Source organism: Ceratotherium simum, chromosome 13, assembly GCF_057802395.1.
Source record: "Ceratotherium simum simum isolate JZ-2026a chromosome 13, ASM5780239v1, whole genome shotgun sequence".
Classification (NCBI taxonomy): domain Eukaryota; kingdom Metazoa; phylum Chordata; class Mammalia; order Perissodactyla; family Rhinocerotidae; genus Ceratotherium; species Ceratotherium simum.
Genome location: NC_141912.1, coordinates 33598564 through 33738047, shown reverse-complemented (window position 1 = coordinate 33738047; position 139484 = coordinate 33598564). Strand labels below are relative to the sequence as shown.

The 139484-nt window shown below is 36.3% G+C and overlaps 1 protein-coding gene across 1 annotated transcript; it reads left to right on the top strand.

Annotated features, from left to right (window-relative positions):
* The first annotated feature begins 19827 nt into the window (after positions 1-19827).
* Positions 19828-113065, top strand: TSBP1 (testis expressed basic protein 1). Its single transcript, XM_087437813.1, is given in 19 exon segments — positions 19828-19840; positions 21504-21602; positions 22388-22420; positions 29976-30008; positions 31116-31148; positions 31234-31263; positions 31356-31376; positions 42191-42202; positions 60899-60919; positions 61522-61542; positions 62137-62157; positions 64811-64831; positions 92440-92460; positions 105256-105276; positions 105809-105823; positions 110316-111022; positions 111068-112231; positions 112316-112648; positions 112820-113065. Coding segments are annotated over 19 exon segments (2865 nt in total).
* The last annotated feature ends 26419 nt before the right edge of the window (positions 113066-139484 follow it).

Sequence of the window (139484 nt, the reverse complement as noted above, 5' to 3'; positions counted from 1 at the left end):
GGGCCGGCCCCGTGGCTTAGCGATTAAGTGCGCGAGCTCCGCTGCTGGCGGCCCGGGTTCGGATCCCGGGCGTGCACTGACGCACTGCTTCTCCGGCCACGCTGAGGCCGCGTCCCACATGCAGCGGCTGGAAGGATGTGCAGCTATGACATACAACTATCTACTGGGGCTTTGGGGGGAAAAATAAATAAATAAAATCTTTAAAAAAAAAAAAGAAAGTGAAGGGATGGAAAAAGATACTTCACGCAAATGGCAATGAAAAGAAAGCTGGGTAGCAATACTCATATTAGAAAAAATAGACATTAAAACAAAAACTGTAAAAAGAGACAAAGAAGGGCATTACATAATGATCAAGGGAACAATCCAACAAGAGGATCTAACACTTGTAAATGTCTATGCACCCAACATAGGAGCACCTACATATATAAAGCAATTATTAACAGACATAAAAACAGAAATAGACAGTAACACAATAATAGTAAAGGACTTTAACACTCCACTTGCACCAATGGAGAGATCATCCAAACAGAAGATCAATAAGGAAACATTGGCCTTAAATGACACACTAGAACAGATGGACCTAGTAGATATACACAGAACATTCCATCCAAAAACGGAAGAATACACGTTCTTTTCAAACGCACATGGAACATTCTCCAGGATTGATCACATATTAGGCCACAAAACAAGTCTCCATAAATTTAAGATCGAAATAATACCAAGCATCTTTTCTGACTACAACAGTATGAAACTAGAAATCAACTATAGGAAGAAAATCAGAAAAGCCACAAACATGTGGAGATTAAACAAAATGCTACTGAACAACGATTGGGTTAATGAAGATATCAAAGGAGAAATCAAAAAATACCTGGAGACAAAGGAAAATGAAAATACGACAAGCCAGAATTTATGGGATACAGCAAAAGCGGTTCTAAGAGGGCAGTTTATAGCAAAAAAGGCCTATCTCAACAAATAAGAAAAATCTCAAATAAACAATCTAACAGTGCACCTAAAGGAAATGGAAAAAGAAGAACAAACAAAGCCCCAAATCAGTAGAAGAAGGGAAATAATAAAAATCAGAGCAGAAATAAATGAAATAGAGACTAAACAAAAAACAAAAAAAATTAATAAAAGGAAGAGCTGGTTCTTTGAAAAGATAAACAAAATTGACAAACTTTTAACTAGACTCACCAAGAAAAAAAGAGAGAATGCTCAAATAAATAAAATCAGAAATGAAAGAGGAGAATTTACAACGTTCACCTGAGAAATACAAAAGATTATAAGAGAATACTATGAAAAGCTATATGCCAACAAATTGGACAATCTGGAAGAAATGGATAAATTCTTAGTATCACACAACCTTCCAAAACTGAACCAAGAAGAAATAGAGAATTTGAATAGACGAATCACCAATAAGGAGGTCAAAACAGTAATCAAAAACCTCCCCAAAAATAAAAGTCAAGGACCAGATGGCTTCCCTGGTGAATTCTACCAAACATTCAAAGAAGACTTATTACCTATCCTTCTCAAACTGGAAAATATTGAGGAGTGGGGGAAGCTCCCTAACTCATTCTATGAAGCCAACATTACCCTGATACCAAAACCAGACAAGGACAACACAATAAAAGAAAATTACAGGCCAATATCACTGACGAACATCGATGCAAAAATCCTCAAAAAAATACTAGCAAATCACATACAACCATACGTTAAAAAGATTATACACCATGATCAAGGTGTATAAAGCTTTCTCATAATAAAAGAAATGCAAATTTAAATTAACATATGATAGTATTTCACCTACCAGATCAGTAAATACCAAAAAAATTTCACAACATATTGTTTTATTAAGTTGGCAGAGAATTGGGTAGTCTGTCGGTGGCAGTCTAAATTAGTAAAATTTTTATTGAGAGCAACTTTGTCAATATTTAAAAAATAAAAATTAACATATGCTATAAGAGCAAAAGATTGGAAACAATCCAATTATACAATAATAGAAGCCTGTTTAATAAACATATTCAGTGGAATATTTTGCAGCCATAAAAAATTAATGATAAATATTTTATGTAGTTATAGGGAACAATTTTCAACATATAGAATGTTAACTCAAAAAAGCAAGGTGCAGAACTGGGTATGTAGTTTGCTATCATTTCTATTCAAAAACATGTTTTGCAAGTATTCTGGGGAGACAGAAGGGTAGTAGCACCAGGAACCTGTCTCCCAACCTAAACAACAATTGCACTGGTAGAATCTGTCCTATGAAACTATTTTGGACCTCTAGAGTCTGTTGAAGGCTTGCAATTTCCAGGGGAAGACTTGGACATTAATTGCAGTTAACATCAATCAATTTCAGCTCCTAACACATTATCAGATACTCATCCCCCACTTTTAGGCATGTGGCAGGCAGCTGTGCACATGTTCCTGGAGCAGCTTGTAGACAGCTTGCAGGAGCCAGGGTGGGCAAAAAGGAGCCTCTCCTCCAAATATCAGGGATCTGTACTGATTGTTGGTTGCTCTTCTGATTACAGAGGTGCGAACAAAGAAGTGGACAGCCATTGTTGTTGCATCTCCCACTATTGTTTCAAGCCCCTCCTCCCTGCTCTCCCTACTCTCCCCCACTCCCCAGGTGAAGGGACTTCCAGAGGGTTTAAAGAGCCTGTGGCCTTTTCTCTCCCTTTTCCTTTTTTCACTTTTTCCCATTTCAAGAGCCAGACATTAAAGACTAGGACATTCAAAAACAACTGCATATATGGGAAAAATTAGAAAATGACCACATATGCCCAGGGAAAGACTCAGAAAAGTCCGGAGACCTTAAGTTTATACCTCAGGCTGATCCTCAACAGACAGAGACACTACAACAGCCAAAAAAACAAAAACAATAACAAAAACTGCAAACCCTGGGGAAGGGGGAGAATCTGATTTCCAGAGTTACCACATTATTAGATTAAAACATCCAGTGTTTAACAAAAAAAATCACAAGGCATACAAAGAAACAGGAAAATATAGCCCATTCAAAGGGAAAAAAAAAATCAACAGAAAATGTCCCTGAAAAAGACAATGGCATATATACTAGGCAGTCTTTAAAACAACTATCTTAAAGTTGCTCAAAGAACTAAAGGAACATGTGGAGAAGCTCAAAAATATGAAGAGTGAACAAAATGGAAATATCAATAAAAAGATAGAAAACCTAAAACAAAACCAAAAAGAAACTCTCAAGCTGAAAAATACAATAACTGAAATGAAAGATTCACTAGGAGGATTCAAATGCAGATTTGAACAGGCAGACAAAGAAAGAATCAGTGAACTTGAAGATAAGACAATGAGGAACAGAAAGAAAAAAGATTGAAGAAAAGCAAACAGAAACTAAGGGACCTGTGGGACACCATCCAGTGGACCAACATACACATCATGGAAGTCCCAGAAGGAGAGGAGAGAGAGAAAGGGGCAGAGAGAATATTTGAAGAAATAATGGCTGAAAACTTTCCATATTTGATGAAAGACACTAATATTAAAATCCAAGAAACTCAAGCAATTCCAAGTAAGATGAACTCAAAAAGAACCACAGTGAGACTCACTAAAATCAAACTTTCAAAAGCCAAAGAAAGAGTCTTGAAAGCAGCCAGATAGAAACAAATCATCACACATAAGGGATCCTCAATAAGATCACTGGTAGATTACTCATCAGAAACTTAAGGCCAGAAAACTTGGGCTGATATAGTCAAAGTGCTAAAAGAAAAAAACTGTCAACTGAGAATCCTATAGCCAGCAAAACTGGCCTTTAAAAGTAAGGGAGAAATTAAGACATTCCCAGACAAACAAAAGCTGAGGGAATTTGTGACCACTAGACCTGCCCTGCAAGAAACACTCAGGGGAGTCCTGAAAGGTGAAATGAAAGGACACTAGACAGTAATTCAAAGCCTTATGGAGGAATAAAGTTCTCAATAAAGGTAAATACATGGGCAGTTATAAAATTCAGTATTATTGTAACAATACTTTGTAATTGCACTTTTTGTTTCCTACATGGTTCTCTTAAGACTAATACATTTAAGGAAAAAAAAACAATTATTAGTCTAAAAACTAGTATTACTAGATTTTTGATTTGTAACTCCAAATCTTGTTTTCTAAATAATTTAAGATTTTAATGTATTTAAAAGAATTATTAGTTTATGTTTTGGGGCCCACAAGTTATAAAGATGTAATTTTGTGACATAAATAGCCAATAAGGGTGGGGACAGAGTTGTAAAAGAGGAGAGTTTTTGTATGTTATTGAAGTAAAGCTGGTATAAAATCAGAGTGTTATAACTTTAGTATGTTAAATTTAATTTCCATGATAACAACAAAGAAAATAGCTATAGAATATATATAAAAGGAAATTAAGAAGGAATTTAAACATTTCACAACAAAAAATCAACTAAATACAAAAGAAGGCAGGAATACAGGAAATGAGGGGCAAAAAAGCTATAAGGCATATAGAAAACAAATGGCACAATGGCAGGAGTAAGTGCCTCCTTACTAGTAATTACTTTAAGTGTAAATGGATTGAACTCTCCAACAAAAGACAAAGATTGGTAGAATGAATAAATATACACGATCCAAGTATATGCCGTCTCTAAGAGACTCACTTGAGATCCAAAGACACAAACAGTCAGAAAGTGAAAGGATGGAAAAAGATATTCCATGCAAATAGTAACCAAAAGAGAGCAGGAGTGGCTATACTAATATCACACAAGATGGACTTTAAATCAAAAAAGTTTATAAGAAACAAAAAGGGATATTATATGTTAACAAAAGTTTCGATACAGCAAGAAGATACAATAATTAGAAACATATATGCACTTAACAATAGACCATCAAAATATATGAAGCAAAAATTGACAGAATTGAAGGGAGAAATAGATACTTCAACAATACTAGTTGGAGACTTCAATACCCCACTCACAATAACAGAACAACCAGACAAAAGATAAGTAAGGAGATAGAGGACTTAACGCAATAAACCAACCAGCTCTAACACACATATACAGAACACTCTACTCAACAACAGAATACACATTCTTCTCAAGTGCACATGGGACATTTTTCCAGGATATGTTGGGCCACATATTAATATGTTAGGCCACAAATTAAGTCTCAATAGATTTTAAAAGATAGATATCATACAAAGTATCTTCCCTGACCACAACATGATAAAGTTGGAAATAAATAACAAAAGGAACACTGGAAAATTCACAAAATTGTGTAAGTTAAACAACACAATTTTAAACAACCAATGGAACAAAGAAAAAACCATAAGGGAAATTAGAAAATGCTTAAAAACAACTGAAAAGGAAAATACAAAATACCAAAACTCATGAGAACACTGAAAAGCAATGCTAAGGGAGAAATTTATAGCTATAAATGCTTACACTAAAAAGCAAGAATAATCTCAAATCAACAACCTGTTTTACAACTTAAAGAACTAGAAAAAGAAGAACAAACTAAACCCACAGCTAGCAGAAGGAAGGAAATAATAAAGATTAGAGTAGAGATAAACAAAATAGAGAATAGAAAAATAATAGATAAAATTAACAAAACAAAAAGTTGGTTATTCCAAAAGATCAACAAAATTGACAGACCTTTAGCTAGATAGACTAAGGAAAAAAGAGAAAAGAGTCAAATTACTGAAGTCAGAAATGAAAATGAAGACATTACTACCAATTTTATGGAAATGAAAAGGATCATAAGAGACTACTATGAACAACTGTACACTAACAAATTGGATAACCTAGATGAAATGGACAAACTCCTAGAAACACAAAACCTAGTAAGACTAAATCATGAGTAAATAGAAAATCTGAATAGACATAACTAGTGAGGAGATTGAATCAATAATCAAAAATCTCGCAAAGAAGAAAAGCCATGGATCTGATGGCTTCACTGGTGAATTCTACCAAACATTTAAAGAAGAACTATTATCAATCCTTCTCAAACTTTTCCAAAAAATTAAAAAGGAAGGAACACTTCCTGATTCATTCTTTGAGGCCAGAATTACCCTGATACCAAAGCCAGACAAAGACACCCCAAGAAAAGAAAACTACAGACCAATTTCCTTTATGAACACTGATGCAATAAATCCTCAACAAAATGCTAGCAAACAAAATTCAGCAGCATATTAAGAGGATTATACACCATGACCAAGTGGAATTTATTCCCAGAGTGCAAGGATGGTTCAACATACGAAAATTGATCCATGTAATATGCCACATCAACAGAATGAAGGGGAAAAAATCACATATGATCATTTCAATTGAGCATAAAAAGCATTTGAAAAAATGCCTTTTCGTGATAAAAACACTCAAAAAGCTAGGAATGGAGGGAAACTTTCTCAACATAATAAAAATCACACATGAAAAACCCACAGCAAACATCATACTCACTAGTGAAAAACTGAAAGCTTTTCCTCTAAGTTCAAAGACAAAGACATGGCAAAGAACCTCACTTTTACCTTTTATTCAACATAGTACTGGAAGTTCTAGCCAAAACAAGTAGGCAAGAAAAAGAAATAAAAGCCATCCAAATTGAAAAGAAAGAAGTAAAACTATCTCTGTTTGCTGATGATATGATCTTATATGTAGACAATCCTAAAGACTCCACCAAAAAACTGCTAGAACTAATAAATTAATTCAGCAAAGTAGCAGCATACAAAGTCAGCACAAAAATCAATTGCATTTTTATACAAGAACAACAAACAATCTAAAAAGGAAATTACAAAAACAATTCCATTTACAACACCATCGAAAAGAATAAAATACTCAGGAATTAACTTAACCAAGTAGGTGAAAGACTCATACAATGAAAACTACAAAACATTACAGAAGGAATTAAAGAAGACATAAATAAATGGAAACACATCTCATGTTCATGGATTGGAAAATTTAATATTGTTAGAATATCAATACTACCCAAACCATCTACAGATTCCATACAATCCCTATCAAAATCCCAATGATGTTTTTTTCAGAAATACAGAAACCCATCCTAAAATCCACAAGGAACCTCAAGGAACCCCGAATAGCCAAAATAATCTTGAAAAAGAACAAAAATGGAGGACTCACACTTCCTGATTTCAAAACTTACTGCAAAACTACGATAACCAAAATGTTGTGGTATTGGCAAAAAGACAGACATATAGACCAATGGAATAGAATGGAAAGCCCAGAAATATACTCTTGCATATATAGTGAAATGTTTTTTGACAAGGGAACCAAGACTATTTAATGAGGAAAGGGCAGTCTTTTCAACAAATGGTGCTGGGAAAACTGGATATCCACACACAAAAGAATGAAGTTAGACCCTTACCTAATACCGTATACATAAACTAATTCAAAATGGATCAAAGACCTAAATGTAAGACCTAAAACAATACAACTCTTAGAAGAAAACATAAGACAAAAGCTTCACAACATTGGATTTGACAATGATTTCTTGGGTATGACACCAAAGGCAGAGGTCACAAAATAAAAACTAGACAAATTGGACATCATGAAAATTTACAAATTTTTTGCATCAAAAGACACTATCAAGAGAGTAAAAAGGCAACTTACAGAATGAGAGAAAATATTTGCAAATTGTATATCTGATAAGGGATTAATATCTAGAATAGAGATCTCCTAAAACTCAATAACAAAAAAATAAACTTGATTAAAAAATGGGCAAAGGACTTGAACAGCCATTTCTGCAAAGAACATATACAAATTACAAATAAGCACATGAAAAGGTGCTCAACAGTAGTAATTATTAGGGAGAAGTAAATCAAAACTTCAATGAGATACCACCTCACACCCATTAGGATGGCTACTGCCAAATAAACAGAAAACAATTGATGAGGATGTGGAGAAATTGGAAAGCTTGTGCACTGTTAGTGGAAATGTAAAATAGTACAGCGCGGTAGAAAACAATATAGTCATCCCTCAAAGAATTAAAAATACAATTATCATATAACTCAGCAATTCCACTTCTGAGTCTATACCCCCCAAAAATTGAGATCAGGGTCTCAAAGAGATACTTGTACACCTGAAACCAGAAAACAGTTAGCCATTGATGATTAAGCAGCTAGTAACTATGGGGGATCAGAATTGGCCCCCACCCCCACTAACTAACCAAAAGAGTTTGGGATAGGAGGCCTGCCCCCAGAACAGGCCATTACCATAGACATCTCTGGTATCTGGGTGGGTCCGTGCTAAGCCCATTCTTAGTTCTGGTTATCCTTTATAAGTGATATTTACATTTGTACAGAAAGTCTACATCTGTAAAGGTATCTTCTTCCCTGTACCAGGAAGAAGCGGGGGATGGCCTTATCTAGAAACTTCAGAATGGAAGGCCAGGACTTAAATCTGCATGATAAACTTATGCATTGTTAACTGTGCTGTTTAGGCAATATGCTATCTGACTCCCACTAGGTTCTTATAGGTAACATCCCCCTGGAGCCGGTGTCGCCATGGTAATGCGTGTTTGAGCTATTTTTTCAGGAACTGAACCTCTTGTCCACTTCAGGCCAGATTGAGACCACCAACCCATCAACTGGGTCGATGCAGACATGTGTCCAATAAGCAACCTTTTTGGTGGCAAGAGGTTGGGACTCCACCCTCAGGGCATGCTAATACCGCCATTCTGTGAACATGTGTGATACCAAGAGGCATGAAGCCTGACTACGCTTGCACAGATCATCAATTACCTCATTTCTCCTCACCTCCAATCATTTCAGACCACCTCGTCCCTACCCCATAAATATCCCTGAGTCCCTATTTTCAGGGAAGCGGATCTGAGATTCATTCTCCCATTTCCACACTTGGCTGCCTTGTCATTAAACACTCTCTCTGCTGCAATCTCGTCATCTCGGTGTTTGGCTCTCTGGGCAGCGGGCAAAAACGGACCTAGTGCAGTAACAGACCCATGTTCATAGCAGCATTGTTCACAATAGTTAAAACATAGAAGCAATCCAAGTGTCCATTGACTAATGAACGGTAAGCAAGATGTGGTATATACATACAATAGAATACTATTCAGCCTTAAAAGGGAAAGGAATTCTGCAATATGCTGCAACACGGATGAACCCTGAGGACATTATTCTAAGTGAAATAAGCCAGTCACAAAAAAGACAAATACTGTTTGATTCCACTTATATGATGTACTTTAAGTAGTCAAAATCATAAAGACAAAAAGTATAATGGTAGTTGCCAGGGGCTGGGGGCCGGGGGAGAATGGGAGTTATTGTTTAACGGGTATATAGTGTCAGTTTTACAAGATGAAAAGAGTTATGAGGATGGATAGTGGTGATGGTTGCACAATGTGAATGTATTTAATACCACTGAACTATACACTTAAAAATGGTTAAGTGGTAAATTTTATGTTATGTCTATTTTACTACAACAGAAAAATATGTTAGGCATATGCACAGAATATATCTGAGATCATAACAAGCAGATAGTAATAATGGTTGCCTCTGGGTTGCCTGAGAACAGACGTGGAAGAAGGATTTAATTTTCATTATATATATTTCTGTTGCTCTTTAAATTTATAACATTTATTTCTGATTTAATTTTCACCTCCTGAATATTTTAAAAATGTGCATGAATTACCTATTAAAAAACAAATACAAAATACCAAGTGACTACTTTGTCAAGCTCATTTCCTGGTATGATAATGTGTTCAATTCCAGTGACTGTGTGGTCATGGCCACACATGGCCTCCAAGGAGTGGGAATACTAGCCCCAGCAACAGCATGAGAGAAAGACAGATGCTCTCAGCCTCTGTGGATTCCATGCCCCAACTTCACTCCCTGACCCACTGATCATATATTGTACTGTGTATCATCAGCATCATGAATAAGTCTATAGTGTACCCAGTGAGGATGTGGGGGAAAACATCTATCGTATTTAGTAATTTTTAGATTTTAACCCCTCTCCTCTATCACTGAAACCAAGTTAGAGTAGGCTATAGAGTAAAAGAGAAAAAATTAGGTAAAGGGATAACATATTTAGAAAGCTCTTGAGCCATTTAACTATAAAAAGAAGTTTAGGAATATAAAGTCAAAGGCATATTTATTTTTTAAGTTATTCCATAATAAAACATATAGACTTCCAGTGCCGGCCAGGATGGAGTAAGCCCACTACAGCCTATGCCTCCCACAGGTTACAACTAAAATCTCTGGACAAAATGCAAAAGTGACCTGTTAAGCACTTTGAAAAGTAAACAATAGCAAGCAGATTATGGGGGGAAATCAAAACTTGAAGACTAACCAATATGGATGGTGTATCTCAAGTGTTTTTCCCCTTATATCCAGGCTTGACCCAATGGCAGCTCAAGTCTTAGAACTGCACAATGAAAGCAGACAGCAAAACCTCTAAGGGAAACTACATTTTCCCGGCCAGAGGAGCAGGAAAAAGAGCCATTTTGAGTCAGAGAGTGTCTTGGGGTGGGGAGAGGAGAATCTCCATTATTTCTCCCTCTTTCCCCCCTAAGCCCTGCCTGAAAGTCCCCATTTGCTTGAGGAGCTGCACTGCCACAGGAGTGTGGTGGTAGTGCAGACACCTAAAATCCTGAAAGGAAACCCTCTCTCTCGCCAAAGAAACCAGGGAAAAGGTCCCCTGTAGTCCATGGAATGTGGGGGAAATCCTTGCTAATTTTTTCTCTCTCTTTCCTTTGCTGCTTCACCCCAAGGGTAACTCCCAGTCATGTGGAAGAGTGTGGCAGAGTGCAAGACTCCATGAAGTACAGGTGAACTCTTAAAATGAGTGGAAAGATAGAATTTCTCAGAAGAGAAATAAAAACTATAAAAAAGGAACCAAATGGAAATTTTAAAACAAAAAAATAATATCTGAAATTTTAAAAATCAACTGGATGGACTTAATAGCAGAATGAAGAAGACTCAAAAATGAGTCAGTGAACTTGAAGTTAAATAAACAGAAATTATCCAATGTGAAGAACAGAGAGAAAATATTGAAAAATAACAGAGCGTCAGGCAACTGTGGGACAATACTAAAAGATTGAAAATTTGTGTCACATGAGTCCCAGAAGAAGAGAGATTGCTGCAGAAAAAAAAATATTTGAAGAAATAATTGCAAGAAACTTCTCAAATTTGATAAAAGATATAAATTTAAAGAGTTACAGATTTAAGAATCTAGGGAAACCGCAAATAGGATAAGCTGAAAGAAAACAAGGCCCAGACACATAATAAATAAATTTACTTCCTGTGTAGCCTTCAACAACATATTAACCTCTGTGTGCCTAGATTTCTTCACTAATAAAACAAGAGTAACAATAATCATCACCTTTCACATGATGCACTGAGCTGCTTCTCAGCAGATCTCTTTGCTTCTACGTATCCTACCATTGTAAGCCTCTACTTACAAGCCCATTGTCCATAGAGCAGCTTTTAAAAAACATATATTGGTGCCCACTTTAAGCCCTCTTCTAGTTTCCTAGTACAAGAGCAAGATCTACACTCTTCAGCATGACATATAAAGCCCTACTTGATATGGCCCTACCTAAATTTCCAACTTCATGTCCTACCATTTTCATCTCATCCCTGCACACAACCCTACCAAACTGGCCTTCACTCTGCACATCCAATGCACCAAATTCATTCCTGCTTCAGGGAATTTGATCTGCTATTCCCTCTACCTGGAATGTTCCTTGCAAGGCTGAGTCCTTCATGTCATTCAGGTCTCATCTCAAATGTGTCTTTTCCAGAGAAACTTTTTTGACCATTCTAACCAAGTTGTCTCCTTCTTAGTCTTTCTCTAACTTATTACTTTATTTTATATTGTTCATAGCACCTATCAACATATGAAAACTCTGAACTTTATCTGTTATACTTTCTGGCTCCCACCAATAAGGTTTAAGTTCCATGAAGGTGGGGTTATGTTATCTACTCCATCATTGCTGTCCGGTGTGTGGAATGTGCCTGGCACGTAGTAGATGTTACATATGTATTTGTAGAATGAATAAACAATTGAACTAGTTTAAATAACAGACAATGTGCATAATGAGACATAAATCGTATCCCTCAAAGAGTTAGATGATGCTATTGTTTTCTTCCAAACATTGGCCACATGTATAATTCAATTTTCTCAGTTCTGTCATAATTGTAAAGCATTTACACATCTCATGATTTATGATGTGTCGATAAACTGATGATTGTATTTACTGCTTCTTCCACCTAAACCTATGTCTTTCCAGGATCCTTTTAAGGCTGTCCCCTTCTGAACATTCAGATTTGCTTAAATGCTTAAACTTCCTAAGAAAAGCCTCCTCTGAACACCCTAATTAAATTAACCAACCACCATTTACTTCTATCTCATTAGTCTGTTTTATTTTCTCCATAGCACTTACCAGTGTCTAAAATCATTACATTTATTTGGTTCCTTGTTTATTTTGCCCTCCCCACCTCTAGAAAGTAAGTTCCAAGAAGACAGGAACTTTATATATCTTTTTCACTGCAATATTTTCAAGACTTACAACAGTGCCTGGCATATAACAAACTTTCAATGAAGGTATGTTGAATGAATGACTGTCTTTACTTTTTTCCTAAGTTCTTCTTCCTCGTAAAAGGAAGAAGATTGGATGTTGAAATACATTAAATAGATAGCTATTGTAGCCAAATGAATATATTATAACCCAATGTAGCATCTTAACAGTTGAAAGATTAAATATGTATCAACTTTTCTTCATCTTTGTTTGGTAAGAAGGTACTCTGATTCTCAGTGACTTATCAGACCCAATGATTGTAATTGCCTAATAAAGTTATCCCTTGAAAACATTTAAGGCATTATGATGTGAATTCTTGGTTCACTAATCAATTCCTAAGCTATAATTCTGTTTCCTGATTGGTTCTGTTTTCCAGGAAAAACATCCTTGAGGAAGCAACTGTTCCTGGTCATCAGTCCAGATATATCTTATTCAAACAGGTTCTAACTTGCTGAAACTTTTCTTCATAATTAATTTTTGAGGGTTCAGTCCTCTATTACTATGTGAGTTAATCAAATATAGTTCCTGAGCTACCAAAGTTTATAAAAGGAAAACCAGCAAATGGACAACAAAAGAGATATAGCAAACTAGAAAAACTATCTTTGAGCACAACAAGAGAAAAAGGCAAGTCACGTACAGTTCAGGCAACTGCATTGCTTGCGGGCTCTCTACACTTTTCAACTTCAGAAGCTCAGAAGCTCTGATAAGTCTGGTAGATCAGAAGTATTAAATTGCCAACAAAGTGAAAACTACTGCAGGTCTTTGACTCAACAAGATAGGCATAGTTTAATTCTATTTCTTCTTTTCCTGGTCATTACAAGTAGCTCTTCCCTGTAGTTGAAAATAGACCCACAGGCTTACCATACATGTAATTAATTCCAAAATAGGAAAGATTTCTGAGAATGGCCTAAACCTCCACACACTTAAAAAGAAAATCATATCACCTTTCAGCTAATAAATGTTTCATTTTCTCATTCTCCATATGGTCAAGGACTTTACATATTCTCCGTTTTCCATGCCGTAATTCTTTCTCCTTCTCCTCTGATTCAATCTATTCTGAATACAACCAATCCACTACTCACATTTTTGGGGAAGAATCCATTATGTTTCTGAGTCATTAAAGAGTCATTTGAGAGCAAATCTTGGTAACAGGTGACTCAGAAGTCTTGCATGATTCTGGTTCTCTATTTGGCAGTAAGACCCAAATGAGAGAGTGAAGCAGAGTTGAGCCTGCACTGGGTGAGATCCTGGAAGTTCAAGGCCTTTACACAGGGTATGTTTCCCAGCAAGACACATATTATATCCTGAAATTCTGAAAAAGAAAATAGATTTAGATCAAGGTCTCTACAGTCTTCAAAAAATAAAGTTTGCACGTGGCAAAGAGAATGTCTGGTTGACATACATAATGCAACCATGACTACACGTGCTGAGCTAAGGGAATCACAACCTAGATCTGTGATAAACTATCCCAGATCCCAACACTGTGCTTCCTCAAAGTCTTCAAGGTTAGTATTGAATCAAATAAGCATGGGAAAATAAAATAGATAGTAACTGCAGTACCAACCTCTAAAATGCCCTTACTAATCCCCAATTCCTGGTATTCACACCTTTGTGTAGTTCCCTCTCACATTGTACCAAACTTGGTCTGTCAGTTCCAAGATTAGATTATAAAAGACATTGAAGCCTCTTTCTTGTTGCTCTCTCAGTCTCTCTCTTGGATCACTCACTGCAAAAATCCAGTCATCATGTCATGAGCAGAACCCTGAGGAAGCCCAGATGGCAAGGAATCCAGGTCTTCTGCCAAGAACCATATGAGTAAGACATCTTGGAAGCACATCTTCCAGCCCTGGTCAAGCTTTCAAATGACTACAACCCCACTCAATAGCTTGACTGCAACCTTGTGAGAGACCTTAAACAAGAGCCACCCAGCTAAGCCACTCCTAAATTCCTGACTCTCAGAAACTGTGTGAAATAATAAATGTTTATTATCTTGAGTTGCTAAATTTGGGGGTAATTTGTTATGCATCAATAGGTACAGTAATATAGCCCAGATTGGCAGGTAAATTAATTAAATAAGTTCATGATGGGTGAAGTCTGCCATCTTTAACATCATACCCTCTGAGCACTAGCTTATAAACCAACAACTGGGAGTTTTTAGAAAGCACATGCAACTAGGACTCCTATACACTAACTGTGGGAATCTAAATTATTATAGCCGCTTTGAAAACTGTGCAGTAGTATCTACTAAAGCTAAACATAGTCTAGCTAAGATCCAGCAATTCCACTCCCAGATAAATACATAATAGAAATTGGTGCATATGCTTACCAAAAAATATGTACAAGAGTGTTCATAGAAGCTTTATTCATAAGAACCAAAGATTGGATATAACCCAAATACTCATGCACAGTAAAACAGATAAATAAATTGTGGAGTATTTATAAAATGGAATACCATGCAGCAATGAAAAAGAATAAACTATAGCTGCACACACAATGACATGGATGAATCTCACTACATAATTTTGAGTGAAATAAGCCAGACAACAAAGAGTATATATGCTATGATTCCATTTATATGAAGTCTAAGAACAGGGAAAACTAATCCATGCACAGAAATCAAAGTGGTAATTACCTTTGGCAGGGGTGATCTGGAGAGGGAACACATAAGAGCTTTCTAGGGTGCTAGAACTGTTCTATGTCTTGATCTAGATAGAGTCATATGAAAGTACACTTACAAAAAGATCCATTGAGCTGTGCACTTGAAGTTTGTACACTTTTCTGCAAGTATGTTAGATTTGACAACAACAAACTCAGAACTATTTACATGGTTAAGACACAATCCCAAGAGAAGTACCAAGAAGAAAATTTTTGTTTTCATCTTTATAGTTGTCTGCATTTTTTAGATTTTTATGACAGGTATGCATCTTTTTAAATTTAAAAATGACAGTTCAAAAAATGGTACATTTCAATTTAAAATATGTCATTTTATTGTGAAATATATATATACATAAGCAAAAGACTAGAAGGAAATACATTGAAATGTTAAATGATTTTTCTCTAGAAGGAAGAATAATGTTTTCTTATTTTTCTACTTCTCTATTTTCAAACTTTTCAGTGTTGAGCATGTATTGCTTTTATAAGAGGGAAAAATATTTAAGGATTGACTGGCAGAGTTGTCCCTTGCCTTAGCTATTACCGGGAGCACCAGAAAAGGAAGATGAGCCAAAAGGTAACATTTCTGAAGAACTTGTAGAAGCATTCACTGACACAGGGCTACATTTTAAAAATTTCTATTAGATTTTAAAATATGTTATTTTATGTCATTTTAAATAGGTGTTACTCGACTTATAGAAACTTGCATGTAGTAGGTACTGAATAAATATTTGTTCAATGAACAATATGAGCATTAAAGTAATCTGTGGGTTCATGTGCATTACACATATTATGTAACAGTATAATCTACCAAAATGTCAAGGTTAATCATTGTAGCCTAGTAAATCAGTATGAATGGAAGCTCTCCAAAGGCAGCTCTTTTCTCAGGGCATCTTCATTATGCAATGAGACTTCCCCCACAACTCTCTAGGCAACTTTGGCCTTTCTAGGCAGACACAAAACACAAAGACAAGCAGGAAAGAAAACTATGTAAATATTCCCCTCTGAGAGTTTTCATATATCTACATCCTTACTTATCCATCTATCTATTATTTTTGTTATTTAAAATGGCAAAGCAAAATCACTGTGCAAACATGGAAAATATTAGAAAATATAAAGAAGGAAATAAACTGTCCATTATATCACAATGAGAGAGAACAATTATTACCAGTCTAATATATTGTATGAGTTTCAGATTAATTTATATTTTAGCTTGTTTGAACTTCTTTTTTCATGTAATATTGTACCATGTGCTTTTCCCATGTCATTATAAATTCTATAAAAATATGATTGTCCTGGCTGTGCAATATATTTAGATATATAATAATTTATCTAATAATTCCCTTGTTTTAGCACATTTAGCCTTTTCTAAGGACACTGCTTTCTAACCACATCCTGAAATACACACGACGATGCCATCTTACTCTAAACAGAAAGTTTTAAAAGAGTCTCATTTCCATTATCCTATACTAGAAGCAGAGGTAATTATTTTGCCCCATGTATTAACCATACCTTTTATTTTCTGTATTCTGATGCTTTGATATTTGAGGCTTTGCTGACCCTAGAAGGACTGCTCCTCCCAGGTTAGCCAATTCCTAGAGATAGCAAACAATTCACCCACAAGTGTGCTTTTCAAATACAAACCAACCAATCCAGAGACCACACCCAACCACTTCCTTTATCAGGGTCTCACACTCCAGGCCACTATCCACCTGCCCTAATCACCCCAAGGCCAGGTACCAGACAAATAGGGGTAGTCCCTATGCCCCAGAGCCCACTGAAATTATTCAAACTACTCAATCCTAAACCTGCTTACCCTGCCACTCCCATTCCTCTCCACAGAAACCACAATAAAGGCTCTTGTCCACAGTTCCCCCCTCTCCCTCTGCCTCCTGACTGACACAGGTGCTTCCTCACAGGGTCCCGTGGCATGGCGTGTCCTTCCATCCTGGGAACTGTGAGTAACAAACTATCTTTGCAATGACAATCACCTCCTAATCTGTTGGCCTTACTATACCTCAAATTTTCTATTAATACACTATACTTTAAAACATAGCAACGTTCTGGGCCAAAGTCATCTCATCCATATGTTACAGTGCAGAATTCTCTAGTCCCAAGAGATAGCCTCAAGAATTTGAGCAAATCCAAAGCTGTTTTATAAGAGAATGCATGGCCCCAAGTATAAGCTTTCCTAGCCCATCCCAATGCGGTACAAAAATTTTTTCCATTTAAAAAGAAAATCATACTCTTGCCGTTGCCCAACAAGTTGCTAATACTGCTGTATATCAAGGATGTTTGAATTATATGGACTTCTCATCAATCAACAATACATAATAGGTGTATGTTAGATACTGGTTAGAAATATTAACATTAAATTTTCTCATCTCATCCAAATGGCTGAATTAAAGGACAAGTATGCCTTTAATCTATGTGCCTCAATTATCAGTCCTGGGCAAACAAACTGTATGGATCAAAGGGGATGCCTGCTATTCATTACTCTACGTTTCTTAAATTGTAAGCTCCATCAAGTCAAATCCATTGAATGTTACATATCTGAACTCTTTCCACATTATTTCTTTCTCCTTATTAGTAGCTTAGAATTTCTATTGTGTGTGGTTAGTTTTCTAAAATAGATCAAATGTCCCCCACCCCTACTGGAAATGTACAGAGGGCCCATAGGTAGTTTTTTCTAACACATACACTATATCATATGACCAATAATTAGATATTTAGCAAAGAGGTATATTAGTCAGGGTTCTCCAGAGAAACAGAACTAATAGGGTAATTATAGAAAAAAAGATTTATTTCAAGGAATTTCTTCACATAATTGTGGGGGCTGGCAAGTTTGAAATCTATAGGGTGGGCCAGCAGGTTATAAATTCACATAAGAGTTGATATTGCAGTCTTAAGTCCGAAATCCACAGGGCAGGCCAAGCAGGCTGGAAACTCAGGCAGAGTTTCTACGATGCGGTCTTGAGGCGTAATTCTTTCTTTCTAGGGAAATCTGTCTTTGCTCTTAAGGCTTTCAACTGGTTAGATGAGTCTCACTCATATTATGGAGAGTAACCTCCTTTACTTAAAGTCTTGTGATTGTAAATGTTTATCACATCTAAAAAACATCAACGTCTAGACTGGTGTTTGATCAAACAACTGGGCAGCAGAGCCTAGCCAAGTTGACACATAAAACAACCATCACAGAGGGTATTTTGTTTTGTTGGCTTAGTTTGAGTTTGGGTTTAGATTTTATGATGATGGCAGTAGTTATGATGGTAATATCATAGAATTATCACATTTCCTCCATTAGAATTTTGCTACCAGTTTACATTTAGTCTACAGCAGAAGAGCTACTGAAAGTAGGCTGAGGTGCTAATTTATTTTGTAAAATGTTATGCAATCAAATCCTAATAATTTGTTTATGGTATGCACAGTCAAAACTATATAATTAATCATCGCAACTGAGTATCGGACTTAGAATGGTTCTAATAACTTTGTAATATAAAAAGAATGAATCTGTGTCAATAGATAAGTGTTAGAATTAAAATATGAAGTGATTATTAGGATATTAATAATTTAAATTTATATACATAAAAATTTTAAATGACTCCTCCCTCATCAACCTAGATCATAAAAATAGGCCAAATAAGGATTTCAACCATCAAAGTTGATTTTAAAAATCAAAGTAGTCCAGAGTTGCCCCAGACCTGGCAGGTGGAACATCCTAAAAGTGGAAGGCATTCCTCTCCTCCTCCAGTGGCTGACTGCTTATCCTATAAAATACCACCATGGACAGTAGGCCTCCAAGATTGAAATGAAATGTGGCTTTGTGAATAGAGTGTGGGCTTTGGAGTCAGAAACTCTGCCATTTGTTTGCTGGGTGACTTCAGATGTCTCAGTCTTAAAGGATTTCATTGTGAAAGTCATTGGGGATTAAATGAGTTTATACTTGTCAAGTATCCACTACAGAGCCTTATAGTTCATAAACACTCAATAAAAGGCAGTTTTATTACTCCTCTTATTCTCTACAATGGCTTATGAAATCCCATTCACTGGCTCATTCTTCCTAGCACCACACACCTCTTGACTCTCCCCTACTATCTAATTCCAACAACTCAGCTTCATTGGTTAACCCTTCATTTGTTTCAAGGCCTCTCTTTTTAAATAAACATAGGAATTGTTCTCACTTTTAATCATCAAACATTTATTAAGTGCCTATTCTATAGGAGGTTCTCTGCCTCAGGAGTTACAAAAATGAATAAAACACAATCTCTGGATTCAAAATCTCTGGAAAATTAGAAATTACTCCAGAGCCCGGGTACAGTAAGTTCCCTTCCAGTATCCTAAGTTTAAGGTCCTCCAAAGCAGTTTGAAATCTTCCCAGCCTCTTGGTCCTCCTCTTCCTTTCCTCTTGCCTCTCTGAAGTTCTAATTCTTTGTTATGACACAAATTCTAGAACCTTCATAGACCACACTTCCGTAGTCTGCTTAGGTCTGACCACCTGAGCCACACGATTCCTCTGTAACTCTCTGCATCCTTGTCTACGAGGGCCTCCCCCACATCCAAGTTCACTCTGCTCAGAAACTGTGAGCTTGGGGTGTTCATTTTATCTTGATCTCCTTCCGATAAAGAAATCCAGATGACACAGAACCTATTGAAGACAATACCTGGAAAATGGCGGTCTTGGGTATGGACTGACTCCCTCTCTGAGGCCTTCTTGACCCTATTGGCTCAGGAGTCTTCAGAGACTTTAACACAACTGCTTCACCTTCCTTGCCTGCTTTCTTTCAAATTCAATACCCTTTCTTTCACTTTCATTGATTCCTTGGGAGCCTGGGGAAAACAACCCACAGTCAACTCAGCCCTAGAGTGAGAGTGCTGATCTCTCCTTCAGTTTCTGGAGTTTGAACCCTCAAAGAAAATAACCATCCTCCAGAGCAACAGGAAAAGTCTTTAGCCTATTATCTCACTTCCTGTAATATTGTTCACTTTATATTCTGCCTCAACTCTTCCTCTCATTTTCCTCATAAATGGAGTGATCATCTTCTAACTGTCCTGTAGCCAGAAAATTTCAGACACTGCTCAAAGAAAATACTACTTTTCAGAAGCTTGATCCAAGTACACTGTGGTTATCCCTTCCTCCCCTAAAGATTATTTCACATCAGCTATGAAATTCTGACTTGCATGATAGAAGCCAAACTATTTACTGTTCATTTTAGTGGTCCACTAGGAGCAAATCTCTGAAGGTTGATTTGGTGGGAGAATTTTCTCACATGATCTAACACCTAAAAGACTTAGTAGACATTTGCCTAACCTGCCCAAATTGGAGGTGTGTCATTACATCTTGAGGTGAATTCACCTATTGCTTTTTTGCAACAGCCTTAATCTTGGTGTAATTAATTTTCTTAGCCCTTCAGAGTTCAATATTCTTCAGTATTTTTCACTGTCACAGGCAGATTTATGGTTGGTTCATTCATTCGTTCCTTCCTCCCTTCCTTCCTCTCTTCCTCCTTTCTCCCTCTCTCTCTCCCTCTTTTTTTCTTTTTTCTCCCAAAGCCTCCATAGTCTCTGTTCTTCATAATCACAGCAATGTATCTAATTAAGATTTTCTCTCCTATGACACATAAACAAAAACAAGTTAGGCAGTCCTAGCATGGTTTCTCCTATTAACCACAGTAACAATCCTCCCAAACATCTGTCTTATCATGAGAGGTTTGGTGGATGATGACAGAAAAGTCTTTCCCAATGATAAGAAATTTCTGTCCTCTGCTGTGGCTTTCATTAATATAACCACTTCAGTCAAGATCCTTCAGTCAGGGGCCTCCAAAATTTTTTGTTCATTCACCCATTTATAAATTTTTGAGCATGCATTCCTTACATATGTATATTTATAAATTTTATGACCATACTATTATACTAATATATATTTTTTTAAATAGAAAATCTAGAAATTTTAAAGCTATAAGATAAAATTACATAAAAATAGAACTAATATTTTTTTCTCACATCCCAGTGGATTGCTTTGCATACCGATGATTCCCTCTAACCTTCTCCTGCCCACAGAGTAATGGGCTTAATTGAGGAGGAAATCTGTCAGATTTCCCACTCTAAACCAAGGATACACAGCATCTGAGGTTCTTAGTATCTGACCAAAAGGACCAACGTAAAAGCTAAGAAATGGGCAGGGAAGGAATGTGAGGACCATAAAATGAGAAAGATAAAGGAAGAAAGGAGTTGAAATAGCAGAAAAGAGGGCAAAGGGGAAATATCTATAGCGTGAAAATAGTAAGAGGTGACAAGGAATTGTCTCTGATAATGACTGTGTTTAAATAAGCAAGACTACAAGTGAGTTTTTGTTTCAGAAATAACTTTGGCTGTCATCCTGACTCTACTGGGATTTGCCATTCTGGCTATTTTGCTAACAAGATGGACACGACGCAGGCAAAATGGTGAGTAACAATGAGTCAAAATGGAGATTCTCTGTGAAAGTCACAGAGGGAGAAATGCCAAAATTCAGTCTAAATTCATTTCTACTTACCAGATAGCTAGATTTTGCCGATATTCTGGGAATCCATTTCAATACATGAATCAAAGAATCTCTGACAGATTAGTGATTCTCCTTGAACTTTTAAACTCCCAAAGTTCACATTACCAATAATGTCAACCAAAAAAATCAGATTGAGTTTAACACTAGTAATAACAAGAATACTCCAAAAGAAAATTATCTGAGCACCAAGGGAAATTACCTGAGGGAAAAAAAAATGGAACAGAGAAGACACTATGATGATAGACACCACTAGCTAGTATTACATAAAAAGAATTCGAGAATTTTAGTGACTTAATACTGGGAGATGATAAGAAGAGACAAATATAGAGTAGTATTTATCAATGAAACAGAGATGGGGCTCATAAAGGAACTGACCTGTTTCTACGCCATGAGATCTCTCTTCCCGGGATTTTTATCATTATCTTTCCCACTCCCTTCTAGTCAGCTGCATCCCCTCCCTATTTCTCATCCTCAATGCCTATGAGTTCTCAAAGAATAAGTAGTGTGGAAGGATAGATAGAACAGGGCTGGCTGAAGGCACTGAAAAGAGGTGGGAACCAGTAATGCATCATATCAAGAGGGCCACCTTAGGAACAAAGAAACACAGTTTAGAGGAGAGTTGGGACAGGAGGAAGAACAACTCTCACAAGTAGTTAATAGAAATATTTTTGCTTAATTCTTCCACAGAAATTGATGTGTCAAGATACAATTCAGAACAAAGTAAGTACTTATACCCATGAGAAAAATAAATATAGTAAGCTTTTATGGAATTTCCATAAGTCAGGGTCCAAATCTGTCTTGTTTACCATTGTATTTCCAGCAGCCTGCATAATGCATCAATCCATGAAGTGAACTTCTATGTTACAGGGAGAAACCTATCAGAGATCTCCATGCAGCACTGAGTGCCAAATTGGAGTTGGGCAGAATGGATTATGTAATAGTGGGTAGGTCTGCATGATTCTGAGGCTCTCTTCAGATGCCTCCTATGGTCCAAGAGCAGCAACAAATGTACTAAGCCATGTAAATAGCACACTCCTCAGGCAATGCAGCAGAAGGTCTAAATCTGGTAGTGAAGAGGGCCTCAGCAAGGTGGCTTGGTAGAAGAATCCAATGTAGCTAGGAATAATGAAAGTGAACACAGCTAAGATAATTACGATTGATAAAAAAAAAGCACCAAGTTCAGGATTTAAAGAGGTGAAACAGGAGGAGGAAGTCAAGATGGCGGCGTAGGCAGACTCCGAACTCAACTCCTCCCGCGGACACAGCCAATTTACAACTACTCATGGAAAAATTACCCCTGAGAGAGAACTGAAAACTGGATGAGAGGAACTCCTGCAACAACGGACAATCGTAACTGAGGTGGAAGAGGCTGAAACTCCTTTCTGGAGAGGAAAAACACCACCTTCACAAGCTGCAGTGCCTCACGGCCGCCCGGGAGCAACCCAAAGGTACACAAACCTCCCTGGAGGCAAGGAGCCCTGAGCCAGGGAGCACCCCCGCTGCGGGCATTTTGTGGACCCAGCACAATCAAGACAAGTGGCATAATATCTGACTTTGCCTGCTACTAAAACATTGGGGAGTACCGCCAGAAAATCTGGTTCAAAAAGACATTAAAACCGGCTCTTAAAGGGACCACGTGCAAACTCACCCGTTTCAGAAAGCAACCTAAAATCACCAGAGAGAAAGGTGCACAATGCTTTGGTGAAAAGGGACTCACCTAATAGGCCCTGTGTGCATCTCGGTGACAGATGAGTCCTCTCCAGGGACTGGGACAGCGGCGGTGGCCATTGTTCTGGTCTGGTGTGGGCATGCTGACACAGACGCCATTGGAGTTCTCCCTGGGGCCTGCTAGCCAGGGTCTGCCTCACCCGCTAGAGCACCGATTTAATCCAGCTCAGCCAGAGCAGGCAGCCCACCCTAGAGACTGGCCCCACCCAATAACAAGCCCTCAGGCAACTTGTGGGCTTGCATAGATTGGTGACTGGATTCTCTGCAGCCTAGCAACAGAGCCGACTTCAGTGGGGCAGGGTGTGCACAAGGAGCAGGTGATGAGTGGGGGGCGGTGGTGGAGTGTGTGGGGCTCCCGCCGTGGAGAGACTGGGTCCGCTTCGGGAGGACAAGGCGCGCACACAGGGCAGGACTGTGTTGACTGTGTGTGTGGACCTGTTGGTGGCAGGGCTTGACAGCTGCAGAAGACTTGTGCTTCTCAAAGACCCACATAGGGGGTTTGCCCCACTTCCAAAGCCTGAAATAATTGGGTGCTCCCGTGCCTGAGACCAGCCCCACCCAGCTGCAATCCTCAGAGAGCTGACAAGAGACATAAAGGCTGAGAGCTTATAGCAATTGTAAGGCCCTGAGCCTAACAACTTGCCACGCTGGGGGCCTACTCACTTAAAAGAAATACTGAAACACAAATGTGGTATTAGAACTTGCACCCAACAGTGCTGGGGCTCCCCACACCTGATAAAGAGACTGAAGGGCCCACAACAACTACAAGCAGCTGAGCATTACAACAGCTGGCTAGGAGCATAACTTGGCCTCCCTGGGTGCATACAGGGAGAGCAAACAGGCCACAACAGAAGGACACATGTAGCCCACATAGGGGTCACCCCTGGAACATTGAGAACTGAGGAAAGCACACAGCAGGCCTCCTAAGCCATCACTTACATAAGGTCCCTATCCAAGAGCAGGAGATGTAGCTGACCTACCTAATACGTAGTCACAAGCACAGGGAAAGAGGCAAAATGAGGAGGCAAAGGAATACATTCCAAGTAAGGGAACAGGACAAAACCCCAGAAAAGGAACTAAGTGAAAGAGAAATGAGCAACCTACCTGACAGTTCAAACTGAGAGTGTTAAGGATGCTCACTGATCTGGGGAGAGGAATAGATGAACTCAGTGAGAATGTCAACAAAGAAATGGAAGATATAAAAAAGAACCAATCAGAAATGAAGAATACAATACTGGAAATGAAAAATTCACTAGAGGGACTCAAAGGCAGAGTAGAGGATACAGAAGAACGGATCTGTGAGCTGGACAAAAGACTAGAAGAAATTACCCAAGCTGAACAGGTAAAAGAAAAAAGAATTAAAAAGAGTGAGGACAGTCTAAGGGACCTCTGGGACAACATCAAGCGCACTAACATCTGTGTTATAGGTGTCCCGGAAGGAGAAGAGCGAGACAAAGGGGCAGAGAATCTATTTCAAGAAATAATAGATGAAAACTTCCCTAACGTAAGGAAGGAAACAGACATCCAGGTACAGGAAGCACAAAGAGCCCAAAACAAGATAAACCCAAAGAGGCCCACACCAAGACACATCATAATCAAAATGTCCAGAATTAAAGATAAAGAGAGAATCCTAAAAGCCACAAGAGAAAGTCAAGTTACATACAAAGCAAACCCCATAAGGCTATCAGCTGACTTCTCAGCAGAAACATTACAGGCTAGAAAAGAATGGCACGATATATTTAAAGTGCTAAAAGGAAAAAACTTACAGCCAAGAATACTCTACCCAGCAAGGTTATCATTCAAAATGGAAGGAGAGATCAAAAATTTCCCAGACAAGCAAAAATTAAAGGAGTTTGTCAATAAGAAACCAGTGCTACAAGAAACGTTAAAGGGACTGATTTAAGGGGAAAAGAGAAGACCACAAATAGGAAAAAATTATCTATTTCCATGATAAGAGGGTAATGGATACAAATGCACAAAAAAGAGGTTAGATATGATATTAAAAACATAAAATGAGGGAGGAGGGGAGCTAAAGAGTAGAGCTTTCAGACAGAGGTCAAACTAAAGAGACCATCAGTTCTGTACAGAAGAAGAAAGAAACAGAGAAGGACTACTAAAACACTGAGAAAAACAAAAGTTAAAAAATGGCAGTAAGTACATACTTATCAATAGCTACTTTAAATGTCAATGGACTAAATGCTCCAATTAAAAAGCATAGGGTGGCTGATTGGATAAAAAAACAAGACCCATATATATGCTGCATACAAGGGACACACTTCAGATCTAAAGACACTCACAAACTGAAAGTGAAGGGATGGAAAAAGATACTCCATGCAAATGGCTATGAAAAGAAAGCTGGGGTAGCAGTATTCATATCAGACAAAATAGACTTTCAAACAAAAACTGTAAAAAGAGACAAAGAAGGGCATTACATAATGATCAAGGGAACAATCCAACAAGAGGATATAACACTTGTAAATATCTACGCACCCAAGGTAGGTGCATCTAAATATATAAAGCAATTATTAACAGACATAAAAACAGAAATAGACAGTAACACAATAATAGGAGGGGACTTTAACACTTCACTTACACCAATGGATAGATCATCCAAACAGAAGATTAATAAGGAAACATTGGCCATAAATGATACACTAGAACAGATGGACCTAGTAGATATATACAGAGCATTCCATCCAAAAACCAAAGAATACACATTCTTTTCAAATGCACATGGAACATTCTCCAGGATTGATCACATTTTAGGCCACAAAACAGGTCTCCATAAATTTAAGAAGATTGAAATAATACCAAGCATCTTTTCTGACCACAACAGTATGAAACTAGAAATCAACTATAGGAAGAAAATCAGAAAAGCCACAAATACGTGGAGTTTAAACAAAATGCTACTGAACAATGACTGGGTCAACAAGAAATCAAAGACAAAATCAAAAAATACCTGGAGACAAATGAAAATGAAAATACGACATGCCAGAATTTATGGGATACAGCAAAAGCGGTTCTAAGAGGGAAGTTTATAGCAATACAGGCCTATCTCAATAAACAAGAAAAATCTCAAATAAACAATCTAACAATGCACCTAAAGCAACTGGAAAAAGAAGAACAAACAAAGCCCAAAATCAGTAGAAGAAGGGAAATAATAAAAATCAGAGCAGAAATTAATGAAATAGAGACTTAAAAAACAATAGAAAAAATTAATAAAACCAAGAGGTGGTTCTATGAAAAGATAAACAAAATTGACAAACCTTTAGCTAGACTCCCCAAGAAAAAAAGAGAGAAGGCTCAAATAAGTAAAATCAGAAATGAAAGAGGAGAAATTACAACACACACCTCAGAAATACAAAACATTATAAGAGAATACTATGAAAAGCTATATGCCAACCAATTTGACAATCTGGAAGAAATGGATAAATTCTTAGGATCATACAACCTTCCAAAACTGGATCAAGAAGAAGTAGAGAATTTGAATAGACCAATCACCAGTAAGGAGATCGAAACAGTAATCAAAAACCTCCCCAAAAATAAAAGTCCAGGACCAGATGGCTTCCCTGGTGAATTCTACCAAACATTCAAAGAAGACTTAATACCTATCCTTCTCAAACTCTTCCAAAAAATGGAGGAGGGGGGGAAGCTCCCTAACTCATTCTATGAAGCTGACATTACCCTGATACCAAAACCAGACAAGGACAACACAAAAAAAGAAAACTACAGGCCAATATCACTGAGGAACATCGATGCAAAAATCCTCAACAAAATACTAGCAAATCGCATACAACAATACATTAAAAAGATTATACACCATGATCAAGTGGGATTTATTCCAGGGATGCAGGGATGGTTTAACATTTGCAAATCAATCAACGTAATACACCACATTAATAAAATGGAGAATAAAAATCACAGGATCATCTCAATAGATGCAGAGAAAGCATTTGACAAGATACAGCATCCATTTATGATAAAAACTCTCAATAAACTGGGTATAGAAGGAAAGTACCTCAACATAATAAAGACCATATATGACAAACCCACAGCTAATATCCTCAATGGTGAAAAACTCAAAGCTATCCCTCTAAGAACAGGAACCAGACAAGGATGCCCACTCTCACCACTCCTATTTAACATAGTACTGGAAGTCCTAGCCAAAGCAATCAGGCAAGAGAAAGAAATAAAAGGGATCCAAATTGGAAAGGAAGAAGTGAAACTGTCACTATTTGCAGATGACATGATTTTATATATAGAAAACCCTAAAGAATCCACCAGAAAACTTTTAGAAGTAATAAACGAATATGGTAGAGTTGCAGGATACAAAATCAACATACAAAAATCAGTTGCATTTCCATACACTAACAACGAAGTAGCAGAAAGAGAAATTAAGAATACAATCTCATTTACTATTGCAACAAAAAGAATAAAATACCTAGGAATAAACTTAACCAAAGAGGTGAAAGAGCCATACATAGGAAACTATAAAACATTGCTGAAAGAAATTGAAGAAGACACAAAGAAATGGAAAGATATTCCATGATCTTGGATTGGAAGAATTAACATAGTTAAGATGTCCATACTTCCTAAAGCCATCTATAGATTCAATGCAATCCCTATCAAGTTCCAACAACATTTTTCACAGAAATAGAACAAAGAATCCTAAAATTTATATGGAACAACAAAAGACCCCGAATAGCTAAAGGAATCCTGAGAAAAAAAACAAAGCTGGAGGTATCACACTCCCTGATTTCAAAATATTCTACAAAGCTATAGTAATCAAAACAGCATGGTACTGGCACAAAAACCGACACACAGATCAATGGAATAGAATCAAAAGCCCAGAAATAAACCCACACATCTATGGACAGCTAATCTTTGACAAAGGAGCCAAGAACATACATCCAAGAACATTCTCCATACAATGGAGAAAAGAAAGTCTCTTCAACAAATGGTGTTGGGAAAACTGGATAGCCACATGCAAAAAAATGAAAGTAGACCCTTACCTTACACCATACACAACAATTAACTCCAAATGGATTAAAGACTTGAATGTAAGACCTGAAACTATGAAACTTCTAGAAGAAAACATAGGCAGTACGTTTTTCGACATGGGTCTTAGCAACATATTTTCAAGCACCATGTCTGACTGGGCAAGAGAAACAATAGAAAAAATAAGCAAATGGGACTACATCAAACTAAAAAGCTTCTGCACAGCAAAGGAAACCATCAACAAAACAAAAAGACAACCTAACAATCGGGAAAAGATATTTGCAAACCATACACCTGATAAGGGCTTAATCTCCAAAATATACAAAGAACTGATGCATCTCAACAACAAAAACTAACAACCCAATCAAAAAATGGGCAAAAGACCTGAACAGACATTTCTCCAAAGAAGATATACAGATGGCCAACAGATACATGAAAAGATGTTCAAAATAATTAACTATCAGGGAAATGCAAATCAAAACTACAATGAGATATCACCTCACGCCCCTCAGAATGGGTATAATTAACAAGACAGGAAACAACATGTGTTGGAGAGGATGTGGAGAGAAGGGAACTCTCATATACTGCTGGTGGGAGTGCAAACTGGTGCAGCCACTATGGAAAACAGTATGGAGATTCCTCAAAAAATCAAGGACAGAACTACCATATGATCCAGCTATTCCACTGCTGGGTATTTATCCAAAGAACATGAAAACACCAATGCATAAAGATACATGCACCCCTGTGTTCATTGCAGCGTTATTCACAATAGCCAAGACTTGGAAGCAACCTAAGTGCCCATCAAGTGACGAATGGATAAAGAAGATGTGGTCTATATACACAATGGAATACTACGCAGCCATTTGTGACAACATGGATGGACATTGAGGGTATTATGCAAAGTGAAATAAGTCAGAGGGAGAAGGTCAAATACTGTATGATTTCCTTCATTAAGTAGTGGATAATAACAACAATAAACAAACACATAGAGACAGAGATTGGATTGGTGGTTACCAGAGGGGACGGGGGGAGGGAGGAGGGCGAAAGGGATAATTCGGCACATGTGTGTGGTGATGGGTTGTAATTAGTATTTGGGTGGTGAACATGATGTAGTCTATGCAGAAATAGAAGTATAATGATGTACACCTCAAATTTATACAATGTTATAAACCAATGTTACTGCAATAAACAAAAAATTTTAAAAAAATAAAAAATAAAGAGGTGAAACAGATTTTCCATGGCAATGCCCAGTGAGATGCCAAAGTTGCTGATTAAAGGAAAAACAGGAGTACCAAGAAGGAAAAGTGACTTTCAGGCCTCTTCTGATTATTATTTAGCCTGGCTAATATTATGAAACTGGTGACTGGTACAGTCACCTATCATCATCTGCTCCTGCTACTTATGTACAGTCCCTAGTTCCTGCAAAATAAATTAATTCCCATCATTATTCACTACTGGGAGTTCATATCTACATTAGCTCTCAGAGTCTGAAAGCCCTACTAATTTTCAAGAAGCAAAATCGTGGAGCTCTCTCTCCTTTTTTCTCCAGGTGCTAGTCTTCTGGACTATGAGGACAATAGAGGTAAATAAATTAGGAACTACTAGAGAATTAATGGAGGAATGTGTTCTTCAGAGAACAAAATGGACTCATCTCCCTTTGAGCATAATTTGTTAGGTCAGCAGATCTTTTCCTGTTACAATATCCAACTACCAATCCATCTCACTATGCATATATATATATATAGACATGAAAGATTTGTGCATTTTTCTCAGAAAAGGCAAATGTGTCCCCTTCCTATGACAATTACAAGAATTCTTTCCAGCTCTTGTTTATCCTAAGATCTTGGAAAGGTTAAGGAACCTCTCTGAAAAAATTTCCTGGATGTATAAATAGGCAGAAAAGATAATTCATGGATTGTCATGAAGATTGAATAGTATACATGAAAAGACACTTTGTAAGCTATAAAGAATAATATAATAGGCACAACTTAGTATCTCTATTTTAGAAGATGAAATTGATGCTCAAAAACGTTAAGAGACTTACTCAAATTCACCTAGCAAAGGAAGGAGTTGGATAGCAAACCCAGGTTTCTGTCCCTGAGTCCAATACTCATATTCTTATACCATACTATCCCCACATGGCTTAAGATAGAAAAGGCTCATATTATACTGAATTTCAGTATTTATTATTATTAATAGTTATACTCTGTCCTTCAAATCAGGACATGTGGTCTGACACGAGTGATGAATAATGATAAAACTTATTTGGAATAAAACATCCAGAAATCTGACGGTTCTTAGGAGATTCCAAGGCACTCTCTACTTTTTTGCAGGGACACACACACACACGTGCACATGCTGCAAACATATAGATTCATTTGCCCAAAAGAAAAGAAAAGAGGAGGTAGTTTGGTCACTCTGTTTGCTGTCCATGCCTCACACTTGGGACACTCAGTCCATTCCTCTTCTTACCTCTATGATTCATCTGTCATGACCAACAAGAGCGAGGAGCAAAGGACCATGGCATACCCTCTTTTCTGAAATGGAATCCAAAGAAAATGGGAACATCTGGGAAAGTAGAAAAATCTCTTAGTAGTTGGATTTAGACTAATGAAATACTTCTTGATGGGCTTAAATGGGCAGTAAACTTAATGGGCGGTAAACTTAATCTGGGCTTTTTTCCCAAAAGATTTTTCCTCTCAGAGATCTAAAAGGGGATGAGGTAAACAGATTTTCACCTAATAAGAAAATAATGTAGACATAGTTGTCAAGGTAGAATCTCATTATGTTTTCATCTTGTCTTTTAGGATTCCGACATTCATATTCAACAGAAAGTGGTAAATAAATTAGATACTGAATTGCTAAGAAATTAATACAGAAATCTGTTTATGAGAAATTAAGAATCTTATTTTTTTCCTCAATCCTCTAGACACTTCCTATGATGACCAAGGTAAGTATATTTAGAGATTACGGTAAAATTAAAGGAAAATCAATGTTTTTTCCTGTTTTAACATGAGGGGCTGTAAAACCTACCCAGGTAAAAAGACAAGAAACCAAAGTAGTGTATAGAAGATTCTGAGAATTGTTCAACAATACTCACCTTCACACTCTGATGCCGCTTTGTCCCCAGTGCTTTCCAATTCCTCTACTATCCACCTTCTAATCAGTTAACAAAAGTAGTCTGACTACTCAAGAGAAATTCAATATCCTGGAGCTCAGAAATGCTAACCACTCAGTGTGCTTTTCTTAATATAAATGTTAAGAAATGGAAGAATAAATCCACAAAAATTCATCACATTAGGATATGACCTGTGCATTGAGATTTCAAGGGCACAAAGAAGTGCTGCTATTGTCAACTGCTGTCATTTACATCTCTTGTTTAATGGGAAACAAACCTCCTCAGTAACAGTTACTCATTAGAACACCACATTTAACCAGTGCAAGAAGCTACCTGAATGTGTTTAAAGGGCATACAGATAAGCAAAACAAAACTATACACAGTAGGAAAGGCAGAGAATTAACGTGCACTCAGCACCCACCATGTGTTAGCCACTCTGGTGGGCATTTTTCATTTTATTTTCTTTATTATCTGCAAAAGACCCTGCTGTCAACCATAAAAGGATGAATTACACAAAAAGCCCCCCAGTTGTCCAAGGCCTCTACTAGCTTATGGGTTGCTTTGGTGCAAATTAGAGAGTGCTCCTTCCTCTAGGCAGATGCAGCCCCACACCAGAGACACTGTTAGGGATTTCAGTCCCCTTATCCCCCTTATCCCTTTGTGCAGTGAACAACCTATACAACTATAATACAGCGGTCCTGAAGACATATATATGAGAGGCATCTCACTCTTAATATGTCAAAACCCAAGTCCTGATCCCTTCTACACACAGGTACTGGCACTTGTGTTCACCCAGTTGCTCAGACCATCTACCTTGGAATCATCTTTAACTCCTTTCTCTCTCTCTGCTCATCCAATCTACCAGCAAATCCCATCTCTGATACTTTCGAATTTTATTCCAAATCAGACCACCTTTCACCACAATGACAATCTCAGCCCAAGCACCAACATCTCTTGCTTGAACTATTACAGCTGTCCCCTAACTAGCTTCCTTGCTTCTACTCTTGCTCTCCTATAATCTATTCTCCTCATCAAAGTGATCTCTAATAAGCAGTTCTTAAATAAATCAATTAATTTATTATACATTGTTATCTCTAATTTATAGAAAAGAAACATATGCATGAAAAATGTTAGTGAGTTGCCCAAGGCCATAGGGCTTGCAAGTGACTCAACCTGGATATGAACTTAGAACTGTCTGATTTCAGATTTCATGAAGTTAGATAGTTTATTCTTATACCTTACTATTAATTTCCTGGTTATAGATCTTTAGTATACAGTCTGCAATCTTAGCTTCTTTCAATTCCAGGCTACACTTGCATTCTTAGGGAAAACTTGCATCAGTAAACATTTTGCTGTTGTCTGAATAAGCCATGATTCAAAATTCATAAAGCCAAATGACAATTTATTTCTCTGACTTTCCAATCACCTCTAAGGTAGCCCTATAAATCTTAATTATTGCAAGTTTGCAAGTTCCGAAGCTCTGTTAGTTTTCCCTCTATCCCTTCTGGACATAGAAATATAAATTCCTGGTCAACTTGAGAGTATGGAAATCTTCTGACAGAAAAATATAGGTAACATCATTACATTAGTTTAAGTACACGAAATTTAGTACTTAAATCTTAGCTGAATTTAAATATATCACATATATACTAAAGTAGCCATGATAATTCAGAAATTTTGAAATGTACTGAATTTATTTTTAATGTTATTATTTTTATGGCAAATGTAAGTGCAGCACATGAAAGTGTTCTGCATCTCTTAGTATTTTCTATTTTTAAAATACCCACAGAACCATGAGAAACAAGTAATATTAGTGTAAAACAGGGAAGATGTGGTATGTTTTGGACTTAAATCCCATCACAATGACAACCAAGTATGGAAGGAAAGCACTCATTTCGGAAAAGGAGCTGAGAAAAAAAAATACACGTCGTCTTTACATTTCTGGGTAGATCCTCAACTATTTATACTTTCATAAAATATCAAATGATACAATCATGCAACATAATTTGTTACTTCCAGAGTGTCAGTAGTATTTATTTTTACACTTTCATGAAAACAATAGTGATAACATGACTAGTTTTTGTGTAATTTGCTTTGTCAGTCTCCAGATCATTTAGAAAGTCTGTTTCCATGACATCACTAAGAAACAAGTTTTAGGTCACAGAATGCACATTCAATCACAATAAATAAATGCATATGTATTCATTATAATTCGCCATATCTTCACTGAACTTGAATTCTCAATCAGCTAAGTAAATATTTTGCCATTTCTTCTCTTACTTGGCCTCAACTTATTTTATAACTAATACATTCATCTGTTTCAGTGTTTCCACGTATAGTTTATTATTTCTTCTCACTACACATATTAACCTTAGTTAGACTTTGCCTACTTTTTCATGTCATTAACTCATAAATTAAGCCAGGAGGAGATTTTGACTCCAGCTTCTTGCCTATTTGGATACTTGAGGATGTTGGTTAGGTAATCCTCTGTAATGATATCAAAACTACAGAAATAAAAAATCCCAAGTGATTTTTCTTCATTTTGTTTGTGTTTTTAGAGGGATCCAAAGGAGATTACAGTAAGTATTCTCCAGTTTTTGAATGAAAATTTGCATCTCACTAGTAACATTCCCCTAGATTGTAAATGCTTTGAGGAAAGAGAAATCCTATCTGTTCATATGAATACTAAGCAATAGATAAAATCTCCTAGTGCTGGTTTAGGATGGCCTATCAGTAACAAACAAGTTTCCAAATTGACTGAGAGGAAAGGAAAAAAATGGAGAAAATCATGAGAGAGAGAAAAGGGAAATGATAGAGATAAAGGGAGACAGGAGAAAAAGAGATGCAAAGGAGGGAGGGATGAGGGCAGAGAAAAATGTAAGCCACAAAGTTTCATAGGAATATCATGTGTCAACTAAAAGATGAAACACTTTCTAGAGATTGAAAGGATGAGAAAGAGCTGGAGTGGCCTCCAGTACCCACCACAAGGTCAGTAGATCTCCCTGGGCCTGGGCTTCAACTCTGGAGAGGAGGTCACAATGATTGAAGCTGATGTGCGATGGTTAGGGATCCAAATTCTCATGATTCTCCTCATGTTTCTGTGTGTGTGTGTGTGTGTAATGTTTTAGCACCATCAGCCAATTCCCTAGGTAAGTTCTTTGTGGTTTTCTTTGAATTATACTGTCATCTGTGCAAGTCTTGTAGTTTCTGTATTTGTTTTTTTCTTTCTCTTAAAGTTTTAAAAATAAAGTGCAAAACTAATTAACACGTAAATCTACACCCTAGATTTGATAACTGATATTTTGTCATATTTCTCAAGTGACAGATAATATAAAAATCCCTTTTGTCGCTATCCTAGACCCATTCCACTCTCCCCAAAGACTTATAAATGTATTATAAATCTTTTAAGTTTATTTTCATATATTTATATAATCTCTATGTATCACTGAATAATATATAGTATTGTTTTGTATGTATTATTTAAAAAATTTTACTAAAATGGCATCAGTCTGAAAGTATCATTACAATTTGCATTTTTCCCAAAAACATTGTCATATTGAGATATATAGAAATCCAGGTTATGCATTTCAATTGTTGAATAATATTCCAATTTATGAATATAAATATCTTTTCTATTCTTTCCCCTGCTAACACATTCTCAATGTTGCCAATTTCTGCTATCGCAAATAACACTACAAAATGTTCTTAAGTAAGTGGAAAACAGTTTATCCAGGGTACATACCCTGAAGTGGGATTAATGAATCACATTGTATGAACATTTATTTTATGTAATTTAGGCACATTTTTAATTACTAGCTATTGTTTAATTGAGCTCCATAGTAGTGACACAGGAGGCACACCAAAAGGTATAAAAGTTTCCCATTTTCCTGCATCAATAACAACCCTAGATTTTGTCATACTTTCACATTATTGCCATTCCAATAAGTGTAAATTTTTTTAATTTGCATTTTCCTGCTCGCTCCTCAAATTGAGTATCATTTCATATGTTTAATAGCTAGTTAGGCTTCACCTTATACAAATTGTTTGTTCATTTACTTTACTCATTTATCTATTAGGTTATTGATCTGTAGGAATTCTTTATGATTATGAAAGCTAAACATTTATATTTTGTGTTAAATAGTTGCAAATATCTCCTCCAACTCTGTCTCTTAGTTTTAAATTTTTATGGTGTCTCGACATTTAGAAGGTCCTCACCTCTCACACACAATTTGTTGTAAATAATATTTGTCAATCTTTCATTTTCTTTGTGGTTTTTCTGGCCTTTCTTATCTGGATATCACAAAGATGTTATCCTATACTTTCTCTTAATAGTTATAAAGTTTCTCTTTCCACACATAGGTATTTAATCCAAATGGAGATTTTTGTGTTTTGGAGTTGTTTTTTGTTTGTTCATAAATAATATAGGTAGGGGTCTAATTTTCTTCTGGAAAACCAATTGTTCCAATTGGATTTATTGACTCTTGCATTCTTTCCCCACTGATTTGTAATACCTCCTTCATCTTATGCTTGGTTTTTCCCTGGATTTTCTCTTCTGTTCCAGTGGTCTTTTGTCTTTTGCTGAACCAATACTAAATTGCTGTCATTACTAAAACTTTGTGATAACAGTTAATATGAGGAATGGAACATTCTCTCTCTTTGTTCTTTTTCAGAAATGCTTTGGCTATTCTTGGACCTTTACTCTTACACAAGAATTTTAGAATGAATTTCTCAAGTTCTATCTGAGTCACAATAGGATTTTGTTGGAATTTCACTGAGTATGTAGGTTTACAAAATCAATTCTTCATGCATTAATATGGTAATGTATCTATTATTCAAACCTCCTTATATGCTCTTAAATAATGTTCTATAATTTGCTCTAAAAGGTCTTGAGTATCTTTTGTTAGATTAATTCCGATGCACATATTGGTTTTCATTTTTGTCGTGAATGGTATTTTTTTCTATTGGATTTCCCCAATAATTATTGCTGGTATATGAGTTGTATGTTGTATTGTTGAGAGTGGATTTTGTATCTAGCTACCTTGCTACCTGAGCTGTTAGAGTCCTAATAATTTTTAGATTCTCTTGAACTCTGTAGAAAATCATATCTGCAAAAACTAACAATTTTTCTTGTATTTTTTCTAATTCTTAAAACTTTTTCTTATGTATTTTTCTTATCTTATTATTCTGCCCAACATATCCAGCACAATGTTAATACCAGCAATAACCACAGGCATCCTTCTTGGTATCTGATTTTAAGAGAAATACCTCTGGCTTCACCGTTAACTGTGATGATTGCTTCCATTTGTCAGCTCCCTTTTACTGGGTTAAGGAAATTCCTTTCTATTTCTAGTTTGCTAAGAAAAATCTTATCAAGAGTGAGTAATAAATGAATTTTAATTAGTGATTTTTTGTATTTAATGGCATAAAATTATTTTACAATTTAAAAATTGTTCGCTCTATCTATGGATATATTCTGTTTTTATTCCTAATATCATGGAGTTGTGCCTTCTTTCACCGATCATTGATGCCAGAAATAGTTATGATTATTTATTAATCTATTCAAAAATCAGTTCTGGTTTTATTGAACATCTACTGATTTTTTTTCCTATTTCATTAGTTTCTGTTTTTATCTTTAGTATTTCCTTCTTTCTACTTTAACTTTATTTTTGTTCCTTTTTCTAGCTTACTATGTGAAACTCTTAATTAATTTTCAGACTTTCTTATTTTCTAATATAAGTATTTAAGTTCATTCTAAATGCTGCTGAAACTCGATCCCATAAGTTTTGATATATTGTACTTTCCTTGCCCTTCAGTTTAAACATTTCATAATTTCCATCATGTTTTTAACAAGTAAATTATAAAAAGTGTCTTATAATTTAATATGTTTTAGCTTTGTTATTTTTATTGTTGATTTAAAATTGTATTGCATTATGATACAAAAGTGAGATGTGTGTGATGCAGATTCTTCGAAATGTGTTGAGACTTTTTTATTGGTTGGGTTCAGAATTTTAGCCACAGATGTACATATCAGCCCAAGCTTATTAGCTTTATTATTCAAATGTTCCCTGTTGTTATTCCTTTGCATGATGTATTAGTTTCTGAGAGATATGTTTAAATCTCCAGCTATAATTGTCTCCTTTCAATGTCATTTTTCTTTTTAATACTGCTCATTTTGTCATTGTATATTTTGGTTGTTGTCAGATATATATAAGTTCATAATTGTTCTATCTTCTTTTTTAGAATTTTGCTTTGTATAATGATACATTGTCCATCCATAGCCTCATGATTATTTTTGGCTAAATTCTACATTATCTGATATTAATATTACTCCAAAACCTTTGTTGTAATATCTATTTGCCTGTATATATTTTTTCTAACCTTTTATTTTGAAGCTTAGAGTTTATTTTTGTCTCAGTTGTGTCTTTTTTAAATAGTATATTGCTTGTCTTTGTTCACATTAACAATTGTAAAATTTTCTGTCTCTTAATACATGAATTTAGTCCCTTTTACATTTATTGTAAATTGCTGATATATTTTATCTAAGTTCTGCCAATTTATATTGTGTTTTCTATTTACCACATTTTGTTCTTTTATTTTTTTAATCTTCTTTCCTACCTTCTACCCACTGTTAGAGTTCCTTGTTCGTTTTGTTTTGCTTTACCTGTGTTGGTGGCTTTTATTTTATTCATCCTTACATTTGCAACATGCATACTGCTTAATTTTTCTTAAAAATCTAATCAGTTTCTTTTTCTTCCTCCAAGACTAAACAATAACTTTTATTTGACCACCTTCCCTTTCAACATCCTCCATGTTGTTTCATGGTATGATTTTTAAAAACAAAATAATTATTTACTCTTTTTACAATCAATAGACATAAAAATATTTTAGTATTTTTTTCTGTTTATCGTTGTTTGCCCCATCCTGTGCCTTTCCTCTTTTATTTCTTGCCCAAATACAATCTTTTAGTGGTTCTTTAAGCCTTATATGTGTGTGAAAAATTATCTAAGCCTTTGTGTGACTGAAAATAGCTTTGCTTCACCTTCAGCCTTAAATGAGACTTTAGCTGAATATATAATTGACAACTACTTTCTCTCAATACTTTGAAGATTTATTCCATTTTTTTCTAGCATTTATTATTGTTGATAAAAATCTACTACTAGTTTGATGGTTGTTATTAAGTAAATGTGATTTTAAGATTTTCTCTTTATCCTTGTATTCTGCATTTTAATTATGATGTATCTAGGTGTGAAATTAACTTCATTTATCCTGCTCAGGACTCAAAATTTTCCATTCTGTGGACATATACCTTTCTTTAATTACAGGAAATTCACAAACTTAACTGCTATGAATATATCCCATATTTATATCTATATCTATCTATTTAACTACAGTTTCTCTTTCTAAAATTACTACCAAATATTTGTAAAAATTCTCCTCCCATCTTTCAGGTTTGGTAACTTCTCTTTTGTATTTTTCATCTGCATTAGTTAAGTTAGCCCCAGATCCTATAATAAATAAATCTTAAAATCTCAGTGGTTCTATTCACAAAATTCTGTAAAATCAGGAATGCCTGACTGTTGGTTGGCTCTTCTCTCAGCAATGACTTAGGCATTCAAATTCATCTTATCCTATGTCTCCACCATCTTCAACTAATGGCTTCTAAGTTCATCATGACTGCCTTAAGTGAGCAGAGGGGGAAAAGCTTGGAGATCATGAGCGAGAGGCTCTTATGGATAAGCCTGGATGTTGTCTCACACATCACTTCCAACAACATTAGATTGGCTAGAATTCAATCACATGGCCACACCTAACTGCAAGGGAATCTGGGGGAAATAACCTAACCATGTTGTATTAGTTTTCCATTGCTACTATAACAAATTATCACAAACTTAATGGCTTAAAACAACACAAATTTATTATCTTACAATTCTATAGGTTAGAAATTTGACAGATGTCTCACTGGGCTAAAATCAGGGTGTCAGCAGGGCTGCATTCCTTCTGCAAGTTCTAAGAGCAAATCTGTTTCCTTGTTTTTTCAGCTTCTAGAGGCTGCCCACATTCCTTGGCTCATGGTCCCCTTCCTCCAACTTCAAAGCTAGCAGAAATAAACCAAGCCCTCACATCACATCACTCTGTCCTTTTTCCATTATCACCTCTCATTCTCTAACTCCCTTCAACCTCCCACTTCCACTTTTAAGAACTTTTATAATTATATTGGGCCCACAGAGACAATGCAGGATAATCTCCCTATTTTAAGGTCAGCTGATTAGCAACCTTAATTCCATCTGCCATCTTAATTCCCTTTTGCCATGTAACCTAACATATTCACAGGTTCTGGGGATTAGGACGTAGACATCTGGGGGGGTGGTGTGGTTCTTGTGCCTACCACACATATACCTAGGAGAAAAAGGAAATTAGTTTGGTGAAAAGCAAGGCAATTTCTGTCATACCATCTCCTTATTTCTCTAAGCTGGGTCCTGGATGACTTCTCTCAGATTTATCATTCATAATTCTTTCTTTATTTGGGTCTATTCTCTTTGTTTATCCACCTAATGATTTTTATAATGACAATATTTTCTACATTTGCTATTTCCATTTTGTTCTTTATCAAATGCAGCTGCTCCTGATAATGTTAGTCTTGATTTATGGATTCTATTTCTTCTTTTGTAACTTTGAGTATTTGAAACACACTTGTTTGAAAATTCCCTTTGAATTGCTTTTCTTATAAGTGTTGTCCCATTTGTTGTGGCTACTGTCTGTCGGGTCAGTAAGTTTCCTCGAATGTATTTTATCTTTAGTCTGTGAGCTCATTGATTATCATTTGAGTTCCTCATAAACTCTCTGTTGTGCAATAATCCCATTACTGCATAGATTTCATAGGTCTGTTTTTATAATAGTTTCTGCACTCATAATTTCTTCCCTACATGAGGAGATCAAATGTGGGCTCTATACCTGAACTCAGCTTACATTGAGTATTCTCTCTTGGCTAAAGACTCACTTTCCAACCCCGGCCTGGTACAAACAGGTCACCTCCTGGCATACCCTAACCAACAGGTAGAGATTAATGGTGCCCTTTTCACAGATAGTGATTTTGTCAGCCTTTGATATACAGGAAGACTAGTCCCAGGTTCTTACAATGCATGAGGCCTGTGGCCTTGATTTCTGCTGCTGATCAGGTGTTGAAAACCCAGCTCCCAATAAGATATTCATGTGGGTGGTGAAACTTATCATTCACTATCAACATTATGGGTTCCTTCTTGATATATGACTCTTGAAGACATCTCTTTCTAGTTTTCAAGCTCAGCTCTACATTTTGAAACTTTAAAAAACATTGTGCCCAACTTTTCCAAGTGATTACAGAAGAGAGTGAAACATCCATCTTGACAGCAAGCCCCCTTTCCTTGCCTTAATTCCTTATCTTCTAGCATTCAGGTACGTCCTGAATTTGCTTTTTGTTATTCGGCATCCCCATAGGCCACAAACGATTTTTGGAAAGTAGAAACCCCCTGTTGAAGCAGTTATGTAGCAACAGTTTGGTGTAACAAAAGATGTTCCAAACAAAGAAAAAAGAAAGAATGAAAATTGAGAAAGAGGAGGAGGAAGAGAGGCAGAGAAGGAAAAGAGAGAAAGAACCAAAGTAGCAAGATCAGAAATGAAAAAAGAAAGACATAGAGGCAGAAAAATTTCCATGGACTGAGAAACTAGCAATCCCCCCAAATTTTTACTCTTTTACTGAAAGAAATTAAAAGATAGGTTGCATAGATCTTGCAATCCTACTCTACCACAAGAGTATTACTGAGCAAATATACAAACGTCTGAAGTTTATACCCAAAAAGCAATCTGTAAATGGATATTCGCCTGCCCACCACATTGCACTGCAACTGATAATAGAAAAAGAGATGTGACCCATTGCTGCCCTCTTTCCCACAACCCCTTCCTAATATAGTAGCTATGGAATATCTAAGTTCTTCCTGAGACACACAGATTTCACTCTTGTTTTGTTTTCTTTTAGCACTGTCTCAATCAAGTATTGGTAAGTTCCTTGACTTTTCTTCAACTCTGCTGACATTTAGCCCCATTTAATCCAAGGGACATTTTCCTTAATTACTCAAACTTCTTCCACTGAGGCATAACAGAATCTTGAGCTTGATATTTTCCCCAATTTCTTTTTTCTACAAAACCCAAACACCTCAATAATTGACCAAAAGTATAGGAAGTAAATGAAAGTTTCTAGTGGCTTATAATGAACAGTCAGCAGGAAACAGAGACAATTTCCAAACCTGTAGTGTCGGGAAAACAGAGTAAATAAAGAAGGAAGAGAGCAAGGAGCTAGGAAGAAATATGAGATGAGAATGGAGGTAATGCAGTATGAAAGACAAATGGTGTTATCTGTCTCCTGAGAATGTCAAAGCTTTGTATGGCTGAGAGGAAAGGGAAGCCTTCCCTGGAGATGTCCCCAAGTCTGGCTGGCAGCAATGGAAATGTCTAATCCCCTACCTCCCTGAGCCAAACGACACTCAAGAGTTTGGTGTTCCCAGGAGCTCCTGGTTCTGATATTCCCACACACACCCCACCCCCACCCCCAAAAAATGTGTAGTTTTTGAGCTAGACAATCACATAAACTTTTTATTTGTGTTTCTTTTTAGGAGAACAAAGAGGTAAGTTCCCGTTCTATTTCCTAATACTAATTCACTTTGGCGTATCACAGAGCTGGGGAACGTTCCCTAACTCTGCCTAGCTCTTGTCCCTCACCTTCTCTTCCTTGTCCGTCACTGAGCATTTTATCTGAAATTAATGAGAACTTTGGAAAATGAAAAGCCCACTGATTAACAAAAGAATAAAGAGAGAACTAAAATGGTTTTAGCTGTCTGTGATGGTTTCAGGAAAACAGTGAAAACAACTTAACTTAGAAATAGGAGAGAAGAAAGAGGGTTGTGAAGAGGGCAGGGGATGGGAGCAGGGGACAAGGGGAGAGTTGTAATTGAAGAAAGTTGTGGTAATGAGTCCACATTTAGAGGTATTACAGATGATAAAACTGAAGTTCAAGGACATAATTTAACTTGCCCAAGGACACGTAGTTAGTAAAAGGTAAAACTGAGGTTCTAAATATTGTCCTTTGACTTCAAGTCCTGTGCTTGTCCAACTGCCCCCAGAACACCATTAAATATATTTAATTTTCCAGTTCAAAGTATCTTTTTGAAATGAAAGGTTTGTTTCAAGGAATTTAGGAAATTGTGCATATGTAAAAATTATTACTTCAATTTTTAAAATGTAATTTGAAAATCCCAAAATGTGAATTAATTTACTCTCAAAATTATTTTGCTAGTCCAATATTGTGCCATAACCTTATCCCATGAATAAGGCGGTTTTATTATATATATATATGACTCTTAAAGGGTGCCCTTGGAAAACTATCAAGCGCAATATTTTATTACTTTTATAATTAAAATAAGTTTTATTTAGTTTTGTTTTGTTCTCATCTAATTATGTCATAGAAAGGATAATTTATTATAGGAAAAAAGTAAAATATCTTCAGGTAGAAGTGTATACTTCAACAATTTAGTGTATACAGCTAAATACTAAACTCAGATCTTTAATTTATCCTGCAAAATTTTCAGGGGATCCATGTGAGACAGGCTTGCCAGAAAAGCCCACCAAAGGGGAAATAGTTCAGTGGGCTATAACTGCTATGGTCAAGACAATATAATTTGCTTCATCAGAAAACTAGAATAATCCCCCATTTACACTACAGGAGTTAGCAACATTGTGAATGTACTGAATGCCATTGAATTGTTCACTTTAAAATGGTTAAAATGGTTAAATTTTATGTTATATGTATCTTACTACAATGAAAAAATAAATAAACTGAAAACTAGAGAGATATTGAAAAATAACAAGAAGCATAGGGGACGATTTTGTGACCTAGAAAATAGCGAAATGGACTAGGAGTCAAATGACAGGTTCTAGTCCCATGTCTGCCTCTGATTTATTTGGTACTTCAGATAAGACATGGTTTCTAGTTTTATCATCTGTAAAATTAAAAAGTAGGACTAGGTCATCTTAAAATCCCTTATAACTCTAACATTCTCCAGTTCTGGCTACCATAATTATAAATGCTTTTGCTTACCAAAAAAATGAAATGAATTTTCCAAGTTGATAGGAAAAGAGAAGGTAGGAGAAAATAGGAAAAAGTTGAAAGGAAGGAAATAGAAACAAAATAATTTTGGTAAATTCAATTATTTATTTATCTAACAAATATACATATTGAGGCCTACCATGTGCCAGACACTATTCTAGACGCTGTGTAAACAAGACAGATACCGTCCCTATTTCACAGAGAGCATAGATTTTAGTAAAGTAAGAGAGAAAATAAACATGTTTCAAATAAACAATTTGAAACAATTTCAAGTTGTGGTAAATTCTATGGAGAAAATAAATTGGGATAATATTGATAAAGTGAGATCTATGAGTGGGGATCTTTAGCTAGGAGATTAGAAAAAACTTCTCTGAGGAGATACTTGAACTGAGATACAAATGATGAAAAGCTTGCAGCCACATGAAGATCTTTGGGAAGATTATTCCAGGCAAAAAGTACACCAAGTCCCTGAGACAGGAAGGAGAGTGGTAGTATGTATGAGAGATTGCAAGAAGACCAGTAGTGAATGACGCTGGAGGGAGTCAAGAGGTAGGGAAGGGCCAGATCATAAAATGCATTTTAGACTAATACATGGAGTACAATTCTAAGTGCCACAATAAGCCATTGGAATGTTTTAATCAAGAAAAGAATACGGTCACATTTATCCTTTAAAAAGGCAGCCCTGGCTTCTGGTAGAGAATGAAAAGATAAGGAATGATAGGGAATGACCAGGATATTAGTAGATGGTAGCAACAAGGAGGGGCATATAGAGTAAAGGCTTGTATGTGCTTCAAAGACAACGGGAGTTTCTAAAGGAGGAGAAATAGTTTGGAAACAGCAATAGGAAGTGAGAATGACATTAACCCATATCCAGGTCCTATGGTACAAGGGTATAGGAATAACAAATAGATCGTGGAGAGGACATTTGGAGAAGTTAAGGATATAGGAGAATTTGCTGATATGAATTCCAGATAGTATGGTGTATCGGGGTTTTAGAGAGTAAGGAGAGGTGGAAAGAAGATCAGATTAGTAATTATACCAATCATTATGAAAATAAGCACCCCTAAGATGAGGATTATCCTCTGATGGTGAATAAGTTAAATGGGAATATGACACATGTTGGGATTAATCTCAGAGGAAAGTGAGCAATTAGTTATTATACAGAGTATTTAGCTGAAAGATGCATGAGGCTACCAGGAAGCTATTCAACCCTGAAGTTCAAGATGATGTGTGGTCCTGTAGAATGGGTGAGGCTCTCTGGAGAGGTCATTCTCATAGGCAACTCACTGGACCTTGGTAACTTGAAGAAGAGGCTCTCCAACCAGGAGCTCAAAGGGGTTGATCCTATTATTTCTTTGAAAATCTCAAACCAGCATAGTGCCCAAGGCAGAGGAGGCTATGGTCCATCTCTCCTACAGATATACATAGATTAGGACTGCAGTTTGAAACATGATATGATAATTAATATGTATTGAGCATATGTTCCAGACTCTGTACATCTTCATAACAATCTTATGAAGTAGATATTATTATAAATTCTGTCTTTAAAATGAATAAACTTAGCCTCGAAAAAGTTAACTTGTGCAAAGTCACACAGCTAATAAGGAAAGGAACGAGGATTCAAATCCAAGTAGTCTAGCATCTGATCACCCACTGTACTTAATGAGAACTAATTAGGATACCCTTCCTAAACAGACTTTAGTTAGAAGTATAATGCTTTTTAAACAAATTGATCCAGACACTTGTGGATTTTTGTTAACATTCCTCAGTGTCATCTCCAGGAACCACATTTAAGTCTCTTTTCTATTTCTCAATTCAGGAAAGAGAAATGAGAGTAAGCGGGTGAAAAGAAAGGAGTACCATAGGGCAACTAAAGAGTTTAACCAAGACTAAGTTCTTCCAAGTTCCCTTAAGAGTTTCAACCTTTGCAAAGGCTGAAAAGAAAGAGTAAATGGCCTGCCTGCTCATCACCAGTCTTACATGTCTTTCTGGGCCTTGGCCACAGCACCAAAGTACAGGATCCTCAAACAATCTGTGACCAAATCACACCACAGGTGCATAGAAGATTTGATGTTCCCTGGGGAGGGGAGTGTGAGGGCTTCTTTCTGATGCTTCTTTTCAAAAGGGGATTAACTCTGATGCCTCTAAGCAGTTGACCTCATGAATTTGTCTGTGCGTCCATTTAGCATAGCTCACAAGGGGATTGAGCACGTTCCCAGTTGTTTCTCCACCATGAACCCTTGGTGCCTGGGGACCTTGTCTTCCCTGTCTGCCCTTTTCTAGGCAAGCCCTAAGTTTAGAATGTCAGCCTCTTTGCTTCCCCCTACTCCTAGATTTTATCATTAAAGCTGAAAGGCCCAGGAATACAGGACTTAAGTTTGTGAATTTAGACTAATTGAATCATTAAAAGTTGAGCTGAGGGGCCAGCCCGCTGCCTCAGCGGTTAAGCGCGCACGCTCCACTTCGACATCCTGAGGTTCGCAGGTTCAGATCCTGGGCGCACACAGATGCACCGCCTGTCAAGCCATGCTGTGGCAGCATCCCATATAAAGTAGAGGAGGATGGGTATGGATGTTAGCCCAGGGCCAGTCTTCCTCAGCAAAAAGAGGAGGATTGGCATCGGATGTTAGCTCAGGGCTAATCTTCCTCACAAAAAAAAAAAAAAAGTTGAGCTGAAAAGAACATTGTTAAACCCTGTCATTTTAGAGATTAGTTAAATAAGGTCCCAAACCATGATGGGAATTATGAAACTTCACATAGCAATTTAACATCCAACATAAGGCAAACAAGATAAATTCTCAGCCTTTCTCCACTGAATATAAGTGAGGGTTCATTCTACAGTAGTTTGTATATTACTATTACTGTTCTAATTATTATCATTAAAAATTCCACAAGCCTTCCCTATAATTTAGATTATTTTACAAGAGGAACACTCCAGAGACTAGTAAAAGGAACAGAAAAAAATTGGCAGATTCAATACGTAGGAAAGAAATTAAATTACTTTATAAAGGAATATTCAGAAAGAACAGAGAGAGAGGAAAAAACTGTGTGGGGTATAAAGTGCACTGAACTTAAAGTCAGAAAAATTGAAGGCTAAAACCGCCTATAATTTTTAGCATACCCAGGCACAGACCTTCCCCTCTCTCAGCCTCAGTTTTCTTTTTGTATAAAATTAGAACCTTTCTAACATTGCCTTTCTTTGGTTCTTGAAGTGATCACATTATGAAAAGGAGACTCTCCAAACTGAAAAGAGAACAGAAAGAAAGGGGGGAGTGGAAAATAGGGGAAAGCTGCTGAATAAAATCAGAATATTGGAAATATAGTAAACCTAGATACTCTCCTGAAAACTTTCACTCCCAGATAGTGTCCAAGGGGGAAGAAGATTCGACATCTGCAGGTGAGGTAACCTATGTGCCAACTGAGGAATAGAGGGTCTAATGTATCCTGAGGGTGCAATTTCTGGAAAGACTCTTGGGAAATGGGTGGATTATTTAAACCATTAACTCTAGACTGATTTGAATATTTGCTATTGTTCTTTGCCTTTACGCAAGGTTCCATGAGTAAAGTTTTTCCTCTCATTTCAAAATCTGGTATTGTAGGGCTCCTAGACTAGGCAGAGGACATCTCCCTATCTTATCTGTTCCCTGCTATGTCAGAGTGACAGAGCTTGAGGCTCATGATTCTCCACCTTCTCTGTCATTAGTTATCTTACCTATATTATGCTCACCTGTCTCACTTTTCTCCCTCTCTGAGACAAAGTCACCCCTTCTTGCTTTCAAGCAAATTCCTCCACTCATGCCTTTGACCTCATCTCCCCACTCCACCTTATCTCTTCGGCAGTCATAGCTTCTCTCTTCTATATCTTAACATTTTCTTCTTTCATTAACTCCTTCTCCTTAATGTACAGAGCAAGATTAAGTTTCTTCATCCCAAACAGATCCTCCCTTGACTGTGTGTCTCTCTCTCCCACCCTCGAAGGAGGAAATTATGCTGTTCACTTTGGCCTTGGACTTGAGAAAAAGGTTTTGCTCACCTCTATTATTGGAAATATGCATTATTTCTCCATGACTTGAAAGTAGTATAATAAAACCTACTTAAAACCCACTTTTAAAATACTCGTTATTTTACATATACAGAGGGACTGTTGCCTAAGTTATGCACGCAGGCTCTGGAGCCAGGCTTCCTGGAGTTGCATCGCAGCTCCCTATTTACTGGTTCTTTGAACATAGGCAAGTTACTTAATCTCTCATTGTTTTTGAATCAGTTAACATTACTAATTTCAACAATCAGTTGAAAAACTAACAGTACAGAATAGAGAGGTGAAGGAACCTAGAAGAAATGAATGGAGAAGGGAGAAAAGTCAAAGTGATGAAGTTTAAATCAGTTTCCTGAACTGATTTCCATTTATTGTCAAAAAAAAACGCACACATTTTCTAAATGAAGGAAAGATTGAGAGAAAAATGAGGAGCAGAAAAGTGACGAAATCAGGGAAAATGACCAAAATAAATAACAGAAAAATTCAGAAACAGATAATCCTGGTTGGTCAGCTTTTTTTCTTCTGAGCTATGTGCTTGTGGTAAAATTTTTCATATTGAATATTATATTTTTGATCATATTTCCAACTGGTAAAATTGCTTCTTGTTCAAAGATAGAATTAAATACATCACTATTTCATGATTTTCTCTAAAAATTATGACAACTGCTAGGTGCTTCAAAACCTGAACAAGTTTGTGAATCATGGGTTTTAATTAAATGTGACCCAACCAATATCTCTGCTTAAATTAATGAAAAAAAGGGATTCATTTAGCCTATTCCAACTCAGGCCACAGTCGGTATGATGCTGCTCTCACACGCACTGTTGTTGAAGTATGTATGGTGCTCACTTAGATCCCTTCCTTTCTCAAACTAGAGCTACCAAATTAGCGACCCACTAGCCCAGTGCCACCTGTGGATGTGTTTGGTGATCACCATAGCATTATTTTATTCTTTTTGAAGTTTGCTCTGAAAAACACTTTTTCCACAAAAATTTTAACTGTTAATATATTTCTGATTTCAATATTTTATTAAGCATAGATTCAAAACAAATTTTGTGTGATGAAAGTTCTCTAAGGTAAAATGGCTGGGTCAAAATGAAGGAATAAAAATGGTAAGACCAAATGGTCTTCTGCTCATTTTTTAATTTGCATTTTTTATTGGGTCATCTTAGTTTATAACATTATATAAATTTCAGATGTAGATCATATTGCAACTTCTGTATAGACTGCATCATGTTCATCAACAAAAGTCTAGTTGCCATTCATCGGCATATGCATGTGTCCCTTTACCCCTTTTGCCATACCCCCACCCCCTTCCCTTCTGGTGACCACCAATCTCTTCTCCTTACCCACGTGTGTGTTTATCTTTCACCTATGAGTGAAACTCATATAGTAATTGTCTGTCTCCTTCTGATTTATTTCACTTAGCATCATACTCTCAAAGTCCATCCATGTAGTCACAAATGGCAAGATTTAATCTTTTTTATGGCTGAGTACTATTTCATTGTAAAAATATATACCACATCTTCTTTATCTATTCATCCATTGGTGGGCACTTAGGTTGCTTCCAAGTCTTCATTATTGTGAATAATGCTGCAGTGAACATAAGGATGCATATGTCTTTTCAAATTAGTGTTTATGTTCTTTGGATAAATAACCAGAAGTGGAATAGCTAGATCATATGGTATTTCTATTTTTAATTTTTTGAGAAATCTCATATTGCTTGCCATAGTGGCTGCACCAATTTACATTCCCACAAGCAGTGTATGAGGGTTCCCTTTCTCCACATCCTCTCCAACACTTATTATTTCTTGTCTTTTTAATAACAGCCATTCAGATGGGTGTGAAGTGATATGTCATTGTAGTTTTCATTTGCATTTCCCTAATAATTAGTGATGTTGAACATCTTTTCATGTGTCTGTTGGCCATCTGTATATCTTCTTTGGAAAAATGTCTGTTCATATCCTCTGCCCATCTTTTCATCAAGTTGTTCATTTTTTGTTGTTGAGTCATATGAGTTCTTTATATATTTTTGAAATTAACCCCTTATTGGATATATGATTTGCAAATATTTTCTCCCAGTTGGTGGGATGTTTTTCATTTTGTTGATGGTTTCCTTTGCCATGCAGAAGCTTTTTAGTTTGGTGTGGTCCTATTTGTTTATTTTTTAATTTTGTTTCCCTTGCCTGAGGAGGCATAGTATTCAAAAGATGCTGCTAAGATCAATGTCAACGAGTGTACAGCCTATGTTTTCTTCTAGGAGTGTTATAGTTTCAGGTCTTACATTCAAGTGTTTAATCTATTTTGAGTGACTTTTTGTGTGTGGTGTAAGATAATGTTCTACTTTCGCTCTTTGGCATGTGCCTGTCCAGTTTTCCCAACAATATTTGTTGAAGAGACTTTCCTTTCCTTTCTCCATTGTATGTCTCGGCCCCTTTATCCAAAATTAGCCATCCATAGACGTGTGGGTTTATTCAGGGCTGTAAATTCTGCTCCATTGATCTGTGTTTGTTTTTGTGCCAGTACCATGCAGTCTTGGTTACTATAGCTTTGTAGTATATTTTGAAATCAGGGAGCGTGATGCCTCCAACTTTGTTGTTTTTTCTAGAGACTGCTTTGGCTATTCAAGGTCTTTTGTTGTTCCATATAAATTTTAGGATTGTTTGTTCTATTTCCATGAAAAAATGTCATTGGGATTCTGATTGGGATTGCATTGAATCTGTAGATTTCTTTAGGTAATATGGACATTTTAACTATGTTAATTCTTCCAATCAATGAGCATGGAATATCTTTCCATTTTGTTATGTCTTCTTCAATTTCTTTCAACAATGTTTTATAGTTTTAAGTGAACAGGTCTTTCACCTCATTGGTTAAATTTATTCCTAGGAGTTTTAATCTTTTTGTTGTGATTGTAAATGGGATAGTATTCTTGATTTCTCTTTCTGCTAGTTTGTCATTAGTGTATAGAAATGTGACTGATTTTGGTATGTTGATTTTGTACCCTGCAACTTTACTGTATTTGTTAATTATTTCTAATAGTTTTTTGGTGAATTCTTTAGGGTTTTCTATATATAGAATCATGCTATCTGCAAATAGTGACAATTTTACTTCTTCCTTTCCAATTTAGATAGGTTTTATTTCTTTTTTTGCCTATTTGCTCTGGCTAGGACTTCCAATACTACATTGAATGAGAGTGGCAAGAGTGGGCATCCTTGTCTTGTTCCTGTTCTTACAGGATGGCTTTCAGTTTTCCACCACTGAGTATGATGTTGGCTGTGGGTTTGTCATATATGGCCTTTATTGTGTTGAGGTACTTTCCTTCTATACCCATTTTATAGAGAGTTTTCATCATAAATTGATGTTGAATCAGGTCAAATGCTTTCTCTGCATCTATTGAGATGATCGTGTGATTTTTATTCCTCATTTTGTTAATGTGGTGTATCACAATGGTTGATTTGTGGATGTTCAACCATCCCTGCATCCCTGGAAGAAATCCACTTTATCATGGTGTATGATGATTTTAATGTATTATATTCAATTGCTAATATTTTGATCACAATTTTTGTATCTACGTTCATCAGCAATATTGGCCTGTATTTTCCTTTTTTGTGTTGCCCTTGTCTGGCTTTGGTGTCAGGGTAATATTGACCTCATAAAATGATTTAGGAAGTTTCCTGTCCTCTTCAATTTCTTGGAAGAGTTTGAGAAGGATAGGTATTAAATCTTTGTTGAGTGTTTGGTAGAATTCTCCAGAGAAGCTGTCTGGTCCTGGACTTTTGTTTTTGAGGAGGTTTTTGATTACTGTTTCAATCTGTTTACTTGTGATTGGTCTGTCCAGATTACCTAGTTCGTTTTGATTCAGTTTTAGGGGGTTGTATGATTCTAAGAATTTATCCATTTCTTCTAGGTTATCCAATTTGTTGGTGTATACTTTTTCATAGTATACTCTTATAATCCTTTGCATTTCTGTGATATCACTTGTAATTTCTCCTCTTTCATTTCTGATTTTGTTTATTTGAGCCTTCTTTCTTTTTCCTTAGTGAGTCTACCTATGAGTTTGTCAGTGTTGTTTATCTTTTCAAAGAACAAGCACTTAGTTTCATTGATCCTTTCTATTACATTTTTAGTCTCTATTTCAGTTATTTCTGCTCCGATTTTTATTATTTCCTTCCTTCTACTTACTTTGGGATTTGTTTGCTCTTCTTGCTCTAGTTCTTTTAGGTGTAATGTGAGATTGTTTGAGATTTTTCTTGTTTTTGAGGTAGGCCTGTATTGCTACAAACTTCCCTCTTAGTACCGCTTTTTCTGCATCCCATAGATTTTGTTATGTTGTGTTTTCACCTTCATTTGTCTGCAGATATATTTTGTTTCTCCTTTGATTTCTTCATTGATCCAATAGTTGTTCAGTAGCATGCTGTTTAGTCTCCACATATCTGAGACTTTTCCAGTTTTCTTCTTATAGTTGATTTCTAGTTTCATACCATTTTGGTTGGAAATGATGCTCGATATGATTTCAATTTTCTTAAATTTATTGAGACTTGTTTTGTTTCCCAACATATGGTTTATTTTAAGAATGTTTCATGTGCAGTTGAGAAGAATGAGTATTCTTCTGCTTTTGGATGAAATGTTCTATACATATCTAATAAGTCCATTTGGTCTAGTGTTTCATTTAAGGCCAATGTTTCCTTGCTGACTCTCTGTCTGAATAATCTATCCATGATGTTAGTGGGGTATTAAAATTGACTTACCATTATTGTGTTGCTGCCAATTTCTCCCTTTAGGTCTGTTAATAGTTGCTTTATATACTTTGGTGCTCCTATGTTAGGTGCATGTATGTTAATAAATATTATGTCTTTTTGGTGAAATTTCCCTTTTATCATTATATAATGTCCATCTTTGTCTCTTGTTATCATTTTTGGCTTGACATCTATTGTCTGATATAAGTATGACTACACCCACTTTCTTTTGCTTGCCATTTTCTTGGAATATCATCTTTCATCTCTTCACTCTGAGCCTATGTTTGTTGTTGGAACTGAGAGGTCTCCTGCAGGCAGCATATTGTTGGATCTTGTTTTTTAATCCATCCAGTCACTCTGTGCCTTTTGATTGGTAAATTCAAACAATTTACATTTAGGGTGATTATTGATACATGAGGGCTTACTACTGCCATTTTATCTTTCGTTTTCTGGTGTTCTATATTTCCATTGTTTCTTTTTCCTTGTGTTTCTGTCTGCCATTTCAGTTTGGTGGCTTTCTGATGTGTTTCTCAGTTTTCTCTTTTTTTATGTTTTGTGACTCTACTCTGAGTTTTTGCTCTGTAGTTACCATGAGGTTTGTATAAAAGATCTCATAAAAGAGATAGTCCTTTTTCTGCTGATAGCATCTTATCTCCATTTGTCTATGCAGGTTCTGTCCTTTTCATCTTCCCTTTCTATGTTTTTGTTGTCACAAATTATCCCTTTTTGTATTGTGAGTTTGTTACCAAATTGAAGTGGTTGTAGTTATTTTTGTTGCTTTCTTTCCTTTTAGCCTTTATGTTATAGTTATGTGTTTACTAACCTATTCTGATATAGAGTTGCAATTTTCTGATTCTGTCTGTCTATTTATCACGTTGCTCAAAGCTTTGTATACCTTTGTCTTTTTATTTAAGATAGGAGGGCTCCTTCCAACATTTCTTGTAAGGCAGGTCTAGTGGAGATGAACTCCCTCAGCTTTTGTTTGTCTGGGAAAGCCTTTATTTATCCTTTATACCTGAAGGATAACTTTGCTGGATAGAGTATTCTTGGTTGATAGCCTTTATCTTTCAATAATTTGAATATATTATTCCACTGTCTCCTAGCCTGTAGAGTTTCTGCTGAGAAATCCACTGATAACCCAATGGGCATTCTTTTGTAAGTTATTTTCTTCTCTCTGGCCACTCTTAATCTTCTTTGTCATTGACTTTTGACAGTTTTAATATAATGTTCCTTGGAGAGGGACTTTTTGCACTGAGATAATTAGATATTATATTAGCTTCATATTCTTGTATATCCAATTCCTTTCCCAGGTTTGGGAAGTTCTCAGCTATTATTTCTTTAAATAAACTCTCTGCTCCTTTCTCCCTCTCTTCTCCTTCTGGGACACTCATTATCCTTATGTTTCTTTTTCCTAGTTGAGTCAGATATTTCTCATAGAATTTCTCCTTTTTTCTTTTTTTTTTTCTTTCTTTCTCTCTTTCTTTTTTATTTTGCTGAGGAAGATTTGGCCTAAGCTAACATTCATTGCCAATCTTCCTCTTTTTTTGCTTGAGGAAGATTAGCCCTGAGCTGACATTCATGCTAATCTTCCTCTATTTTTATGTGGGACACTGCCACAGCACGGCTGGTGAGTGGAGTGGGTCCATGCCCGGGATCCAAACCTGTGAACCAGGACCACCAAAGCGGAGCATGCAGAAATTTAACCACTCAGCCATGGGGCAAGGCCCTCTCCATTTTTTTTTAAAATCTTAGTTCTCTCTTGTCTTCCAACTGAATCATTTTTAGATCTGTATCTTCAAGTTCACTAATTCTCTCTTCCATATGGTCTGCTCTATTTCCAGTGCTTTCTACTTTATTCTTCATCTCATTTATTGAGTTCTTCAGATCCAGATTTTCTGTTTGGTTCTTTTTTAGAGTTTCAACCTCTTTGGTAAAGTACCCCTTCTGTTCATTAACTTTATCCTTGAGCTCATTGAACTGCCTTTCTGAGTTTTCTTATAGCTCATGAGTTTCTTCATGAAATCTATTTTGAATTTTGTCAGTTAGATCACAATCTTCCATGACTTCAAGTATGGTTTCCGGAGAGTTGTCATTTTCTTTTTGTGTTACCATGTTACTGTAGTTCTTCATGGTGTTTGATGAGTTGTTTCTCTGCCAGTGCATTTGCAGTAGCAAACACCTTTCTTATTTGGGTAAGGTTTTCATTAATTTGATTCTGAGTTGCTTGTGGCTGTATTTGAGAGCCTGCACTTTCCACCCCCCACTGCCTCTTCCAGAGATGTCATCAGTGCCCTCCTTGTGCTGCTTCTGCCTCTGAGGTTGCTGGTGCCTTGCTGCTTATGACATCATTGCAGTCACAGGTGTTGCCACTGGGTCACCAGGCTGCAAGCACCTCTGCTGCTTCTGGGGTCACCTCAGTCTTGTGTTCCCCCACTCTGGTGGGAGGAGAGGGAGAGTGGGGCGGAAGCCAGGGTCACAGGCAGCTCTGCAGCTAAGGGGAACTGGGCCATGGGCTTTGCTGTAGCTCTTACCTGGCTTTCTGTGGGCTCTCTATGGGTTTGCATGCTGCTGTTGCATGTGCTGCCTGCACTGCTGCTCCTGGGTTATCTGGGGGTTCTGGCGGCACTGCTGCCAGGAGTGCTGAGTTCTTGGGTGTCACCACTACTGCTAGGGGCCTGGGGTTTTGTATATAGCCTTCACTGTTGGTAGGGCTGGTGTTGGGGGTGCTGCCACTGGGGGCTGGGTCATGAGTACTGCTGTGGCTCCTGAAGCCTCAGGTGCCACCCACCACTGCTGTGGGAGGGGGAGGAGATAAGTTGTGAGTGTTGCTGGGGTACCTGCAGCCTCTGGTCTCAGGCACCAGCCTGATTCCTGAAATCTCAGGTCACAGGCACCACCACCTCTGCGAGATGTATCAGGCTCTTGTATGCAGCCCCTGCTGCTGGAAGGCTCAGTGTCAAAAGTGTCTCCACCAGGGGACAGGGCTGCGTCGCAGGTACCACTGTGTTTCCTGAAGCCTGAGGTCACAGGCACCACCTGCCACTGCTGGGGAAGCTGAGATACAAGTGCCACTACTGCTACTGCAGCCTCTGGTCTCCAGTGCCAGTGCACTTTTTGAAAGCTCAAGTCACGGGCACCACCACCACTGCTGGGGGTATCCAAATGTTGGATGCAGCCCCCACTGCTGGAAGGCCTGGTGTCAAAGGCTCCACAGGGGAGGGGGCGGGGTTGGGTCACAGGTATGTCATAGTTCCCAGAGTCTCTGGTCACAGGCCCACAATGATTCCTCATGCCTCTGAGAATGTAGGCTGCCTGGGTTCCTAGGGCCTTCATTTGTGGATGTTACTTTAGTTCCTGGGGCCTCTGTTCACGGGGACAGCTGCAGGTTCTGGAACCTCTGGTCATGGGAGCTGCTGCCACTGCTCCCCTGGTTCCACTGCCTCCAGGAGGTCCAGTCCACCTACCTTCAGATGTATAGATATACGGATCTCTCAGGCATTCAGCTGTGCTGTGCAGAGAGTCCTTTGTGGTCAATGGATGTCCTACTGATTATAAACATAGAGAGGAGAGACAAAAGGAACAACTCACTCTGCCATGATGCTGACATTACTCCTCAGCATAGCATTATTTTAAATTTTGAATGTGAATGCTTTTAGATAGGGTGTACACTTTTTAAATGGCCAACATCCCCACTACTCCCTATAACTGACAGATTCACAATTCATGAGACCTGCTGAGCCCTTGAAAGCAACTGAGTTTGTGATCCCCACAAAGACAACCAGTATCTCTATTCAGTATGGAAAATTTGATACTATCCAAGAGAACTAGTTCTGATATTGTCATTAGGAAGAATATCCACAGAAAGTGTTTCCTTAATCCAAAAACACGCAATACTTAGTATTTTGGCAGGATACTCAAGCCTTATAATTAAGTTTTTTTATCCGCTCTCCAGTCTGAAAGTCAATAAGTGAATACTTTTCACTGTCCTGTTTATTTGGGCAAAGCCACAAAACTCTCAGTTCAAAAATTTCCTTTGTCCTCATTATTCTATATTACGTTAGGTCAGGAATAGAAAATGTATGATATTTTCCACCTCTGAGGTGTTCCATCTCTGCTCATGCCTTTGCCTGCAGCAGACATCAGTAACTGATCATATTTCTCTTTCCTGCTCAGACCCCACGAAACCTAAAATATTTTTTTCTCCAGGGAGTTGCTACTAATCGATCAGAATTAGCACACAACTCAAATATATTTGTCATTCCTAATATGAGTTAATATTTTTAAATCTTAGATATATGGGAGCTGTATTTTTTAAATTACCTTTATTTGGTATTGGGAATGACAGTATGTTACTTCCGTTTATACCACACAGAAAAACTGACATCTCTTCCCAAGTGCTGGGGTATATCTTATCATTTCTGTGAAAAGATATTTCCCCCAAAAAAACCACAAACAAAAACAGAATCATAAATACACAAGCAAAAACTATATCTATTTAATTATTTTAAGAGAAATAAATTGCTAAATTTTCATCTCACAAAAAGCTTTTCTACTAAATATAGTTTTTAAAAATAATACTTCAGCACTTAAAGAATGCTCAAGAGAAATAAAAGTACATAAGGAACAAAGACTTGAACAGGTGGAAGATGAAAGAGTGAGCAGGAAAGGAATGAAGAAGAAAAATTTCAGTGAAAAATCTCTAGAACAGGAAAATGAAAGACCAAAGTAAGTTCTAAACGTCCAAGTCATAGTTTCACACATAGGCAAAACCTTTGAAATTCTCTGGGAAAATTAATTCATTTCATAAATAAACTTGTTTCCATAAAAAGGCTTTTAACATCTTAAAATAAGATTGATTATTTCTCAAGGCAGAAGCAACAATTAGAGACTGCTAAAAATCTCACTGGAACTTCAAACTAAGCTACTAACTAAGACATATCCAAGGTACTAAGGTAACTAAGGAATACAAAAAGGTAGTTTTTTTAAGTAAAATCACACAGATTAACAAGCCAAAAAAATACAATGAAGTGCTGATGATAATGCCCTGTCACCAGCCTTCAGAATTTTCCAAATGACAATAAGGAATAAGAGGAAAAAATAGAGAAGGAAGAATAAAAGTAAAATAAAGCAGAAAACCTTAGATACAGTCAAAACTTACTACTTTGCAGAAGTTTCATTCCTTTATAGTCACTGAATATAGTCATTGACTATGGAAGGCCATAACATTTCTAATAGAAATTTTCAGCCTTCTTATCCATTACTATTCGTGATTTTTCACTGCAGCCATGTAGTAAGACAGGAGATACAATTGCCATTTTAAAGATTAGAGAATTAATGTTCAAAAGGTTTAGTGACTTACCCAGTCATAGAGCTAGAGAGTAGCAAAGCTGGGACTCTCTAGTCTTGAGTCTTAACCTCAAGACTATTTGTGTCTCATACCTGGGGAGGAAATGGGAGTGGGATTGCCTACACTCCATGTCCTCTAAAAGTCTAAATCTAAGTGAGATTATATTTGTCAATTTTCTTTCTCTTTTTTGGCTTAAACAACAAACACTTATTTCTCATGGTTCTTGTCCATTTTCATTATAGGTGATACAAAAGGCGTAAAAGCACCAGAACCTTTATGTAAGTTTCCCCTATTTCTCAACTCAGTTCTTTTTGCTCTTCTACAAAGTGCCTACTATTGGGGGATTGGGGTGGAGGTGAGGAGGCACATAAAGATGGAGGAAAGGAGAACAACAATTCATTATTTTGCTGTTCTCCTTTTCCTTTTCCAGTGTAACGAACTTGAGGCTGATTTCAGGATCCCTATAAGTAATCGATGATTTTCTTATTTAGCAAAGTGGAAACTCTGCTAATAAAAAATTAATTAATTAAAAGGCAAAAGAAAAATCCTGGAGTTGGATGGAGTTGTTTATAAGAAACAAACAAACTTTTAGAAGGATTTGCCAGTAAGAAGATAGTAAAAATTGAGAACAAGAAAAATAATTACAGGGAGTATGATCTTATCAGTCACCTAAGGGAAAAAGGGAAAAATACAGACTTACCTTCTTACTGCCTTCCATGTAAACCTAATACGTAGTAAATGCTTGATCTGAAATTCCCTGAAATGTACATCCTTCAGTCATGCTCTCTCCAAACTTACTTGTTTATGTTTGTATTTTAGCCGGCACTGCAGGACCCATAAGTAAGTTCTTTTTCTGTGCTTTAATTGTCATGTGCTTTGCTTTACTACACTGTTAGAATATGTAAGACACTCCCATTCCTATATGTTTTTATTTCCTCCTACACAAATTGTCAGTTCTTCTCTCCATCTTTATTCCTGATTCTTATCTTAATAAGCTGGGTGCCTTTGTGAGAAAGTAGTATCACTTTTAAATTTTCTCAAAATCTTGAGATTCAATGGCAAAGGGAAAAATGTTAAGAACAAGAGTGTTAGAGGGCAAAGGGAAAAATGTTAAGAACAAGAGTGTTAGAGAGAAAAGTGGAAAGGTCTTTTGCTAGAAATCACAGTAACACTTGGAGGAAGAGAGCAGTGAGTCCCAGCTCACTGACTGAGGGTCCCCAGTCTGTTGTTGATGGTTGTGTGGAATGTATATGCCCTGCTATGAACAAAGAATAAATCTGGAGTAAGTGTCCAGTTAGCATTTTAAATGACATTACAACAAATATCTCTGGCAGAAGCACTGGGAGGGAATAAAGACTGGGGGATGAATAAGAAGTAGTTGATTTAAAAAAGAAAAAAGATGGTAAATGGAAACAATGACGTATAAATGCTCTGAGATTTTACCAGTCCTTTACTTCCTTGCTGCTTAAAGTGGGTCCAAGGACCTGCATTGGCATCACCTTGGAGTTTGTTAGAAACACAGGATCTCAATCTAATGCCCATCTCCAGAGCTACTAAATCAGAATCTGCATTTTAACAAGATTTCTAGGTGGTTTGTGTGCACATTAAAGTTTAGAATCATTGCTCTATAGGATTTCAATCCTCTTCACTTAGCAGGAAAATAAAAGTCTGAGTGCGCTTGATCTAAGTTTAACTAGCTCCTCCATCCCTGCAGATTCTCCACATGAAGAGTAGCCTTAAAGCCAATGAAAGAAAGATGAAACTCACTGGGGTTTAATTCATTTCTTAACACATTTCTATCCATCAGTCCTGAGGATGTTCAGAACTTGAGCTCCTGGGGCAGGATCAACCCTGAAGAAAAGTAGAAGAAAAATGATTTGAAGGTTAGGGCTTATGGAAAATCACACCCTGTGTCTACTCCTCTTGGAGCATTTATACACATGAAACATGATTAAAATAATCAAAAGTCAAACTTCAAGAGTAAACACTGGGGAGGTGTCGCAAAAGCTCATGTAGCCTAAGAGGTATAGAGGGGTGTGTGATGCATGTGTGTGTTTGTAAAGAGGGAGAAGGCTGTTATTGCTAAGTATGTGGGCTTAGTGCCTCAATTCCCTTACCTACTGACTGTACCTGTGAATGTCTTGAGTCTATCTAGCAGTTGCTATTCCCTCTTATACTAAGATATTGCAGGCCAAGTTACTCTGTTGAATAAGGGAGCCAAGGTCACCCACAGGAGACAGAAATTCCCACTGCCTCCTTCAGAAGATGGGACTATAGAGTAGCTAAACAAGCTCAAATTAGCCCAGGTGGGAGAAAAGCAATGGCCCATGTAATCTACTGAGATACAAACAAGACACTCATTGGGGAATGAACCCTGATCACTGCATCCCTGCAGCTCCAGCTGTCAGATCCCAGTTGTTACTTGGGTCCCCCAAAGGTAGGAAATGAAGCATAAACTTTATTTGCTCCTCCATTAACATGGAAATTTTGCTCCTGGTGTCTACATTTCTGATGTTTTCCCAGAAATAATTTCAATGCAAACTGTATTTTTCCTATGCCAAAGAACCATTCTAATTAGTTTTGTCTTGTTTTTCCCATATTTTAGCTGGAGCTATTGGACCCATAAGTGAGTTTTTTCTCTTTCCTAATTCTGACACTCTTTGGTCTTTGCGGGATCTGGAATCCTCTCCTCACCCTGTTTCCATTTCTACACCTGTAGGCTTTCCCACTCATGCTTCTTGATTGTGTTTGAATCTCCTGACATCTCCTGATGTCCACGCCATCAGAAAAAAAGTGCCCTAAATTGTCAGAGTGTGAGACAAGGGAAAGCCAAATAATTCATATTTAATATCATTACCAGAAAAAAAATTCTGAGCTGACAACCTTCAGCCCAGTTTCTATATGTTCCCCTCTGCCATAGATTTCTCATTTAAGATGAATGTTGAATGACTCGATCTAGTGGGAGGGCTAGAGGCTTCCATGCTAAAATTATCTGCAGCCCTGCCGTACTAGTTCTACCTCTGGTTGAGTGTCTTCACAGTTTCTTTAAAAACAACATTGGTGGCATGAGAATTCTGATTTTCCTCCTCTTTTTATTTTAGTGCAATTCACAGCACCTATTCGTAAGTATCAAGTTTGTTTCTCTACTCCGATTCCTTTAATAGCTAACCTACAAGGTCTTGAGGCCTGATCTGCCCTGTTTTCTTGAGGCCATGTTTCTCAACTCCTCTAGCATTTCTATTACACAGTTTCCAAAGAAGTTCTGCATGAAGCAGAGAGACTGCAAACCCCATGGGCTAACATTACAAAATAGAAAAGAAAGGGCCTTTTTAGTAGCAGTCATATGCCCTATCAGCAAGGGAAGGTTCACTTTTCAAATAAACAATAAGTCCCTAAGGGAATGAGAAAAAAAGAAAAGAAAAATGTAAAAAAAAATGTAGGCATAACAAATTAGTATGGATTGAGTCTTTCCCAGTCCTCTAAAGGGTTTCAACCATCACTGAAAACAAGGGGAGGCCTGCATTCCTGCGGATCAGGAACCTACCCAAGGACTGCCATACATGCAACCAATGATCTTCTTACGGTTTCCATTTATGACACTCCCTTCAGAGTGAATGCTGGGGAATGATGGGTATTTCCTTCCCAGTGGTGAAGCATACTGATGTCTGTCTCTCTCTCTTTCTTTCTCTATCTCTCTTTCTCTCTCTCTTTCTTTTTCTCTCAGCTGGAGCTACAGGACCTATCAGTAAGTTTGCTGATTATCCACTGTGGAGCATTTTAATTTCCCTGGATTCCATGTTGGGAGTTCAGGGGTTTAGAGTCTACATTTTCTTGGCCTTTTGGTTTTATTCTATCTAGAATTTCAGTAAGTCATTAATGATCTTGTGAATGTACGTTTCACTGATAAACACAAACTATAAAGTGGAGGACAAACCCTTGTAGGTTTCCAATGGCTTATCAACGTCACGCAAAGGACTTTTGAAAACAGAGTAAGGTGGAGAGAAGTGAAACAATGAGAGAAAGGAAGAAAATAAAGTTTAAGTGGGGAAGGATTTTTCAATCCTCTTCAGGTGTTTAAATGGACCAAAGGGGTGACCTCTAGTTAGTACCTTTGCTACTTACTCTTTCAGTGGATCCATTAGATGAGGAGGCCCTTATATGTATTAGATTGTCTTAGCATCCCAACAAGAAAGTCAACATCCCCACTACCCAACTGCAGCTGACTCTAAGTTTAGTGGTACAGATTCTTACTAGGAAAAGCATATAAATGGCAACTATGGTCTCTAGAGTCTGAAAGCACCTACTGATTTCTTTTACTTCTTTTCTTTTCTTTTTTCAGAGCTTTCTCAAAAAACCATTGGTAAGTCACCGAAGTCTCAATTATAATACCGTTTGGACCTTTACAATGCTTACAACATCAATCTATTTTTATTTCAATGATTCGTGCCCACAGACTCAAGGACCAAGTGTTTCCGCTGCCTCATTATCCCACTCAGAATTCCTAGAGGTTGGATTCACCAAGGTTCTGCAATAAAAAAATATTAACTATGAAGCTGAAATATAAAGTGAAAAAAATGCCCCCCCAAAGGATGGTCCTTTCTGAGCTGTTCCCACTTAAGTATATAATCTAGCTCCTTAGAACCAATATGTGATAAAGATTTACAACACAGCATCTAAACTTCTTGGTTTCTGTGCAGATAATTTTTCATTATTAGCTTGTCTTCATTTGGTAAAATAATGCAAATTTGAAGTTTCTCTTCATTTCTAATTGCTCTGAAAAATTCTCTCCAGGACAGTTAAGCTCCATTTTAGCCAACTTGCAGCAACTTGCTCTATTACATTTTTCCATAGAAACATTATAAATAATGGTTAGTTTCCAAGATACAATTGTCCATAATTACATGTTTATAAACTAAGAGCAAATAGTTATAAATAGTTAGAGCTCACACACTGGATTGTAGTATTCCTAACAAAAATTAAGAATTTTTTAAATTATAAAACTGTAGAAATATGATTTGATGTTCCCCTATATTTATCTGACAGAATGAATTTGTGCCTAGTCTCATTCTTTGAGTGATTCCTATAATGTCTTACAGTTTTTCTAACTCTCACATGCATTATTTTGTTGGATCTACACAAAATTCCAATGGTAGTAGGTAAAGCAGGTGTTTACTCATCTTTAGAGATGAGGAAACTGAGGCTCAGGAGTCATTTCTCAAAAAAATAAGAGGAGGGCATATTAGTTAATAATGAACTCAGGACTGAAGTTTTGCTGACTCTTAGCTGAGTTCTTTCTGCTACCATTTTGGTTGTTATAATGGGTTATTAGCAATGAATAAAATGAACTTCTAATGTTAGAATTCAGAGGGAAAAAGATCTATGGGAAGAGGAAGCAAGAGAAAATGCAATACAAAGAGTAAAAGAGAATGAAGATACAAATTAAAGAGAGGGAAATAAAAACAGAACAAAAATAGGAAGAAAATAGGAAGGAGAAAGATTAAGTGAATTGGCTGATACAAGAAGAAAGAGAGTAAATGAATATAAATAAAGCTGAGAAAGAGAGGAAAAAGCAGGGTTCAAGAAGTCACAAATTAAGAGTGGAAAAAGGGGGAGAAAATATAGAAAAACTGAAGAAACAAAATAAAATTTGAAGTGATCATCTGTCCAAGGATTTAGTGGCTTATACCAAGAGGGCAGGTGTCCAAGGAGTTCTAGTCCAGGATCAAGGGCACTTTTTCATAAATACAGTCAAAGCAAATATTAAATTACTTTTGCAAAACACCTACATTTCTAGCTTGTCTATAGCTCATAGCCCAGGATATTCAGAACTAGTAAGCCACCTTCCAGCTTTTTTACACAGAAAGAAAATTCAAAGTTAAAGGTTTGGGGCTTATGGGTCAGAACTGGGGTACTGTCCATCATGAGTGCCGTGCAGTCAGGGGCTGTGGAGGATAAAGATAGCACAATGCCAACTGAGACGAGGGGTGGTCTTTTTAGATTCAATTAACCATGCAGACTCACAAGATTATCATAGTCCTCACCTGGCACAAGTCTACTTCGTAGGACCTAACACAGGAAACACAGCTTGCCAGCAAGGTAGTATCAGCCATCCCTCTTCTGTGGGAGTAGTCCTGCTAGTGGTCTCTGCAGGTTTCCACAGGGCCATCCAGAAACTATTCTCTTTGGCCTCCCATCAGCTGAGTATGGGAGTTGCCCTGGCTTAGAAGCCCCAAGAGCCAAAATTTCCTGTAAGAACTCCATATACATAATCTGCAGGGATCTCACAAGGAACATGCCCAAATAATAGTACATGGTCCCTACACTCAGGGAACCCAAGGCTATGGATTTCTAACAGGTATTTATAGTTCTCCTGGTTCAGATGCAGTCTATCAACCAATGATCATTCTTATGTAAAAGCAATGTTTCCAAGTAACATAGCAGGCTTAGAATCTTTATCAGGTCACCAGAGGATCGGAGCTAGAAAATCAACGGAAGGCTAAGTTCTTGTTAAAAATTGAAGGTTTTGTTGACCTTTGCCCATAGGCACTAAAGCTAATCAAAGCAGCAGTCACAGCTCTGTCAGTCCCCAATAAGCTGGAAGCTGTGAGAAGACTGGATCCTTACCTCCTACCCTAATGCCTATCCTGGAACATAATAATTGGTCAGAAATAACGATTTTAGTACAAGGGTGATCCCTTGAAAAAGCAGTATCTTCTACTGTTACTGACAGGAAAGGAAAGTATAAAATTTCAATTTTCCCTATTGTCTCCTAGGTTGACAAGGATCCTAGGGAAACCATCACTCTAGACTGAAATATTGCAATATATGCTAAATATCTTTTTTACTCTATAGTTAACACAGCTGGATTATTTCTCCCTAATGATCTCATTACTGATATCACTCCCTCTCCCCTACTCTACCTCACAAAACCCCACCTCTAGAATAAAATTAATGAAAAATGTATTCTTCATCTGAACACCCTTTCTAATATGCCAATTTGCATTTCTTTTTAGTGCAAACTCCAGGACCTATTGGTAAGTTGCCTGTATATATATATATATATATATCAACTCTTATATATCACTCAAATTCATAATAGGTAGTATAACACTTTTCTAATAGTGATTATAGTGGTTTGTCAATAATCATTAGAAGAGCATTCCAAAGCAAAGATGCAATAGAAAGAATCTGAGGGAGGGTGTAAGAAACAAGCAAGAAGACGAAAGATGGCTAAGAGAGTGAAACTAAAGTGATATGAGGGAAAAAATATAGAGGAAGATGGAGAGAAGATTTAGATTTAGATGGAGAGAAGAATTAAGATTTTACCTCAAACACCTATAATGAGAGGCAAGAATGAAGTGGTTATCCTTCTAACTAAAACAGGATTACAAGTCTCCTAGAGGAAGATCTTATTCTTATGGAGATTCTATAGTCCAGCAGCAGTGCAATAAAAAGTATTTAATCCCGAAAATTGGAATTTATTAATTCCTGGGAAACTATTTTCACTGGTCTTCTTTGGAAAACATCAATAGTACTTCTGTTTTTCATGTTCAACCACCAAAATAATTTATGTTTATTTCTATTTTTAGTACAATATACTGGACCCAGTGGTAAGTCCCTTATCTGTTTTTTTCCTCTGGTGTTCTCTGATCTTCTACCGTGTCTAGAGAGCAAATCACCTGTCCTAAATGTATCTATTGCCATTAGAACAGTGTTTTTAGACATCTTTTCATGCTTCCTGGTTTCCTCCTGCTGAGAATTCTCCAGGCTTATTTTTTTAAATAAAAAGAGTAAAAAAATTCCCCTAGATATGGTCATGATGGCTTCTATAACAATATAGGACTTTCTGAAGTAACAAAGAAAGAACCACAAGAGTAGTTTCCCAGTTCTGAAGTGCTTTGTAGTTTATAAAGGGCCTACTCAAAGATAATGGAGATAATGAAGAGAAAATGAGAAAAGGAAGACAAATTTAAAAAATAAATGTCAAAGAGGGAAAAGACAATCAAATTTCAATAGACTGAGGTCTTATCAATTTTCTTCCCAGTTTCCTGGGGGAAGTCTACCAGGGAATACTACTCAGGATCTAGTCTACCATGAGTTCCTCAGTCTTCTCTCCCAACTCCCAAGGCCATTCTCTTTCCTCATGTCCTATCCTGCCCCCTCGCCCCAAACACCCCTCAACACAAACACACACACACACACACACACACATGCACACCTTTAGGGAACAGGACATGACAGTGGTTGGGCTTCAATTACAGTAACTGGCAGAAGCCTCAGACAACTACAAACTATGAGTGGAAGAGAGTGACAGGAAAGTTCATATTGTGACTAGCTAGGGCAAAGCTAGTGTCAAAACCAACCCTAGGTCATAGGAAATTCTGAATCCGGAAATTAAGTGATAGCATTCCAATGTTTAAGCCAAACAGGAGGAAGTTATCAGAAGGCAAGTCAGGTGTACTCAAATATTCCTTCCACTAACTGAGCTCCTACCATGTCTCAGAAATTGAGCTGAGCACTGGGGATAAAGTCATGAATAAGAGACAGAAAGATGAGATTGGTTTCTGGTGCCGTGGAATTTACAGTCCTACAAAATATCTTGGAAAAAGGAACTCAAACTGTGGAGAGGGCAGGAACTCTCCCACACAATCATACTATAACCACTAAAACTGGATATTGCCTGCCCTAAATGCTGGTTCTAAATACCCTTATTGTTGTGGATGAGTATGAGTGACTATTTTATTGACTATTCCCCCAAATCAAGGCTGCCTTTCTCAGTACTCTTGATTTTCACCAAGACCGACAGCCGTGGAAGTTCTCATAATTCTTATAAGGGAAAAAACATAAGCCAGCTCATCTCAGAGGATCTCACTGTGGCTAAAGGAAGGATCTCATCTGGCCCAAAGTCTCTTAATAGCCACTATGTGCCAGAGAATCTGTATGGGTACATGGATCCCCTTTCCCTTCTTTTTATCCCTTCTTAACTCCCTCTCTCCTATGTGTAAACACTTTGAAAATATAATAATGGATAAATGAAAATTATATTGCTAAATTTATTCCTGCCTAGCTTTCCCCCAAATCATCAGTGATTTGGAGAAACTGCAAAATGCTCTGATTATTTTTTTTAACTAACAAAAATAAGGGCTCCAAATGAGACTAGTAAAGAGAAGTGGGAAGAAAACTTTTCAAGTCAATCAAAAAGTTAGGTAGGAAAGAGAGATTAGTGATAATGAGAATGACAAAAGTACATAGAAGTACAAGTTTAAGACATTGTGAACCTCTCCAAGTGTTTCAAGCATTTACCATCCCTGAAAGGAATGGAAAGGATGAACAAAGCCTCACTTTATGGCCACTCTCCTGCTCCAGACCAGGGGAAACAAGCCTGAGGATGCAAAACACAAGGGAAGTGCTTAAGCCCAGACACTGCACTGAGCCAACAGGCAGGTTAGAGCTCCCTGCATCCTCTCTGAAGTTACCTTTTTTAAGCCCATCATGGGAGAATTAAGTTCTCTTGGTTCTACACACACTGATGTCTCCCTTTTTTTCCTTCCATTTTTCCGCCAGCTGAAACTTCAGAAACGACCAGTAAGTTCCATGCCTGTTGTTATGATAGTTGCCTTCAGCTTCTTACAGGGACTGGAATCCTTTGTTTCTGTTTTGTGGGTATAGAAATTCATGTTTCTCTATCTCTTTCTTATTCCACCATCTAGCTGCCCCCCAAGGAATGAGTGAATTGAGGAGAATACAAACCTCACTTAATAACCCAAAATATAAAGCCAAAGTTTACTGTGACTTAACAAGGGAGGAAGGGTATTTTTATTATTGAATGAGAGCGTGCACCGGAAGGAAGAAATACGGAGAAGAAAGGTGAAGGCAGCACAGTTTAAATTACCAATCCCCTGTAGGATTTTAAGCAGTTACCAGAGATAAATCATCTCCCTTTCCACAGCCTGTCAGACTAAGCAGGAGGCAGAATGCCCCAAGGCATGATGGTAGTTGGATTCCCCAGCACAGTGCCTACAACACAGTGCCTAGAAGGGTTTGATGCTCCAACCTTTGCCATTTCTGATATTCCATCTCAGAAGAGTAGCAGGAAAACTAGTTCCTCTCTCACCAGCCTTTCCACCCTGATTTCTCTCTTTGTTTTTCAGCTGCAGGATCGTCCTCTTGTAAGTTTGACTGTCTCCCTTCATGATGGAACTCAATTATCTCCAGCAGTATCTAACAGATCTTCTTGAACCAAAATTTATCCACCCATATTGGGATTGCAATAACGAAAGCTCCTATTTCCTTGAACCCTTATTTTTTTCCATTACTCAGAATTCCACTAGGTTATTAATAAGTTTCTAGAATGTTCACTGAGTCACATAAAAATTAAAGAGCACAGAAAAAAAGTTTCTCCATGGTTCTAAAGATTGTCAACGAGGGACTTTCCATACAGAAGGGAATAAAATGAATGGGAGAAAAAGATATAGATAATATTTCTGTTTTCCAGTTGGGTCATCTATACAAGCAATTAGTAAGTGTTTTTTCTCTGTTGTGTATTTATCAAAGTCCAGCAATGTCTACTGAAACTTGAGTTCCAGTACAGGAACTTGAAACTCCTCTTTTCTTAGCCTTTCACTTCTCCATTATCGAGAATTCCACCAGCTGATTATAAGTTTTCTGAAAAGTTCAAATGCCTCTGACCAGAAAAACTTTTCAAGCAGTTATATCACTAAAAATTCACTGAAAGAAAAAAATGAATAGGAGAATAAACAAGAAGAGAGGAATAAAAAATCTCTCTACTTGTTTTTCAGTGGGATCAACTCCTCAGACAATCGGTCAGTCTGTGTGTTCTTTTATTCACTGCTGCAGAGTTTGACTGATTTCTAGTGGGGTCCAAGAGTCTTTATCTGGCCACATTGGGAGGCAAAGGGTTTCAGGTACATGTTGGCCTCTTACTACTGCATTATCAAAATCCCTCTGGGTTATTAATGATGTACTGGAAAGTTCTAACACTACTTATTTACATAAAGAAGAAGAGAGGAGAAAAAAAGTTTTGCTTGATTGTAAAGACCATCAACAAGAGACTATCTACAGAAAAGGAAAAGATGATGGGAGAGGAAAAAAAGGGGATAAGAAATTCCAAAAACAGTTTTCCATTTGTACCTCCTGCCCCATCCTGTTTGTTTTCTTACATTTGAATTCCAAGATATCTGAGGAAAATTTCCCTGACTATACAGGGATTTTAGGGGCTTGAAGTTCCTATTTCCTTGACATCTTACTTTCACTTTACCAATAATTCTCTTAGGTTTTCAATAATTTTATGGAACAAAATCAAACCCCACTGATTTACATAAAAAATAAAATTCAGAGAGGAAAGTTTCCCAGCAGTTAAAAATGACATGTTACAAGGAACTTCGCAAATTGAAAAAAAAAAATTGAACGGGGAAGAAAGGACAAAGAGATAATTTTCTCTGTTCTGTTTTCCAGCTGGGTCAACTCTACATGCTTTCAGTAAATCTTTCCATGTTCCCCTCACTGTGGGGTCTGATAACCTCTCTTCCCTGGCAGTGCTGGGACTTCTGGGCATGGGGTACACACTTCCTTAACCACTTATCTTCCCATGGTCAAAATTCCATTGTTATTAATGACATTTGGAAAGTTCAAATTCTCCTGATTTACATTAAAAACAAATAAAGAACAAAGGGAACATTTTCCCTACTGTTATAATGACCTACCAAGAAGGAACTCTCTAAATATAAGGGAAAAAAAAATAGGGGGAGAGAAAAGGGTTGTGAAGATACTTCTCTGTTTGTCTCTTTCAGCCGGTCCACCTTCAATGCCTAGAGGTAAGTTCAGTCTGTTTTTCTGCTGTTTCCTGTTGTTATTGTTGTTCTCTACAAGGCCTACAGATCTGTCCCTGCCCTGCTCACTTCTAACTCTCATGCAACAATTTGAGACTCACGGCTCTCAGTTTCCTTTGCCTTCTACTCATCCAGCTTCTCTCCCTGTGAAATAAACTTACACGTACTTAATTTCAAACATATATTTACTTTGCATCTCTTATGTGATAAGAACTATATAAGTGCTTTAATTACATTATCCCATTTAATCCTTAAGGTAACTCCATTGATCTCTTTGTAAGGGCTAAGAAACTGAGACCACATACTTGATCATAGAACTATAATTTGAATAAAGACCTAAGTGACTACCAAGCTTCCCCCTACACAAATATGCCCCCCTAGAAGGAATCTTGTTCCTTTCAAACAAATATCTGCTGATATCTAATCTGTTTTTCAGGTCTGCCCCTGGCACCCATAAGTAAGTATTACATCTGTTTCTCTACTTTAGTTCCCTTTGGTCTTCTTCAAAGTCTGAGGGGCTTTGTTCTGTTACAGTGATTTGAATTTCTTGTTGCTCTCTTGCTTCCTTATTACTCAGCTTCCCCTATGTTATACATAATTTAAGAAAATATTGATTAAAAGAAAGACTAAGCTAGCATTTGTCAACAAAAACTGAAGAATATTATGAAATAACAGAGATAGGCAGAATTTTTGAGAGTGAGACAAGAAGTCTAAAATGATGTTTAAACGGAGAGAGACCTTGCGTGTTCCCTCAAAGATTATACAGTGCCATTCAAAGGAAACAGATGGAACCAGTGGTCTTTACCTGGGACTGTATCTAAAGTTGTTCAGGTCCAATAAATGAAGAGGGCCTTTAAGGAAACCCTGCCTTTGACTTCGTCATCACATCGTCACTGCAGCAGATCTTACATCTAATTTTGCATTGCAACTACTCTATATGGTTGTTTTGGATGTTTTCTTCTTATGTTCACCCAAGTCCTCCCCTCACAGACACCAGCAGAATATATTAGATAAAACTATGCTTTTTCTATTTAAGAAAAATTACATGGGTTTCTTTTTGCTTATTTTTTAGTGATTTCACAGAGAACCTCAAGTAAGTTCTTTACTTCTCAGCCTGTATGTTAGACTCTGTCTGAACTAAGATGTTTCTATTTCTAAGTGCACAAAAGATTGAGACTCATATTTCTCACATTCGTTTGCTTTCACATTACCCAAAGGCCTCCAGATTAAGAATGCAAGACAAACTTTTTGATTCATAACTGTAGGATTTCCCATTATCTCAGTTCTTAACTCATTTTCCCAGGTAACAGACACCAACAGTGACTCAGTATTTAAACCAGATCGAGCACTGACAATGGTGATATTTAATATAGAATTCATGAAGCCATTTTTCACACTATGTCCTAGTTTTCCATAATTCAAATCTCATTCTCATACCTATGTTACAAATGATTTTTATACAATTTCAATATCCGTGGGTTTCCTCAGATCGAAATTAAATTACATTAATATTAAAACCCAAAGTTCCTGTCAAAGTTAAAAATTCATATGCCTACAGAGCCCAGGCAGGTAATGTAAATGAGTGAGGTTAGGTACATCCCCTAGGAACTGTGTGGAGAATGGGTAAAGAGGGGAGCTGCTGCTGAGTTCCAGCCAATTTCTCCATGCAAGAATGCAGATCTAGAGTTGCCAAGGCATCTTAGTTAATCCAGATTTTAGGTAAAATTTCTCAATTTTTAAAACATGATAGTCATCTGGATCACTCTGACAGATTGCAAACAGACTTATATACCTCCCCAAAGTTCCATCTAAACACATTCTGAACATATTTTTAATAATAATAAGTTTTTAACAGTGTCAATAGTGTTAGGACACAGGGATTGATATTTGAGGAGGGAGAATTGAAACTGATAACATAGAATGAACTAGTGTCCCTCTGAAGTTCCCATCTACATATCCTTTCTGAATCCTGAGCAAGGAGGCTGATTAGCTAAATATTTTCACTGTGCAGATGAAAATACTGAGTCTACAGAGTCAATGATGCAGACTCCAAGGATGAGGTTGGACACCTCACATGTCCATGTTTGGGCATAGTCTATAACTGGAAACAGGGACCAAGACCCACTTGAGGTCAGCAGAAGGGATTATTGGTTTTGCAGCTAGAAATTATACAAAATCTAAATTGAATGAATAGTGTCCTTTTCAGCAGAGGCATCAGAGAGAATGGGCAGGAAAAAGATGTAAAAATCCAAGACCCAAGAGATTGGGAGGATGAAAAAAGGCATTCCAAAGGAACTAGAGAATATGCCACCACCTTTTTGGCTGGCTTGATCTTTGTTTCTAATTATTTTTTAATTAAAAATACACATCCAAGCTTAAGCATTAGAACCGGGGGGGGGGGGGGGGTGATGTCTTCCAAGGGGCAGAAATTGAATAGAAATACATTATGAGGAGAAGCTAAAATTAAGGTCTCAGCAGGAAAGATGAAGGAATAGGGGAACAGAGGTAGCAGCTTCATCTCAGAAGCAGAGCTAGAGTTTCAACACCTGCTATGAGATGGCAGCCAAAGCAGGATCCAATATGGTGAGAACTGGAATTGGGCCTCCCTGAGGTAAGCTGGGAGCAGAAAATACACTGACTGTCCTAGGCAAGGAGCCAAAATATCTTCACCCATCTTCCCCAGCCATGAAAACAGAGCCACCTGCACAGATCCAGACCTAAATCTGCCCAGGGTGCAAAGCCCTGCTGGAAGTGTGCTATCCATGCAGTGTGGGAATCCCAAGCCAAAGCAGTTGAGATCTGTATCAGTGATGGTGTACATAGGTAGCTAGGGCAATAGCAACCATGAAACTGCCCACAATAAGGCATACACAACACAGGGTATTCACAAGATAAGACATCTACAATGATAACTCCCAAGGAATAAGAGACTACCAGAAAAATATGAAATGTAGGAGGAAATCTAGCACTTCATAAGCGCCAACAAACTGGAGAATTCCAACCCAGAGAAACACAGCTACAGCAATCTGAAGAGCACTAAAATAAGAAAGTTAAAATCTTCAAAGATATTAATGCATTTAACAAATATATATTGGGTGCCTGTTCCAGGCCAGGCATTATCCTAGGCACTGAGAATATAGCAGTGATAAAGACAAAGCCCCTGCACTCAAGGAGTTTACATTTTGAGATAAAACCAGGCAAATAATAACAAATAAACATATAATCGATGTCAGGTATATAAATGCCATGAAGAAATACAAGTAAGGTAACAGAGTAGACTACAGAAAGATGTTATATAGAGGGGAGAAAGCGTGTTCCAGTCAAAAGGAACAAGCACAACAGGCCTGCTGTGGGGATGCCCATTCTAGACTAGCTAGAATGAAAAGAAGGAGGCAGAGTGGTAGAAGATGAGGACAGAGGGACAGGTGCCAGATTGTATGGGGCCTTGCAGTCCTTGGTAAAATGGCAGATTTTATTCCAGGGGTACTGAGGGTCTATTGGGTTTGAACAGGGAGTCATAAGGTTTGCTTTATCATTTTAAAAGATCACTCTGGCTGCTATGTGGAAGATTAACTGGGATGGGTGTGACAAGGGTAGAGGACTCAAGAGAAGAAGCAGGAAGACCAGTTAGGACTGGAATTGTAGAAATACCAGTTACAAGTGAGTGTGGCAAGAAGTAGAGTGGTCAGAGTGGAGGTGGCGAGAGGTCTTCAGATTCCATTTATTTTTAGAGTGGAGCCAACAGGGTCTGCTGTTAAACTGAATGTGGGTTTAAGGGAAAAAGAAGACCCAAGGGTTATTTCTAGGTTTGGGACCTAAACAACTGGGAGAATGAGGCTCTTTACTTATCTAGGTAAGATGGGAAGAAGAGCAAGTTTAGAGGAGGCAATCTTGAGTTCAGTTTTGCATATGTTAAGTTCGAGATTCCTTGGACATCTATGACTAGTTTATTAAATAGTCTGCACTTAGGCTTTAGGCATGTTCTCTGACATATATCTCCTCCTTTAATGTCTTGGGTAGACAAGACATTTAATGCCCCACCCTTTAATGTCTTAGGTAGAACCCCTAATATTCTAGCCACTTGAAATTATTAAAAACACTTGGACTCCTCCTCTTAAAATACCCTATTCTCCTAGCAGCCAACCTTAGGCCCACTGACTGAGAACAGGGAGGAAGTACAGTCTGCTTCTCCTTACTGCCCACCCTCTTCATGGTTATAGTTCCCACTGAGCTGAGACCAGGAAGAAGGATTTTACTTAATTGGGCATGTAATTTCCCTCCTCTGTTAGTTGTAGATCCTTCTCTCTGAGGACATGAGACTGACTGCCCTTCAATGTCATGTAATGCAGGCACTCTAAATGTCTTGTAGAATATATATTTGAGTTCTTTAAGGGAATTTTCAAGAGCTTGCTCAGTTCTGAGGGCTCCACTGCAAGGTCCCTGATGTGGAAGTATTGACTCCAATATGGCCTATTGCAGAGCCCCTCAGCTCCCACCCCAGAGTACACCTCATAGCCTGTCATTGCTGAGGTGCCCTCAACAAGTAGGCCACTAACTTGAGTGAGGTACCAGTACAAAAGCTCAAGCCTGGATGTCTTGTACAACGCCCACTTGACTCTCGTGAGGCTCAAGCATCCTTGCCACAAGAAAAAGGAAGAGGATGCCTGCTGTTCCATTGAACCCTCCTCACTGTGCACTGCTCCCTCTCTCCAATTTTCTTTTCCTTATGCTCAAATAGGCACAAAATAAATCAGCAAATCCACTAAGCAAACATTCAACCAGGGGATGAGTTGCCACATGTTCTTTCTCATAGACATCCCCAATCTTTGTAAACAAACCTCTCGAAGTCCTTCTCATTTGTTTTCAGAAAGAAAATCACTAGCCCTTTCTCTCCCACAACACTGTTCCTTAGTCAACTACTCACAACTCTGAAGATTGCCTGAAATTTTCTTTCCCATACAGTTGTCTGCTTATGTAGGCTCTGAAGAAGGGTGATATTTGGGATAGGAGAATTAATTTGGTCAGCATTTGTTAGGGCCTGAGAGCAGCACCTCTGTATTGCCCAATTCCAGGAATCCCTTCCCATTGTGTTCTGGAATTGTGCAATCTTTCCTGAGGACTGGTCTCACCTGAGTTGAGTGAAGAGGGAAATAAGAGGTTATAACCTCTTTTTCCTCAGTTTTATCATCTACTTGTCAATTTTGAGATAATAGAAAAAGTCCCACTCAACATCCTGTTCCCCATCCAAGCATATGCTGTCTATCAAAAAGCAATTGAATATTTGAGACCAAAGCTTTAAGGAGAGATCAGGTGGAGAAGAAATTTGACAGTAATTAGCATATAGATAGCATTTTAAACCACTAAACTAAATTAGATCACCAAAGGTGTATGTAAAGATAGAGGGTTAAGGATTGATCACAGGAACACGTTTTAGAGGTTAGGAAGAAGAAAAATGTCTACCAAAGTATATAGAGAAGAAGTGAACAGGGAGAAAGAAGGAAAACCAGGAGAGGAGAGTGTCGTAGAACTCAAGATAGTATTTCAAGATGGGAAGGAGGAATGAATAACTGCATCAAAAACTGCTAAGAAATAACATTTTGAACTGAGAATGGCCATTGAATTTTGCAAAATGGGAGTTATTAGTAACCTTGATAGGGTAGAGGGCAACCAAAGCCTAATGGAGGTGGTTAAGGAGAGAATGAAAAGTTAAAATGATAAGGCAGCTGATATGGCATATAGCATATGGTAGAGCTAGGATAGCATCAAAAAGGCAGCAAAGACTGGAGTTTGATAGATTGTGGTTTCCCTCAAGGGCAATAAAAGACTACCCATTTTAAAAAAGATAAAAAAAGAAGATATATATTTTAAAGATAGTTTGGAAAAAGAACAGATATAAAAAAGAACAAAGCTGAAATCCTAGAAATGAAAAATAGTTACTGAAATTGAAACAATAGATAATTAAATAAAATATTCATATTTATAACTATGTAAATATATATAGTTATATAAATAATGGTTAAATATTATATTAATCACAGCTAAAAAGAGTGAATTGGAAGATAGAACTGAGGAAATCTCTCAGAATCGTACACAGAGAGGAAGAGTTTTAAAATATGAAAGAGAAGTGAGAGCCCTGGTTGGATAGAATAAAGAGGTCAAGTGTAAGAGGAATTCCATAAGGGAGAATTCAGATAATAAATGCCAGGTAATATTTTAAGAGATAGTAATTGACAATATTCCAGAAGAAAAGAGACTTAAGTACTCAGATCAACAGGGTCCACTGAGGGCTGTAATTAGATAACTTTAAAATACACACTTACACGCATACACACACACATGGCTGCTCATGCCAGCCACGACTCATCATAGTGAACTGACAAACAAAGATAAAAAGAAAGTCATAAAGACCACCAGAGAAGCAGATCTACAAGGAACCATGTTAACTCTAGACTTCTCATTAACAATAATAATGTGCCAGAAGACAATAGAGCAATATCATCAAAGAACTGAAGGAAAATTACTGTAAATCCATATGATACAACGAGCTAAACTATCATTTATGAGTGAGAAAAAATGAAGTCATTTTCCATATATTCAAGAACTTAGAAGCTCACTAACGCCTGATTCTCAGTGAAAGACTTATTAAAGGGACATACTTCAGCGAAAATAAAAACTCAAAACGGAGTTAGAAGAAAAAAGCATATATAAGAAAATAAATTGACAAAACACGATGCTAAACCTAAAATGTTGAGTATAAAGAAGAAGAAGAGAAAGAAGAGGTAAAGAAGGAAAAGAAGTAGGAGGAAGAGAAGGGGAAGGAGAAAGAAGTGAAGGAGGAAAAATTTATTAGTGTGTTTTAAAATGAACAGACCTAAAGCATTAGAAAAAATACCTTAGAGACAAGGCTGGTGATTACGGATGAAGATAATTTGATGGAAGAACAGAAATACTGATTAATTTTACACTTTGTTAAAAAAATGTAAATTTGAATATGTAGACTAAAAAATAAGACAACTATTAATATAAATAGAAATGCAGCACACACCTTCTGAACCCATAGGGAAAAATATAAAAGGATAAAGAAAACTTTATTAATCCAAAAGAAAACAAGAAAAGAAAAGAAATGAAAGCAAAAAAAAAAAATTTTTTAAATGAGGTGGCAGAAAAAGGTTTAAATATGCCCCTTAACACAATATAATGTTATACTAACATTGAAAACTACAAACTCTCAGATGTAACAAGAAAAGAGAAATTTTTCTTAATTTTCTACTTTCCTGTAAGAAAGAAAGAAAAATTAGCCAGATTCTGTTAACAAGAAATATACCTAAAATAAAATGACATGTAAAAAATTGAAAATGAAGGAATTTTAAAATATACCAGGTAAATAACAAGAAAACAAAAGCTAATACAACTGTGCAAATATCAGATAAAACAGAAGGTAAAAAAAAAGGGACAAATAATGACATTCTGTATTAATAGAAGAAATTTTTAACAGACTGTGTAACAGTCATGAGCTCATAGGTGCTTATTACCATAGCCTTTGAAATATATAAAGCAAAAGCTGAAAAAACAGCAAAGAAGAAATCAATGCATTTATAATTAAATGAGGAAATTTTTATAATACCTCTCCCGGAAAATAAATAACACAGATAAAAATTATTAAGGCTAGAGAAGCTTTGGCTGACACAATTTTAAAAAGCTTGGTCTAATAGATGTACATAGAACCTTCCATCCAACAAGCACAGATGGAAAATTTACTAATTTGACCAACTAATTAAGAGTTTCACTCAACTAGAAAGAGTCTCAAATAATTCCAAAATAAATTTTTGACATAATATGAAGCACGCTTTCTGAGCACAAGGTAATAAAATTAGAAACCAATAAAAAAAATTAAAATATACATATTTGGAAACTAAAAAGTATATATCAAAATAATCCACAGATTACAAAGGAAATTGTGAGAAAAATTACAGAATATATAGAAATAAATGACAACAAAAGCATTACATATCAAAACACTTAGGATAACGTCAAAATATTATTTCGATAGATACTTATCACAGTAAATGATTTTAATAAAAATCATTAATGAATAAAAATAAATGACCTAAACATTGAACCCAGATAGTAAAAAGGAAAGGAAATAGTTCATAGTACTATTAGTGTAGTAATCTACAGATTCAATGTAATTCTTACCAAAATTCCAGTGGTATTTTTCACAGAAACAGAAAAAAATCCTAAAATTTATGTGGAACCACAAAAGACCCCAAATAGACAAAGCAATCTTGAGATAAAAGCACAAAGCTGGTGGCGTCACACTTTCTGATTTCAAACTATATTACAAAGCTATAGTAATCAAAACTGTATGGTATTTGCATAAAAACAGACATGTCCAGTAGGACAGAATCAAGAGCCCAAATACAAACCCATGCATAGACAGTCATCTAACATTTGACAAGGGAGCCAAGAATACTCAATGAGGAAAGAATAGTCTCTTCAATAAATGATGTTCAGCAAATTGGATATTCACATACAAAAGAATGAAATTAGACTCTATCTTATACCACTCACAAAAATTAACTCAAAATGGATTAAAGACTTAAATGTAAGAACTGAAACTGTAAAACTCCTAGAAGAAAACATAGGGAAAAAGCTCCTTGACACTGGACAAAATAAACAAGTGGGACTACACCAAACTAAAAAGCTTCTGCACAGCAAAAGAAAAATAAACAACAAAAGTAAAAATAAACAAGTGGGAGTACATCAAACTAAAAACTTCTGCACAGCAAAAGAAACAATCAGCAAAATGAAAAGAGAACCTACAGAATGGGAAAAAAATATTTGCAAACCATCTATCTGCTAAGGGGTTAATATCCACAATATATCTATGGAACTCATACAACTCAATAGCAAAAAAACAAACAACCCAATTTAAAAATGGACAGTGGAACTGAATAGACATTTTTCCAAAGAAGATATATAAATGGCTAACAGGTATATGAAAAGGTGCTCAACATCACTAATCATCAGGGAAATGCAAATCACAACCACAGTGAGATACAACCTCATGCCTGGTAGAATGGCTGGATGACATGATAGTTCTATTTTTAATTTTTATATATACATAGGCATATATATATCATGCACATATACATACAATGGAATATTATTCAGCCATAAAAAAGAAGGAAATCTCACCTTTTGCAACAACATGCATGGACTTTGAGGATATTATGTTAAGTGAGATGTCAGACAGAGCAAGACACATATTGTATGTTCTCGCTTATATGTGGAATCTAAAAAAGTCAAACTCATAGAAATAGAGTAGAATGGTGGTTGCCAAAAACTAGGGGGTGGGAGAAAGGGAGAGATTTGGTCAAAAGTTACAAACTTCCAAATATAAGACGTATAAGTTCTAGAGATCTATGTACAGTATGGTGACTAAACTTAACATTGCTGTATTATACACCCAAAAATTGTTGAGAATAATTCTTAAATGTTATCATTATCACACAAAAAAATGGTAATTATGTGAGGAGTTTGAGATGTTAACTAACCTTATTGTGGTAATCATTTCACAATATATACATGTATCAAATCGTCAAGTTGTACACCTTAAACTTACATATGTTATATATTATTAATATATCAGTGAAGGTGGGAAAAAAAATCAGTGGGACAAAATCAATTGCCCAGAGACAGATCCTTCTTATATGACAAAGTTGATCTCATAACAGACAGAAAATTCAATAAATTGTCTTGGGTCAATTGAGTGTCTTTACATAAAAAAAAAAGAGAGAGATGTTCTACCTCACACATTTCCTTAAAAAAAAATCAAGTCCAATTAAATACCTAAACATGAACTCTATCACTATTAGAAGAAAATATAGAAGAATAGATTTATGTTCTCAGATAGGGAGTGAGATTTTTTTTAAAAAATCCAGAAAACACCAAACTTAAATATTGACTAACAAAAATCCAAAACTTATTGACCAAACACACTACACACAAAGTTAAAAGACAAGAGGCAGTCAGACTGAGAGAAAATGTTTGTAGTATGCATAGCTATCAATGTTATCAGCATTAAGAATATATATAAAATCCCACAATCAGTAAGAAAAAGAAAAGAAATTAAATGATTTAAGGATAAGAATAAGCAGTTCACAAAATAGGGAAACTGAATGTCTAATAAACATACAAAAAGTTGCTAAATCTCTTTAATGATCAAAAAATACAATGTAAAAATGAGATACTACTTTTCTCAAAATATATTGGCCAAAATTTTAAAGCCTGACAAGATTCAGATATTTACTGAGATGTGTGATAAAGTGGGAATTCTCATTCTCTGAAAAACAGTTTGCCAGTATCAAAACCAAATATGTGCAAACCGTATGAATTCTACTTCTGGGTATAAACACTAGAAAAAAGTCTTAAATATGTACATAAGAACACGTAAAAAAAAGTTTGTTGTGACATTTTTAATAATAAAAAATCAGAAATAATAAAATGTATACCTAAGACAGAATTCTATACAGCAGTTTAAAATGAATTAACTAACTATAGTGTCTGTGTGTATAAGCAAGGAAAGATCCCAAACTATAGTGTTGAATGAAAAAAGCCAGATGCAAAATGATGTTTGCAGACATAAAATGGTATTAAAAGATGACATATGCAAATTAAAGCAAAAAAATATTTAAACCACCATGTTGCTTAAGGATCCACATATATATGAAAGTACTTTTAAAGAAATGAGCAACCTACCTGACAGAGAGTTCAAACAAAGAGTGTTAAGGATGCTCACTGATCTGGGGAGAAGAATAGATGAACTCAGTGAGAATGTCAACAAAGAAATGGAAGATATAAAAAAGAACCAATCAGAAATGAAGAATACAATACTGGAAATGAAAAATTCACTAGAGGGACTCAAAAGCAGAGTAGAGGATACAGAAGAATGGATCTGTGAGCTGGACGAAAGACTAGAAGAAATTACCCAAGGTGAACAGGTAAAAGAGAAAAGAATTAAAAAGAGTGAGGACAGTCTAAGGGACCTCTGGGACAACATCAAGCGCACTAACATCCATGTTATAGGTGTCCCAGAAGGAGAAGAGCGAGACAAAGGGGCAGAGAATCTATTTCAAGAAATAATAGATGAAAACTTCCCTAACGTAAGGAAGGAAACAGACATCCAGGTACAGGAAGCACAGAGAGAACCAAACAAGATAAACCCAAAGAGGCCCACACCAAGACACATCATAATCAAAATGTCCAGAATTAAAGATAAAGAGAGAATCCCAAAAGCCGCAAGAGAAAGTCAAGTTACATACAAAGCAAACCCCATAAGGCTATCAGCTGACTTCTCAGCAGAAACATTACAGGCTAGAAGAGAATGGCATGATATATTTAAAGTGCTAAAAGGAAAAAACTTACAGCCGAGAATACTCTACCCAGCAAGGTTATCCTTCAAAATGGAAGGAGAGATCAAAAATTTCCCAGACAAGCAAAAATTAAAGGAGTTTGTCAATAAGAAACCAATGCTACAAGAAATGTTAAAGGGATTGATTTAAGTGGAAAAGAGAAGACCACAAATAGGAAAAATTATCTATTTCCATGATAAGAGGGTAATGGATACAAATGCACGAAAAAGAGGTCGGATATGATATTAAAAACATAAAATGAGGGAGGAGGGGAGCTAAAGAGTAGAGCTTTCAGACAGAGGTCAAACTAAAGAGACCATCAATTCTGTACAGAAGAAGAAAGGAACAGAGAAGGACTACTAAAACACTGAGAAAAACAAAAGTTAAAAAATGGCAGTAAGTACATACTTATCAATAGCTACTTTAAATGTCAATGGACTAAATGCTCCAAGTAAAAGGCATAGGGTGGCTGACTGGATAAAAAAACAAGACCCATATATATGCTGCATACAAGAGACACACTTCAGACCTAAAGACACTCACAAACTGAAAGTGAAGGGATGGAAAAAGATACTCCATGCAAATGGCTATGAAAAGAAAGCTGGGGTAGCAGTACTCATATCAGACAAAATAGACTTTAAAACAAAAACTGTAAAAAGAGACAAAGAAGGGCATTACATAATGATCAAGGGAACAATCCAACAAGAGGATATAACACTTGTAAATATCTACGCACCCAAGGTAGGTGCATCTAAATATATAAAGCAATTATTAACAGACATAAAAACAGAAATAGACAGTAACACAATAATAGGAGGGGACTTTAACACTTCACTTACACCAATGGATAGATCATCCAAACAGAAGATTAATAAGGAAACATTGGCCTTAAAAGACACACTAGAACAGATGGACCTAGTAGATATATACAGAGCATTCCATCCAAAAACCGAAGAATACATGTTCTTTTCAAATGCACATGGAACATTCTCCAGGACTGATCACATATTAGGCCACAAAACAGATCTCCATAAATTTAAGAAGATTGAAATAATACCAAGCATCTTTTCTGACCACAGCGGTATGAAACTAGAAATCAACTATAGGAAGAAAATCAGAAAAGCCACAAATACGTGGAGTTTAAACAAAATGCTACTGAACAACGACTAGGTCAACAAAGAAATCAAAGAAGAAATCAAAAAATACCTGGAGACAAATGAAAATGAAAATACGACATGCTAGAATTTATGGGATACAGCAAAAGCAGTTCTAAGAGGGAAGTTTATAGCAATACAGGCCTATCTCAACAAACAAGAAAAATCTCAAATAAACAATCTAACAATGCACCTAAAGGAATTGGAAAAAGAAGAACAAACAAAGCCCAAAATCAGTAGAAGAAGGGAAATAATAAAAATCAGAGCAGAAATTAATGAAATAGAGACCAAAAACAATAGAAAAATTAATAAAACCAAGAGCTGGTTCTTTGAAAAGATCAACAAAATTGACAAACCTTTAGCTAGACTCACCAAGAAAAAAAGAGAGAAGGCACAAATAAGTAAAATCAGAAATGAAAGAGGAGAGGTTACAACAGACTCCTCAGAAATACAAAAGATTATAAGAGAATACTATGAAAAGCTATATGCCAACCAATTCAACAATCTGGAAGAAATGGATAAATTCTTAGAATCATACAACCTACCATAACTGGATCAAGAAGAAGTAGAGAATTTGAATAGACCAATCACCAGTAAGGAGATCGAAACAGTAATCAAAAACCTCCCCAAAAATAAAAGTCCAGGACCAGACGGCTTCCCTGGTGAATTCTACCAAACATTCAAAGAAGACTTAATACCTATCCTTCTCAAACTCTTCCAAAAAATTGAGGAGGGGGGGAAGCTCCCTAACTCATTCTACGAAGCTGACATTACCCTGATACCAAAACCAGACAAGGACAACACAAAAAAAGAAAATTACAGGCCAATATCACTGATGAACATCGATGCAAAAATCCTCAACAAAATACTAGCAAATCGCATACAACAATACGTTAAAAAGATTATACACCATGATCAAGTGGGATTTATTCCAGGTATGCAGGGATGGTTTAACATTCGCAAATCAATCAACGTAATACACCACATTAATAAAATGAAGAACAAAAATCACATGATCATCTCAATAGATGCAGAGAAAGCATTTGACAAGATACAGCATCCATTTATGATAAAAACTCTGAATAAAATAGGTATAGAAGGAAAGTACCTCAACATAATAAAGACCATATATGACAAACCCACAGCTAATATCATCCTCAATGGTGAAAAACTGAAAGCTATCCCTCTAAGAACAGGAACCAGACAAGGATGCCCACTCTCACCACTCCTATTTAACGTAGTATTGGAAGTCCTAGCCAGAGCAATCAGGCAAGAGAAAGAAATAACAGGGATCAAAATTGGAAAGGAAGAAGTGAAACTGTCACTATTTGCAGATGACATGATTTTATATAGAGAAAACCCTAAAGAATCCACCAGAAAACTTTTAGAAGTAATAAACGAATATGGTAAAGTTGCAGGATACAAAATCAACATACAAAAATCAGTTGCATTTCTATACACTAACAACGAAGTAGAAGAAAGAGAAATTAAGAATACCATCCCATTTACAATTGCAACAAAAAGAATAAAATACCTAGGAATAAACTTAACCAAAGAGGTGAAAGATCTGTACACCGAAAACTATAAAACATTTCTGAAAGAAATTGAAGAAGACACAAAGAAATGGAAAGATATTCCATGCTCTTGGACTGGAAGAATTAACATAGTTAAGATGTCCATACATCCTAAAGCCATCTATAGATTCAATGCAATCCCTGTCAAAGTTCCAACAACATTTTTCACAGAAATAGAACAAAGAATCCTAAAATTTATATGGAACAACAAAAGACCCCGAATAGCTAAAGGAATCCTGAGAAAAAAGAACAAAGCTGGAGGTATCACACTCCCTGATTTCAAAATATACTACAAAGCTATAGTAACCAAAACAGCATGGTACTGGCACAAAAACAGACACACAGATCAATGGAATAGAATCGAAAGCCCAGAAATAAACCCACACATCTATGGACAGCTAATCTTTGACAAAAGATCCAAGAACATACAATGGGGAAAAGAAAGTCTCTTCAACAAATGGTGTTGGGAAAACTGGATAGCCACATGCAAAAAAATGAAAGTAGACCCTTACCTTACACCATACACAAAAATTAACTCCAAATGGATTAAAGACTTGAATGTAAGACCTGAAACTATGAAACTTCTAGAAGAAAACATAGGCAGTACGCTCTTCGACATCGGTCTTAGCAACATCTTTTCAAGCACCATGTCTGACCAGGCAAGAGAAACAATAGAAAAAATAAACAAATGGTTCTACATCAAACTAAAAAGCTTCTGCACAGCAAAGGAAACCATCAACAAAACGAAAAGACAACCTAACAATTGGGAGAAGATATTTGCAAACCATACATCTGATAAGGGCTTAATCTCCAAAATATATAAAGAACTCATGCATCTCACCAACAACAAAACTACCAACCCAATTAAAAAATGGGCAAAAGACCTGAACAGACATTTCTCCAAAGAAGATATACAGATGGCCAACAGACACATGAAAAGATGTTCAAAATCACTAACTATCAGGGAAATGCAAATCAAAACTTCAATGAGATATCACCTCACGCCCGTCAGAATGGCTATAATTAACAAGACAGGAAACAACATGTGTTGGAGAGGATGTGGAGAGAAGGGAACTCTCATACACTGCTGGTGGGAGTGCAAACTGGTGCAGCCACTATGGAAAACAGCATGGAGATTCCTCAAAAAAGCAAGGATAGAACTACCATATGATCCAGCTATTCCACTGTTGGGTATTTATCCAAAGAACTTGAAAACACCAATTTGTAAAGGTACATGCACCCCTGTGTTCATTGCAGCGTTATTCACAATAGCCAAGACTTGGAAGCAACCTAAGTGCCCATCAAGGGACGAATGGATAAAGAAGAAGTGGTATATATACACCATGGAATACTACTCAGCCATAAGAAACGATGAAATCCAGCCATTTGTGACAACGTGGATGGACATTGAGGGTATAATGCAAAGTGAAATAAGTCAGAGGGAGAAGGCCAAATACCGTATGATTTCCTTCATTAAGTAGTAGATAATAACAACAATAAACAAACACATAGGGACAGAGATTGGATTGGTGGTTACCAGAAGGGAAGGGGGGAGGGACGAGGGTGAAAGGGATTATTCGGTACATGTGTGTGGTGATGGGTTGTAATTAGTATTTTGGTGGTGAACATGATGTAATCTATGCAGAAATAGAAGTACAATGATGTACACCTGAAATTTTTACAATGTTATAAACCAATGTTACTGCAATAAACAAAAAATTAAAAAAAAAAAAAAGTTATTGGGTATGCTGAACTCATAATAGTGGTTGCCTCCAAAGAGCAGAAAGAAAGGTAATGAACCTGGGACTAGTGATTCAAAGAGATTTTGGTCATCTCTGTACTATTTTTTTCTTAGAAGAAAAATTGAGAACAAATATGACAAATGTTACATTATAGGTAGTATGACTATATATTTCTGAAATATTGAGTATTTTTTAAAATATCTCAAAATAAAAAGACAGAAAATAAAACAAATATACTGTGATGTCCTAAGCAGGCATGCCATCATGACAAATTTGGCTATGGAGCACCAGTGCGTCCCCCTGCAAAAGATCCAGCCCCTCTTGCAATGCATCCTGTACCTTCAAGCTCTGGGAACTGTAAGGGAGTGACTACACATCCTCACCCACTAGTCTATCAGAACTTCTCTGGTTTTCTTTATTTTATCCACTGTCCCTGAGGCTATTTGAAGGAGCCCCACTTACTTCCAAAGCTAATGCCCTTCTTTGTCAACAGCGCTGCCTTCTGATGTTAAAAAAGCCACTGATCCTCAAAGTGCTTTATAGTGCTGGGTTCCATGAGGAATGAGGATTTCTTTCTCCACACTGATACTTGTTACCTGAGACCCAAAATAGCACAGCTTGAGTTCAGTCTCATATTTCAATAAAATTGCTGCTTAGTCATCTGTGAACAAGAACAGACACAGAGACATGTTTACACACTCAAAGAACAGTTTTCAATATTAGTGCAACCCAACTTTATACTTAGAAAACAATAGTTTTCTTTTATGTAGGTTTTCTCATACTTAGATGGAACGGTTTGGTTACTCAGAGTCATAGTGTATCAAATATCTGCTTTTCAAATCTTACTTTTCTCTGCTTTGCTTTTTCATACCTAGACCTTTCCAGAGATTTCCTAGAACAAAAGAACAAGCTGGCCCAAAAGTGTATTAATTATTTCACCTCTTACAAATAGAACACTCCTTATAACTTTGAAATTATTATTCCTAGCCTTAGCAAGTTTTCAAAATCTTACAGCTAAAATCCTGCCAGGGCTTAAGCACAAAATGTCGTATGATCATCCCTCCTCCGACAATCTCTTTTGTTCACCCTCATGCATTGTGTGGCAGGGATCACTGCCTGTCTTCATATGCCCAATACTTGTCTCCCTTATAAGGCATAAAATCTTCCTGACTAATGGTTGCATGAGGAGAACAGGGGGAAAGGAGGAGCATTCTGACATTAGGCACAGTAGGGAGAATTTCTTCATTGATTCAGCAAACATTTGTTAAGTGCCTGCTCTTGCAGAGACCATGCTAAGTATAGAGATTGATAAAGAGAACACAGAACTTGCTCTCAGAGAAGGGAGTGACAACCTGGGCAAATCAAGTGAAGAACAATGGTGAGGATTGCAGAGATTGAGAATGTGGGTGGAGATTGGGAGAGAAAAACGGCAGAGGAAGACCAAAAAAGTAGCTCAACTAAAATAGGTGAGGACGTTACACATTTCCTGATTTCACACAATCAGAGACTTAGATGGGAAAGGGAAAGGTGAGCTCCCTCACTAGCTGTGGACCCTTCTTCCATAACACTCCCAAGGCAAAGTGGTCTCTGCTTAATCACCCTTCTTTTCACTACTATCCAGTGTGCGGGGCTCATACTGGAAATGACATCAGTGAAAATGTGTTTCTGGTTCATCAGACAACCACACTAATTTGTTTGTCTTTTTTATTAAAGCCAGACCTGAGAAATCTAAGAGTAAGTCCCATGTTTCTCTCACTTCTATTGTTATCATTGATATCTCATGGTATCTAGAGGACCTTTTGTGCCCTGTTTTTAGTATAAACGTACCAAGACTTAAGATTTATATTTATGGCTCTATGATTTATTAATTTTTTCAGGATTCCTCTCCATCTAGCTTCTTGCTTCCCTATTCCTATTTTCAGTAGCTTGCTCTACTTTTGACTATCAATGTCCATTTGGAGTCTATAAATGAAATTAATTAGTACTTAATGTGGTACTATAATAATAAATAATATTTATTAAGTACTTACAATGTGCCAGGCACTGTACTCAGGGCTTTGTATATGTGTATACATTATATCAGATAAGTATTGTTATTCCTATTATAAAGAGAAGGAAATAGTGAGACTAGGTAACTTGCCCATGATCCCACAATTATGAGCAGGAGAGGCTGGGATTCAATTCAAATTCAGATCTATTTACCTGACTCTAAAGTCACACAATGACTCCATCCCAGTCAAATGGTGAGAAATATGGTCACCCAGCCCTAAGATATTTATGCTTACGGGGGAAAAGAGAAACTTTTCTAAAATTAACCTAAAGAACAGTAATTAGCAAACAGGAATCATAGTAATGATCAGGATAAATCAAAACAATCATTCCTAAATAGTGATGGGAAAGAGAGGAATAATAATAAGAAGGCAGTAAAGTATAAGTGACATCAAAATCTTACCAGTCAATGATTTTAGAAAGTTTGAATTAGCAGAGAGAAATCAGAAGTAAGAAATAGCCTCTCCCAATGATTCCACTCTTATCCTTTCTTTGCAAAGAGACACTCAAATTAAGAGAGACTTGAGCTGAATAATCTGAAGATATGAGCATAATAATCTGAAGATATTTATTCTCCCACTATATTTAACTGATTCTAAATAGAGTTTGGTGGTCTCACAAAGTCCCGTTTCTAAAGCTTCCAGCATAAAGCTTGAAAAGTAATTCTGTTCTTCATCCAGAAACCTCTCACTCATTTATTTGATTTCTTTTTCACAGTAACACCAGAAGAGCCAAGTAAGTTCTATATTTATTCATCAATTCTGGGGTTGGGTCCCGTACTGATTATATCCTTTTCTGAACACGTAAGACCTTGACATTCAAGTTTCAATCTCTTTTGTTTTTATATTGAATAACTTCCTCTAAAATTATTGATGAATATTTTAGAAAGTAAAAAACCCACAGATGGGAATCAAATAATAAGCTGGTTAAAGGTGACCTGAAATTAGAAATAACGCTTTTGAACATTTTTTGTAAATTGTCACCTATGGAAAAAAAATGCTAGCTGTTAATATTTTTAGTATTGGAGTTTATCAATGTTTTTGATAGAAAATAAAAAATTAGGAGATGATGAAAATAAAGTTGAACTGGCAAAGTCAAATTAATTGGGATCTTACTCATTCAAAAAATATATATTTATTGAGGGCCTACCACATGCCAGGCACAGGGAATACAGCAGGGATCAAAACAGAAGATACTGAGCTCCCAGATTTTACATATGATTTAAACATTCCTGACATGTTTCTCATCCAGAGAAGTTGAGAAGCATAGGAAGAAAAGTAGCTTTCTCCCACATCTAGAAATGGAGCTCTTGCATCTGACAAATATGTTTTAGTAGTACTTAAGAGTATATTTCTGTCTTTATTCACTAAGAATAGTATCAATAAGAGCCATATTCTCTGTATCCACTTTAAGGACACCTGCAATTCTAAGAAATTCCCTTTCTGTTTGATATTTCTGTTAGGTGCTCACCGTGGGCCTTTTCCTAAACATGGCTGCTTCCATTCCAACAGAAAGATTGACATTTATATTTCTCGCACCCTTTCCTCAGAATCCTGCCAGAATATTTATGATTTTATACAAAAGCATAGACCACAAAGATTGGTGGAAAAAATAAACATGATTTTTTCCTAGTAAGTTAAAATGTCCTACTAAAAGCAAACAAGATTTTACATACTTAAAAAAACTCATGGTAAGGACATAATAGAGATCATATAGTATTGCCTGAGGAGGGAGGCAGGAAAAGTGAAGTCTGTCCTCATTTCTGACTGTGCTGGAACTGCTTATGTTCATTAATCTTTGCACATACATTGACCAACTTCTTCCCTCTTGGATTACTGAATAATATTTGGAAAATGAAACTGATAAACAAAAATAATTAAGAGTGAGATGAAAATCTCTTGGGATTGGCTCTATTGACTTTTCAACAAAAGAATACATTTTTAGCTAAATATAAAGTGGAGATGACAGAGAAAAGTGGGAAAACTCGTGGAAGAGTAAGCAATGAGAAAAGACAGTAGAATGAAAATGGGGGCCGGCCCCGTGGCTTAGCGGTTAAGTGCGTGCGCTCCGCTGCCGGCGGCCCGGGTTCGGATCCCGGGTTCGGATCCCGGGTGCGCACCGAGGCGCCGCTCCTCCGGCCATGCTGGGGCCGCGTCCCACATACAGCAACTAGAGGGATGTGCAGCTATGACACACAACTATGTACTGGGGCTTTGGGGGAAAAATAAAATCTTTAAAAAAAAAAAAAATGAAAATGGAAGCAAAATTTAAAGGAAATGAGGTTTTCCAGTTCTATGGTATTTCAATTTTCAAGAAAAATGGGATGATAAAAGGAGAATAACGACTATGTTACTGGAAAAGAGTGACGAAAATAACTTATGTAAAAAGCTTGGAGCTTGCTCTTCCTTTTCATTCCAGAAATTCCTATCTGAAACAGTATCAGTAAGAATTCTATTAGCAATGTCAATTCTGTTATTAGTGTCAACCCATACTAATAATTTGCATTTGGATTTTAGCACATGCAGCAGTACCTATCAGTAAGTTCCTTTACTTTTCATAAATCTGGTATAAATGGGGATCCCAGAATGAAGAGAAAATTTTTTTCTAGTTCTGACCAATTCTATTTAATGCTTCTACTTATAAATATTTCCTCTCCCTCTTACTCAGCAATCTGCTGGGTTCTTAAGTACTGGATTGAAAGAATAAACATTTGACTAAGAGACTATGTATAAAAGAAACATTTTGTTTTCTAAAAAAAATTCGTATAGCTTTTAATAACAAATAAAACTTTCCATTCTGCACAAAGGAAAGATATATACGGTGGAATATAACAAATGTGGAGATAACAACAAGGAATAGAGGAAAAATCAAGAATATATGTTAGGTGTAGGGAGAGGAAAGAGAATAACTGCAATTAGCATTCAAATTTGTAGTTGTTTAAAAGTTATCAGTAGAATTTAAATTCTCCATGCTAGATAAGAAAGAAAAAAAATGACCTAAGCATGTATATATGTACTAGCCCACTCTGCCTTTCTGCTACATTGAAATAAACTGAAGCCAGTCGCATCAGACTGGGACTATTCCTTTACCACGAAAGAAATGCTACACCCCCCCTTATTCCATTATTTATGTCTTTCTGGGTGAGGTTTGGTGTTTTCCAAAGATCTCATTGTTAATGCCTTAGAAAGAGCAAGGAAGGAAACTACATTCTTGATCCAAAAACTTTGCTAATACATTTTTGTTTCGTGTTGTTCTGCCAGTTACTTCAATACCTATTGGTAAGTTATTATTCATCTATTTCTTAATTCCAGTGTCTTTAGAAAATGTTCCCTGACATAAAGGATTTTACATTCACATTTTCCAAACCCCTTTGCCTACTTATTATCTAATACCCTTAGGGTAATGATGAATTTAGAAATTATAATATGCCCAATGACTGGCAAAAAAAATAATAAAGGATAGAAAATTAAGACCCTGAGGTAGTATTTTTCACCTAATGAAGAGAAAATTTAAATATAGTAAGCAATGCTGGCAATGCTTTGGTAAAAATTATACATTCATACAACACTGATCCCATTTAAACTAATATAACCCTTTTAGAAAGCAAATTTGCAGTATGTTCCAAGACACACAAAATATAGTATGCTTTAAACTCATAAGTCTATTTCCAGAGATATGCTCTAATGAATAATTCTAAATATGGAATAAGCCATTTGCATGATGTTAATTGATAAAAAAAACTTGCAAAGTTTTATTTATTGCAAAGGTTTATTTATTTTTTATTTATTGCAGTAATTAAGAAAGGAATCAGACAGATCTAGGTTCAAATCCCAGCTAAAACATTTATCAGATATGTGGCTTTGGGTAAATTATTTAATCATTTTAAAAATTTAACTCATATTGTCTCTATTTGGCATTATCTCTAATCACGTCCTTGCAAATCTGATGTTCTCATTCTGTTTCGGCAGAATGGCAGGGGATAAGTAAACTAAGTGATGAACCTAGAAGAATAATATAATGGAAGGTGAAGAATAGAACAGAGACATTCTGAGATTAGAGATTGAAATAGGTAGAAAAACAAAAGGAGCAAAATTTAAATAAACATTGCTAGGTCTTGAAGAGTTTTAAATTCTCATAAAAATTGAGAAGAAAAGGAAGAGAGGCTAAACTCAACTCCCTTTTGCCCACCATGACAGATTTAGGACTATAGAAGAGGATTAGGAAATTGAAGCTTTTGGGGTTTCTCATTTGTCATTATAACTGATCCTTGCTCTGCCTATTCTATACCTCTGAAAGATATGCAAGTAAGAACTCGTCTTCCATGTGATACATGTCTTACACATGCTGTTTCTTAGCCAGATTTAGAATTCTGATTAAACACCAGAGATTATCAAAAAGAAAAATTATCATGACAAAAGTTTTAAAATTGATAATTATAAATAAACTTTCTCTACTGCAGCAAAAAGGAATATGATGAGACCTGACATGGTAGTAAAGGTTTGAAAGGGAGAGAGAATGTTGAAAGACAGAAAAGAAGATGAAGAGGGAACTTAAGTTAGTAACCTTTAACTGGTGACCAGTCTCCTGAAAGGTTGTGACCCTTGCCCTAGTTAAGAATGTTAAAAATAAAATTATTTCATTAGAAAAAATGAGCTTTACTCATATAACCCATCAAACAAGCCTTCCAAAATGGTCTAGATATTTAAGTTATTAAAGTGGAGTTAATATTGAGTTAATAAGGGATAGCATATTCTTATAGGATTTAATGTTTCCTAAAAGTCCCTTTTCTGATATTCTAAGTAAAGTTTCAATGGGAACATAATTTTAAAAAATAATAATTTGTTTTATTTTCTTTTTTAGCAATTGGTCCAGTAGCAGCTGGTAAGTTTCAATTATCTTTTGCAGTTTCTTCTGGTCCTCTGTAACATCTGGGTTCCTTTGTTTGCACTGACAGTTTTAATATCTGACTACTCTGAACCCTGAAAGTCAGGTTATTTTCATCTTTTTTCCTCCACATTTTCTAGTATTCTTTTTAAGTTACAAATAGTTTTGGAATTTGGGGTTTTATGTTGTTGTTGTTGGTTTTGGTAAATCAAAGGCCCACCAAAACAGGAAAGCACATGGCAAGGACAAAGAAAAAAATTGTTCATTTACTTAGAGAATTAAGTTAAAGAAGAGAAACAAAGGGAAAAAATGTTGGCAAAATATGTTGGGGTCAAATCACATGAAAGACTAGGAAAATAACACACTAACAAATTTATATTTCAGTCTGAAGCTTTAGGGTCACAAAACAAAATTCCAACAAACAAAAGGTGGAAAAAATAAAATGAGAAGACATGAGTATAAGTGAGAGTATAGGAGGGACAGGCTACACAATGTAAACAAAGAGTACTCTAAAACAGAGTTGAAGATAAAAGAGAATGGTTGATCTTTGTCCTCTCCTTCGTAAAGTTTATCATATCTAAACCTGGACCAACCACCATTGCTGGTCAGAGAAAAACGGTTTGGAGCAGTACTTTGGAAGCCTTTTCTGACTTCTCTTCCTTGGAAGAATTGAATTGGAACTTGCCTTCCATAATACTCAAGCAAACTATAAAAATTTGTGTTTCCATTTAAAAAACAAAAACTGTTGGTCTAAATGCACCAATTAAAAAACAAAGATGAACAAAACTTTGATGAATGAAATCAAAGAATTTACTGAACAAGATGTAATCCATGCAGAAATAGAAGTATAATGATGTATACCTGAAATTTATACAATGTTATAAACCAATGTTACGACCATAAACAAACAAACAAAAAAAAAATCTAATTGGGAAGAGAAATATAAACCAGTAAGGAAAAGTCTGGTTTCAACTAAGTAAAACATTAAATCTGTTGATTGAAAAAAAAAAAAAAGAAGAAGAAGAAGAACTAAATAAATGGAAAGATAATCCATGTTCATAGATAAAAAGACTCAATATTGCCAAGATGTCAGTTCTTCCCAACTTAATCTATTCAATGCAATCCCAATCAAAATCCCAGCAAAGTATTTTGTGGATATTAACAAGCTGATTCTAAAGTTTATATGGAGAAGCAAAAGACCCAGAATAGCCAACGTAATATTGAAGGAGAAGAACAAAGTTGGAGGACTAACACTACCCAACTTGAATACTTTCTATAAAGCTACAGTAATCCAGACAGTGTGATATTGGTGAAATAATAGACAAATCAGTGGAATAGAATAGACAGCCCAGAAATAGTCCCATGTAAATATAGTCAACAAATTTTTGAAAAAGGAGCAATGGCAATACAATAGAGCAAAGATAGTCTTTTCAACAAATGATGTTGGAACAACTGGAAATCTACTTGCAAAAAAAATAAATCTAGACCCAGATCTTACACTCTTCTCAAAAATTAACTCAAAATGAATCACAGACATAAATATAAAACCCAAAACTATAACACTCCTAGAAGATAACATAGGATAAAATCTAGATGACCATGGATATGGCAATGACTTTTTAGATACAACATCAAGGGCATGATTCATGAAAGAAATAATTAATAAGCTGGACTTCATTCAAATTAAAAACTTCTGCTCTGCAAAAGACATGATCAAGAGAATTAGAAGATAAGCCCACAGACTGGGAGAAAATATTTGCAAAAGACACATCTGCTAAAGGACTATAATCCAAAATATACAATGAACTCTTAAAACTCAACACTTAGAAAATGAACAAGCCAATTTAAAAAATGGGCCAAAGACCTTAACAAATACTTCATCAAAGAAGATATACAGATGGCAAATAAGCATATGAAAAGATGCTCTACATGATATGTCATCAAGGAAATGCAAATTAAAACAAAAATGAGATACCACTACACACCTATTAGAATGGCTAAAATCCAGAGCACTTGACACCAAATGCTGGCAAGGATGTGGAACAACAGGAACTCTCATTCATTGCTGGTGGGAACGCAAAATGGTACAGCCACTTTGGAAGACGGTTTGGCGGTTTCTTACAAAACTAAGCATACTTTTACCAGCAATCATTCTCCTTGGTATTTAAAGGAGTTGAAAACTTATGTCCACACAAAAATCTACAGATGTTTATAGCAGCTTTATTCATAATTACCAAAACTTAGAAGCAACCAAGATGTCCTTCAGTAGGTAAATGAATAAATAAACTATGGTACATCCAGACAATGGAATGTTATTCAGCTGTAAAAAGAAATGAGCTATCAAGTCATGAAAACACAAGGAGGAAACTTAAATGCATATTACTAAGTAGAAGAAGCCAATCTGAAAAGGCTACATACTGTATAATTCCAACTATATAACATTCTCAAAAGGCAAAACTATGGAGACCGTAAAAATATCAGTGGTTTTCAGGGGTGGAGTCGGGGATTAAGGAAGGATAAATAGGCATAGCACAGAGGATTTTTAGGGCAGTGAAAACACTCTACATGATACTATGATAACAGATACATGTCATTATACATTTGCAAAAACTCATAGAATGTACCACACCAAGAGTAAACCATAATGCAAACTATGGACTTTGAATGATTATGATGTGTCAGTGTAGGTTCATCAGTGGTAACAAACATACCACACTGGTGGGGGTGTTGTTAATGGGGAAGGCTGTGCATGTGTGGAGGCATGGCGTATATAGGAAATCTCTGTACCTTCCTTTCAGTATTGCTGTGAACCTAAAACTGCTCTAAAAAAGTCTTTAAAAAAATTAGCAGAGTAGATAAAAAACATGATCCAACTATATGCTATCTATAAGAAACTCACTTCAAATTTAAAGTAAAAGGATAGAATATACATACCATGAAAGCAATAATTTTTTTAAAAGTAGGAGTGGCTATATTAATATCACATAAAGTAGACCTAAAGAGCAAAAATTTACCAGGGACATTACACAACGATTAAAAAAATCAGTACACCAAGAAGACATAGAAATCCCAAATGTGTATGCACCAAACAGCAGAGCTTCAGAATACATGGGAGAGAAAGCTAACAGAAATGAAAAGAGAAAGAGAAAATTTTCAAAATTATAGCTGGGAAATTCAACACCTCATTCTCAGCAATTCTTAGAACTATTAGATAGAATGTGAAAGAGGTGAGAGAATTAGCCATGCAGATATCTGAGGGGAGAATGTTTCAGGCAGAGGGGACAGTGAGTAGACCACTGTGAGGGAGGAACATTTCCAGACTATTTGAGGAGAAGCAGAAAAGCAAGTATGGCTGGAGCAGAATGAAAAATAAAATGAAGAGTAGCTATCAGAGAGCTATTGGGGGACAAATCTTCAGGGCCTTCCTTTGAAAGGCACTGTAATGACTTTGACTTCGGGTCAAACAAGATGGGGAGTCATTGGTGGATCTTAAGCAGAAGAGTGATCTGATCTGACTGAAACTTTAAAAGGAGCCCAGTGGCTGTTGTATTGGAATATTGATTAGAAGGCAAGAGTGAAAGCAGAGAGAGCAATTAGAGAGATGACAAAAACTTGGATCACAGTGAGAGTCATAAAGGTGGTGAAAAGTATCAGGTTCTTATAATACACTGAGGGGTCTGCTGTCCCACTATAGCATTGTATCCTGCTAGGGCTCTTGATGGTACCTTAAAAAAAAGAATTAGGGAAATGGGATTAGAGAAGAACCATATTTCTGATCCCAAAATACTACCATTAATATACCTTCTTGTTTTGATTTTCAGGAATACCTCAAGTACCTACTACTAAGTTCCTAATCTATTTCTATTACTTCAGTTGCCTCTAGGGCAGAGGTGGGAAAACTTTTCTATAGAGGGCCAGATAACAAATATTTTAAGCTTTGCAAACCATAAGATCTCTGTCGCAGCTACTCAACTCTGCTGATGTAGAACAAAAGCAGTCATAGAAAAAATGTAAAAGAAGAACATGGATGTGTCCCAATAAGACATTATTTATAAACATTGAAATTTGAATTTCATATAATTTTCATGTCACAAAATATTATTCTTATTTTTTTCAACCATGTAAAAATGTAAGATCCGCTCTTATCTCACAGGACATACAGAAACAGGTGTCAGGCTTGATTTGTACTTTGCCAACCCCTGCCCTAGTGTTTAAATACACATTTTCATCCCTGGTAAACATAATTGTGGGCATAGTGTTTTTTACAATTTAATGCTTTCTTATTATTTCACACTTTTTAATGTTAGATGTACCAAGTAACATCAACACAAGAGATACACCCACATTTCAGTACTTGGCAACAAATGTACCTTAAATGTTTCATAAAACAGTGTTAGTGAATAGTGTTAGCACACATCTTCTAAGCAAGACTACTATACAACTCTTATTTTATAAACTTTAATCTTGAAACTCTAGATCAAATTGCTGATGATTAACAAAAAGTAAAGTCAATTTAAAGTAGCTAAACACAATGACATCAGCATGAATCATTCCTTTTTTTCTCTGTGCTGTGATTTACAACTAATTAGACCTCGATAAGCAAACTTAAGTGCCTCTGCACATTATAACAGAACACTCAGGAGTTTCTACCCACCTGTACACCTGAAAATGGATAGATAGGACCTCAGTAGGGGTGGTGGACCCAAGGGATTCCATGAGCCTGCCCCACCCCCACTCCCTGCCAAGAGGGGGCAGGGGACGGAAACCAAGAGAGTGCAAAACTAGCCAGATAGCCATAGCCCATAGAGAATTTGTGGAGGTCCAACTTACCTGACAGGGAAATCCAGCATGGCATCAGAGTAGAATAGAGATGAGTTTTGAGGCAGAGAAGACAGATGAACTCACCAAGTCAGCCCCCCTCCCCAGGATGACACTGTAAGTCACTGGGCTTTTGGCAGCATGAGAGACTACCCCTCTGGCAGAGGATGTGGAAAGTGAAAGTGGTGAGTGAGCAATCCAGTTGTATGAATTGTAGCTGGAGGGACCCATTTCTCTACACTGGGTTTTTAAGGAGAGACCTCCATGACTAGAGGGAAAAAGAAGAAAGGGAAGGAGGCAGAAAAGAATATCAAAGAGCCCTAAAGGAATGTATTTCCTGCTGTCTGCTTCAGAATTTCAGCAGGGGGTCCACCCTCAGACCTCTGGGAGTGCCTCACTCAAGGATCCCCCTACTGGCCTGTAGGCATCCCCCACCAAAGACACAAGTGCTAAGCTTACACCTCCCCAGACTCTGCTGATGGCAGTTTGTGTGTGCTCCGAGTGTAGCCCCCAGAGCCAGCTCCCAAAGGAGAAACTACAAACTTGAGCTATAGCACCAACTTTTGGAATACAAAAGAACGTTTTCTAATTGTCAGCCTGCTTAATTGTAAGAAACAAAGTAAACATAAATTCTTAACTAGGGAAGATGTCTGCTAGTTCAAATGAAAAAGCAGAAGTGCATATCATCAAATACTATGGAAAAATCAAGGAAATAGGTATCACAAAAAGAAAATAATTCCCCAGCAACCAAACTCAAAGGCACAGAATATTGTGATCATACTGATAAAGACTTCAAAATATCCATTATGAAGAAATTCAATGAGCTACAAGAAAACTCAGAAAGGCAATTCAATAAACTCAGGAATAAAATTAATTAACAGAAGGAGTTATTTACCTAAGAGATTAAAATTATGAAAAAGAACCAAATAGAAATTCCAGAGCTGAAGAAATCATAAATGAGATGAAAAATGCAATAGAGAGCATAGGTAACAGAGTAGACCAGATGGAAGAAAGAATAAATGAATTGGAGGATAGGAATATAGAAATAATTCAGTTACAAGAGGATAGAGAACTTAGATTTTTTAAAAGTGAAGAAAACTTACAAGAGCAATTAGATTCAATCAGAAAGGCAAATATAAGAATAATTGGTGTACCAAAAGGAGAAGAGAGGGAGAAGGGGACAGAGAGTTTATTTAAAGAAACAATAGCTGAGAATTTCCCAAACCTTGGGAAGGCATTGGACATACAAGTCCACAAAGCTAATAGAACACCCTATGACCTCAATGGAAAAAAGATCTTCTCCAAGACACATTATGATGAAACTGTCAAAAATCAATGATAAAGAAATATTCTTAAAGGCAGTCAGAGAAATAGAGAAAGTAATCTACAAAGTAATCCCTACTAAGTTATCAGCAGGTTTCTCAGCAGAAACTCTACAGGCCAGGAGAGAGTAGAATGATTGAATTTTGAATTCACTATTCAAAATATTGAAAGATAAAAACTGCCAGCCACGAATACTCTATCCAGAAAAGTTATCCAACAGATATGAAGGAGAAATAAAAGCTTTCCCATACAAACAAAAACTGGAAGAGGTCACCACCACTTGACCTGCCTTACAAAAAATGTTGAAAGGAGATCTTCTACCAGAAACAGAAAAGCAAAAGTACACAAAACTTTAAGTAAGGTGATAAATAGACAGAACCATAAAATTGCAAAGCTATTGCAGAATACAGTGTTAAACACTTAATTATAGCATAAAAGTTAAAGAGAAAAAAGACATTAAAATAACTAAAGCTACTTCAATATGGTAATGAATTTACAATATAAAAAGGGATAATTTCTGACAACAAAAATGTAAAAGGGGAGGAGGAAAAAGATGGAACCTGTACAGGTAAATGAAGATAAGATGCTATCAGCAGAAAAAGGACTATTTTATCTATGAGATGTTGTATACAAACCTCATGGTAACCACAAAACAAAAATCTAGAACAGAGACACGAAACATAAAAAAAGAAGAAACTGAGAAAAACAACATAGAAAACTAAAATGGCAGAGAGAAACACAAGGGAAAAGAAACAATGGAAATATAGAAAACCAGAAAACAAAAAGCAGTAGTAAGTCCTCATATATCAATAATCACCCTAAATGTAAATTATTGAACTCACCAATCAAAAGGCACAGAGTGGCTAAATGGATTAAAAAATAAGACCCAAATATATGTTGCCTTCAGGAGACTCATCTCAGCTCAAAAGACAAACATAGGTTCAAAGTGAAGAGGTGGAAGAGGATACTCCAAGAAAATGGTAGCCAAAAGAAAACAGGTGTAGCTGTACTTATATCAGACAAAATAGACTTCAAGCCAAAAAAGATAAGAAGAGACAAATATGGAGTTTATATAATGATAAGGGGACAATCCATCAAGAAGATGTAACATTTATTAATATATATGCACCCAACATAGGAGCACCAAAATATGTAAAGCAACTATTAATAGAGAAGGGAGAAGTGGACAGTAATACAATAATCATAGGGGACTTTAACACCCCACTTATGTCAATGGATAGATCATCCAGACAGAAGGTCAACAAGAAAAAACTGGCCTTAAATGACACATTAGACCAGATGAACTTCATAGATACATATATGAAACATTCCATCCAAAAGTGGCAGGACACATTCTTCTCAAGTGCACATGGAACATTCTCAAGGATAGAGCATATGTTGTGACACAAAACAAGTCTCCATAAATTTAAGAAGACTGAAATCATATCAAGAATCTTTTCTGACCGCAGTGGTATGAAACTAGAAGTCAGCTACAAGAATAAACTGGAAAAATAACAAATATGTAGAAATTAAACAACATGCTACTGAACAAATATTGCTTCAATGATGAAATCAAAGGAGAAATAAAAAATACATGGAGACAAATGAAAATGAAAATATGACATCCAAAATCTATGGGATACAGCAAAAGCAGTACTAAGAGGGACATTTATAGCAATACAGGCCTACTATTATAATGTTCTACACCTGAAACATACATAATATTAGAAACCAATATTACTTAAATAAAAAAAAGGAAAGAAACTAGAAGAATCTCAAATAAACAAACCTAACTTTACACCTCTAGAAACTAGAAAAAGAAGAACAAATTAAGTCTAAAGTTAGCAGAAGGAAGGAAATAATAAATATCAGAGCAGAAATAAATGAAATAGAGACCAGAAAACAATAGACAGGATCAATAAAACTAAGAACTGGTTTTCTGAAAAGATAACAAAATTGACAAACCTTTAGCTAGAATAAGTAAGAAAAAAAGAGAAAAGATTCAAATAAATAAAACTAGAAATGAAAGAGCAGACATTACAACTGATACTACATAAATACATACAATCATAAGAGACCACTATGAACAACTATGTGCCAACAAATTAGATAACCTAGAAGAAATAAAAACATTCCTGGATACATACAACCTTCCAAGACTGAATCAGGAGAAATAGAAAATCTGAACAGACCAATAAAAAGTAAAGAGATTTAATCAATAATCAAAACTTCCCAAGGCCAGCCCAGTGGTGTAGTAGTTAAGTTCGTGTGCTCCACTTCACCAGCCCAGCGTTTGCAGGTTCAGATCCCAGGAGCAGACCTATGCACCGCCTATCAAGCCATGCTGTGGCAGGTGTCCTACATAAAGTAGAGGAAGATGGGCATGGATGTTAGCCCAGGGCCAATCTTCCTCAGCAAACAGAGGGAGATTGGCAGCAGATGTTAGCTCAAGGCTAATCTTCCTCACAAAAAGGAAAAAAAAAAAACTTCCCAACACAGAAAACCCCAGGACCAGACAGCTTCAGGGGTAAACTCTACCAAACATTTAGAATTAATGCCAATCCCTCACAAACTCTTCCAAAAAATTGAAGAGGAGGGAACACTTCAAAATTCATTCTATGAGGCTAGTATTACCCTGTTAACTAAGACAAAGACACTACAAGAAAAGAAAACTGTAGATCAAGCTCTCTGATGAACATAGATGCAAAAATTTTAAACAAAATATTAATAAACAAAATTCAAGAACACATTAAAATGATTATAAACCATGACCAAGTGGGATTTATCTCTGGGATGCAAGCCTGGTTCAAAATATGTACATCAATTAATACATCACTTTACTATAAAGAAAGATAAAAATCATATGATCATCTCAATAGATGCAGAAAAACACAACCTTGACAAAACACAACCTTCTTTTTTTTTTTTTTTGTGAGGAAGATCAGCCCTGAGCTAACATCCATGCTAATCCCCCTCTTTTTGCTGAGGAAGACGGGCTCTGACCTAACATCTATTGCCAATCCTCCTCCTTTTTCCCCCCCCCCAACGCCCCAGTAGATAGTTGTATGTCATAGTTACACATCCTTCTAGTTGCTGTATGTGGGACACGGCCTCAGCATGGCAGGAGAAGTGGTGCATCGGTGCGCGCCCGGGATCCGAACCCGGGCCACCAGTAGCGGAGCACACGCCCTTAACCACTAAGCCACGGGGCCGGCCCAACACAACCTTCTTTCATGATAAAAACTCTGGACAACTACTGGGTATTTATCCAAAGAATATGAAATCAACAATCCAAAAGGATTTATGCACCCCTATGTTCATCACAGCCTTATTCACAATAGCCAAGATGTGGATGCAACCCAAGTGCCCATCAATGGATGAATGGGTAAAGAAGATGTGGTATATATACACAACGGAATACTGCTCATCCATAAAAGAAGACAAAACCATGCCATTTGCAACAACATGGATGGACCTTGAGGGTATTATGCTAAGCAAAATAAGTCAGACAGAGAAAGACAAATACCATGTGATGTCACTCATATGTGGAAGATAAACACATAGATAAGGAGAACAGATTAGTGGTTAACAGAGTAAAAAGGGGTGGAGGAAGGCAAAAGGGATAAAGGGGCACATGTGTATGGTGATGGATAACAACTAGACAATTAGTGGTGAACACGATACAATCTATACAGAAACTGAAATATAATAATGTACATCTGAAATTTACATAATGTTAAAAGCCAATATGACCTCAATAAAGCAAAAAAAAATTTTTTTTAATGCTACATGTTGAATGAATAAAAAAAATCCCTGGACAGATTGAGTATACAAGAAATATACTGCAACGTAATAAAGGCCATTTATGACAAATCCACAGCTAAGACTATCCTCAAAAGAGAAAAATTGGAAGCTTTTCCTTTAAGATCAAAAATAAGACAAAGAGGCCCTCTCTCACCACTCTTATTCAATATAGTACTGGAAGTCCTGGCTAGAGCAATTAGATGAGACAAAGAAATAAAAGGTATCTAAAATGGAAAGAAAGAAGAAAATTGTCACTATTTGCAGATGATAGGATTTTGTATGTAGAAAATCCCAAAGACTCAACCAAAAAGCTGTTGGAACTAATCAACGATTTCAGTAAAGTTGCAGGATACAAAATCAACATACAGAAATCAATTGCATTTCTATACATGAATAATGAAATATCTGAAAAAGAAATTTAAAAAAAACTGTCCCATTCACAGTAGCATCAAAAACAATAAAATACCTAGGAATAAATATAATGAAAGAAGTAAAAGATCTGTACAATGAAAGCTACAAGACTTTGCTGAAAGAAATCGAAGACACAAACAAATGGAAAGACATCCTGTGTTCAAACATCTGAAAAATTAATATTGTTAAAATGTCCATACTACCCCAAGCTGTCTATAGATTCAATGCAATCCCCATTAAAACACCAGTGGCAGTTCACAGAAATAGAAAAACCAGCCCTAACATTTGTATGGAACCACAAAAGACACTGAATATCCAAAGCAATCCTGAGGAAAAAGAACAAAGCCAGAGGTATCACACTTCCTGATTTCAAACTATACTACAAAGCTATAAAGTAATAAAAATAGTATGGTCCTGGCATAAAAATAGACACACAGACCAATGGAACAGACTATAGAGCCCAGAATTAAACTTCCACATATGTGGTCAACTTATATTCAACAAGGGAGCCAAGAACACCCAATGGGAAAGGGATAGTCTCTTCAACAAATGGTGCTAGGAAAACTGGGTAAACACATGCAGAAAAATGAAATTGAACTCCTATCTTACATGACTCACAAAAATTAACTTGAAATAGATCAAAGATGGGCCAGCCCCGCAGCTTAGCGGTTAAGTGCACACGCACCGCTGCTGGCGGCCCAGGTTTGGATCCCGGATGCGCACCGAGGCATCACTTCTCTGGCCGTGCTGAGGCCGTGTCCCACATACAGCAACTAGAAGGATGTGCAACCATGACATACAACCATCTACTGGGGCTTTGGGGGAAAAATAAATGAATAAATAAATAAATAATTAAAAAAAAAAAAGAAATAGATCAAAGATTTAAACATAAGACCTTATATCACAAAACTCCTAGAAGAAAACCTGGAGAAGAATCTCCTCAACATTGGCCTTGGCATTAATTTTCTGGATATGACACCAAAAGCACAAACAACAAAAGTGAAAATCAACAAATGGGACTACATCAAACTTAAAAGCTTCCGAACAGCAAAAGAAACAATTAACAAAATAAAAAGTCAATGTATGGAATGAGAGAAATTTTTTGCAAACCATATGTCAGAGGTTAATATCCAAAATATATAACGAACACATACAACTCAATAACAACAAACAAAAAACATGATTAAAAATTGGGCAGAGGAACTGAATAGATGTTTTTCCAAAGAAGACATCCTAATGGCCACCAGGTACATGAAAGGGTGCCCTACAGCACTAATCATCAGGGAAATGCAAATCAAAACCGCAGAGATATCACCTCATACCTGTTAGAATGACTATCATCAAGAACACAAGTGATAACAAGTGTTGGTGAGAATGTGGAGAAAAGGAACACTTGTGCACTGTTGGTGGGAATACAAATTGGTTCAGTCACTATGGAAAACAGTATGGGGGTTCCTCAAAAAATTAAAATAGCATATGATCCAGCAATTTCTCTTCTGGGTATATACCCCAAGGAAATGAAAACAGAATATGAAAGAGATACATGCACTCTCATGTTTATTGCAGCATTATTCACAATAGCCAAGATATGGAAACAACCTTTGTGCCCACATCAATGGATGAATGTATAAAGAAGATGTGATAGATAGATATACACACACACACACACACACACACACACACACACACACCGTGGAATATTATTTAGCCATGAGAAAGGAAAATATTCTGCCATTTGCAACAACATAGTTGGGCTTTGAGCATATTAATCAAAGTGAATAAATCAGACAGAGGGAGACAATTACTGTATGATATCATTTATATGTGGAATCTACAAAAGTCAAACTCATAAAAACAGAAAATAAAATGGTAGTTACCAGAGCATTAGAGGTGGGGGGATAGGACAGATGTTGTTTAAGAGTACAACAGGTAGGGTACAATATGACCTGTTATTTGCAACAGGTAGTAAATAATCCCTGAGATATAATGCACAATATAGTGAATATAGACAATAATATTGTATTACAATCATCAAACTTGCTAAGAGACTAGAACTCAATGACTCCAACCAGTACAAAGAAAGGATCATTATGTAATGTATACATAATAATATGTATGTATTATGTATAGAGGTGCTAATTATTGCTATAATGACAATCAAATTACAATATATAAATGTATCAAATTAACATGTTGTACACCTTAAATTTGCATATGTCAAATATATTTCAATTAAAAAAAATAAAGTAACTAATCACAAGGTCTTTCTAAACTACAGCAGGCCAAGAGAAGAGGGAAGGGAGATGGACATTCTCCACATTTAAATAAATAGAACTTAGTTGTTCTGACACAGATTCTATCCAGTGTAGAAGCTAGGGGATTGGGGAAGAAGAGAAAGCCCATACCTACTGATGTGTTTGTCTTTACCTCTTTCAGTGGACAGTTCTGGAAAAATCAGTAAGTTTGGATCATTTCTTTGCCTTACTTATTTCTGTGTCTATGACCTTTGAGCTTTTGTTACCAAATTTTTTTGTATTCCAAGTTCTTCTACCTTAGAGTAGTCAATATTTCTTAAATAAGTAATTTTCTCATATTTTTATTCCCTTTTATTTATTTTCCTTTTTAACAAAATATAATGGTCTTGTATTTTATTCTGGTTATTTACTACCAAGGATTATCGGTAGCATATATTCCGAGCTAGTCTATCACAAGGGAGCCTGTTTTCCTTTGTTTGAATTTCAGTAGAATAGATATTACTTACCCAAGGATTCAATCCTGTACACTAGCTAAATGGCATCCCAAAGATAACCTTCCCTGTGGAGCAGGATATGGAGCTTTGGCTAGCAGCACTCATAAGGGGAAAACAGACGATCTTATAACTCCGTGGAGGTCCTGTTTCTGCATTCACCTACAAAGGGTATCATTGGGAGTTGGTTTCTCCTTGAGTTAGAAAATTCCCACTAATCTTCCTTTTGTGTTTTATTTTTAGCACTATCTCCTATGGGTAAGTTCCTTAAGTATTTTCAACTCTGATATTTTACATTGTTTATAGTTATATTCTGACCTGGCTGTTTCTATTCCCAAAATAGGGACTTGTGGTTCTAAGGTCATTTTAAATGTCCCTATTCTCTAGATTCTTCCAATATTTTAAGTAACTGTTTTTAGAGAAATTGTTGTAGAGGAGATGAAGTTCATACAAATGGATGCCATAATCTCTGGCCATCTTCTAGGCTCAGAAAAAGAATCTCCTCACTGACTCCCAGCAAAATATAATAAGAGAAAGATTGGTTTCTGAATTTCATTAGTTCTTTGCTGGTTATTTAAAACTTGTCTTTAGCCATAAGTGAGGCCCACTAAATCATATTAATATAAAAAAAAAACTAGTTAAGAACAAAGTCTTACCTACTTTTTTTGCCTTCCAAATAAGTTTACCTTTGAGGGAGACAATATACTGTGCATTGTGCTGGGCATTTTCAAAAAACATATCTCTTCTTATTACCTGGTAGCTATTATTATCCCCCACTTTATAGATCAGGAAACTGGCTCAGACGTTTGCCCAGAGTTAAAGAGTTGGTAAACAGCAGTGTCAGGATCTAAACCCAGGACTTCCTGTTTCCGAAGTACATGCTTTTTCCACACCAACACATTGCCTCCTATATACCAAACCACAAATGCCTTTTTGGTGACTAGTCCTCAATATTTATCTGTAAATCAAATGTTTGTAAATACAAATATACACCTACTAGAGAAGCTGTATAATTAAACGTACATAAAAGAATCCTTTTAAAAATAGAAGACATCCCATTTAAATCGATGTTTGGCATTTGACTGTTTTCTAAATTCAGATTTCTTTATATCAGGATTATTTAATGTATGGCTTAGCTCTTCAAGGAAATCATACAAAACAAAATAGAAAAATAATTTTTTAAACTCTGTAAACATATAGTTATAAGAAGCAAGTAAGACTAAAATGTGAGATACATTTCAAGCATCTCAAACATTCTAAATACTAACAAACACAAAATATGTCTTTTAATCATGTTTAAGCTTCACTCTTCTTTCTCAGTTCACACTAAAAGGAGGATGGGTTTGTAAGCGGCAGGGGGAGGAGGTGAAGTTGAAAGGGACAATTATTTTCCTTTGATTCACAGTACAAGAAACAATATGCATTCAGAGCAATCGTGGTGTGTCTGCATCACTCAAATGTCCTCCCCACGTGGGGAAGGTGGTAAGACTGTGTGTGTTTTCCTTACAAAAACAATAAGGGCCATGAGAAGGGATTCCAGGCCAAGTCCCTTCCTGGAAGTAAATTAGTTTTTAATGAATATACTTTTCTAAACTGCCAAAAAAAATCAGTTTAATCTTTTAAAATGTTTTCTTGTAAAAGATATATTCTTATTGACAGTATTTCAAACATATTCCTCTCAGTTGATATTTTTAATAGAAGGAGGTTAAGGTTTAATTCATTGTTCAAAGAAAGATTTAAGACACATCAGCCCATCAACCTTCATCATCCTCAAGTTGAGTCTCTTATTTTCTTACCTCCACATTCAGCTAATAAATATATGATCTTTTAAAATGTAAATTCATGGCCTAAGAACTATAATGATTCATCTTTCTAATGCTTAGCAGATCTTTTAGAGTCTAGATCTGATTGTGCTCTCCCTGACAGCCACTGCATTAAGAGGCTAATAAGATTAGTTTCCTAATAAAGCCCATGGTCTATTTTCTACGTTATTTTAAGTATCATATAATTAGAATTATTAATGTGATAGTTATTTCATGATGTCTTTCAGCTTTAACAAAAATTAATCCAATTTAAAATTTTTAATCAGCCTGAATATGTTACAAGGATCACCAAGGTCTTGATTAAATCTTTCAATTGTATTAGAATTTTGTTGTATAGGCTACTACCTGCAATAAATGGACTTTCAGCCAGGGCTTACACATCTTTATATTATGGAGATTATGATGTCCAAGAGAAAGAAAAGATTTATGCACTATCTAGAAATCTCAGAGAAGGGAGAGGAGAACTTGGAATTTGGTGGAATAATGATTTGTGGCTTACTTCTGCAACGCAAAATTGAAATAAAAGTGAATCTCACTTTACGGATAGCTAGGTTCCTGAAAAATAAATCCTAGCAAATCTACTTTAATTAAGTTCAAGATAGAAAATATATATCAAAGATTAATAAAATAAATAATCGAGAGTATGAAGACACTATTACAAGTGACTAGAGGTATTTTTCAGTGTAGTGAGAAAAAAGAATAAAGTTCTTTAAAATCTACAAATTTGGGAAAGTGTAGCTAGAATAAACACTGTTTCATTAAATCCTAGAATACTTAATTTTGATTAACAAAATCTATACCATTTAGGTGGTAAATTTAGGTTAAAAATGAGTCATGCACTAGTATATACAGTAGTAAACATGAAACAAATTACCCCCAAGAGATGATAAAACTAAAAATATTCATATATTAACAAAAATCAGCTTGTTTAGGGGTATATTTTGTAGAATTCATAAGGTTAGAAGCTTTAGTGGAAAAACAACTCTTCTCCACACCACATCATACTCCCAAACAAAATAAGTGTCCACTGGTAGTACTGTCAGATATCAAAATATTCTGGACTGTCTTTCTCAACACAGAAATGCTTGGGATATATTACCACAGGTTTTCATTGGAAAATTGGAAATGGGTTTGTCTAGAATAAAATTTCAGTACCCATATGTTTTTGAAGAAGTGCTAGGGAGGAAAATACACAAAAGGGTTCAGAAAGTATTACTGCAAGGTTCGTAATGTTATTTTTATTTTGGTGTCAAAAGTTTAAAATACCAAAGAGAAAACACCAGAAAACACTAAACTATAACATCCCTTTGATTTATAGTTACTTTCTTACCTAATATAGGTGTGTTTCACTTTTTACAACTGGTAAAATTCAGTTACGTGTATGTCAGTTTTTCAAACATCAAACTCTATAATATACCAAAAAGCTTTCTAGGTAGAAAAAAAGTTGAATAATTAATTTTTAAGCAAGAAATCTTCCCATAATGCAATTAACCATTGCTCTAAATTATTTAGTTGGAACTAAGAGTGCCTTGTCTTGATAGATCAGAGAGAGTTTTGCCTGAACTATCTCATTTGGTAGTAGTAATAGCGAATATCTATTTAGTACTTACTATGTTCCATACACTGTACTGAGTGCTTTACATAGATAACATTATTTAATCCTCATGGCACTTCTGTGAAGGAGCTACTACTATAGCTCCCATTTTATAGATAAGAAAGTGAAGTTTGTCCAAGGTCACCCAACTAGTTAGGTGTGCAGCCAGAATTTGAACTAGTCTGACTCTAAAGGCCATACTTTTTAACATTTGTCTAGAATCCTTAAACAACTACAAAGTGGGTAGAGCAAACTAAATATGAGGAAAGTGAGTCCTTGGGGATTAATTGATTTACCCAAATAAACCCAGGTAGCAGGGATACTAAACTCAGTTGTTCTGATTCAGCTTTTAAATTCAATACTCTTTCTACTACATTAAATGTTAAATATTAGGTTTTCTCAAAGCAAAGCATGCCTCTGCTCCGTAGCAAGAACTCACACAATTGTTCTTGGCAGCATAGAGATTGTTTTTTCTTAATTCAGGGAACTGGGTCACTAAAAAAAATAGCAGAAGCTAACAAATTCAAGTTTATTAGATCATACAGAAATTGAGACACAGCAGAGCTGATTTACCTACACATGATAAAAAGGGACCCGAAATTTTTGCAAAGTGAGTTAGCAGATATTGCAAGAAGCAGTCTAGGGTATTGAATTCTAAAGTCTGACTACGCAGGTGCAAATCCCAGCTCCACCACCTACCAATTCCGTGGCCATATTCACATTCATGTAAACTTTCTGTACCTCAGTTTATTCATCTGTAAAATGGGGATAATAATAGTACCTACCCTATATGGTTGTTGTGAGGATTAAATGAATTAATATATGTAAAGTGCTCAGAACAGTGAGTGCCTGGTGTATGGTAAGCATTCAACAATTATCAGCTAGTAATATTATTACATTTGCATAATGATATATGCTTTTATTCAATATAGAAAGCATATTTTGAGTTTCCTTTTTCTATTTTAAGAACAATTTTTGCTTCTTTCCACAACTTTTTCTAAAAATAAATTCCCTTTTCAGAATACATTCTCCTTTAGCTATTAAGCCTTATTCATTAGCCATAATATACTTAACAAATGCCAGTTCGTTTATAATACATTTTATTTTTCTTTCCTTAATCTTCCAATTTATTCAAAAGAGTCTGAAATGTTATTAATACCTATATAATTTTATATGTAGAGTTCCACCATTTTATATTTTCAGGAAAATCTCAAGTTATCTCCCATTTGTCAGTTTTCACAGAAAAAAAAAGAGAGACCAATATCATGAAAAAAAGTAGAAATAAAGAGAAAGTACTTTACATCTGAATCACGCACTTTTGTTGTGTGCTCAGTTATATTTCCAGGTTACATGGATGGAGAACTTACCAAAATATCAGATTCCAAAGGCCAGATTCTGAAAAGTAAAGGTACTACAAAGTCTCAGAGTAGCCAAGAAGAAAATAAAGAAGCAATAAAGAGGGAAATCTTATTCACAGCTTCTGATGAATCCATGACATCAACCTACAAAATGGAGTCAAAAAGCAAAGCAAAAGGTATTGAATTGGAGAAAGGCAAGATAGGAATGAAAGTCAAGGTAAAGGATAGTGACACTGGGATAATAAAAAGACTGGAAGCCCAAGTAAAGCCGAGTGACACAGGAATACCAAAAAGACAAGAGGCCCAAGTAAAGAATAGTGAGGCAGAAATACCACAAGGACAGGAGGCCCAAGAAAAGAAGAATGAGGCCAAAATACCACAAGGACAGGACGCCCAAGTAAAGAAGAGTGAAACCAAAACAGCAAAAGGACAGGAGGCCCAAGACAAGAAGAGTGAGGCCAAGATACAAAAAGGACAGGACGCCCAAGTAAAGAAGAGTGAGGCCAGGATATCAACAGGACAGGGGTCCCAAGTAAAGAGGAGTGAGGCTGGGATACCAAAAGGACAGGGGTCCCAAGTAAAGAAGAGTGAGGCCAGGATACCACAAGGACAAGAGGCCCAAGTAAAGAAGAGTGAGGCTGGGATACCACAAGGACAGGAGACCCAAGTAAAGAAGAGTGAGGCTGGGATACTAAAAAGACAGGGGTCGCAAGTAAAGGGGAGTGAGGCTGGGATACCACAAGGACAGGAGGACCAAGTAAAGAAGAGTGAGGCCAGGATACCGCAAGGACAGGAGGCCCAAGTAAAGAAGAGTGAGGCAAGCATACCACAAGGACAAGGGTCCCAAGTAAAGAAGAGTGAGGCTGGGATACCACAAAGACAGGAGGCCCAAGTAAAGAAGAGTGAGGCCAGCATACCACAAGGACAGGAGGCCCAAGTAAAGAAGAGTGAGGCTGGGATACCACAAGGACAGGAGGCCCAAGTAAAGAAGAGTGAGGACAAAATACCACAAGGACAGGGGTCCCAAGTAAAGAAGAGTGAGGCCAGGATACCACAAGGACAAGAGGCCCAAGTAAAGAAGAGTGGGGCTGGGATATTAAAAGGACAGGAGGCCCAAGAAAAGAAGAGTAAGGCCAGGATACCAAAAGGACAGGGGTCCCAAGTAAAGAAGAGTGAGGCCAGGATACCACAAGGACAGGAGGCCCAAGCAAAGAAGAGTGAGGCTGGGATACTAAAAGGACAGGAGGCCCAAGTAAAGAAGAGTGAGGCCAGGATACTACAAGGACAGGAGGCCCAAGTAAAGAAGAGTGAGGCCGGGATACCACAAGGACAGGAGACCCAAGTAAAGAAGATTGAGGCCAGGATACCACAAGGACAGGAGACCCAAGTAAAGAAGATTGAGGCCAGGATACCACAAGGACAGGCGTCCCAAGTAAAGAAGAGTGAGGCCAGGATACTAAAAGGACAGGGGTCCCAAGTAAAGACGAGTGAGGCTGGGATACCACAAGGACAGGAGGCCCAAGAAAAGAGTGAGGCTGGGATACCACAAGGACAGGAGGCCCAAGAAAAGAGTGAGGCTGGGATACTAAAAAGACAGGGGTCGCAAGTAAAGAGAAGTGAGGCCAGGATACCACAAGGACAGGGGTCCCAAGTAAAGGGGAGTGAGGCTGGGATACCACAAGGACAGGAGGACCAAGTAAGGAAGATTGAGGCCAGGATACTGCAAGGACAGGAGGCCCAAGTAAAGAAGAGTGAGGCCAGGATACTAAAAGGACAGGGGTCCCAAGTAAAGAAGAGTGAGGTCGGGATACCACAAGGACAGGAGGCCCAAGTAAAGAAGAGTGAGGCCAGCATACCACAAGGACAGGGGTCCCAAGTAAAGAAGAGTGAGGCTGGGATACCACAAGGACAGGAGGCCCAAGAAAAGAGTGAGGCTGGGATATCACAAGGACAGGAGGCCCAAGAAAAGAGTGAGACTGGGATACCACAGGGACAGGGGTCCCAAGTAAAGAAGAGTGAGGCTGGGATACCACAAGGACAGGGGTCTCAAGTAAAGAAGAGTGAGGCTGGGATACCACAAGGACAGGAGGCCCAAGAAAAGAGTGAGACTGGGCTACCACAGGGACAGGGGTCCCAAGTAAAGAAGAGTGAGGCTGGGATACCACAAGGACAGGCGTCCCAAGTAAAGAAGAGTGAGGCTGGGATACCACAAGGACAGGAGGCCCAAGAAAAGAGTGAGACTGGGATACCACAGGGACAGGGGTCCCAAGTAAAGAAGAGTAAGGCTGGGATACCACAAGGACAGGAGGCCCACATAAAGAAGAGTGAGGCTGGGATACCACAAGGACAGGAGGCCCAAGAAAAGAGTGAGACTGGGATACCAGAAGGACAGGAGGCCCAAGAAAAGAGTGAGGCTGGGATACCACAAGGACAGGAGGCCCAAGAAAAGAGTGAGGCTGGGATATTGCAAGGACAGGAGGCCGAAGTAAAGAAGAGTGAGGCTAGGATACCACAAGGACGGGGGTCCCAAGTAAAAAAGGAGAATTCTGAGGATAAAAGAAAGCAGAACAAAGAAAAGGGAGATGCAGAGAAGAATAAAGATACAGAAAAAATAGAGGCCAAAAACCAGAAAGGTGTTGAAAGAAAGGACAAAGTTAAAGGAAAGAAAGGATCAGAAGTCAAGGGTAAAAAAGCAGAAGGTTCAGTAAAGGGCAAAGGCAAGTAAAAGAAGGAAGTACAACAAAAAGGTGGAAGAACAAGGGTAAATAAAAGGAAGGCCCATAAGTCAACTGATTATTATGATTCCCATCCTCCAGATACAAGTTATATCCCAGCCACTGCCTAAATGGATCATAATTACATCTGCAGAGTTTCTGCTCTTTACATGTTTCACCATTTTTAGACCTCTTAGCCATAACCTCAGGTTCCAACTGTTTTGTAAGTTGTTACTTATTTATTTAGTCAAGAAAGACTGGATATTTTCTGAAATAAAACATTTTGATTAAAGAAATGTATAATAATTTCCTTTGAGAAGTATTATATCTTTGTGATAGTCTAACCAGTCAACCAACCAATAATTCCTCATGGTGGCCTAAAGTTTGCAAAGCACTGTTCTAGCACTAAGGGGTATACAGAAAAATGTAAGTCAGAGTCCATGCAATCAAGTAGCTTGTAACATACATAGTTATGTGTAAAAAGTAAAATATGTGTCGAAATGTAGTTTAGATGGGCAATATAATATGAGTTAGCATAGCATACCTTTTGAGATGAGAGGTTAAAGGAGATACCTTCATGAGGAAGGGAGTTGGGTATATGACATGTCTCAAAAGATGGTAAGATGTTGGTATGCTGAGTGAAGTAGAAAGAATAGAAAAATGGAAAAGGGATTAAAGACTGCCATAAAATGCTCTAGGGAAGTAGGCAATTTCATTGTTGCAGCAGGCTCATGAGAGGCATTCTGGGGTACAATTTTGAAAAAGAAGCTTAGAAGAAGATTTTGAAGAGATTTGAAAAACAAATCAGGAATTTATATTTTACTCATCGGGCAACTGAAAGCCTTCTGGGATGTTTGAGAAGGAGAGTAAAGTGAATAAGATTGCATCACAAAAAATATGTTAATCTTGTGATGGTGCAAAATAGATTGAAGAAGAGAAACATCATAGGTAGTAAATCTAGTTAAAAGGTACTTGGAGCAGTAAGTGATGGAAAGAGAATAAATGGAAGGGATAAATATGAGATATTTTTTCAAAGAAGAATCACTACTTCATGATGACTGACTACATGTGAGTAAGGAAAAGGGAAAAGACAAAACAATTGACACCATAACTTTTGAAACTGAGTGATAGAAAATCAATAACAGGGGCCAGCCCCGTGGCCTATCGGTTAAGTGTGCATGCTCCACCGCTGGCGGCCCAGGTTCGGATCCCAGGTGCACACTGACGCACCGCTTGTCAAGCCATGCCGTGGTGGCGTCCCATATAAAGTACAGGAAGATTGGCATGGATGTTAGCCCAGGGCCAGTCTTCCTCAGCAAAAAGAAGAGGATTGGCAAGGATGTTAGCTCAGGGCTGATCTTCCTCACAAAAAAGAAAATCAATAACAAACTAGGAGAGACAGGAGAGAATAACAAATTGTTGAGTTTAGGGGGACAAACAATAACACTTGTCATTTGAGAGGAGTCTGGAGTCAGCCCAATGGAGATAACAATTGAAGCCATAAGAGTAAATGAGCTCCCCAAAGGATAAAGTACAGAACTAGCAAAAGCAGAGGTCCAAGAGCTGAGCCTGTTATATGTAATAAGGTGAAGAAGAAAATTAACTAAGTTATGGGGAGATACAAGGAAAACCTGTATAATGAATGTTCTGATAACTAAAGAAGATGAGAGTTTCAAAAATAAAGGATGATTAAAGAATAGCCAAGACTTCAAGAAGAATAAGGACTGAAAGAGACCATTGTTGCTATTTGGAGATGGCTGATGAACTTGTAAAGAGAGGTAGCTAGGAGAAGGAATTTAAGCAGGCAGAATATAGAAATACAAGTAAGCAGCTGCAGGATGTGCCTTCCAATAAAACCAATTTTAGACCACTTTAAAAGTACAGTTTTTAGGAATTTTATTTCTCTATTACTCTGTTCCGTGCTGGTTAGCTGGTTACATTCAGTTCTGTCATGGGATATGGATAAACTAGAGCGCCTTCAGAAGAGAAAGACTATGATGGTGAGGGGACTCAAATCATTTCAAGTAAGCAGGAAGGTCCACAGTTTCACCCGGGGAAAAAAGCACACAAGGAGACAATGAGAATTATTTTCAAATATATGAATGTTCATCATAGATTAGAATATTTTGTATGGCCCCGAGGAAATAAGACCAGTGAATGAAAGGTTCAAGGTAACAGATTTTTATCTCAGTATACGGGAAAGTGGGATGCCTAAAAGAGTTTAAGCCAGAGTTGAAGACTGTGTGATCTTGGTGCTGCAGAGGAGCTTCTTAGGAATCTGCTGACTGGTGAGAATAGATTATCTTTATGGTTCCTTCCAAATACGAGTCTATAATTCAAAGTATACAATTCTTTTGCACTAACTAGATGTCTTCTGAGGAACATTTTCAAACAATCTAATCTAATATGCTAGGTTTCTTTAGAAAGTTTGACCAAAAAAAAAGAAAACTCATATTTTAGTCTCTGCCCAAAGTACAAAACATTTAATAAATGGTTCATGCTCCCTAACCACAAGCTGAAGAGAGCAGCTTCCACAGCTTCGAGCACAATCCAAACCGCTGTGTAGACCCTACTGTGTGCTTGCAGACCTGCTTCAGGTGTAGAAGCCTAAGTTAATTTTAAAATTTGGAAAACCCTGAGGCCTTCAATGAACCATATAGATTTAGCAAGACTCAACTGCAAAAAAAAAAAAAGGAGGGAAGGAGGGAGGACAAATATTGAATATGAAATTTCTATATGGTAAGTTACTTCCATGTCTCTGGAATACACATATTTAGAGATTTTGCTAGCCTTAGTTGACTTAGCTCTTGCATATATTATGCAGGGAAAAATGTGACCAGAAGGCTTTTCATATAGTTTAAAATATTTATGTTTTCATGGTCCTTATATCATTTTTCTATAGTTCTCTCTGGTCCATCTGGCAGCTCGCTAGTAGGTTTAGAAGGCTGTGACAAATGCAGCTTCTCTCAGATTTCTGCTAAGAAGCAGGGACCCTATCAAGGCAACTACTGAAAAACAGTAGACAGACTTTAACAATCCAGCTCAGCTAATGCCGTATCTGACTGTATATTCCACTGAACCAAGGATTCAGAAGAGATGAATCCATACAAACCTCTCTGTATCTTCTCCATAACTTCTAACTTGCAGTCAAAACATTTTCATTCCCACTAGATCTTTGAAGGCAAGTCAGTCATACAATAGGAAACTCCAACTATGAAAACTGTGTGAACCATTCTCTAAAGGCCACCAAAAAAATAGGCCAGTTAAAAATAATTGTTGGGGCCAGCCCCAATGGCTTAGTGGTTAAAGTTCAGTGCATTCTGCTTCAGCGGCCCAGGTTCGGTTTCCAAGCACGGAAACACTCCACTCGTCTGTCAGTGGCCATGCTGTGGCGGCAGCTCACGTAAAAGAAGAGGAAGGTTGGCAACAGATGTTAGCTCAGGGCAAATCTTCCCCAGCAAAAAAAAAAAAAAAATGTTAATCCTCCCTTAAAGATACAGGTATGGAAATCTTAAAGGACCCCCAAAAAAGGAAGGGGAAAAGGGTGAGCTATCAAAATGGCACCATATGTAGCAAAATGATGCAAATATTAGGCAAATGAATAAGTATATGTACTTTCAAGGTAGTTTAGATATAAAGATAGGAATGTGGTAGTTAATAGAAAATCAATGGTGGTAAATTTTGTTTTACAAATAAGCTAATACAAATGTCAAATGCCCTGCTCACAAAAACAAGCAGAAACATACATCAAAACTTCAAGTCAGTTGCTAAGAGAGTAGATCTTAAAAGTTCTCATCACAAGGAAAAAAGAAAATTTGTAACTATGTGAGGTGATAGATGTTAACTAAACTCGTTATGGTAATCATTTCACAACATACACGTATATCATATTATGTTGTACACCTTAAAATTACACAATGTTATGTGTCAATTATGTCTCAATAAAACTGGGGGGGAAATCAAGTATTACACCTTAAATATATACAATTTCCATTTGTCAATTATACCTCAATAAACATGGAAAGAAAAAAAAAGAATGAGTGGAAGCCTTACCATTAGTCATTTCATGTTTAGGAGAAGAACTTAAGGAAAGAAAAGCAAGAAAGTGAGTTTAGGGGTAACAAAGCTAAATAAAAACTGCAAAGATATTGGGAAATAAACAATTTATGTAAAATCAGTTAGTGAGGTTCCTCTCCCAATCAAAGATTTCCTAGGTTAGAATTGCACTAAAAATGCAATTTCCCATTGCCCCCAAATATCTCTCACTCAAGGTTATAATTGGCATATCTAGGAAGTGAATACAGGGAGCTGGGAAAAGAAAAGAAGTACAGAATTTAAAAACAGGATCCCAAGGGGTAAAAGGATAAACTGAAAAAACGATCAGAATATTCAGTTTTATATTTGATGAAATTCCATTACTCTCCCTATTTAAAACAGTTATGAGCAGGAAAAACAACCAGTGTCCCTACTCTCTACTTGAGAGGTTCCAATCAGTTTTTGAAGAAATATAAGGCTATTTTTCTAGCATTTAAAGAATAAAGATACTCTTATTCATCATCATCCAGAAGCCTAAGCATCTGCCAAGACTGGGAAGCCAAACCTAAAAGATGCCACACTACAGATTATACACATTATAACCCAAGTCCCAAATATATTTTATTTAAATCTTTATTAAATTTCTCTTCAAAAATTAAAAACTCATAATGTTATCAGTGTTAACTTCCCATGAATCTCTCCATATCTTAATCCATGCTCACATAAACATATAGGGTCAAACTATATACATTATTCTGCAAGTTGATTTCCTCACCAAACAATATATCATGTACATCGCTGAAGCATTGGTATAGTGTGTATGAATTGCTGCTTATTCATTTCCTTCAAGACAGGCATTTGGCTTGTTTCCAGGTTTTTGCCGCTAGCCAAATGGTGCTGCAATTGCCAAATGGTGCTGTAATAAACATATTTGTACATGAGGAGAATTTTATTTCTCTAGATTTCCAAAAGTGGTATTATCAGGTCAAAGGAAATATGTATTTTTAATGTTAATAGATATTACCTAATCTCTTTCCCCCAAATTCGTAATAATTTACATTCCAACTAGGAATGCATGAGAGTTGTGTTTTCCCTACGCTCTCTCAATGGTGCTGCAAACAGTAACTATTTTCAATTTTTGTCTATTTAATGAGAAAAGTGGTATATATCTCTTGCTTTAATTGCATTTTCCTGACTACTGGTGAGACCAAGCATTTTTTTCATAGCCTTACTGGTCTTTTGAATTTCCTCTTCTGTGAATTATTCATTTTCAAACTGATGGTTTGTCCTTTTCTTATTCAATTTGTAGGTGTTTTTTGTATATTAATGTTTTATCTGCCATCTGTGTTGAAAAAAAATGTTTTCCAAATCTACTTCTTCTTTCTCTACATCCAATTCATTCAACCTGTCCCCTAAAATTATATCCTGAATCTGACTACTACTCACCTCCTTCATCCGGTAATCCAAGGCTTCACCATATCTCCCCTGTACTGCTGTGGTGGCCTCCAACCTGAGCTTCTTGATCCCACCCCCCACTCCCAGCATATTCTCCCGACTGCAGTCAGAATCAGACTTTTCAAATGTAAATTAGATTATGTTACTTCGATGCTCAAGACCCTCCAAAGGCTTTCCAATCCCCTCAGTGCAAAACTCCAAAATTCTTATGGACTTTGAGGCTTTACAATATCCGGCTTCTGGCTTCCCCTCCAATCTCATCTCCCATCCCATTGCTGCAGCCACGCTGGTGACCTCATTGTTCTTCACACCTGCCAAGCTTGTTCCCATTTCAGAATCTGCCTGCAACACTTTCCCTCAAATATTTGCACAACTCAATGTCCTCAATTCTTGAAGATGTTGGCTAAAATATGACAATCCTAACTAAAACAGTACTCCCCATTCTCTATCCCTTTGTCCTGATTTCTTTTTCTTCCTAGCATTTATCACTACCTCACATTATATATTTATTTGATTGTTTATCATTAGATAAACACTAGAAGGTAAACTCTAAGAAGACAGGGACTTAGTTTTGACCGCTGCTGAAACTCCAGTGCTTAGAAAAGTGTCTCACACATAGTAGATGCTCAACAATAATTTGTTAAATGAAATAAATTAAATAAAGGTATCTTTTACTGTACAAAAATTTATTGTATTTAGTCAAGTGTGTCTACCTTATCCTTGATCGCTTCTGGGCTTTCAAAAGTGTCTCCCCTACTACTGCGGTACATATATTCAGTTTTTTTCTAAAATTTTTGTTTCTCTTTCACACTTATTTAATCCATTTATTTATGGTGTGAAATAGAGTTTAGTTTTCTTCCAGATATAGATAAAATTTGTCTGCAGCATTTGTACAATAAGCCATCCTTTTTCCACAAAATCATGCATTCTCAATGGCAGCAATGTTGTAAAAATTGGTTCTTGAGGATCAAAAAATTGTATTTTCTTTATGTATAAATCACAGATATTCATAAAGTACCTAGGCAAATATATAGTATATTCATAAAATACATAAACAGATATATAGCATATTTGTGATACATTGTGATTTTATTGGGCGAGGGACAATTAGGAAAAACATATCTTTAAAAGGCTCCTTGGGGGGGTGATAACGAAAAAAAGATGCCAATATCATACTGCTTTGATTACACAGGCTTTATAGAAAGTTTGAATATCTATTAGACATGTCCTATGCTACTCTTCCTTTTTCATTGTTTGGCTCTTTTGGACATACTTTGCCACATGAACTTTAAAATAATTTATCTGACTCCCTCCAAAAAAAACCTTAATATTCTGACTGAAAGTGAGTTAAATATATATAACAATCAGAGACATTTGATATTATTATTATTTAAATCACTCCACTCAGAAATATCACGTGAGTTTTCATTGGTTTAGGTCTTGATTTTGGTGCTTTCACAAGACTTTATAGTTTTCTTCTTATTAGATCTTGATATATTTATTCCTAGGTACTTATTAGTTTTGTTGTCATTGTGAATGTGATTTTTAAAATTTCTTTTCTAATTAGTTTTAACAAGTATAGAGAAAAGCCATTAATTTGTATACCTTACCAGACTCTCATATTAATACTAATCGTTTTTTAACCATTTTTTGGGTTTTCTAATATTCTTCTGTAAAGAGATACAATTTTGCTTTACACATTTGACATTTACACATTTTGAGCACGTGTTGTTAGGTGTATATAAGCTCCAGATTCTTCCAGGAAAATCATTTCTTTTATTAATATTTAATGAAATTCTTTACTCCTAATAATGCTTTCTGATTTAAATTCCATTTTAAATGATAGTTTTCTTTGGGTTAATATTTTTCTCTGCTATGTCTATTTCTATTATTTTACTTTTCAGATTCCAGTGTCTCTTGTGAACAGAAAATAACTGGATTCTTTTTCCCAATCTGACAGTATATGCCTTTTAAAGTTTAAATCATCTATATTTATGATGATTACCAATGTATTTGATTTTCTTTATGACAGTTTACTTAGTGCTTTCCATATAGCATAATTCTTACCACTCTTCCACTGTCCTTGCTATTGCTGTCTGGTATTTTCATTCTGCCATGTTTCTAAGCATCCCAAAATTAGTCATGATAATTACATTTAAATATATTTATTTAGATTTACTCATATGTTTACAAATATCTTTGCTCACTATTTCTCCTTGTATCTTTTTTTTTATTTTTGAGGAAGATTGGCCCTGAGCTAACATCTGTTGCCAATCTTCCTCCTTTCTTCCTTTTTTCTCCCCAAAGCCCCAGTAGATAGTCGTATGTCATAGTTGTACATCTTTCTAGTTGCTCTGTGTGGGATGCCGCCTCAGCATGGCCTGATGAGTGGTGCATATGTCCGCACCCAGGATCCGAACCAGCGAACCGCCAGCCACCAAAGCAGAGTGCACAAACTTAACCGCTACACCACCAGACCAGCCCACTCTCCATGTATCTTAATCCTTGCTTTGTGGTTTGATTTCCTCCTTCTGGACATGCATTGTTTATTTTTTCAGCAAGGATCTGTGAACAATAAACTCCTTGGGCATTTTCTAAAAAGATTTTTAACTTCACCTTCACTATTAGATAATAGTTTTGCTGAGTAAGGAATTCTAGGTTGGTGATTTATTTTCTCTATGCTAATTGAAGATATTATCCATTGCCTTTTGACCTTTGCTTTTGCTCTTTAGAAGTCTGCTAAATACCTAGTTAGTTTGGCAGTTATTTTGTCTTTTTTTGACTGATGGCATTTAGAATCTTTGTCTTGGTGTTACACAGTTTCACTACTACGTATCTAGTACATTTTCATTATTCCTGCTTTGGAATTGTGCATCTTAAAGCTTCAGAGTCATGTCTCTCACCAATTTTGAAAAACCTTTAGACATTATCCTTTTGAACTTTGCTTTTCCCCCATGCTGTCTATATTCTCTGTCTGGAACTCACATTAAATAGATTTTGGACGTTCTCATTCTAGCCTCTATTTCTGCTAATCTTGCCTTCATATTTTAAATCCCTTGCAATGCATTATAGGTAATTTCCTCAGGCCTGCCTTCCAATTCACTAATTTTCTCTCCAGTGCCTAATGTTCTGATTAGTTATTGAGTTTTTAGTCAATTACTAATAAAAGTAATCATTTATCATTTATCATTTCTAGAAGTTCTATGTGATCATCCTAAAGTTTTTTCATAGCATCTTGTTGGTGTTTTTTATGGTTTTTATTCTTTTGTCTTGTTAATCACTTTAGGGTCTCTTTATGATTGCTCTATAGGAGGGAATATTAAACTTTTTCTCTAAAGGGCTAAATAATAAATATTTTAAGCTTTGCAGGCCGTATAGTTTCTGTTGTAGCTATTCAACTCTACTGTGCAAATATAGCCATGGGCAATACATAAACCACTGGGCACTGCTGGATTTCACCTGTGGTGGGCTGTATTTGACCCATGGGCTAGAGTTTGCCAATGCTTGCTCTATAATCTCAAATTCCTAAAGTACTAATTATCCTCTCTAATCCTAGTTTGCTGTCAGCAATTTTGTCAAATGCTATTTCTACATCTATGGAGAGTACCACCCCATTTTTCTCCTTTATTCTGTTAATATTGAGAATTACATTGATCGGTTCTTAAATGTCACACTAACTTTGCATTCCTGGGTCAGGGTGTATTAAATTCTTCATATATTGCTGGATTCAAAAATGCTAATATTTGATTAAGGATTTTTGCTTCTACGTCCAAGAAGAATATTGGTCTATAGTTTCCTTCTCTTGTAATTAGTCTTTGTTTTGATAATGCCGATCTGGTAAAATAAGTAAGGAAGTGTTCACTCTTCCTCTATTTTCTGATGCAGTTTCTATAGAATTGGTATTATTTCTTCTTCAAATGTTTAACAGAATTTATCATGAATCCACATGGACCTGGAGTTTTCTTTGTGGGAAGGCTTTCAATTGGGAATGCAATTTGAATCAGGACTGTAGAGCTATTCAATTATATATATTTTTGCTTGATTTAGTTTTAGTAATTTGTGTCTTTCAAAGAATATGTCCATTTCACTTTAGTTGTCAGGTTTATTGGCCTAAAGTTGTTCATAATATCCCCCTGTCTGTAGAATCTGAGGTGATTCCCATTTTTCATTCCTGATATTGGTAACTTGTGTCATCTTCTCTTTTCTTAATAATCTAACCCTAGAGATTTATCAATTTAATTAATATTTTAAAATAGCTTTTGATTACATTGGTTTTCTGTTTCATTAATTTCTGCTCTTTTCTTAGTCCTTCCTTCTGTTTACTTTGGGTTTATTTCCTAATTTCATAAGTTCTAAACTTAAATCATTGGTTTTGACTTTATTCTTTGCTAATATAAGTATTTAAGCTTACAGATATCTCTCTTGATGCTGCTTTAGCTACATGCCACAAATTTTGATATGTTTTGTTTTCATTTCTGTTTAGTCTACAATATTTTCTAATTTCTCTGTAACTTTTTCTTTAATTTATGGGTTCCCAATATTTGGGGAGTTTTCCCCATAAACATTTCTATTATTGATTACTAATTTAACTCTCTTGTTACAGAACATATGTATAATTTTAATCTTTTTTTAATTTATCAAGACTTGTTCTATGGCCAAGGCTATAGTTGATCTTAGTGAACATTCCAAATGTACTTGAAAAGAATATGTATTTTTCTGTTGTTATGTGGATTTTCTATAAATGTCAATTAGGTCTCGGTTGATTGATAGCATTGTTTTTATCTTCTATGTACTTACTGATTTTCTGCCTACTTATTCTATCAATTAGTGACAGAGAAATGTTGAAATCCCCCATCTAAAATTTTAATTTGTTTATTTCTCCTTTCAGTTTTGTTTGTAATATATGTTTTGAAACTTTGTTACTGGATATGTAAACATTTGAGATTATGTCTTCTTGATATATTATCACTTTACCACTATGAAATGTCCCTGTTTATCGCTGATAATATTCCTTGTTGTAATGTCTACTTCAATATTAATATAACCATTCTAGGTTTATGGATTAGTTTCTGTATGATGTATCTTTTTCCATCCTTTTAATCTGTCTGTATCCTTAAAATTAAAGTAGATTTTTTTTTCCCTAGGGAGCTTATAGTTGATCTTGCTTTTATTAACCCAGTCTTACAATTTCTGTCTTTCAACTAGAGTGTTTATGCCATCTGTATATAATGTAATTATTAGTATGGCTGGGTTTATGTCTACCATTTTACTATTTGCTTTCTATTTACCCCATCTGCTCTTTGGGCCTTTTCTCCTCTTTTCCTGCTTCCTTTCAGATTAATTGGGTACTTTTTATATTTCTAATGTGTCTCAACTATTGGCTTACTAGTTATCTCTCTTTTTCTTGGTGTTTGCTATATGGTTTAAAATATATGTGTGTGTATGTTTGTGTATGTATGCGTGCATGTGTGTGTAACTTACTGTGTTCTACCTTCAAATAATAATATACCACTTCATACATAATGTAAGAATCTTAAAATATATTTCAACTTCCCACGCCTGTCCTTTGTGATATTTTTATTATATATTTTACTTCTACACATATTTTAAATCCTGCAACACATTATTAGTGTTTTGTGTTAAATGGTCAATTACCTTTTTTTAAAAAAATTTTAATGAGAAAACTAGAGATTTTTAAATATTCTCACATATTCACCATTTCTGGAGCTCCTCTTTCTCCTGTGTGGATCCAATTTACATATGGTGTGATATTTTTCTGGCTTTAGAACTTCTTTAATATTTCCTATATGAAAGTCTGCCAGTAATAAATTGTCTCAGCTTTTATCTGTCAGAAAAAAATCTATTTCACCTTCAGTTTTGAAAGATATTATTTCTAAGTATAAAATTCTAGGTTGACTCTTTTTCTCAGCACTTTAAAGATGCTATTCCATTGTCTTCTGGCTTAAAAAGTTTTTGACAAGCTGTCTATGACAATACTTACCTTTGTTCTTCCGTATGTAATGTGACTTTTTTCCTCTGATTGCTTTAAAGATTTTCTGCTTATTGTTGGCTTTCAACAATTTGATTATGATGTGCTTTGGTGTGGCTTTCTTCATGATCCTTCTGCTTGGGATTTATTCAGCTTTTTGGATCTGTGGGTTTATAATTTTCTTCAAAGTTGAAAATCTCTTGGCCATTATTTCTTTAAATATTTTTTCTGTCTCCACCTCCAATCCTTGCCATTTCTAGAATTCTAGAATTACAATTCTAGAATTACACATACGTTAGACTGCTCAATACTGTCCCACAGGTCACTAAGAACTCTATTCATTTTCTTTATTCTTTTGTTCTCTCTGTGCTTTATTTTGCATAATTTCTATTTCAATGTCTTCAAATTCATTGATCTTTTCTTTTGCAGTGCCTAATTGCCGTTAATCCTATCCAGTTTTTTTTACTTCATATTTTTATCACTATACGTTACATTGGTTCTTCTTTATATTTTCAATTTCTCTCCTCACTACGTTTTTCTTCAAATATTTGAACATAACTATAATACGTTTTAACATTTTTTTTGCTCATTTAATCACCTCTGACATTTCTGTTTCTACTGACTGATTTTTCTCCTGGTTATGAGTCACATTTTCCTGCATCTTGTTATGTCTAGTAAATTTTGATTGGATACTGAACAATATATTTCTTACTTTATTGTCTGGATTTTGTTTGTTGCTTTAAATAATGTATGGCTTTGTTTTGGCAAATGTTATGGTACCAGTTTGATCCTGATAGTTTAACCCATTACTAATGATATCCTTCTGGGTCTCTACAGAATGCCATGAGTGATGAAGAAGTCTCCACTCTGACAGATGGAATTCAAATGCTTCCCATTCCAGAGTAACTCTGGGAACCATTCAGCTCACAGCTCCCCAGTCACTTTTTGCTTCATGGAGTTTCTTCCTATACATGCATGTCTTAGTATTTAGCTAAGGTTCAAAGAAAATCCTATACATATTTCTAGAGCTCTGTTTCTGCATAGCTCCCTCCCCTCTGGAACTCAGCTGCCCGAGGGTGTTCTGTTGGGTGGGGCCAGTCCCTAGGGCAGCTGCCTGCCCTGGCTGAGCTGGATTAAATTGGTGCTCTAGTGGGTTGTTCAGACCCTGGGCTAACAGGCCAGGGAAAGAACTCCAATGGCATCTGTGTCAGCACGCCTGTATTAGGTCACAATAATGGCTGCTGCCAATGTTTCAGTCCCCAGAGAGGTTTCATCCCTCACTGAGTTGCACCCAGAGCCTATCAGGTGAGTCTCTTTTCACCAAAGGACTGTGCATCTTTCTTTCTGGTGATTTTAGGTTGCTTTCTGAAACAGGTGAATTTGTGTGTGGGCCCTTTAAGAGCTGGGTTTTTTTTCCCCCTTATGTCTGATAGCTTTTCTGGGGGTATTCCCTATTGCAGCTAATAGCCAGCAAAGCTGAATGTTATGACACTCATCTCAGTTGTGCTGAGGCAAAAAGATGCTTTTATCGGTAACACTGCCCTGCTCAGATCTCCCCCTCATACAGGGAAGCCTTCATACCTGAGGATTACTCTCAGCCAGCCATGAAGCACCGCAACTCACAAAGGTGGGCTTTTTTTTCTCCAGAAAGGAATTTCTGTCCCTTCCACCTCAGTCAGGACTGTCTCTTGTTGTGCCAGTTCTTTTTATCCACTTTTCAGTTCTCTCTCAGGGGTAATTGTTCCAAGAGTAGTTGTAAATTTGTTGTGTCCGTGGGAGGAGGTGAGTTCAGAGTCTGCCTACTCCACCATCTTGACAGCGACCAGACCCTATCTTATACCACTCACAAAAATTAACTAGAAATGGATTTAAGACTTAAACATAAAACCTGATACCATAAAACTCCTAGAAGAAAACACAGGAAAGTAACTCCTTGACATTGGTCTTGGCAATGATTTTTCAGATATGACACCAAAAGCACAAGCAACAAAAGCAAAAATATACAAGTGGGACTATATCAAATTAATAAGCTCCTATACAGAAAAGAAACAATCAACAAAATGAAAAAGAAACTTACAAAATGGGAGAAAATACTTGCAAACTATATATCAGATAAGAGGTTAATATCCAATATATATACGGAACTCATACAACTGAATAGCAGCAAACGAAAACCCCACAAACAATCTGATTAAAAAATGGACAGAAGAACTTTTTCCCAAATAAATTTTTTCTGAAAGAAGACACAGGCCAACAGGTATATGAAAGGTGCTCCACATCACTAATCATCAGGGAAATGAAAATCAAAACCACAGTAAGATATCTCATCATACCTGTTAGAATGGCTATCATCAAGAACACAAGAAATAATAAGTGTTGGTGAGGTCATGGAGAAAAGGGAAGTTTTGTACACTGGTGGTGGGAATGCAAACATTGGTTCAGACATGTGGAAAATGGTATGGAGATTCCTCAGAAAATTAAAAATAGAACTACCATATGATTCAGCAATTTCATTCAGGGGTATATATCCAAAGGAAATGAAAACAGGATATCGAAGAGATATGCACTCCCATATGTATTGCAGAATTATTCACAATAGCCAAGATATGGAAACACCCTAAGTGTCTATCAATGGATGAATGGATAAAGAAGATGTGGTATATATATATACAATGGAATATTATTTAGTGATGAGAAAAAGGAAATCCTGCCATCTATGAAAACATGGGTGGACTTTGAGAGTATTATGCTAAGTGACATAAGTCAGACAGAGAAAGACAAATACTGCATGATATCACTTATATGTGGAATCTAAAAAAGCTGAACTAGTAAAAACAGAAAGGAGAATGATGGTTACCAGTGGCTGGGGGTAGAATTGTGGAGATATTTAATGGTAGAAATGTGCAACCAGTAGATAAATAAGTCCTAGAGATCTAATGTACAGCATAGTGATTATAGACGACAATACTGTATTATAAACTTCAAAGTTGCTAGGAAACTAGATCTTAATTGTTCCCATCATAAAAAAGAAATGGTAAATATGTGACATGATAGAGGTATTAGCTAAGGCAATGATGATAATCATGTTGCAATATATAAATATATCAAATCAACACAGTGTATACCTTAAAGTTACACAATGTTATATGTCAATTATATCTCAATAAAATAAATTAAAAAGAAGGGATTAAAGTGAAGAAATGTTAATTACACATTATGCCAGATTGCTATATTAAGCAAAAGTAGACTTTAAAGCAAGAAGCATTTCAAAAGGTATAAAGGACATTTAATTGGAATAAAATGGTTGATCCACAAGGAAGATAAAAGATATCCCATTTTCGTGGATTTGAAGAATTAATATTGTTAAAATGTTCATACCACCTAAAATGATCTACATATTCAATGTAATCCCTCTCAAAATCTCAGTGGCATTTTTTACAGAAATAGAAAAAACAACTCTAAAATTCATATATAACCACAAAGGACCCTGAATAGCCAAAATGATTTTGAGAAGAACAAATCTGAGGCATCACATCTCCTGACTTCAAAATATACTACAAAGCTACAGTCATCAAGACAGTATGGTGTTGACATAAAGACAGTCATACAGACCACAGAGAGACCAGAAATAGAGAGACCAGAAATAAATCCATGCATCTCTGGTCAACTGATCTTTGACAAGGGTGCCAAAAATACACTATAGGGTAAAGGAGTCTCTTCAACAGATAGTGTTGGGAAAACTGGATATCCACAAAATAATGAAATCTGACCTTTATATTACACTATACACTAAAATCAACTCAAAAGAACAAAGACTTAAATGTAAGACCCAAAATTCTAAAATTCCTAGAAGAAAACATAGGGGAAAATATTCATGATATTGGTCTTGGCAATGATTTCATGCATATAACACCAAAAGCACAGGCAACAAAATTAAAAATAGACAAGTGGGATTATGTCATACTTAAAAACTTCTGCACAGCAAAGGAAGCAATCAACACAGTGCAAAGGCAACCTACAGAATGGTAGAAAATATTTGCAAGCCATATATCAAATAAGGGTTTGATTTCCAAAATATGTGAGGAACTCCTACAACTCAATAGCAAAAACACTAACAATCTAATAAAAAAATGGACAAAAGACTTGAATAGACATTTCTCCAAAAAAGATATACAAATGGCCAACAGGTCTATGAAAAGATACTCAATGTCACTAATCAAGGAAATGCAAATTAAAACCACAACGAGATATTTCACGTATCTCTCTCCCTCCTAGGAGAAGTCTCCAAGTTCTGAGACTTCTGGTTTTGCAGAGCCACCAGCTGTAGCAAGGACCCTACTCCTTTTCCTTTGTAATTAACTGCCTTCAAGCATCTGAACAAAGGTGGTTTAGCACTCCATGTTGGGTGACATACAAACTGGCTTCTTGGGTAGTGCACTGAAATGCTAGCGACATTGGAGGCACATTCCTTTATTTCTTTCCCCCACTGAGAAATTACCTGCCAAGGTGATCTCTCTAGGCATTGAGGTGTGCTGGCTTGGGGGAGGGGCTGATGTGGATAAAGTGAAACTGTTCTTCTTACCCATTTCAATGAAGATGTTCTTGGCTTTGTGCTCATCTGGAGTACTGCAACCTCTTAACTGGATTCAGACCCTCTCATAAAGGTATTTTGGTCTTTAACTAGTTGTTAAATTGGTGTTTCTGTGGGGAAACAGATGTCGGGACTTCCTGCCCTGCCATCTTGCTGATGTTACTCCTTACTTCAGGTGTAGACTCTTATTTTTACCCCTCTTTTATCAGGATGTTTCCCCTGCTTTAACTGTACACAGAGTCTCCATATCTAGGGTTCCTTTGATTTAGGCTCTCCTGAGCATAAGCGTCCCCCTCTCCCTTTTTTCTGCTCTATTACAGTGTGGATACCAGAGTGGAAGCTTGATGGAGAGGAATGGGGAGTTGATTTATATGGATTTCTTTAAACAAACTGTCAGCTAATCATCCCGTCTTCAGCCCCACCTTCACATTCTAGACTGATGTTACTTTGTTCCAGTAATCTTGGTTTCCACTCTTAGGAGTTGCTGTTTAGGATTAGCCTTCTTATATTTACATAGCTTTTATGTTTTGTGGGTCAGCTAAGTTAGTTACTACTCATCCAACTTATTTTCAGCGATTTCACTTTTTTTAAATGTACTATCTCCTCCCCACTGGGTTTAACAAAGGCATACCACAGGTTTCAAAATGCATTAGCACAGCTTTACTAAGAAGTCTGATATGGTATACTTAGACTTAGTCTGTTGTGAAGATCTACTTGTTATAAATATACTAGCAAACTTCACAGTTATCATTGACTCCTGCTACAAACTGACACCAGTTAGAGAAATTTCAATCTTTAACAACCTGTAAATAAAAGAATAAATAATTTCATGTCTAACTCATTCTGGAAACAAATATATTTTCCTTTCACACCTATTTTTTCAACACAAGAGAAAATAAGTTTGTAACTCATATTATCCTGCAAAACTAGGCTGAAACTTGTCTTAAGTCCATTTGCACTTTTATATTTAAACAAACTGTGCAATGAATGTATGGTCATTTGGGTAGGAATGAATATTTTTGCTTATAGCTTTGCCTAAAGACTCTCCAAGCTATTTCTGTTTTATTTATATTTATTTTTATTGAAGTATATAATTGACATACAATATCCCATTAGTTTCAGGTGCACATTATAGTGATTTAATATTTATATACATTATGAAATCATCAGTACAATAAATCTAGTTACCATCTACCATACAAAGTTATTATAATATTATTGAGTATATTCAATATTATTCAATACACAGTATTATTGACTATATTCAGCTTTTTCACTTTTGTTTCAAATTTTTGTCTGCTTATTTTCCTCTCTTATTTCTTAAAATTTTTGGTTTTGCCTTTTGAAAATTATCTTTTATCTCAACGTAGTGTGGTTTCAAGAGTGCATGGAGCAAAATAATGTTTTTCAAGTTTTACGGCTCAACCTCATTTTCTCAGTATTGCTCTTTAATGAAGGCATTTATCAAATTGTTAATGCCAATGTCTGGAGGAAAATATCTTTTCCAGTCACCAACAGACCAAAGCATACTAGAGACAAGGGACAGACAAGGAACTTACAGGTTTGTTCTGTGGTATTTGCTATAAAACAAACAAAAATAAAAATGTAAGCTAAATTAGAGATCAGAAAATAATTTCCTCTACTTCTTTAAAGGGAGGATTGAAAGTTAGAAATGATGACAGCCAGGGAACACAAAAGTTCCACGTAAATTGGTAATGACAGCAAACAAGATTTGAAATTAAAAAGAGAAACTTATTAATAGGTTTTTAAAGTCATAACTGACATAGGAAGGCAAACAGAGCTTGGAGCTGTCAGTTTATTAGAAGAGATTAGTTTTGATGAAGTCTTTCTAAAATCATGGAATGGGATGCAAAATCTAGAAGCATTCATTTTAATTTTTATTATTACAAATACATGTACTTATTTTAAAAGTCAAATTGTTTTATATAAAAATGCTACTTCTTTGACCAATCACTTATTACTCTTAGTTTAATTTTCATTTTCAGTTTTGGGAGGGAACTAAACTAATATGTGGTCATAGAATGCCTATATGATATTTGTGATTTCTCAAATTTGCATAACGTACATTAGCTTCCTCTTATGGGCAGCAAGGCTTTACCTCTTTTTCTGTACTTTCTCTGTGCACTTTTCATCTCCCAATCTTTCCAACAAAACCATGTGGCTTTTTTTTTCTGTTGTAAATGTCTTTATCATTTTAGCAATATCATGTCCATGTAAATAATCTTTATAGCTGAATCATGTTTTACACCACCTTTCTGGGGCAAAATTTTCTTTCTCTGCAGTTAATTTTTGCCTTATTTTCTTCTTTCTTAGAATATTTTTGCAAGTTTATGCCCTTTGTTATTTTTCTCAGTTATTTTAATGAGCTTTAGGAAGAAAGAGAAGAAAGTGTCCATTTTCAATTTGCCTAATATGGATTCTGATACACCTTTCATGTGTGTTTTTTCTTGTCCTTTTTTTTTTTTTAATTTTTTGTTTATTGCAGTAACATTGGTTTATGACATTGTAAAAATTTCAGGTGTACATCATTGTACTTCTATTTCTGCATAGATTACATCATGTTCACCACCAAAATACTAATTACAACCCATCACCACACACATGTACCGAATTATCCCATGTGTGTTTTTTCAATCATAAAGGGTAGTATATGGAAATCTCAAAAGCCTCACAATTAGCAGACCAAATCAAAAAACAAAGATTAAAAACAAAGAATTCTGGTGTATTCTAGTCTTTTCTAGAATACAAATAATAATGTGTGATTTGTCTAAGAGGAAATTAATATTTTGTCTCCCTAATCTAGTCTAGAGTGGTAAAACCTTGAAGTTATAACAGCCTGAGAATGCCAAAGTCTTTTTGCAGTTAGGAGACCAAAGCAGATTTGAAAAATTGAAAATGAACTTATGAATGGATTCTAGAGTCTCAACTAAAACACAAACAAAACAAACACAAAATTGTTGTTTGGCTAAATAAAGACTTGCATTCTCTGATAGTCTTTTGATTATAAACATAATTCGTAATTGACATAATCACATGTATTATTGAAATTTAATTGGTTTCATTAAAGTAATATATTTTCAAATTTAAAAAGATAACTTATGTTGCAGACTTAGAGTAAAAAACATTAGTCCCTTATTCTCCCCATTCACAGATTTGCTTTCCCAGTTTATAACCACTAATATTTGATTGGGATATTTTTCTTTTGGTATTTATTAACAATTTAAAAATAGTGTTCTAAAAATATAATTTCTTGATTTTTCAGTTTATATAGCATGTACTGATTTCCTACTACCAAAGATAAGGCCTTCTTGTTCTTCCACTTAGTACCTCACCTCCTTTACCTTCCTGTGGTAGAAAAAATTCTATGACCCCCCATACCCCTTGGAATGAGTGACTCCTTCTTCATAAGTGAGGGCAGAGCATGTGACTTGCTTCTAGCCGATAGAATATGGGTAAGGTGATAGGATAGTCACTCCCATGATAATTTTACATTGTATAACATTCCATCTTAGCAGAATAAAGTGAGAGATTATCTTCGGGTTTTGAGGAATTAAATTGGCATGTCGTGAGAGAGCCTGTGAGAAGACTATGTGACAAGGAGCTGCAGGATTTTCTGATGCCGACAGTGGCGTCCAGTTGACAATTAGCAAGAAAGCATTGACTACAGAAAAGAGTATAAAAGACACAGGGTACGGTAAAATGGTCTAACAAACATTAAATTTTAGTCATAGAAGTATAGGATAGAGAATATGGCTGAAGCTCTAAAGGAAATATGAAGGAAATAAAAGGAAAAACTTCCTTATAGATTTATGGAAATGTGGGAGTGAGTGAGGACAACAGAAAAGTGAACATGTGGGTAAACATAAGGAAACATAAAATGAGGGAGGAGGGGAGCTAAAGAGTAGAGCTTTCAGACAGAGGTCAAACTAAAGAGACCATCAATTCTGTACAGAAGAAGAAAGGAACAGAGAAGGACTACTAAAACACTGAGAAAAACAAAAGTTAAAAAATGGCAGTAAGTACATACTTATCAATAGCTACTTTAAATGTCAATGGACTAAATGCTCCAAGTAAAAGGCATAGGGTGGCTGACTGGATAAAAAAACAAGACCCATATATATGCTGCATACAAGAGACACACTTCAGACCTAAAGACACTCACAAACTGAAAGTGAAGGGATGGAAAAAGATACTCCATGCAAATGGCTATGAAAAGAAAGCTGGGGTAGCAGTACTCATATCAGACAAAATAGACTTTAAAACAAAAACTGTAAAAAGAGACAAAGAAGGGCATTACATAATGATCAAGGGAACAATCCAACAAGAGGATATAACACTTGTAAATATCTACGCACCCAATGTAGGTGCACCTAAATATATAAAGCAATTATTAACAGACATAAAAACAGAAATAGACAGTAACACAATAATAGTAGGGGACTTTAACACTCCACTTACACCAACGGATAGATCATCCAAACAGAAGATCAATAAGGAAACATTGGCCTTAAACGACACACTAGAACAGATGGACCTAGTAGATATATACAGAGCATTCCATCCAAAAACCGAGGAATACACGTTCTTTTCAAATGCACATGGAACGTTCTCCAGGATTGATCACATATTAGGCCACAAAACAAGTCTCCATAAATTTAAGAAGATTGAAATAATACCAAGCATCTTTTCTGACCACAAAGGTATGAAACTAGAAATCAACTATAGGAAGAAAATCAGAAAAGCCACAAATACATGGAGATTAAACAAAATGCTACTGAACAACGACTGGGTTAATGAAGAAATCAAAGAAGAAATCAAAAATACCTGGAGACAAACGAAAATGAAAATACGACATGCCAGAATTTATGGGATACAGCAAAAGCGGTTCTAAGAGGGAAGTTTATAGCAATACAGGCCTATCTCAACAAACAAGAAAAATCTCAAATAAACAATCTAACAATGCACCTAAAGGAATTGGAAAAAGAAGAACAAACAAAGCCCAAAATCAGTAGAAGAAGGGAAATAATAAAAATCAGAGCAGAAATAAATGAAATAGAGACCAAAAACAATAGAAAAAATTAATAAAACCAAGAGCTGGTTCTTTGAAAAGATCAACAAAATAGACAAACCTTTAGCTAGACTCACCAAGAAAAAAGAGAGAAGGCACAAATAAGTAAAATCAGAAATGAAAGAGGAGAGGTTACAACAGACTCCTCAGAAATACAAAAGATTATAAGAGAATACTATGAAAAACTATATGCCAACCAATTCGACAATCTGGAAGAAATGGATAAATTCTTAGAATCATACAACCTTCCAAAACTGGATCAAGAAGAAGTAGAGAATTTGAATAGACCAATCACCAGTAAGGAGATCGAAACAGTAATCAAAAACCTCCCCAAAAATAAAAGTCCAGGACCAGACGGCTTCCCTGGTGAATTCTACCAAACATTCAAAGAAGACTTAATACCTATCCTTCTCAAACTCTTCCAAAGCATTGAGGAGGGGGGGAAGCTCCCTAACTCATTCTCTGAAGCTGACATTACCCTGATACCAAAACCAGACAAGGACAACACAAAAAAGAAAATTACAGGCCAATATCACTGATGAACATCGATGCGAAAATCCTCAACAAAATCCTAGCAACTCTCATCCAACAATACATTAAAAAGATTATACACCATGATCAAGTGGGATTTATTCCAGGTATGCAGGGATGGTTTAACATTCGCAAATCAATCAACGTAATACACCACATTAATAAAATGAAGAATAAAAATCACATGATCATCTCAATAGATGCAGAGAAAGCATTTGACAAGATCCAGCATCCATTTATGATAAAAACTCTGAATAAAATGGGTATAGAAGGAAAGTACCTCAACATAATAAAGACCATATATGACAAACCCACAGCTAATATCATCCTCAATGGTGAAAAACTGAAAGCTATCCCTCTAAGAACAGGAACCAGACAAGGATGCCCACTGTCACCACTCCTATTTAACATAGTATTGGAAGTCCTAGCCAGAGCAATCAGGCAAGAGAAAGAAATAAAAGGGATCCAAATTGGAAAGGAAGAAGTGAAACTGTCACTATTTGCAGATGACATGATTTTATATATAGAAAACCCTAAAGAATCCACCAGAAAACTTTTAGAAGTAATAAACGAATATGGTAAAGTTGCAGGATACAAAATCAACATACAAAAATCAGTTGCATTTCTATACACTAACAACGAAGTAGCAGAAAGAGAAATTAAGAATACCATCCCATTTACAATTGCAACAAAAAGAATAAAATACCTAGGAATAAACTTAACCAAAGAGGTGAAAGATCTGTACATCGAAAACTATAAACCATTTCTGAAAGAAATTGAAGAAGACACAAAGAAATGGAAAGATATTCCGTGCTCTTGGATTGGAAGAATTAACATAGTTAAGATGTCCATACTTCCTAAAGCCATCTATAGATTCAATGCAATCCCTATCAAAGTTCCAACAACATTTTTCACAGAAATAGAACAAAGAATCCTAAAATTCATATGGAACAACAAAAGACCCCGAATAGCTAAAGGAATCCTGAGAAAAAAGAACAAAGCTGGAGGTATCACACTCCCTGATTTCAAAATATACTACAAAGCTATAGTAACCAAAACAGCATGGTACTGGCACAAAAACAGACACACAGATCAATGGAATAGAATCGAAAGCCCAGAAATAAACCCACACATCTATGGACAGCTAATCTTTGACAAAGGAGCCAAGAACATACAGTGGGGAAAAAAAAGTCTCTTCAACAAATGGTGTTGGGAAAACTGGATAGCCATATGCAAAAAAATGAAAGTAGATCCTTACCTTACACCATACACAAAAATTAACTCCAAATGGATTAAAGACTTGAATGTAAGACCTGAAACTGTGAAAGTTCTAGAAGAAAACATAGGCAGTACGCTCTTCGACATCAGTCTTAGCAACATCTTTTCAAACACCACATCTGACCGGGGAAGAGAAACAATAGAAAAAATAAACAAATGGGACTACATCAAACTAAAAAGCTTCTGCACAGCAAAGGAAACCATCAACAAAACGAAAAGACAACCTAACAATTGGGAGAAGATATTTGCAAACCATACATCTGATAAGGGCTTAATCTCCAAAATATATAAAGAACTCATGCATCTCAACAACAAAAAAACTACCAACCCAATTAAAAAATGGGCAAAAGACCTGAACAGACATTTCTCCAAAGAAGATATACAGATGGCCAACAGACACATGAAAAGATGTTCAAAATCACTAACTATCAGGGAAATGCAAATCAAAACTACAATGAGATATCACCTCACGCCCGTCAGAATGGCTATAATTAACAAGACAGGAAACAACACGTGTTGGAGAGGTTGTGGAGAGAAGGGAACTCTCATACACTGCTGGTGGGAGTGCAAACTGGTGCAGCCACTATGGAAAACAGTATGGAGATTCCTCAAAATCAACGATAGAACTACCATATGATCCAGCTATTCCACTGTTGGGTATTTATCCAAAGAACTTGAAAACACCAATTTGCAAAGGTACATGCACCCTGTGTTCATTGCAGCCTTATTCACGATAGCCAAGACTTGGAAGCAACCTAAGTGCCCATCAAGGGACGAATGGATAAAAAGCTGTGGTATATATACACAATGGAATACTACTCAGCCATAAGAAACGATGAAATCCAGCCATTTGTGACAACATGGATGGACATTGAGGGCATGATGCAAAGTGAAATAAGTCAGAGGGAGAAGGTCAAATACCGTATGATTTCCTTCATTAAGTAGTAGATAATAACAACAATAAACAAACACATAGGGACAGAGATTGGATTGGTGGTTACCAGAGGGGAAGGGGGGAGGGAGGAGGGTGAAAGGGATAATTGGGTACATGTGTGTGGTGATGGGTTGTAATTAGTATTTTGGTGGTGAACATGATGTAATCTATGCAGAAATAGAAGTACAATGATGTACACCTGAAATTTTTACAATGTTATAAACCAATGTTACTGCAATAAACAAAAAATTAAAAAAAAATAAAATAAAATAAAATAAAACAAAAATAGTAGCGTTTGTGCATTTAAAATAAATGCAGATTTAAAATACATGATAGTGGCACAAAATGCAGAGATAGAATTCAAATGTTCCAAAACTCTGAAATTATCTAGGAAATGTTAAAAGCAATAATTTATATTTTATTTTAATAAGACAACAAAGTGTGATGTAATCTCTATGGTAACTGATAAAAGAATAGTAAAAGAATATATAATCAACATGCCAAGAGGGGAGGAAAAGGGAATATTTAAATATTAATCCAAAAGAAGGCAAAGAGGAAGAGAGAAAAAAGTCAGAATAGGTGGGACAATTACAAAATATACAGTAAGATATTATTTTTAAACCCAAATATATAATTAATGTAAATGGGCTAGGTACTGCCATTAAGAGACAAAATTGTCAGAATCAATTAAAAAATAAAATCTAAATACATATTACTTGCAAGACACACCTTAAATATAAAGATAAAGGTTGAAACTTAAAGGAAAATATATTTCATGTGAGAATGCTAAAGTAAACCAACACAAAATGCTTTTCAATAGCCAACAAAAGCATTAAGGGAAAAAGCATTACAATAGCCAAATGCCTATATTTATTTATTTTTTTATCTATTTTTTTATAATTTTATTTATTTTTTCCCCCAAAGCCCCAGCAGATAGTTGTATGTCATAGCTGCACATCCTTCTAGTTGCTGTATGTGGGACACAGCCTCAGCATGGCCAGAGAAGCGGTGCGTCAGTGTGCGCCCGGGATCCGAACCCAGGCCGCCAGCAGCGGAGCTCACGCACTTAACTGCTAAGCCACGGGGCCGGCCCCCAAATGCCTATATTTAAAAAGGAGAAAATCTCAAATCATATTCTAACTTCCCACGTGAAGGCTAGAACAAGAAGAGCAAACTAAACAAAACAAGTAGAAGGAAGGAAATAAGAAATATTAGAGTGGAAATAAATGAAACAGAAAATAGAAAAACAATAGAGGAAAATCAATGAAACCAAAAGTTGGTTCTTTGAAAAGATCAACAAAATTGACAGACCTTCAGCTAGACTCACCAAGGAAAAAAGAGAGATGACTCAAATAACTAAAATAAGAAATGAGAGAAGGGACATTACCACCAATCTTACAAAATAATCAGGATTATAAGGGAATCCTTTGAACAATTGTACGCCAATAAATTAACCTAGATGAAATGGTCAAATTCCTAAAAAGATCCAAACTACTGAAACTGACTGAAGAAAAAGTAGAAAATCTGAATACACATATAACAAGAGATTATATTAGTAATGCAAAAAAATTCCCACAAAGAAAAGTCCAAGAACAGATGACCTCACTGTTAAATTCCACCAAGTGTTTAAAGAAAAATTAACACCAATCTTCCACAAATTCTTCCAAAAAATGGATGAGGAAACACTTCCCATGTAATTCTATGAGGCCAATGTTATCCTGATTCCAAAACCTGACAATATTACAAGAAAAGAAAACTACAGATCAATATCCCTTATGACTATAGATGCAAAAATTCTCAACAACATATTGGCAAACCATATCCAGCAACATATAAAAGATTATACATCATGACAAAAATGGGATTTATCCAATGAATACAAGGTTGGTTTAACATATGAAAATCATTCGTTGTAATATACTGTGTTAATAGAATAAGAACAAACAACACAAGATCCTCTCATTTGGAAGATGTAGAAAATGTGACAAAATCCAACACCCTCTCATGATAAAAAACACTCAAAAAACTAGTAAAAGAAGGACACCTAACCTGATAAAGGACATATAATGAAAAAGCCAAAAAGCAACCAACCATCCAACAAAAAAACCCTCACATGGCTAACATCATACTTCATGTTGAAAGACTGGAAGATTCCTCCTTAAGGTCAGAAAAAAGACAAGGATGTCCACCCTTACTACTTCTATTCAACATTTTACTGGAAGTTCCAGCCAGGGCAAATAGGCAAGAAGAAGAAACAAAAGGAATCAAGGTTGGAAAAGAAGAAGTAAAATTACCTCTATTTTCAGATTACATGATTTTGTATATAGAAAGTCCTAAGGAATCCACAAAAAACTATAATAGCTAATAAGGGCATTCAGCAAGGATATGAAATACCAGATCAGTATATAAAAATCAATTTTACTTCTATCCACTAGCAATGAACAATTCAAGAATAAAATTAGGGAAACAATTCTATTTGTAATTGCATCAAAAAGAATACAATGCTTAGGAATAAATTTAACAAAATA